At 43.0% G+C, this 134,176-nt stretch overlaps 2 protein-coding genes across 15 annotated transcripts; one reads left to right on the top strand and one right to left on the bottom strand.

The window, feature by feature from the left end:
* Positions 1 to 12,598: 12,598 nt before the first annotated feature.
* LOC124110383 (serine/threonine-protein phosphatase 2A regulatory subunit B'' subunit beta-like) lies at positions 12,599 to 132,198 on the top strand. Of its 14 annotated transcripts, none has more exons than XR_007219684.1 (15): positions 60,342 to 61,092; positions 85,776 to 86,099; positions 101,340 to 101,443; positions 103,502 to 103,604; positions 104,184 to 104,258; positions 106,364 to 106,450; positions 110,435 to 110,591; positions 111,651 to 111,699; positions 111,956 to 112,042; positions 113,301 to 113,445; positions 115,926 to 116,075; positions 117,016 to 117,119; positions 118,569 to 120,951; positions 131,727 to 132,002; positions 132,184 to 132,198. XR_007219684.1 is itself a non-coding variant. In XM_048391229.1 (14 exons), the coding sequence occupies exons 2-14, from the start codon at positions 14,874 to 14,876 to the stop codon at positions 118,723 to 118,725; spliced, it is 1,818 nt and encodes a 605-aa protein (XP_048247186.1). In that variant the 5' UTR covers positions 12,599 to 12,889; positions 14,770 to 14,873; the 3' UTR covers positions 118,726 to 122,558. The 14 variants fall into 14 exon arrangements, 6 of the variants coding, with proteins under 6 accessions (XP_048247186.1, XP_048247185.1, XP_048247184.1 ...); XR_007219686.1 differs by lacking the exons at positions 131,727 to 132,002; positions 132,184 to 132,198 and adding an exon at positions 129,382 to 129,508 and having other exon boundaries at positions 118,569 to 120,771; positions 120,892 to 120,951; XM_048391229.1 differs by lacking the exons at positions 60,342 to 61,092; positions 131,727 to 132,002; positions 132,184 to 132,198 and adding exons at positions 12,599 to 12,889; positions 14,770 to 15,149 and having other exon boundaries at positions 118,569 to 122,558.
* On the bottom strand, positions 124,122 to 130,075 carry LOC125377529. The gene is made up of 2 exons (XM_048391232.1): positions 128,930 to 130,075; positions 124,122 to 124,474 (listed from the first exon to the last, which is right to left on the bottom strand). The coding sequence occupies exon 1, from the start codon at positions 129,919 to 129,921 to the stop codon at positions 129,358 to 129,360; it is 564 nt and encodes a 187-aa protein (XP_048247189.1). The 5' UTR covers positions 129,922 to 130,075; the 3' UTR covers positions 124,122 to 124,474; positions 128,930 to 129,357.
* Positions 132,199 to 134,176: the final 1,978 nt, after the last annotated feature.

Here is a 134,176-nt window from a genome sequence, read left to right as displayed (position 1 = left end):
GTAATTCACAAGTCTCGCTGAGAAAACATTGGTAAAACATAATAAGAAAAATGTAACTTTTATAATGATATATCTGTAAACATGGTAGTCATGCGGTCACAAGTAGAGACTCTCGTGGGGATATAGCTCCTTTGGGTTGACATCACGGGAACTGTACGCTGGTCGCAGGAGGTGACTACACTGGGCCGGGGGACTCAGTGACTTGCTTGATTGAGTGTTTCCTACTCGTATCCCGTCGGCATTCATCATTGCTCATAATATCAATCACTAGATTGTCTGGTCCGGACTCTATTATTTACAGACACAGCTGTAGTAGCTGGAATGTTGATATGTGTGACGTTGTACGAACAAACAAACAAAAACAGTCCAGTCGTATAACAAAATTAGTATCCGGACATGGCATGTCAGTGCCATACAGGTTTCATCAAAGTGAAAAGAACGTTTACAACGGGACACCTTCGGGCTTTCCTCCCATATCAAACGGACACAAGATTGAACTACATGTACATGTAATATACAGCGTCAACTAGCAGCAAACCTATACATGTACATGTATTATACAGCGTGAACTAGCAGCAAGCCTATACATGTACATGTATTATACAGCGTCAACTAGCAGCAAACCTATACATGTACATGTATTATACAGCGTCAACTAGCAGCAAACCTATACATGTACATGTATTATACAGCGTCAACTAGCAGCAAACCTATATATGTACATGTATTATACAGCGTGAACTAGCAGCAAACCTATATATGTACATGTATTATACAGCGTGAACTAGCAGCAAACCTATACATGTACATGTAATATACAGCGTGAACTAGCAGCAAACCTATACATGTACATGTATTATACAGCGTGAACTAGCAGCAAGCCTATACATGTACATGTAATATACAGCGTGAACTAGCAGCAAGCCTATACATGTACATGTGTTATACAGCGTGAACTAGCAGCAAGCCTATACATGTACATGTATTATACAGCGTGAACTAGCAGCAAGCCTATACATGTACATGTATTATACAGCGTGAACTAGCAGCAAACCTATACATGTACATGTATTATACAGCGTGAACTAGCAGCAAACCTATACATGTACATGTATTATACAGCGTCAACTAGCAGCAAACCTATACATGTACATGTGTTATACAGCGTGAACTAGCAGCAAACCTATACATGTACATGTATTATACAGCGTCAACTAGCAGCAAACCTATACATGTACATGTATTATACAGCGTGAACTAGCAGCAAACCTATACATGTACATGTATTATACAGCGTGAACTAGCAGCAAACCTATACATGTACATGTGTTATACAGCGTCAACTAGCAGCAAACCTATGTATACATGTACATGTAATATACAGCGTGAACTAGCAGCAAACCTATACATGTACATGTATTATACAGCGTGAACTAGCAGCAAACCTATACATGTACATGTGTTATACAGCGTGAACTAGCAGCAAACCTATACATGTACATGTATTATACAGCGTGAACTAGCAGCAAACCTATACATGTACATGTGTTATACAGCGTGAACTAGCAGCAAACCTATACATGTACATGTGTTATACAGCGTGAACTAGCAGCAAACCTATACATGAACATGTATTATACAGCGTGAACTAGCAGCAAACCTATACATGTACATGTATTATAAAGCGTGAACTAGCAGCAAACCTATACATGTACATGTAATATACAGCGTGAACTAGCAGCAAACCTATACATGTACATGTATTATACAGCGTGAACTAGCAGCAAGCCTATACATGTACATGTGTTATACAGCGTGAACTAGCAGCAAACCTATACATGTACATGCATTATACAGCGTCAACTTGCAGCAAACCTATACATGTACATGTAATATACAGCGTCAACTAGCAGCAAACCTATACATGTACATGTATTATACAGCGTGAACTAGCAGCAAGCCTATACATGTACATGTATTATACAGCGTCAACTAGCAGCAAACCTATACATGTACATGTATTATACAGCGTCAACTAGCAGCAAACCTATACATGTACATGTATTATACAGCGTCAACTAGCAGCAAACCTATATATGTACATGTATTATACAGCGTGAACTAGCAGCAAACCTATATATGTACATGTATTATACAGCGTGAACTAGCAGCAAACCTATACATGTACATGTAATATACAGCGTGAACTAGCAGCAAACCTATACATGTACATGTATTATACAGCGTGAACTAGCAGCAAGCCTATACATGTACATGTAATATACAGCGTGAACTAGCAGCAAGCCTATACATGTACATGTGTTATACAGCGTGAACTAGCAGCAAGCCTATACATGTACATGTATTATACAGCGTGAACTAGCAGCAAGCCTATACATGTACATGTATTATACAGCGTGAACTAGCAGCAAACCTATACATGTACATGTATTATACAGCGTGAACTAGCAGCAAACCTATACATGTACATGTGTTATACAGCGTCAACTAGCAGCAAACCTATACATGTACATGTGTTATACAGCGTGAACTAGCAGCAAACCTATACATGTACATGTATTATACAGCGTCAACTAGCAGCAAACCTATACATGTACATGTATTATACAGCGTGAACTAGCAGCAAACCTATACATGTACATGTATTATACAGCGTGAACTAGCAGCAAACCTATACATGTACATGTGTTATACAGCGTCAACTAGCAGCAAACCTATGTATACATGTACATGTAATATACAGCGTGAACTAGCAGCAAACCTATACATGTACATGTATTATACAGCGTGAACTAGCAGCAAACCTATACATGTACATGTGTTATACAGCGTGAACTAGCAGCAAGCCTATACATGTACATGTATTATACAGCGTGAACTAGCAGCAAACCTATACATGTACATGTGTTATACAGCGTGAACTAGCAGCAAACCTATACATGTACATGTGTTATACAGCGTGAACTAGCAGCAAACCTATACATGAACATGTATTATACAGCGTGAACTAGCAGCAAACCTATACATGTACATGTATTATAAAGCGTGAACTAGCAGCAAACCTATACATGTACATGTAATATACAGCGTGAACTAGCAGCAAACCTATACATGTACATGTATTATACAGCGTGAACTAGCAGCAAGCCTATACATGTACATGTGTTATACAGCGTGAACTAGCAGCAAACCTATACATGTACATGCATTATACAGCGTCAACTTGCAGCAAACCTATACATGTACATGTATTATACAGCGTGAACTAGCAGCAAGCCTATACATGTACATGTGTTATACAGCGTGAACTAGCAGCAAACCTATACATGTACATGTATTATACAGCGTGAACTAGCAGCAAACCTATACATGTACATGTATTATACAGCGTGAACTAGCAGCAAACCTATACATTTACATGTATTATACAGCGTGAACTAGCAGCAAACCTATACATGTACATGTGTTATACAGCGTGAACTAGCAGCAAACCTATACATGTACATGTATTATACAGCGTGAACTAGCAGCAAACCTATACATGTACATGTATTATACAGCGTCAACTAGCAGCAAACCTATACATGTACATGTAATATACAGCGTGAACTAGCAGCAATCCTATACATGTACATGTGTTATACAGCGTGAACTAGCAGCAAACCTATACATGTACATGTATTATACAGCGTGAACTAGCAGCAAACCTATACATGTACATGTATTATACAGCGTGAACTAGCAGCAAACCTATACATGTACATGTCTTATACAGCGTCAACTAGCAGCAAACCTATACATGTACATGTATTATACAGCGTCAACTAGCAGCAAACCTATACATGTACATGTGTTATACAGCGTGAACTAGCAGCAAACCTATACATGTACATGTATTATACAGCGTGAACTAGCAGCAAACCTATACATGTACATGTAATATACAGCGTGAACTAGCAGCAAACCTATACATGTACATGTATTATACAGCGTCAACTAGCAGCAAACCTATACATGTACATGTATTATACAGCGTGAACTAGCAGCAAGCCTATACATGTACATGTATTATACAGCGTCAACTAGCAGCAAACCTATACATGTACATGTATTATACAGCGTGAACTAGCAGCAAACCTATACATGTACATGTATTATACAGCGTGAACTAGCAGCAAGCCTATACATGTACATGTATTATACAGCGTGAACTAGCAGCAAACCTATACATGTACATGTATTATACAGCGTGAACTAGCAGCAAGCCTATACATGTACATGTAATATACAGCGTCAACTAGCAGCAAACCTATACATGTACATGTATTATACAGCGTGAACTAGCAGCAAGCCTATACATGTACATGTATTATACAGCGTGAACTAGCAGCAAGCCTATACATGTACATGTATTATACAGCATGAACTAGCAGCAAACCTATACATGTACATGTATTATACAGCGTGAACTAGCAGCAAACCTATACATGTACATGTATTATACAGCGTAAACTAGCAGCAAACCTATACATGTACATGTATTATACAGCGTGAACTAGCAGCAAACCTATACATGTACATGTATTATACAGCGTGAACTAGCAGCAAACCTATACATGTACATGTGTTATACAGCGTGAACTAGCAGCAAACCTATACATGTACATGTATTATACAGCGTGAACTAGCAGCAAACCTATACATGTACATGTAATATACAGCGTGAACTAGCAGCAAGCCTATACATGTACATGTATTACACAGCGTGAACTAGCAGCAAACCTATACATGTACATGTATTATACAGCGTGAACTAGCAGCAAACCTATACATGTACATGTATTATACAGCGTCAACTAGCAGCAAACCTATACATGTACATGTATTACACAGCGTGAACTAGCAGCAAGCCTATACATGTACATGTCTTATACAGCGTGAACTAGCAGCAAGCCTATACATGTACATGTATTATACAGCGTGAACTAGCAGCAAGCCTATACATGTACATGTATTATACAGCGTGAACTAGCAGCAAACCTATACATGTACATGTATTATACAGCGTGAACTAGCAGCAAACCTATACATGTACATGTATTATACAGCGTGAACTAGCAGCAAACCTATACATGTACATGTATTATACAGCGTGAACTAGCAGCAAGCCTATACATGTACATGTATTATACAGCGTGAACTAGCAGCAAACCTATACATGTACATGTATTATACAGCGTGAACAAGCAGCAAGCCTATACATGTACATGTATTATACAGCGTGAACTAGCAGCAAGCCTATACATGTACATGTATTATACAGCGTGAACTAGCAGCAAGCCTATACATGTACATGTATTATACAGCGTGAACTAGCAGCAAGCCTATACATGTACATGTATTATACAGCGTGAACTAGCAGCAAGCCTATACATGTACATGTATTATACAGCGTGAACTAGCAGCAAGCCTATACATGTACATGTATTATACAGCGTGAACTAGCAGCAAACCTATACATGTACATGTATTATACAGCGTGAACTAGCAGCAAACCTATACATGTACATGTGTTATACAGCGTGAACTAGCAGCAAACCTATACATGTACATGTATTATACAGCGTCAACTAGCAGCAAACCTATACATGTACATGTATTATACAGCGTCAACTAGCAGCAAACCTATACATGTACATGTATTATACAGCGTGAACTAGCAGCAAACCTATACATGTACATGTGTTATACAGCGTCAACTAGCAGCAAACCTATGTATACATGTACATGTAATATACAGCGTGAACTAGCAGCAAACCTATACATGTACATGTATTATACAGCGTGAACTAGCAGCAAACCTATACATGTACATGTGTTATACAGCGTGAACTAGCAGCAAGCCTATACATGTACATGTATTATACAGCGTGAACTAGCAGCAAACCTATACATGTACATGTGTTATACAGCGTGAACTAGCAGCAAACCTATACATGTACATGTGTTATACAGCGTGAACTAGCAGCAAACCTATACATGTACATGTATTATACAGCGTGAACTAGCAGCAAACCTATACATGTACATGTATTATAAAGCGTGAACTAGCAGCAAACCTATACATGTACATGTAATATACAGCGTGAACTAGCAGCAAACCTATACATGTACATGTATTATACAGCGTGAACTAGCAGCAAGCCTATACATGTACATGTGTTATACAGCGTGAACTAGCAGCAAACCTATACATGTACATGCATTATACAGCGTCAACTTGCAGCAAACCTATACATGTACATGTATTATACAGCGTGAACTAGCAGCAAGCCTATACATGTACATGTGTTATACAGCGTGAACTAGCAGCAAACCTATACATGTACATGTATTATACAGCGTGAACTAGCAGCAAACCTATACATGTACATGTGTTATACAGCGTGAACTAGCAGCAAACCTATACATGTACATGTATTATACAGCGTCAACTAGCAGCAAACCTATACATGTACATGTATTATACAGCGTGAACTAGCAGCAAACCTATACATGTACATGTATTATACAGCGTGAACTAGCAGCAAACCTATACATGTACATGTGTTATACAGCGTCAACTAGCAGCAAACCTATGTATACATGTACATGTAATATACAGCGTGAACTAGCAGCAAACCTATACATGTACATGTATTATACAGCGTGAACTAGCAGCAAACCTATACATGTACATGTGTTATACAGCGTGAACTAGCAGCAAGCCTATACATGTACATGTATTATACAGCGTGAACTAGCAGCAAACCTATACATGTACATGTGTTATACAGCGTGAACTAGCAGCAAACCTATACATGTACATGTGTTATACAGCGTGAACTAGCAGCAAACCTATACATGTACATGTATTATACAGCGTGAACTAGCAGCAAGCCTATACATGTACATGTATTATAAAGCGTGAACTAGCAGCAAACCTATACATGTACATGTAATATACAGCGTGAACTAGCAGCAAACCTATACATGTACATGTATTATACAGCGTGAACTAGCAGCAAGCCTATACATGTACATGTGTTATACAGCGTGAACTAGCAGCAAACCTATACATGTACATGCATTATACAGCGTCAACTTGCAGCAAACCTATACATGTACATGTATTATACAGCGTGAACTAGCAGCAAGCCTATACATGTACATGTGTTATACAGCGTGAACTAGCAGCAAACCTATACATGTACATGTATTATACAGCGTGAACTAGCAGCAAACCTATACATGTACATGTATTATACAGCGTGAACTAGCAGCAAACCTATACATTTACATGTATTATACAGCGTGAACTAGCAGCAAACCTATACATGTACATGTGTTATACAGCGTGAACTAGCAGCAAACCTATACATGTACATGTATTATACAGCGTGAACTAGCAGCAAACCTATACATGTACCTGTATTATACAGCGTCAACTAGCAGCAAACCTATACATGTACATGTAATATACAGCGTGAACTAGCAGCAATCCTATACATGTACATGTGTTATACAGCGTGAACTAGCAGCAAACCTATACATGTACATGTATTATACAGCGTGAACTAGCAGCAAACCTATACATGTACATGTATTATACAGCGTGAACTAGCAGCAAACCTATACATGTACATGTCTTATACAGCGTCAACTAGCAGCAAACCTATACATGTACATGTATTATACAGCGTCAACTAGCAGCAAACCTATACATGTACATGTGTTATACAGCGTGAACTAGCAGCAAACCTATACATGTACATGTATTATACAGCGTGAACTAGCAGCAAACCTATACATGTACATGTAATATACAGCGTGAACTAGCAGCAAACCTATACATGTACATGTATTATACAGCGTCAACTAGCAGCAAACCTATACATGTACATGTATTATACAGCGTGAACTAGCAGCAAGCCTATACATGTACATGTATTATACAGCGTCAACTAGCAGCAAACCTATACATGTACATGTATTATACAGCGTGAACTAGCAGCAAACCTATACATGTACATGTATTATACAGCGTGAACTAGCAGCAAGCCTATACATGTACATGTATTATACAGCGTGAACTAGCAGCAAACCTATACATGTACATGTATTATACAGCGTGAACTAGCAGCAAGCCTATACATGTACATGTAATATACAGCGTCAACTAGCAGCAAACCTATACATGTACATGTATTATACAGCGTGAACTAGCAGCAAGCCTATACATGTACATGTATTATACAGCGTGAACTAGCAGCAAGCCTATACATGTACATGTATTATACAGCATGAACTAGCAGCAAACCTATACATGTACATGTATTATACAGCGTGAACTAGCAGCAAACCTATACATGTACATGTATTATACAGCGTAAACTAGCAGCAAACCTATACATGTACATGTATTATACAGCGTGAACTAGCAGCAAACCTATACATGTACATGTATTATACAGCGTGAACTAGCAGCAAACCTATACATGTACATGTGTTATACAGCGTGAACTAGCAGCAAACCTATACATGTACATGTATTATACAGCGTGAACTAGCAGCAAACCTATACATGTACATGTAATATACAGCGTGAACTAGCAGCAAGCCTATACATGTACATGTATTACACAGCGTGAACTAGCAGCAAACCTATACATGTACATGTATTATACAGCGTGAACTAGCAGCAAACCTATACATGTACATGTATTATACAGCGTCAACTAGCAGCAAACCTATACATGTACATGTATTACACAGCGTGAACTAGCAGCAAGCCTATACATGTACATGTCTTATACAGCGTGAACTAGCAGCAAGCCTATACATGTACATGTATTATACAGCGTGAACTAGCAGCAAGCCTATACATGTACATGTATTATACAGCGTGAACTAGCAGCAAACCTATACATGTACATGTATTATACAGCGTGAACTAGCAGCAAACCTATACATGTACATGTATTATACAGCGTGAACTAGCAGCAAACCTATACATGTACATGTATTATACAGCGTGAACTAGCAGCAAGCCTATACATGTACATGTATTATACAGCGTGAACTAGCAGCAAGCCTATACATGTACATGTATTATACAGCGTGAACTAGCAGCAAACCTATACATGTACATATATTATACAGCGTGAACTAGCAGCAAACCTATACATGTACATGTATTATACAGCGTGAACTAGCAGCAAGCCTATACATGTACATGTATTATACAGCGTGAACTAGCAGCAAACCTATACATGTACATGTATTATACAGCGTGAACAAGCAGCAAGCCTATACATGTACATGTATTATACAGCGTGAACTAGCAGCAAGCCTATACATGTACATGTATTATACAGCGTGAACTAGCAGCAAGCCTATACATGTACATGTATTATACAGCGTGAACTAGCAGCAAGCCTATACATGTACATGTATTATACAGCGTGAACTAGCAGCAAGCCTATACATGTACATGTATTATACAGCGTGAACTAGCAGCAAGCCTATACATGTACATGTATTATACAGCGTGAACTAGCAGCAAACCTATACATGTACATGTATTATACAGCGTCAACTAGCAGCAAACCTATACATGTACATGTGTTATACAGCGTGAACTAGCAGCAAGCCTATACATGTACATGTATTATACAGCGTCAACTAGCAGCAAGCCTATACATGTACATGTATTATACAGCGTGAACTAGCAGCAAACCTATACATGTACATGTATTATACAGCGTGAACTAGCAGCAAACCTATACATGTACATGTATTATACAGCGTGAACTAGCAGCAAGCCTATACATGTACATGTATTATACAGCGTGAACTAGCAGCAAACCTATACATGTACATGTATTATACAGCGTGAACAAGCAGCAAGCCTATACATGTACATGTATTATACAGCGTGAACTAGCAGCAAGCCTATACATGTACATGTATTATACAGCGTGAACTTGCAGCAAACCTATACATGTACATGTATTATACAGCGTGAACTAGCAGCAAGCCTATACATGTACATGTATTATACAGCGTGAACTAGCAGCAAGCCTATACATGTACATGTATTATACAGCGTGAACTAGCAGCAAGCCTATACATGTACATGTATTATACAGCGTGAACTAGCAGCAAGCCTATACATGTACATGTATTATACAGCGTGAACTAGCAGCAAGCCTATACATGTACATGTATTATACAGCGTGAACTAGCAGCAAGCCTATACATGTACATGTATTATACAGCGTGAACTAGCAGCAAGCCTATACATGTACATGTATTATACAGCGTGAACTAGCAGCAAACCTATACATGTACATGTATTATACAGCGTGAACTAGCAGCAAACCTATACATGTACATGTATTATACAGCGTGAACTAGCAGCAAGCCTATACATGTACATGTATTATACAGCGTGAACTAGCAGCAAACCTATACATGTACATGTATTATACAGCGTGAACTAGCAGCAAGCCTATACATGTACATGTATTATACAGCGTGAACTAGCAGCAAGCCCATACATGTACATGTATTATACAGCGTGAACTAGCAGCAAGCCTATACATGTACATGTAACATACAGCGTGAACTAGCAGCAAGCCTATACATGTACATGTATTATACAGCGGGAACTAGCAGCAAGCCTATACATGTACATGTATTATACAGCGTCAACTAGCAGCAAACCTATACATGTACATGTATTATACAGCGTGAACTAGCAGCAAACCTATACATGTACATGTATTATACAGCGTGAACTAGCAGCAAGCCTATACATGTACATGTATTATACAGCGTGAACTAGCAGCAAGCCTATACATGTACATGTATTATACAGCGTCAACTAGCAGCAAACCTAATAATGTTCATGCTCGTGTGTATACAACATGTGATAAGACCGCCTCCTTGGCAGAGCGTCCGCCCGGAGAGCGGAAGGTCAGGGGTTTAATTCCCGGCCGCGTCATACCAAAAGATGGTATACTCCTTGTTAGTCTGGCACTCGGCATTAAGGGGCTAAAACAAGTGCTGGTCGGCTCGGAGTCAGTATACTGTGTGTCAGTGGGGTATTCATGTTAAACTGCGGCATGGTATATCAGTGGGCTAGCACTATAAAATCGGCATCAGTCCGGACTAGTACAAGCAGGCACACACATACACGTGCACGCTATATATAAGTGCAATGATCTCGAACACGACGTTAAACCCTATTTCACCACACCTCACTTGTGATAAATTATATTTGAAATTCTGAAAAGGTATTCTATAAAGAAACCAAAACCCCGGATAGATATCCATTATGTAAAATATGTCACGATAATTAAATATAGGGTTAAGTTATTAAACATCTCAAATTGTATGTGAAGATACATTATCATGACAGAGTTGTAATAATTGTGTGAAACATTGTCATATTATGTAAAAGAAACTTTCTTTCAGCATTGTCGTGGATACTTTTGATTAGATCCACATTTTTAACCTAGTACATTTTGCACCATTTATAAGCGACGCTTTATTATTATATTTCTTCAATATTGATTTAGTGATGGTTTGTTTAAAATAGGAAACTACCCTTGTATGGAAATGTAGAGTGTAAATTTGCATGTGAAATGTATCTTGATTCTGTTTTTGATGATGCATGTAAGAACGTTAATAACATGCCCCAGCCAGGAGAAGAGGAAGTAGGGCCTTACAATACTATCATGAAGTAAGATTCTGTAAGCCCTGTTTAGTAGGAGATAAATGCCATACATTTTATGTTAATTTGTCCAAAACACAATGTCCCCAGACCAAGTATGTACAAGCTCACAATCAGCTTCCCACAGAGTGCTGATAACTCTGTCCAGGCATATAAATGTATGTTTAGCTGAAATGTACAGTCTCGTTTCAGTCTTGATGAACACTGCCGAGCACTGCCGAGCACTGCCGATGTAGTCAAGTGGCCTGAGTGCCTAAGCTTCAATATTAATACATTATTTTCTTCTCTTGTCTTGTCACGTCATAGTTACAAACAGATACTAATCTACAGCGCACGTTGTTAGCTGGACCGGTTATGATCCGGGAGAAACTAACAGATGATTTAAGAAAAATCAATTCTAAATTATAATATTAGACATAGATACATTTCTTTATGTTGACAATCAACGTAATTATAAAAGAAACATAAGCCTTTTACAGCAGTATATTATTATGTTAAGGAATCTAAAATATTATACTATTCAGGAATGACCGCCATCGATGACCATTGTCTTTGTTCATTGATTCAGCATAGCGTACATCTGCATCTTAAGTAACATTGATGATGTTTGGATGTAAGGGTGTTTAATGCATATTTTCATGTATATACAGTATATATCTTGTGCATCTGCAACATACTTTATTATTGTGTGAGGTAAGGAGAGGGCCATGTAAGTGTGTCACTAAGTGTTTTTTTCAATCCCACTGTACATTCAGATTATATAAAATAATATAAGATAGGCTAATGGCTAGTCAATAAAATAACGTTGTTTGTATAAGCAGTGAGCATGAGGGTACTAGTAAGGCGTTAATTTAATTGTCGACAGGTATTATAACATATATAAAAAAACAACTAGATAATAATAATAGACCGAGTAGTCCAACAAGCGTGTGCAGAAGACATGGAGGAAGCCATTTTACTTTCTGCGTTATAGGAGTGAAGCGACCCTGCAGCCTGCTGGAATCACGACCGTCTGTCTCCCGGACTTCTAACACCAACACCACCTGTGCCGTCTCACCTCACAGTACATGCTGAACGAGTCACGTCGTTGTAGGCCTGCACAACAGTATATTATTATTATATTATATTATACATTTATATACCGCAGGTATCCAGGTACTGTTATCTGCTCATATGTGGTTTATCCGCATTGATCAGACGGGGTTTTGAAGAGATAAGTGTGCTTTGATAGTAGTTATAGATTCTATCATTATCGTTAGGTTGTTTTGTAAGTAACGGTTGTTTAGCTATGATCCTACATAAACACCTAGAGTTAAGGAGTTCATTTACAAAATACAGACTGGAGCTTCGGTACTGGCAAGTTAATTTCGTATTATACAACAGTCAGAGTGAGTTGGCTTTAACGCCTCTTGAAACAGTACTCCAGATGCATCACGGCGTGTCAGCTTAGGGACTGGTAATTTATTGGAGGGAGGGTGGGGGTGATCTTAGGACATCATGGTATTTTGCTGAAATTAAATTAAAAATAAATAAACCAAAGTACATGTAACAATAATAAATGACCTGTTCCTGATTAATGTTCAAATGTATAAAAACAAATATTTGAAAAAAAAACCCCAAACAGAATACATATCGATGGTGACATTCTAGATCTTTCACCCCTTAACACAGTTCATGGGCTTTGTCTATATTTAGCTCTAGGGTTTTTCCATGTTTTTACGGGGAAATCCTCTTGTGACGTATTTCCGCTTTGCCTCATTACCGAATCAACATTCTCCATTTTGCCAGGAGCGGTAAGCTGTGTTGCCAAAATAATTATAAAAACTCGAACTTGTGAACTACTCTTGTGGCAGCAGTTCTTTTTATCATTCAATGAATATTGTGTGTTTGTCAGTAAGTTTTAAGTGAAATAGCTGATGAACTGTCAATTGTTGGGAAATGTTCGATGAATGAAAACCGTCTCACCTGTTTCTTTTGACAGGTCTGCGATCAGTTGATAGGTCTGTGCTTGCTTGACCCCAATGTAATCACAGGCATGTGTCCTGGTTCACCGACCATATAATAATGCCCCACACGTAATCTCCTTTCAGTCGTGTCAATCAATGTTAGCAGTCTAGCCAGTTATGTTCAAACAAATTTGTATTCACTAGTACACAGAACAGCTAGGTGACCTAATGAGCGATAGAAAATTGAAAGTCAATTTGTTTGATTGCAGAGCGGAACCAATTGTACATTTGATTTTCTCAGTATCCTGTCACATGTACCTTTTCACGATTTCATTTTTTTCAGTGAACTGAGACCGTATTTGCATGATTTGAGTTAATTTAACCAGTGTTGGGGTTAGTATCATGTTTGTACATATTTGCATCCAACCACAGTTGTCAAGATGATCAGAGAAAAAACATACTCATAGATGGTGCTTGTGTGGAGGTTTGAACAGGGTATAGGCCTATACCTGCTAACCTTAGTGCTATGCACACTATGTATCATTACACGTGTGTTGAAGTACTGTTAAATGCTACTACATCCAACAGTTCTGTAGATATCTAAGACTAAGCATACTAAGGGATTAGTTGTTCTGTTGTTGTTGAGCATTTTTCATTCAGAGTATCAAGCAAGTTGTTGTGTATCTGAACTGAAGTTGACTACTGAAGCTCAGTAAATACGAAAATGAACCCAAAACACAGTGTTACACAATCTAAATAAAATGTTAAAATTATCTGACTATATAAGATCCTAAATATTTGTTGACATTAGGCCCATGTAGGTTTTCAAGAATCAGTTAACCAAGTCTATCTGTTTTGCTTCAATAACTAGAGCTGCTCATGTACGTTAGGCACAGAAAGGGGTAGATATTGGTAGCAGTTTTATCGCACTACTGGATATGCCTGGCATTTAAAAACACACCGTTTTCTTCTAGACCAAAGTTTGTTGCTCCTTATGCTATGTTCTTTTCTTTATCTATCCAGGATACTGATGATCAACATTCCATGCAGCTTGTTCCATCATACATCTGCTATGCCAATGCAGTCCTAGAAATCATGAATAGGTGACGGACCTGCATTGTTTTTTCATGATGGCATTGAAGCCAGTCCTGAAGTCAAAGGTAGATGAACTGTTCTTACGTTGGCTGAGTGAGACAGAGACCCAGCATGTTCTGAGAGAGAATCTACGTCAACTTGTCTTGGGGGAGACTTTGACTGAGCCTTCACCACGGAAACAACAGTCCCCACGCCACCGTCCAGGGTCACCTCCGTATGGATCTAATGCCTTCAAGCTACCAAGTCCCAGAAGCCCACGTCGTCCATTAACATCTAAAAATCACAAAAACATCAATGCAAACTGCAAGGTAAGTGAACTTGTAACTTGTTCCCTCAATCAAAATGAAGGTTCCATATTTCACAATATATACTGGTCGAATTTCTTTTCTGTACATTTCCTAAAAAGAAATCACATTAAAATAACATTTGATTTTTGAGAATCATGCATGATAATGCAGTGTCCAACCCAGGCCGCGTGATTGGGCGATTCACGCTAAAAAAAATCAAATCGCCCCTCATAAAAAAATCAAAGCGCGATCTGTCGCGCACAGTAATTTCTTGTACAGTCACTTACTTTATCAGCTGTTTATCCCTACCTTTAGATTCAATACTCACTAAATCTTTAATCAATTAACGAAGAAAGACAGTTCACAGCAAACATTGTAAACAACTGTTGAAGACCGATTGATAACAACCGGTAGTTCGAACACGAGTGAAGTCCCTTGGGTTGCTGAATAAATTATCGACAGGATTGGCATAGGAAACAAAATTTGATTTACTTTAGTAGAAAACGTATCAAAACTTTGATCAAAGTTATGTTGTATTTTGTTGTTTAGTAATCAAAGACCTTTGACAAGATGTTTAAAGACAATAAATATTCTATCTTGAATAGTTCTGAAAATATTTTTTGAGCATTTTAGTTCGTTTTAGTTTCGTTTCTGAAATCACACAATATGAATCGCCGACTGTCATAGCAGACGATCTTTTGAATAGTGAATGACCATGTCGTGCCAAAACAAAAGAATTACAGACTTTTTTAATCAAAATAGAAAAAAGAACAAAGCATTGTTATTCATTTCAGTTCTTTATTCTGATCTGTTACACTTTTATATGATGATGTTCCAGTACATTATACAAAATAAGACATTTTTGAAGAAAGCAATTATCCCCCCTACTTTTTCAAAATCCCTCCTATTTTCTACATGATGGGGGGACAATTCCCCCCTTGATTTTCAATTCTGGGTTGTAATGTAATGGGATGTACAAACACCTTGTCATGACTACCCACGATGACCCTGAAATTGCATGTGCATCCTGCTCATTGCATGCATAACAGTTTTTAACTGTCAAAAGCAACTTTGTTGACAGCAAAACCTCGTAAACGTTACACCATGCCCATCTTAAAATGATCGGTTGCGTGCAATTGGAAGGCTTATAACTGGAATTGTACACCATACAGTCAACCTGTGGTTGAAACCAAAAGATTGGCAAAACTATGGACTGACCACATTCTGGGGTGTCCATGAGTAATGTGATGTGCCTGGTTCACCTGCGAAATTAGTTTCAGACTTCAACTTTTACAGCCCACAGCATCCCTGGCTTATGTCATTATGTTCCTGTGATGAATCGATAACCAGAGCATGTCATCCGAACATGTGAGGAATGAATAAAAACATCAAGGACGCCGACCCCAAACCAAGAAGTGATGTTGGTCCAACTGCGGCAGGCCTTGGTCCAAATATGGAATGACATCGCACTAGCCTTCCTTAACCATGTTGTGTCATCAATGAGGCGCCATTGTCCAGCTTCTGTCACTCCTAATGGTGATCATACCGAAACTGACATGTGAACTGACGATTGACCCCAAGCCACTTTCAGCTTGAGATGATGTTTATAGAGGACATGTGTTTGACAATGTCAGGATGAATTCATGTTTCATGGAATCAATGTATCGTTCTGTTACAAAATTATTCTTTGTTCGCATTAATTTAATATTTCCCTTGCACGTCTGTGATGCACAGGAACTTTTTTCCGCTGGTATATCAATACTCAAATCTAAATAAAAGTATTGTTTTGTATTGGTTAGTGTGTGTCAAAACATTTTGAGTTTACTCGGCTTTGGACAATTGGCTAAGGTTAATACTTGCTTATTGATACAGTAAACTACTGTTAACACGAACTCAAAGGGGCCACTAAGTTTAGTTTGCTATATCCGTCTTTCATGACACACATTTCGGCCGTCAGATCAAGTCATGTGACATGTTACTCGATAAATAACAAAAGTGTGCACTGTACATGTACAGAATATATCCACTTCAATCAGTGTTACTATTATTAATTGAGGGAGTAATTTGAGGACAAGGTGTCAGTACTTAAGAGTAAATTAATTGCCTTCAATTGTTTATTGACGCTTTGAACAGCAGCGCTTGGCTGTGGATCTTTTGAAAGGCAGATTGGTGACACGTTAGGATATATCCATCGTTATATCCATCAACTTTATATGATAAATTATGGACAATGGCTCGGACCACTGGAACAGTTTATTATATCTGTCAGTTCGTTATAAGTGTGTTCATTATAAATGTAGTTTACTGTACATTAATCTCACAATAAACTTGTAAGAAAGTTGTAACTTGTATCAAGCCACAAAATATAATGATGCACTGACATTTTGGTAAATCATTACAGCCCTTCCAGGGTTCTACATTATTAGTGCCATCGTGCCGAGTGCACATCTAAAACTGTAATGTCACGGTGAATACCTTACCTGCGAGCCCCTATGGCACACTTAATTTATTGATGAAAGTGACTGACGAGTATGTGAAAATAATTTTATAAATAAGTATAAAAACAAACTGAATTTCCTTTTTGGAAAACGATGATCAGCACGATTTAACTCAACACCGAGTCCCCAGACACTGCAGGCCGGTAGACTGGCCAAGCTAGCTGTAGTCACGTCAATCAAATCTGTAAATATATTATACAAAAGTTAAAAATAAAATCAACAAAAATATATCTGGAAGTTGTCATACTTACATCTAAGTTATTACATCCATCTTTTCGTGCGATCTCGTGTAATATATGTCAAATGACATCTCGGCTTTTGTTGCCTCTATTTCTTGACTTGGACAAGATGTTTAATGCCAAAATATATGCACGAAAAATCTTTGTAACAGCTCGTAACGTAGCATGATATATCCACGAAGTTTCATATTTTTAATATAGATCGCGATTTCCTGCTTAAAACATTCAGAATAACATGATTTAACAAAAACCTTTCGTCAAAATCTGAAATTCATCAAACACGAGGACAGTACCATTGCTGTAATTTGATTGGCTGCCTTAGGTCATGTGCTCAAATTTGACCAATCACGAACTTTGTAGTAAATTTCGGCAAAAAGCATCATTAGAAATCAATTTTTATGCCATAAAATCGCACGTTACAGCTATGTAAAGACTCCAGTCGAGTTTAATATTGTGTAGAAATGAGTAACTTCACAGTAAAGGGTGTTTGAATTTTCTGATTGATTATCCATTCTAAGCATAATTTGACTTGAATAAACACTATGACAGTCACTTGACTTGTATTTGAATTATGATGTGTTTCCTGGCACACCTAAAACTGTGATGGCACACTAAATTTGGCATAACTGTGCCCATTGGAACACTTGAAATAACACAATTCACAATTTTACATTGGAAGTCACTGATTACATTTTACATTGGAATGTTATAAATTGAATGGGTCAGGATTGAACTTTTCAGTCCCTTGTCAGTAGGTCATTGACTGGGGGTATATCACCGAGATGGGTGTGGAAGTGACCAGCCAGTAAACATGGTAAAGGAAAATATGTAGAAAATTTGTAAATTTGAGGAAAAAAGTGTTAAATCTATTTATCTGTTAATACAAGGACTTAAATTGAAAATATGTTCAAGTGTCTGATCATATCAACATATTATTTCACCAAGTCATCAGACTGTGATTTTTAAGTGCATCAAATTAGAATTATCTTAAGTCACTGACCTCAGACTTACATGTTTTAGGCATATGTAGCATGTTGAAAGAAGATCATTAATGGTATTCTCATTACAATTTAAAAGTCCAGATTTGAATGTGTTCAAATGGGGGTAGACATTAGTTTCATCAGACTAGTCCATGTTTCCTTTTGGATTAATAGTGTAACAATCAATGTTACTATATTTTGGAGGATACATCTAGTCTGCAACTTTTCAAAAGTCTTGAACAAAGACACTGCTGAATGCCACATTTGCAAACATCTTGTAGTCAGCCAGCATGGCCTATCAATCAATATGACAGTTGTCATCCACAATGGGTCAAATAGCATCTCATTAGTATGTTACTGTTATTCACTGTATGTCACTGAACAGAACCAGTGCCACCTATTATTGAAAAATGCAACCTACTATTTATGTCCACATGCACCAAATTGTGCCTGACTAACCCTTACTTGTTCTCACAACATCGACTTTTGAACATGCTCAAAAGCTATTATTTACCATACTACATCACTGATCCCTGTCATCATAATATGAAAATGGATGAAATCAGCATTAGTGGGCAAAAAGCTACGGAATACTTGTCAAGGATCAGAAAGGTCAACATCGACGATGAGGCACTTTCATTCATAAATAATAGTAAAAATGTAATAGCACTACCAATTATGGTTAACATTTCTTGGAAATTGAATGACGCGAATGTATGAAACGAAGTAGTCAGACTATGGACCTACTACCATGGACAGAAAAACACTATATTTGATTGAAATAAGGGGCAGTGATGAGGATAAACACACTTAATATTTCATTGGTATATTTAAACTAAAAATCATCATCCATGTTGTGTTGCCTGGAAATAAAAACAATGCTTAATCTTCAAACAGACTTGCATAGCAAATATTCTTTCCAAGTCTTTTTTTGTTTCAATACAAATAAGCAGAATGCACTCTACAAAAGTATTTTCTCCACAAAATCTTCAACAGAATGTTTTGCACAGAAAATAATATTTATGATATTTTTGCAAGTCATCTTATTTCTGTAAACATTGACTTTATGCCAGAGAAGAAAATACATGTTCGATGCCCTTTTTGAGTATTCCGTTGCCCATAAGTTGTGTTGTCGTTACCTGTATTGCCAAGGGGGAACATGGGTAACCAATCAGTGGATGTCTTTCACTGGATGATGTACCTGGCATTTGTTTCGACACTCTTGAAAGACTCAAGATTTGTAAACATTCTGTGTCGCTTTATTGCTGTTTAGTTATTTTATTTCAAACAAAATAAGTTAATTGAAATATGATCAATTACAGAGTTGAAGATTGATTCCTTGGTCTTCAGCAACCCATGCTTGTCCTAAGAGGCAACTAACGGGATCGGGTGGTTAGGCTCGCTGACTTGTTTGATGCCATGTCATAGTGTCCCAATTGCGTGGATCGATGCTCAGAATGTCAATCACTGGATTATCTGGTCCAGACTTGATTATTTACAGACCGCCATCATATAAGCTGGAATATTGCTGACTGCGGCTTTAAAAAACAAACAAACAGAATCCTTGGTTGGAAACTGATACCAACCTATCGTCATTGAATTTGATTAATCGGGAACAGCACTACCTCGAATGTCACAACTCACTTGACGTCCTCAACTGATATGTTTGTTTAGTAATATTATAGATGCCTTGCTTATAAGTTCACAAACTTGAATTAGCAGCTGTAGCATAGGGTGGTATTAAGATGAGATAATACTTTGCTATCATTTTCATATTCCTTGTGGTGAAACATGACACTAGCTAGGGCAGACATTGCTGACATTTGGTCACATGTCTTCTGTGTTTGTTGAATGCTCCTCCCCCAAGTGGAGACTATTCCAGGTGAACACTTGATGTGTCTGCCCCTCTGTTACACACCAAGACAGCAGTGTTGTGTGTGCTGATTGTGGTATGGATAGTTCGTTACCTCCGACGTGTATCTCCGACTGCCTGAAACCCACAGGGAAACTGGTGTGTATGATGTTACAAGCTGGGCTGCTATGGCTGTAGTCATAGTAATATTGCTGGTTATCACAGGGAAACTGGTGTGTATGATGCTACAAGATGGGCTACTATTACTGAGTACTATGGCTGTAGTCATGGCAATATTGCTGGTTATCACAGGGAAACTGGTGTGTATGATGCTACAGGCTAGGCTGCTATGGCTGTAGTCATGGTAATATTGCTGGTTATCACAGGGAAACTGGTGTGTATGATGCTACAAGATGGGCTACTATGGCTGTAGTCATGGTAATATTGCTGGTTATCACAGGGAAACTGGTGTGTATGATGCTACAAGCTGGGCTACTATTACTGAGTGCTATGGCTGTAGTCATGGTAATATTGCTGGTTATCACAGGGAAACTGGTGTGTATGATGCTACAGGCTGGGCTGCTATGGCAGTAGTCATGGTAATATTGCTGGTTATCACAGGGAAACTGGTGTGTATGATGCTACAAGCTGGGCTGCTATGGCTGTAGTCATGGTTATATTACTGGTTATCATTTTCTTTTATCAATTTAACTGTAAGCATTGTTGAGGGTGCAGACTTCACATCTTATGATGTGATAGGTGCTTAATCTTATCCAGAAGGTTTAGCTATCTGTTTTGAAGCCATTTCCTCCATATATATGCAAAGTGACTTTTGGTGAGACTCTTGGGGTGAAGGCTAGGGGAATTCGTCACCTGGCATCTTTTTTTCCGCTTCATATCACATATATTTCATTTACTGAAGTCATCATAGTCATACATTCACAAGATTCACCTTTTGTCTGACACGAAAATCAGCAAATACAGGAGAAGGGAGATAACTCTGACCCTCTTATCGATGCTGTGGGTATGTGTCGGCCTTTTGTGCCTAACTGTGTCTTCAATGTCTACAACTATAGTCTGCCTGCACATGACACAGATGAATATATATATCATGTATATATGGTAAAAACTAATGTTGCAGATGTTGATGAACAAAATTTACCCTGTCAGATATGAAGTTTGTTTTGTTCAACAACAGTCACTTGAAAGTTGTTTAGAAACTTTGATGCTTTGAAATGCAGTGATTGTCACTTTACATGGAGTAGAGCAGGTCAGTAGAGAGAATTGCCATTATGTCATTTTGTAGGCAAATAGACTGTAGATAAGATCACTGTACTTTTTTGTTATGATAAGATAGTAAATGGTATTTTTGTTACTCAATATTAGAAAGAAATATTAAGTGATTTCTCCTGTCTCGTGTTTTTGAGTACTTCTGACTTTCATTGATGAGTTTGTTAGGCAGCTCATTATGAAAAAGAATCTAGAAAAAATGAAACAAGTCCATGTAAACTCAGTTTATAATGTTAAGAATGCCTGCTAGTATACAGCTGGTAGAATGTCACTTTTGTTTGATACAAACTTTGTTTTGAAGTAAAACTTTTTGGAATTATGTAGGGCTTGACAACATCTTTAGTGTCACTATTGGTAGCATATTTTCACTATTACACACCTTTGGAATATTTTTGTATTGATAAACAATCCATTCCCAAGCAAAATGAGTGTGGTGTAGTGTAGCCCACATTTTCAAATACAATGGGGCATTTTAACATTGTGCTGTATGGGCAAGTGTGGGTGTACCTCCAGAATGACTAAGTAGACACAATGTATGGATAACAACTTCTTTAATACTGTAAAGGCGACGTGTCAGTATACCGTTGTCAAGCAAGACTGAATGAGGAACATTGCACAGAATATCTATAGTAGGTGGAGGATTAACAGTAACAACAATTGCATACATGAGTGGGATAACATGAGTAAGTAATGACAACAGAAGGGTTATACGGTCACAACATGATGGACAGAGAACAAATGGCTAGAAGCCAATGGGACATGAAGCCAATTGAACAGGATAAGTTTGTAAAGTTGTAGTGATTATTGCTTAATGAGTTCATAGTAGGCGGATGGGATTAGATAGCCTTGATCTCTATTGATTGATGGCTTGTGGCGGCGAAGGAGTGCGTGACTGTCAGATTAATGGGTCTAAATATCATTGATTTAATCAGTTCCCATCACTGTCGTAAGACTGTGTTAAAATTATGGAAGTTACGATCATCTTAGCGCTACGATCACTTTGTGGAACAGGGCCCTGGACTTAATTAGCACTGATAGGTTAAATGGCAATGGACAGTGGGCAAACGGAAGGCCGGGAGTTTTGGCACCGATAGGTAAACGGGAGGCTGCTAAAAAAGGTGACATCTTTGATGACCCAGACCCAAATCTGCCCTGTCGCCCATCAGAATCACCATACCCTACCAAGGCCCTGTCACTCATCAGGTGTCCCACCTCATCAAGAACAAAGCCAACAAAGATCTCACCTTTTCAAATGGCAAGTTAATCAAGATCCATCTACAAGCCAATGGCAGAGGCACAAGCAGTGTAAGTCCCAACCCCCGACAATGTATATACCAGACTCCTCAACACCAGACTCAAAGAACATCAGACCTCTGTCAACAAAGTAGACCGGAAACTGCTGTTTCCGAACACATCCTCAAGAACCAAGACCATGACATCATGTAGGAAGCCAACAACAACAACTGGCACCAAAGAAAACTACAAGTAGCCATTGACATCAGGAGACACCAGCCAGCCATGAACCGTGACCAGGGAATGTCAGGCTTCGGAGTTATTGCTTTGATCTTTGCCAGTGCCAGTTTTCTAGCTGGCTTCCACTTGCCCATTGTTATTGTCCCCCGCCGCGCGGAAGCGCGAAGCGGGGGATATAGTATTCACGACCGTCCGTACGTCCCACCTGTTTGTTGCCGCGATATCTCAAGAACTAAACACTGGATTGTCTTCATATTTGGAACTATGGTGTATATACAGACACCGCAGACACCAGTCGGTTTTGGTGACCTTGACCCCATTTTCAAGGTCACAGCAGGCAAATCTGCTTTTGGAGTTGGAAAACGGTGTTGCCGCGATATCTCAAGAACTAATCGCTGGATTGTCTTCATATTTGGTACTATGGTGTATATACAGGCGGGGGACATTTCGTCACTTCTGTGACAAATACTTGTTTCTATTCCTTTACTTATCAGTGCTAATTATGCGTCAAAGATACCAAACAGTGTAAACTTTTCGGCATGATAAATTGGTTGTGTCTTTAGTTACCGTATACGGTGTCATATTAGGTTAGCAGAAAAATATTGGGCGAGGCGTGAGCCATATACATCAGCTAAAGACACCATAACTAATAATATGCTCGCTGCCTCATATCATTCATTCACCTGATGAAGCAGTTAGCATATACTCCGAAACGTTGTTCCTCATAATAAACATGTTTACTGACGAGTAACTGAAACAGCCATAAAATCTTCAAAAAAGCATTTTCCTTAAATCATGAATAGTTTCCAATGCTGGCTACAACACACAACCCAGGTGGCCTGGTGGTTCCACAATCAGGAGATTCTCCTGGTTTTGTTTCTTGGCTTGTCAGCTTGTCCAGGCTTATCACCATTACACCATAATCGTTGGTTTAACCTAACTGTTTAAGGTCTGCGTGGGCTAAAACCTGCATGACTTCAGGCTGTGATCCCGCATCAAGCTGACATGACAGGATGTAACTGAAGTACTGTTCAAAGCCCACTCTTGCAGTCATTTCGATTGGAGTTCTAACCCCAGGGTGTGAAAGTTTAAACATTGTCTTCAGTTTGATTTGGAGTAAGTCTGAAGAAGTTAATATTTAAATAATCTTAAGAAGGCAACATGAAAAAAGGGTAGGCATGTCAAACATCTAGAGGCCAAAACACTTGTTTAAAACAAAAGAAACTATAGCAAGAGACCATTACTCAGGTATAATTACATATAATTATTAAATATTAATAAAATGGAACTAATCAGGAATATCAATAGACAATAATTTCCGGAAAACATGCATTGACTATCATAAGTCAGATTTGACCCTGAGACCATATCAGGCAAGTCGTTTTAGAAGCTGGAGAAAACCGGGAGTTTTGATCAGTAATTATAGAAGTTGGATCAGTTGATCAATGATTAGGTATTTGGGATAGGTGATTGATCTGTGGATGACCTGATGAGTTACAAGCAACACTACATGCACTTTCTTGGGACGATCACCTTTCTTGCTTAATCTGTAAATGCATTCAATATACTGTGTTTCAAATCATTCAATCAACAGCAAAATAACTGAGCTTTGACACCTTGTGGAACTTCTGGGGTGATAGTCTTGTTCAAGATAGTCTTGTCATACTGCAGTCACTGTTGTACTAGGAACAGACACCAGTCCATGTCTGCCTCATGATTCAGTCATACTGCAGTCACTGTTGTACTAGGAGCAGACACCAGTCCATGTCAGCCTCATGATTCAGTCATACTGCAGTCACTGTTGTACTAGGAGCAGACACCAGTCCATGTCAGCCTCATGATTCAGTCATACTGCAGTCACTGTTGTACTAGGAACAGACACCAGTCCATGTCAGCCTCATGATTCAGTCATACTGCAGTCACTGTTGTACTTGGGACAGACACCAGTCCATGTCAGCCTCATGATTCAGTCATACTGCAGTCACTGTTGTACTAGGAACAGACACCAGTCCATGTCAGCCTTATGATTCAGTCATACTGCAGTCACTGTTGTACTAGGAACAGACACCAGACCATGTCAGCCTCATGATTCAGTCATACTGCAGTCACTGTTGTACTAGGAACAGACACCAGTCCATGTCAGCCTGATGATTCAGTCATACTGCAGTCACTGTTGTACTAGGAACAGACACCAGTCCATGTCAGCCTCATGATTCAGTCCATACTGCAGTCACTGTTGTACTTGGAACAGACACCAGTCAATGTCAGTCTCATGATTCAGTTATACTGCAGTCACTGTTGTACTTGGAACAGACACCAGTCCATGTCAGCCTCATGATTCAGTCCATACTGCAGTCACTGTTGTACTAGGAACAGACACCAGTCAATGTCAGTCTCATGATTCAGTTATACTGCAGTCACTGTTGTACTTGGAACAGACACCAGTCCATGTCAGCCTCATGATTCAGTCATACTGCAGTCACTGTTGTACTAGGAACAGACACCAGTCCATGTCAGCCCCATGATTCAGTCATACTGCAGTCACTGTTGTACTAGGAACAGACACCAGTCCATGTCAGCCTCATGATTCAGTCATACTGCAGTCACTGTTGTACTTGGAACAGACACCAGTCCATGTCAGCCTCATGATTCAGTCATACTGCAGTCACTTTTGTACTTGGAACAGACACCAGTCCATGTCAGCCTCGTGATTCAGTTATACTGCAGTCACTGTTGTACTAGGAACAGACAACAGTCCATGTCAGCCTCGTGATTCAGTCATACTGCAGTCACTGTTGTATTTGGAACAGACACCAGTCCATGTCAGTCTGATTCAGTCATACTGCAGTCACTGTTGTACTAGGAACAGACACCAGTCCATGTCGGTCTCATGATTCAGTCATACTGCAGTCACTGTTGTACTAGGAACAGACACCAGTCCATGTCAGCCTCATGATTCAGTCATACTGCAGTCACTGTTGTACTAGGAACAGACACCAGTCCATGTCGGTCTCATGATTCATTCATACTGCAGTCACTGTTGTACTAGGAACAGACACCAGTCCATGTCAGCCTCATGATTCAGTCATACTGCAGTCACTGTTCTAATTGGAACAGACACCAGTCCATGTCAGCCTGATGATTCAGTCATACTGCAGTCACTGTTGTACTAGGAACAGACACCAGTCCATGTCAGCCTGATGATTCAGTCATACTGCAGTCACTGTTGTACTAGGAACAGACACCAGTCCATGTCAGCCTCATGATTCAGTCATACTGCAGTCACTGTTGTACTTGGAACAGACACCAGTCCATGTCAGCCTCGTGATTCAGTTATACTGCAGTCACTGTTGTACTAGGAACAGACAACAGTCCATGTCAGCCTCGTGATTCAGTCATACTGCAGTCACTGTTGTACTTGGAACAGACACCAGTCCATGTCAGTCTGATTCAGTCATACTGCAGTCACTGTTGTACTAGGAACAGACACAAGTCCATGTCAGCCTAAAGATTCAGTCATACTGCAGTCACTGTTGTACTTGGAACAGACACCAGTCCATGTCAGCCCCATGATTCAGTCATACTGCAGTCACTGTTGTACTTGGAACAGACACCAGTCCATGTCAGCCTCATGATTCAGTCATACTGCAGTCACTGTTGTACTTGGAACAGACACCAGTCCATGTCAGCCTCATGATTCAGTCATACTGCAGTCACTGTTGTACTTGGAACAGACACCAGTCCATGTCAGCCTCATGATTCAGTCATACTGCAGTCACTGTTGTACTAGGAACAGACACCAGTCCATGTCAGCCTCATGATTCAGTCATACTGCAGTCACTGTTGTACTAGGAACAGACACCAGTCCATGTCGGTCTCATGATTCAGTCATACTGCAGTCACTGTTGTACTAGGAACAGACACCAGTCCATGTCAGCCTCATGATTCATTCATACTGCAGTCACTGTTGTACTAGGAACAGACAACAGTCCATGTCAGCCTCGTGATTCAGTCATACTGCAGTCACTGTTGTATTTGGAACAGACACCAGTCCATGTCAGTCTGATTCAGTCATACTGCAGTCACTGTTGTACTAGGAACAGACACCAGTCCATGTCGGTCTCATGATTCAGTCATACTGCAGTCACTGTTGTACTAGGAACAGACACCAGTCCATGTCAGCCTCATGATTCAGTCATACTGCAGTCACTGTTGTACTAGGAACAGACACCAGTCCATGTCGGTCTCATGATTCATTCATACTGCAGTCACTGTTGTACTAGGAACAGACACCAGTCCATGTCAGCCTCATGATTCAGTCATACTGCAGTCACTGTTCTAATTGGAACAGACACCAGTCCATGTCAGCCTCATGATTCAGTCATACTGCAGTCACTGTTGTACTAGGAACAGACACCAGTCCATGTCAGCCTGATGATTCAGTCATACTGCAGTCACTGTTGTACTAGGAACAGACACCAGTCCATGTCAGCCTCATGATTCAGTCATACTGCAGTCACTGTTGTACTTGGAACAGACACCAGTCCATGTCAGCCTGATGATTCAGTCATACTGCAGTCACTGTTGTACTTGGAACAGACACCAGTCCATGTCAGCCTCATGATTCAGTCATACTGCAGTCACTGTTGTACTAGGAACAGACACCAGTCCATGTCAGCCTCATGATTCAGTCATACTGCAGTCACTGTTGTACTAGGAACAGACACCAGTCCATGTCAGCCTCATGATTCAGTCATACTGCAGTCACTGTTGTACTAGGAACAGACACCTGTCCATGTCGGTCTCATGATTCAGTCATACTGCAGTCACTGTTGTACTTGGAACAGACACCAGTCCATGTCAGCCTCATGATTCAGTCATACTGCAGTCACTGTTGTACTTGGAACAGACACCAGTCCATGTCAGCCTCGTGATTCAGTTATACTGCAGTCACTGTTGTATTTGGAACAGACACCAGTCCATGTCAGTCTGATTCAGTCATACTGCAGTCACTTTTGTACTAGGAACAGACACCAGTCCATGTCGGTCTCATGATTCAGTCATACTGCAGTCACTGTTGTACTAGGAACAGACACCAGTCCATGTCAGCCTCATGATTCAGTCATACTGCAGTCACTGCTGTACTAGGAACAGACACCAGTCCATGTCGGTCTCATGATTCATTCATACTGCAGTCACTGTTGTACTAGGAACAGACACCAGTCCATGTCAGCCTCATGATTCAGTCATACTGCAGTCACTGTTCTTATTGGAACAGACACCAGTCCATGTCAGCCTGATGATTCAATCATACTGCAGTCACTGTTGTACTAGGAACAGACACCAGTCCATGTCAGCCTCATGATTCAGTCATACTGCAGTCACTGTTGTACTAGGAACAGACACCAATCCATGTCGGTCTCATGATTCAGTCATACTGCAGTCACTGTTGTACTAGGAACAGACACCAGTCCATGTCAGCCTCATGATTCAGTCATACTGCAGTCACTGTTCTAATTGGAACAGACACCAGTCCATGTCAGCCTCATGATTCAGTCATACTGCAGTCACTGTTGTACTTGGAACAGACACCAGTCCATGTCAGCCTCGTGATTCAGTTATACTGCAGTCACTGTTGTACTAGGAACAGACAACAGTCCATGTCAGCCTCGTGATTCAGTCATACTGCAGTCACTGTTGTACTTGGAACAGACACCAGTCCATGTCAGTCTGATTCAGTCATACTGCAGTCACTGTTGTACTAGGAACAGACACAAGTCCATGTCAGCCTAAAGATTCAGTCATACTGAAGTCACTGTTGTACTTGGAACAGACACCAGTCCATGTCAGCCCCATGATTCAGTCATACTGCAGTCACTGTTGTACTTGGAACAGACACCAGTTCATGTCAGCCTCATGATTCAGTCATACTGCAGTCACTGTTGTACTAGGAACAGACACCAGTCCATGTCAGCCTCATGATTCAGTCATACTGCAGTCACTGTTGTACTAGGAACAGACACCAGTCCATGTCAGCCTCATGATTCAGTCATACTGCAGTCACTGTTGTACTTGGAACAGACACCAGTCCATGTCAGCCTCATGATTCAGTCATACTGCAGTCACTGTTGTACTAGGAACAGACACCAGTCCATGTCAGCCTCATGATTCAGTCATACTGCAGTCACTGTTGTACTAGGAACAGACACCAGTCCATGTCAGTCTCATGATTCAGTCATACTGCAGTCACTGTTGTACTAGGAACAGACACCAGTCCATGTCAGCCTCATGATTCAGTCATACTGCAGTCACTGTTGTACTTGGAACAGACACCAGTCCATGTCAGCCTCGTGATTCAGTTATACTGCAGTCACTGTTGTATTTGGAACAGACACCAGTCCATGTCAGTCTGATTCAGTCATACTGCAGTCACTGTTGTACTAGGAACAGACACCAGTCCATGTCGGTCTCATGATTCAGTCATACTGCAGTCACTGTTGTACTAGGAACAGACACCAGTCCATGTCAGCCTCATGATTCAGTCATACTGCAGTCACTGTTGTACTAGGAACAGACACCAGTCCATGTCGGTCTCATGATTCATTCATACTGCAGTCACTGTTGTACTAGGAACAGACACCAGTCCATGTCAGCCTCATGATTCAGTCATACTGCAGTCACTGTTCTAATTGGAACAGACACCAGTCCATGTCAGCCTGATGATTCAGTCATACTGCAGTCACTGTTGTACTAGGAACAGACACCAGTCCATGTCAGCCTCATGATTCAGTCATACTGCAGTCACTGTTGTACTTGGAACAGACACCAGTCCATGTCAGCCTCGTGATTCAGTTATACTGCAGTCACTGTTGTACTAGGAACAGACAACAGTCCATGTCAGCCTCATGATTCAGTCATACTGCAGTCACTGTTGTACTTGGAACAGACACCAGTCCATGTCAGTCTGATTCAGTCATACTGCAGTCACTGTTGTACTAGGAACAGACACAAGTCCATGTCAGCCTAAAGATTCAGTCATACTGCAGTCACTGTTGTACTTGGAACAGACACCAGTCCATGTCAGCCTCATGATTCAGTCATACTGCAGTCACTGTTGTACTAGGAACAGACACCAGTCCATGTCAGCCTCATGGTTCAGTCATACTGCAGTCACTGTTGTACTAGGAACAGACACCAGTCCATGTCAGCCTCATGATTCAGTCATACTGCAGTCACTGTTGTACTAGGAACAGACACCAGTCCATGTCGGTCTCATGATTCAGTCATACTGCAGTCACTGTTGTACTAGGAACAGACACCAGTCCATGTCAGCCTCATGATTCAGTCATACTGCAGTCACTGTTGTACTAGGAACAGACACCAGTCCATGTCAGCCTCATGATTCAGTCATACTGCAGTCACTGTTGTACTAGGAACAGACACCAGTCCATGTCAGCCTCATGATTCAGTCATACTGCTTTCACTTTTGTACTAGGAACAGACACCAGTCCATGTCGGTCTCATGATTCAGTCATACTGCAGTCACTGTTGTACTTGGAACAGACACCAGTCCATGTCAGCCTGATGATTCAGTCATACTGCAGTCACTGTTGTACTTGAAACAGACACCAGTCCATGTCAGCCTCATGATTCAGTCATACTGCAGTCACTGTTGTACTTGAAACAGACACCAGTCCATGTCAGCCTCATGATTCAGTCATACTGCAGTCACTGTTGTACTAGGAACAGACACCAGTCCATGTCAGCCTCATGATTCAGTCATACTGCAGTCACTGTTGTACTAGGAACAGACACCAGTCCATGTCAGCCTCATGATTCAGTCATACTGCAGTCACTGTTGTACTAGGAACAGACACCAGTCCATGTCAGCCCCATGATTCAGTCATACTGCAGTCACTGTTGTACTAGGAACAGACACCAGTCCATGTCAGCCCCATGATTCAGTCATACTGCAGTCACTGTTGTACTAGGAACAGACACCAGTCCATGTCGGTCTCATGATTCAGTCATACTGCAGTCACTGTTGTACTAGGAACAGACACCAGTCCATGTCAGCCTCATGATTCAGTCATACTGCAGTCACTTTTGTACTAGGAACAGACACCAGTCCATGTCAGCCTCATGATTCAGTCATACTGCAGTCACTGTTGTACTTGAAACAGACACCAGTCCATGTCAGCCTCATGATTCAGTCATACTGCAGTCACTGTTGTACTAGGAACAGACACCAGTCCATGTCAGCCTCATGGTTCAGTCATACTGCAGTCACTGTTGTACTAGGAACAGACACCAGTCCATGTCAGCCTCATGATTCAGTCAAACTGCAGTCACTGTTGTACTAGGAACAGACACCAGTCAATGTCGGTCTCATGATTCAGTCATACTGCAGTCACTGTTGTACTAGGAACAGACACCAGTCCATGTCAGCCTCATGATTCAGTCATACTGCAGTCACTGTTGTACTTGGAACAGACACCAGTCCATGTCAGCCTCATGATTCAGTCATACTGCAGTCACTGTTGTACTAGGAACAGACACCAGTCCATGTCAGCCTCATCATTCAGTCATACTGCAGTCACTGTTGTACTAGGAACAGACACCAGTCCATGTCGGTCTCATGATTCAGTCATACTGCAGTCACTGTTGTACTTGAAACAGACACCAGTCCATGTCGGCCTCATGATTCAGTCATACTGCAGTCACTGTTTTACTAGGAACAGACACCAGTCCATGTCAGCCTCATGATTCAGTCATACTGCAGTCACTGTTGTACTAGGAACAGACACCAGTCCATGTCAGCCCCATGATTCAGTCATACTGCAGTCACTGTTGTACTAGGAACAGACACCAGTCCATGTCAGTCTCATGATTCAGTCATACTGCAGTCACTGTTGTATTAGGAACAGACACCAGTCCATGTCAGCCTCATGATTCAGTCATACTGCAGTCACTGTTGTACTAGGAACAGACACCAGTCCATGTCAGCCTCATGATTCAGTCATACTGCAGTCACTGTTGTACTAGGAACAGACACCAGACCATGTCAGCCTCATGATTCAGTCATACTGCAGTCACTTTTGTACTAGGTACAGACACCAGTCCATGTCAGCCTCATGATTCAGTCATACTGCAGTCACTGTTGTACTTGGAACAGACACCAGTCCATGTCAGCCTCATGATTCAGTCATACTGCGGTCACTGTTGTACTAGGAACAGACACCAGTCCATGTCAGCTCATGATTCAGTCATACTGCAGTCACTGTTGTACTTGGAACAGACACCAGTCCATGTCGGCCTCATGATTCAGTCATACTGCAGTCACTGTTGTACTTTGAACAGACACCAGTCCATGTCGGTCTCATGATTCAGTCATACTGCAGTCACTGTTGTACTTGGAACAGACACCAGTCCATGTCAGCCTCATGATTCAGTCATACTGCAGTCACTGTTGTACTTGAAACAGACACCAGTCCATGTCGGTCTCATGATTCAGTCATACTGCAGTCACTGTTGTACTAGGAACAGACACCAGTCCATGTCGGTCTCATGATTCAGTCATACTGCAGTCACTGTTGTACTAGGAACAGACACCAGTCCATGTCGGTCTCATGATTCAGTCATACTGCAGTCACTGTTGTACTAGGAACAGACACCAGTCCATGTCGGCCTCATGATTCAGTCATACTGCAGTCACTGTTGTACTAGGAACAGACACCAGTCCATGTCAGCCTCATGATTCAGTCATACTGCAGTCACTTTTGTACTAGGAACAGACACCAGTCCATGTCAGCCTCATGATTCAGTCATACTGCAGTCACTGTTGTACTAGGAACAGATGCCAGTCCATGTCAGCCTCATGATTCAGTCATACTGCAGTCACTGTTGTACTTGGAACAGACACCAGTCCATGTCAGCCTCATGATTCAGTCATACTGCAGTCACTGTTGTACTAGGAACAGACACCAGTCCATGTCAGCCTCATGATTCAGTCATACTGCAGTCACTGTTGTACTAGGAACAGACACCAGTCCATGTCAGCCTCATGATTCAGTCATACTGCAGTCACTGTTGTACTAGGAACAGACACCAGTCCATGTCAGCCCCATGATTCAGTCATACTGCAGTCACTGTTGTACTAGGAACAGACACCAGTCCATGTCAGTCTCATGATTCAGTCATACTGCAGTCACTGTTGTACTTGGAACAGACACCAGTCCATGTCAGCCTCATGATTCAGTCATACTGCAGTCACTGTTGTACTAGGAACAGACACCAGTCCATGTCAGCCTCATGATTCAGTCATACTGCAGTCACTGTTGTACTAGGAACAGACACCAGACCATGTCAGCCTCATGATTCAGTCATACTGCAGTCACTGTTGTACTTGGAACAGACACCAGTCGATGTCAGCTCATGATTCAGTCATACTGCAGTCACTGTTGTACTAGGAACAGACACCAGTCCATGTCGGTCTCATGATTCAGTCATACTGCAGTCACTGTTGTACTAGGAACAGACACCAGTCCATGTCGGTCTCATGATTCAGTCATACTGCAGTCACTGTTGTACTAGGAACAGACACCAGTCCATGTCAGCCTCATGATTCAGTCATACTGCAGTCACTGTTGTACTTGAAACAGACACCAGTCCATGTCAGCCTCATGATTCAGTCATACTGCAGTCACTGTTGTACTAGGAACAGACACCAGTCCATGTCAGCCTCATGATTCAGTCATACTGCAGTCACTGTTGTACTAGGAACAGACACCAGTCCATGTCAGCCGCATGATTCAGTCATACTGCAGTCACTGTTGTACTAGGAACAGACACCAGTCCATGTCGGTCTCATGATTCAGTCATACTGCAGTCACTGTTGTACTAGGAACAGACACCAGTCCATGTCAGCCTCATGATTCAGTCATACTGCAGTCACTGTTGTACTTGAAACAGACACCAGTCCATTTCAGCCTCATGATTCAGTCATACTGCAGTCACTGTTGTAATTGGAACAGACACCAGTCCATGTCAGCCTCATGATTCAGTCATACTGCAGTCACTGTTGTACTTGAAACAGACACCAGTCCATGTCAGTCTGATTCAGTCATACTGCAGTCACTGTTGTACCAGGAACAGACACAAGTCCATGTCAGCCTAAAGATTCAGTCATACTGCAGTCACTGTTGTACTAGGAACAGACACCAGTCCATGTCAGCCCCATGATTCAGTCATACTGCAGTCACTGTTGTACTTGGAACAGACACCAGTTCATGTCAGCCTCATGATTCAGTCATACTGCAGTCACTGTTGTACTAGGAACAGACACCAGTCCATGTCAGCCTCATGATTCAGTCATACTGCAGTCACTGTTGTACTTGGAACAGACACCAGTCCATTGTGGTCTCATGATTCAGTCATACTGCAGTCACTGTTGTACTAGGAACAGACACCAGTCCATGTCGGTCTCATGTTTCAGTCATACTGCAGTCACTGTTGTACTAGGAACAGACACCAGTCCATGTCGGTCTCATGATTCAGTCATACTGCAGTCACTGTTGTACTAGGAACAGACACCAGTCCATGTCAGCCTCATGATTCAGTCATACTGCAGTCACTGTTGTACTTGAAACAGACACCAGTCCATGTCAGCCTCATGATTCAGTCATACTGCAGTCACTGTTGTACTAGGAACAGACACCAGTCCATGTCAGCCCCATGATTCAGTCATACTGCAGTCACTGTTGTACTAGGAACAGACACCAGTCCATGTCAGCCTCATGATTCAGTCATACTGCAGTCACTGTTGTACTTGGAACAGACACCAGTCCATGTCAGCCTCATGATTCAGTCATACTGCAGTCACTGTTGTACTAGGAACAGACACCAGTCCATGTCAGCCTCGTGATTCAGTCATACTGCAGTCACTGTTGTACTAGGAACAGACACCAGTCCATGTCAGCCTCATGATTCAGTCATACTGCAGTCACTGTTGTACTTGGAACAGACACCAGTCCATGTCAGCCTCATGATTCAGTCATACTGCAGTCACTGTTGTACTTGAAACAGACACCAGTCCATGTCAGCCTCATGATTCAGTCATACTGCAGTCACTGTTGTACTGGGAACAGACACCAGTCCATGTCAGCCTCATGATTCAGTCATACTGCAGTCACTGTTGTACTAGGAACAGACACCAGTCCATGTGGGTCTCATGATTCAGTCATACTGCAGTCACTGTTGTACTTGGAACAGACACCAGTCCATGTCAGCCTCATGATTCAGTCATACTGCAGTCACTGTTGTACTTGAAACAGACACCAGTCCATGTCAGCCTCATGGTTCAGTCATACTGCAGTCACTGTTGTACTAGGAACAGACACCAGTCCATGTCAGCCTCATGATTCAGTCAAACTGCAGTCACTGTTGTACTAGGAACAGACACCAGTCAATGTCGGTCTCATGATTCAGTCATACTGCAGTCACTGTTGTACTAGGAACAGACACCAGTCCATGTCAGCCTCATGATTCAGTCATACTGCAGTCACTGTTGTACTAGGGACAGACACCAGTCCATGTCAGCCTCATCATTCAGTCATACTGCAGTCACTGTTGTACTAGGAACAGACACCAGTCCATGTCGGTCTCATGATTCAGTCATACTGCAGTCACTGTTGTACTTGAAACAGACACCAGTCCATGTCGGCCTCATGATTCAGTCATACTGCAGTCACTGTTTTACTAGGAACAGACACCAGTCCATGTCAGCCTCATGATTCAGTCATACTGCAGTCACTGTTGTACTAGGAACAGACACCAGTCCATGTCAGCCCCATGATTCAGTCATACTGCAGTCACTGTTGTACTAGGAACAGACACCAGTCCATGTCAGTCTCATGATTCAGTCATACTGCAGTCACTGTTGTACTAGGAACAGACACCAGTCCATGTCAGCCTCATGATTCAGTCATACTGCAGTCACTGTTGTACTAGGAACAGACACCAGTCCATGTCAGCCTCATGATTCAGTCATACTGCAGTCACTGTTGTACTAGGAACAGACACCAGACCATGTCAGCCTCATGATTCAGTCATACTGCAGTCACTTTTGTACTAGGTACAGACACAAGTCCATGTCAGCCTCATGATTCAGTCATACTGCAGTCACTGTTGTACTTGGAACAGACACCAGTCCATGTCAGCCTCATGATTCAGTCATACTGCAGTCACTGTTGTACTAGGAACAGACACCAGTCCATGTCAGCTCATGATTCAGTCATACTGCAGTCACTGTTGTACTTGGAACAGACACCAGTCCATGTCGGCCTCATGATTCAGTCATACTGCAGTCACTGTTGTACTTTGAACAGACACCAGTCCATGTCGGTCTCATGATTCAGTCATACTGCAGTCACTGTTGTACTTGGAACAGACACCAGTCCATGTCAGCCTCATGATTCAGTCATACTGCAGTCACTGTTGTACTTGAAACAGACACCAGTCCATGTCGGTCTCATGATTCAGTCATACTGCAGTCACTGTTGTACTAGGAACAGACACCAGTCCATGTCGGTCTCATGATTCAGTCATACTGCAGTCACTGTTGTACTAGGAACAGACACCAGTCCATGTCGGTCTCATGATTCAGTCATACTGCAGTCACTGTTGTACTAGGAACAGACACCAGTCCATGTCAGCCTCATGATTCAGTCATACTGCAGTCACTGTTGTACTAGGAACAGACACCAGTCCATGTCAGCCTCATGATTCAGTCATACTGCAGTCACTTTTGTACTAGGAACAGACACCAGTCCATGTGAGCCTCATGATTCAGTCATACTGCAGTCACTGTTGTACTAGGAACAGATGCCAGTCCATGTCAGCCTCATGATTCAGTCATACTGCAGTCACTGTTGTACTTGGAACAGACACCAGTCCATGTCAGCCTCATGATTCAGTCATACTGCAGTCACTGTTGTACTAGGAACAGACACCAGTCCATGTCAGCCTCATGATTCAGTCATACTGCAGTCACTGTTGTACTAGGAACAGACACCAGTCCATGTCAGCCTGATGATTCAGTCATACTGCAGTCACTGTTGTACTAGGAACAGACACCAGTCCATGTCAGCCTCATGATTCAGTCATACTGCAGTCACTGTTGTACTAGGAACAGACACCAGTCCATGTCAGTCTCATGATTCAGTCATACTGCAGTCACTGTTGTACTTGGAACAGATACCAGTCCATGTCAGCCTCATGATTCAGTCATACTGCAGTCACTGTTGTACTAGGAACAGACACCAGTCCATGTCAGCCTCATGATTCAGTCATACTGCAGTCACTGTTGTACTAGGAACAGACACCAGACCATGTCAGCCTCATGATTCAGTCATACTGCAGTCACTGTTGTACTTGGAACATACACCTGTCGATGTCAGCTCATGATTCAGTCATACTGCAGTCACTGTTGTACTTGGAACAGACACCAGTCCATGTCGGTCTCATGATTCAGTCATACTGCAGTCACTGTTGTACTAGGAACAGACACCAGTCCATGTCGGTCTCATGATTCAGTCATACTGCAGTCACTGTTGTACTAGGAACAGACACCAGTCCATGTCAGCCTCATGATTCAGTCATACTGCAGTCACTGTTGTACTTGAAACAGACACCAGTCCATGTCAGCCTCATGATTCAGTCATACTGCAGTCACTGTTGTACTAGGAACAGACACCAGTCCATGTCAGCCTCATGATTCAGTCATACTGCAGTCACTGTTGTACTAGGAACAGACACCAGTCCATGTCAGCCGCATGATTCAGTCATACTGCAGTCACTGTTGTACTAGGAACAGACACCAGTCCATGTCGGTCTCATGATTCAGTCATACTGCAGTCACTGTTGTACTAGGAACAGACACCAGTCCATGTCAGCCTCATGATTCAGTCATACTGCAGTCACTGTTGTACTTGAAACAGACACCAGTCCATTTCAGCCTCATGATTCAGTCATACTGCAGTCACTGTTGTAATTGGAACAGACACCAGTCCATGTCAGCCTCATGATTCAGTCATACTGCAGTCACTGTTGTACTTGAAACAGACACCAGTCCATGTCAGTCTGATTCAGTCATACTGCAGTCACTGTTGTACTAGGAACAGACACAAGTCCATGTCAGCCTAAAGATTCAGTCATACTGCAGTCACTGTTGTACTAGGAACAGACACCAGTCCATGTCAGCCCCATGATTCAGTCATACTGCAGTCACTGTTGTACTTGGAACAGACACCAGTTCATGTCAGCCTCATGATTCAGTCATACTGCAGTCACTGTTGTACTAGGAACAGACACCAGTCCATGTCAGCCTCATGATTCAGTCATACTGCAGTCACTGTTGTACTAGGAACAGACACCAGTCCATTGTGGTCTCATGATTCAGTCATACTGCAGTCACTGTTGTACTAGGAACAGACACCAGTCCATGTCGGTCTCATGTTTCAGTCATACTGCAGTCACTGTTGTACTAGGAACAGACACCAGTCCATGTCGGTCTCATGATTCAGTCATACTGCAGTCACTGTTGTACTAGGAACAGACACCAGTCCATGTCAGCCTCATGATTCAGTCATACTGCAGTCACTGTTGTACTTGAAACAGACACCAGTCCATGTCGGTCTCATGATTCAGTCATACTGCAGTCACTGTTGTACTAGGAACAGACACCAGTCCATGTCAGCCTCATGATTCAGTCATACTGCAGTCACTGTTGTACTAGGAACAGACACCAGTCCATGTCAGCCTCATGATTCAGTCATACTGCAGTCACTGTTGTACTAGGAACAGACACCAGTCCATGTCGGTCTCATGATTCAGTCATACTGCAGTCACTGTTGTACTAGGAACAGACACCAGTCCATGTCAGCCTAAAGATTCAGTCATACTGCAGTCACTGTTGTACTAGGAACAGACACCAGTCCATGTCAGCCTCATGATTCAGTCATACTGCGTTCACTGTTGTACTTGGAACAGACACCAGTCCATGTCAGCCTCATGATTCAGTCATACTGCAGTCACTGTTGTACTAGGAACAGACACCAGTCCATGTCAGCCTCGTGATTCAGTCATACTGCAGTCACTGTTGTACTAGGAACAGACACCAGTCCATGTCAGCCTCATGATTCAGTCATACTGCAGTCACTGTTGTACTTGGAACAGACACCAGTCCATGTCAGCCTCATGATTCAGTCATACTGCAGTCACTGTTGTACTTGAAACAGACACCAGTCCATGTCAGCCTCATGATTCAGTCATACTGCAGTCACTGTTGTACTAGGAACAGACACCAGTCCATGTCAGCCTCATGATTCAGTCATACTGCAGTCACTGTTGTACTAGGAACAGACACCAGTCCATGTCGGTCTCATGATTCAGTCATACTGCAGTCACTGTTGTACTTGGAACAGACACCAGTCCATGTCAGCCTCATGATTCAGTCATACTGCAGTCACTGTTGTACTTGAAACAGACACCAGTCCATGTCAGCCTCATGATTCAGTCATACTGCAGTCACTGTTGTACTAGGAACAGACACCAGTCCATGTCGGTCTCATGATTCAGTCATACTGCAGTCACTGTTGTACTAGGAACAGACACCAGTCCATGTCAGCCTAATGATTCAGTCATACTGCAGTCACTGTTGTACTAGGAACAGACACCAGTCCATGTCAGCCTCATGATTCAGTCATACTGCAGTCACTGTTGTACTTGGAACAGACACCAGTCCATGTCAGCCTCATGATTCAATCATACTGCAGTCACTGTTGTACTAGGAACAGACACCAGTCCATGTCAGCCTCATGATTCAGTCATACTGCAGTCACTGTTGTACTAGGAACAGACACCAGTCCATGTCAGCCTCATGATTCAGTCATACTGCAGTCACTGTTGTACTTGAAACAGACACCAGTCCATGTCAGCCTCATGATTCAGTCATACTGCAGTCACTGTTGTACTAGGAGCAGACACCAGTCCATGTCAGCCTCATGATTCAGTCATACTGCAGTCACTGTTGTACTAGGAACAGACACCAGTCCATGTCAGTCTCATGATTCAGTCATACTGCAGTCACTGTTGTACTAGGAACAGACACCAGTTCATGTCAGCCTCATGATTCAGTCATACTGCAGTCACTGTTGTACTTGAAACGGACACCAGTCCATGTCAGCCTGATGATTCAGTCATACTGCAGTCACTGTTGTACTAGGAACAGACACCAGTCCATGTCAGCCTCATGATTCAGTCATACTGCAGTCACTGTTGTACTAGGAACAGACACCAGTCCATGTCGGTCTCATGATTCAGTCATACTGCAGTCACTGTTGTACTAGGAACAGACACCAGTCCATGTCAGCCTCATGATTCAGTCATACTGCAGTCACTGTTGTAATTGGAACAGACACCAGTCCATGTCAGCCTCATGATTCAGTCATACTGCAGTCACTGTTGTACTAGGAACAGACACCAGTCCATGTCAGCCTCATGATTCAGTCATACTGCAGTCACTGTTGTACTAGGAACAGACACCAGTCCATGTCAGCCTCATGATTCAGTCATACTGCAGTCACTGTTGTACTAGGAGCAGACACCAGTCCATGTCAGCCTCATGATTCAGTCATACTGCAGTCACTGTTGTACTAGGAACAGACACCAGTCCATGTCAGTCTCATGATTCAGTCATACTGCAGTCACTGTTGTACTAGGAACAGACACCAGTTCATGTCAGCCTCATGATTCAGTCATACTGCAGTCACTGTTGTACTTGAAACGGACACCAGTCCATGTCAGCCTGATGATTCAGTCATACTGCAGTCACTGTTGTACTAGGAACAGACACCAGTCCATGTCAGCCTCATGATTCAGTCATACTGCAGTCACTGTTGTACTAGGAACAGACACCAGTCCATGTCGGTCTGATGATTCAGTCATACTGCAGTCACTGTTGTACTTGGAACAGACACCAGTCCATGTCAGCCTCATGATTCAGTCATACTGCAGTCACTGTTGTACTTGAAACAGACACCAGTCCATGTCAGCCTCATGATTCAGTCATACTGCAGTCACTGTTGTACTAGGAGCAGACACCAGTCCATGTCAGCCTCATGATTCAGTCATACTGCAGTCACTGTTGTACTAGGAACAGACACCAGTCCATGTCAGCCTCATGATTCAGTCATACTGCAGTCACTGTTGTACTAGGAGCAGACACCAGTCCATGTCAGCCTCATGATTCAGTCATACTGCAGTCACTGTTGTACTAGGAACAGACACCAGTCCATGTCAGTCTCATGATTCAGTCATACTGCAGTCACTGTTGTACTAGGAACAGACACCAGTTCATGTCAGCCTCATGATTCAGTCATACTGCAGTCACTGTTGTACTTGAAACGGACACCAGTCCATGTCAGCCTGATGATTCAGTCATACTGCAGTCACTGTTGTACTAGGAACAGACACCAGTCCATGTCAGCCTCATGATTCAGTCATACTGCAGTCACTGTTGTACTAGGAACAGACACCAGTCCATGTCGGTCTCATGATTCAGTCATACTGCAGTCACTTTTGTACTTGGAACAGACACCAGTCCATGTCAGCCTCATGATTCAGTCATACTGCAGTCACTGTTGTACTTGAAACAGACACCAGTCCATGTCAGCCTCATGATTCAGTCATACTGCAGTCACTGTTGTACTTGGAACAGACACCAGTCCATGTCAGCCTCATGATTCAATCATACTGCAGTCACTGTTGTACTAGGAACAGACACCAGTCCATGTCAGCCTCATGATTCAGTCATACTGCAGTCACTGTTGTACTAGGAACAGACACCAGTCCATGTCAGCCTCATGATTCAGTCATACTGCAGTCACTGTTGTACTTGGAACAGACACCAGTCCATGTCAGCCTCATGATTCAGTCATACTGCAGTCACTGTTGTACTAGGAACAGACACCAGTCCATGTCAGCCTCGTGATTCAGTCATACTGCAGTCACTGTTGTACTTGAAACAGACACCAGTCCATGTCAGCCTCATGATTCAGTCATACTGCAGTCACTGTTGTACTTGGAACAGACACCAGTCCATGTCAGCCTCATGATTCAGTCATACTGCAGTCACTGTTGTACTTGAAACAGACACCAGTCCATGTCAGCCTCATGATTCAGTCATACTGCAGTCACTGTTGTACTAGGAACAGACACCAGTCCATGTCAGCCTCATGATTCAGTCATACTGCAGTCACTGTTGTACTAGGAACAGACACCAGTCCATGTCGGTCTCATGATTCAGTCATACTGCAGTCACTGTTGTACTTGGAACAGACACCAGTCCATGTCAGCCTGATGATTCAGTCATACTGCAGTCACTGTTGTACTTGAAACAGACACCAGTCCATGTCAGCCTCATGATTCAGTCATACTGCAGTCACTGTTGTACTAGGAACAGACACCAGTCCATGTCGGTCTCATGATTCAGTCATACTGCAGTCACTGTTGTACTAGGAACAGACACCAGTCCATGTCAGCCTAATGATTCAGTCATACTGCAGTCACTGTTGTACTAGGAACAGACACCAGTCCATGTCAGCCTCATGATTCAGTCATACTGCAGTCACTGTTGTACTTGAAACAGACACCAGTCCATGTCAGCCTCATGATTCAATCATACTGCAGTCACTGTTGTACTAGGAACAGACACCAGTCCATGTCAGCCTCATGATTCAGTCATACTGCAGTCACTGTTGTACTAGGAACAGACACCAGTCCATGTCAGCCTCATGATTCAGTCATACTGCAGTCACTGTTGTACTTGAAACAGACACCAGTCCATGTCAGCCTCATGATTCAGTCATACTGCAGTCACTGTTGTACTAGGAACAGACACCAGTCCATGTCAGCCTCATGATTCAGTCATACTGCAGTCACTGTTGTACTAGGAGCAGACACCAGTCCATGTCAGCCTCATGATTCAGTCATACTGCAGTCACTGTTGTACTAGGAACAGACACCAGTCCATGTCAGCCTCATGATTCAGTCATACTGCAGTCACTGTTGTACTAGGAACAGACACCAGTCCATGTCAGCCTCATGATTCAGTCATACTGCAGTCACTGTTGTACTAGGAACAGACACCAGTCCATGTCGGCCTCATGATTCAGTCATACTGCAGTCACTGTTGTACTTGGAACAGACACCAGTCCATGTCAGCCTGATGATTCAGTCATACTGCAGTCACTGTTGTACTTGAAACAGACACCAGTCCATGTCAGCCTCATGATTCAGTCATACTGCAGTCACTGTTGTACTAGGAACAGACACCAGTCCATGTCAGCCTCATGATTCAGTCATACTGCAGTCACTGTTGTACTAGGAACAGACACCAGTCCATGTCGGTCTCATGATTCAGTCATACTGCAGTCACTGTTGTACTTGGAACAGACACCAGTCCATGTCAGCCTCATGATTCAGTCATACTGCAGTCACTGTTGTACTAGGAGCAGACACCAGTCCATGTCAGCCTCATGATTCAGTGAAACTGCAGTCACTGTTGTACTAGGAACAGACACCAGTCCATGTCAGCCTCATGATTCAGTCATACTGCAGTCACTGTTGTACTAGGAACAGACACCAGTCCATGTCGGTCTCATGATTCAGTCATACTGCAGTCACTGTTGTACTTGGAACAGACACCAGTCCATGTCAGCCTCATGATTCAGTCATACTGCAGTCACTGTTGTACTAGGAGCAGACACCAGTCCATGTCAGCCTCATGATTCAGTCAAACTGCAGTCACTGTTGTACTAGGAACAGACACCAGTCCATGTCGGTCTCATGATTCAGTCATACTGCAGTCACTGTTGTACTAGGAACAGACACCAGTCCATGTCAGCCTCATGATTCAGTCATACTGCAGTCACTGTTGTACTAGGAACAGACACCAGTCCATGTCAGCCTCATGATTCAGTCATACTGCAGTCACTGTTGTACTAGGAGCAGACACCAGTCCATGTCAGCCTCATGATTCAGTCATACTGCAGTCACTGTTGTAATTGGAACAGACACCAGTCCATGTCAGCCTCATGATTCAGTCATACTGCAGTCACTGTTGTACTAGGAACAGACACCAGTCCATGTCGGTCTCATGATTCAGTCATACTGCAGTCACTGTTGTACTTGGAACAGACACCAGTCCATGTCAGCCTCATGATTCAGTCATACTGCAGTCACTGTTGTACTAGGAACAGACACCAGTCCATGTCAGCCTCATGATTCAGTCATACTGCAGTCACTGTTGTACTAGGAACAGACACCAGTCCATGTCAGCCTCATGATTCAGTCATACTGCAGTCACTGTTGTACTAGGAGCAGACACCAGTCCATGTCAGCCTCATGATTCAGTCATACTGCAGTCACTGTTGTAATTGGAACAGACACCAGTCCATGTCAGCCTCATGATTCAGTCATACTGCAGTCACTGTTGTACTAGGAACAGACACCAGTCCATGTCAGCCTCATGATTCAGTCATACTGCAGTCACTGTTGTACTAGGAACAGACACCAGTCCATGTCAGCCTCATGATTCAGTCATACTGCAGTCACTGTTGTACTTGGAACAGACACCAGTCCATGTCAGCCTCATGATTCAGTCATACTGCAGTCACTGTTGTAATTGGAACAGACACCAGTCCATGTCAGCCTCATGATTCAGTCATACTGCAGTCACTGTTGTACTAGGAACAGACACCAGTCCATGTCAGCCTCATGATTCAGTCATACTGCAGTCACTGTTGTACTAGGAACAGACACCAGTCCATGTCAGCCTCATGATTCAGTCATACTGCAGTCACTGTTGTACTAGGAGCAGACACCAGTCCATGTCAGCCTCATGATTCAGTCATACTGCAGTCACTGTTGTACTAGGAACAGACACCAGTCCATGTCAGCCTCATGATTCAGTCATACTGCAGTCACTGTTGTACTAGGAACAGACACCAGTCCATGTCAGCCTCATGATTCAGTCATACTGCAGTCACTGTTGTACTAGGAACAGACACCAGTCCATGTCGGCCTCATGATTCAGTCATACTGCAGTCACTGTTGTACTTGGAACAGACACCAGTCCATGTCAGCCTGATGATTCAGTCATACTGCAGTCACTGTTGTACTTGAAACAGACACCAGTCCATGTCAGCCTCATGATTCAGTCATACTGCAGTCACTGTTGTACTAGGAACAGACACCAGTCCATGTCAGCCTCATGATTCAGTCATACTGCAGTCACTGTTGTACTAGGAACAGACACCAGTCCATGTCGGTCTCATGATTCAGTCATACTGCAGTCACTGTTGTACTTGGAACAGACACCAGTCCATGTCAGCCTCATGATTCAGTCATACTGCAGTCACTGTTGTACTAGGAGCAGACACCAGTCCATGTCAGCCTGATGATTCAGTCAAACTGCAGTCACTGTTGTACTAGGAACAGACACCAGTCCATGTCGGTCTCATGATTCAGTCATACTGCAGTCACTGTTGTACTAGGAACAGACACCAGTCCATGTCAGCCTCATGATTCAGTCATACTGCAGTCACTGTTGTACTAGGAACAGACACCAGTCCATGTCAGCCTCATGATTCAGTCATACTGCAGTCACTGTTGTACTAGGAGCAGACACCAGTCCATGTCAGCCTCATGATTCAGTCATACTGCAGTCACTGTTGTAATTGGAACAGACACCAGTCCATGTCAGCCTCATGATTCAGTCATACTGCAGTCACTGTTGTACTAGGAACAGACACCAGTCCATGTCAGCCTCATGATTCAGTCATACTGCAGTCACTGTTGTACTAGGAACAGACACCAGTCCATGTCAGCCTCATGATTCAGTCATACTGCAGTCACTGTTGTACTTGGAACAGACACCAGTCCATGTCAGCCTCATGATTCAGTCATACTGCAGTCACTGTTGTACTTGGAATAGACACCAGTCCATGTCAGCCTCATGATTTAGTCATACTGCAGTCACTGTTGTAATTGGAACAGACACCAGTCCATGTCAGCCTCATGATTCAGTCATACTGCAGTCACTGTTGTACTAGGAACAGACACCAGTCCATGTCAGCCTCATGATTCAGTCATACTGCAGTCACTGTTGTAGTAGGAGCAGACACCAGTCCATGTCAGCCTCATGATTCAGTCATACTGCAGTCACTGTTGTACTAGGAACAGACACCAGTCCATGTCAGCCTCATGATTCAGTCATACTGCAGTCACTGTTGTACTAGGAACAGACACCAGTGCATGTCGGTCTCATGATTCAGTCATACTGCAGTCACTGTTGTACTAGGAGCAGACACCAGTCCATGTCAGCCTCATGATTCAGTCATACTGCAGTCACTGTTGTACTAGGAACAGACACCAGTCCATGTCAGCCTCATGATTCAGTCATACTGCAGTCACTGTTGTACTAGGAACAGACACCAGTCCATGTCAGCCTCATGATTCAGTCATACTGCAGTCACTGTTGTACTAGGAACAGACACCAGTCAATGTCAGCCTCATGATTCAGTCATACTGCAGTCACTGTTGTACTTGGAACGGACACCAGTCCATGTCAGCCTGATGATTCAGTCATACTGCAGTCACTGTTGTACTTGAAACAGACACCAGTCCATGTCAGCCTCATGATTCAGTCATACTGCAGTCACTGTTGTACTAGGAACAGACACCAGTCCATGTCAGCCTGATGATTCAGTCATACTGCAGTCACTGTTGTACTTGAAACAGACACCAGTCCATGTCAGCCTCATGATTCAGTCATACTGCAGTCACTGTTGTACTAGGAACAGACACCAGTCCATGTCGGTCTCATGATTCAGTCATACTGCAGTCACTGTTGTACTTGGAACAGACACCAGTCCATGTCAGCCTCATGATTCAGTCATACTGCAGTCACTGTTGTACTTGAAACAGACACCAGTCCATGTCAGCCTCATGATTCAGTCATACTGCAGTCACTGTTGTACTAGGAACAGACACCAGTCCATGTCAGCCTCATGATTCAGTCATACTGCAGTCACTGTTGTACTAGGAACAGACACCAGTCCATGTCGGTCTCATGATTCAGTCATACTGCAGTCACTGTTGTACTAGGAACAGACACCAGTCCATGTCAGCCTCATGATTCAGTCATACTGCAGTCACTGTTGTACTTGAAACAGACACCAGTCCATGTCAGCCTCATGATTCAGTCATACTGCAGTCACTTTTGTACTAGGAACAGACACCAGTGCATGTCGGTCTCATGATTCAGTCATACTGCAGTCACTGTTGTACTAGGAACAGACACCAGTCCATGTCAGCCTCATGATTCAGTCATACTGCAGTCACTGTTGTAATTGGAACAGACACCAGTCCATGTCAGCCTCATGATTCAGTCATACTGCAGTCACTGTTGTACTAGGAACAGACACCAGTCCATGTCAGCCTCATGATTCAGTCATACTGCAGTCACTGTTGTACTAGGAACAGACACCAGTCCATGTCAGCCTCATGATTCAGTCATACTGCAGTCACTGTTGTACTAGGAGCAGACGCCAGTCCATGTCAGCCTCATGATTCAGTCATACTGCAGTCACTGTTGTACTAGGAACAGACACCAGTCCATGTCAGCCTCATGATTCAGTCATACTGCAGTCACTGTTGTACTTGGAACAGACACCAGTCCATGTCAGCCTCATGATTCAGTCATACTGCAGTCACTGTTGTACTTGGAACAGACGCCAGTCCATGTCAGCCTCATGATTCAGTCATACTGCAGTCACTGTTGTACTAGGAATAGACACCAGTCCATGTCAGCCCCATGATTCAGTCATACTGCAGTCACTGTTGTACTTGGAACAGACACCAGTCCATGTCAGCCTCATGATTCAGTCATACTGCAGTCACTGTTGTACTAGGAACAGACACCAGTCCATGTCAGCCTCATGATTCAGTCCACACTGCAGTCACTGTTGTACTAGGAACAGACACCAGTCCATGTCAGCCTCATGATTCAGTCATACTGCAGTCACTGTTGTACTTGGAACAGACACCAGTCCATTGTGGTCTCATGATTCAGTCATACTGCAGTCACTGTTGTACTAGGAACAGACACCAGTCCATGTCAGCCTCATGATTCAGTCATACTGCAGTCACTGTTGTACTAGGAACAGACACCAGTCCATGTCGGTCTCATGATTCAGTCATACTGCAGTCACTGTTGCACTTGGAACAGACACCAGTCCATGTCAGTCTGATTCAGTCATACTACAGTCACTGTTGTACTAGGAACAGACACCAGTCCATGTCAGCCTCATGATTCAGTCATACTGCAGTCACTGTTGTACTAGGAACAGACACCAGTCCATGTCAGCCTCATGATTCAGTCCATACTGCAGTCACTGTTGTACTAGGAACAGACACCAGTCAATGTCAGTCTCATGATTCAGTCATACTGCAGTCACTGTTGTACTTGGAACAGACACCAGTCCATGTCAGCCTCATGATTCAGTCATACTGCAGTCACTGTTGTACTTGGAACAGACACCAGTCCATGTCAGCCTCATGATTCAGTCATACTGCAGTCACTGTTGTACTAGGAACAGACACCAGTCCATGTCAGCCTCATGATTCAGTCATACTGCAGTCACTGTTGTACTAGGAACAGACACCAGTCCATGTCAGCCTCATGATTCAGTCATACTGCAGTCACTGTTGTACTTGGAATAGACACCAGTCCATGTCAGCCTCATGATTCAGTCATACTGCAGTCACTGTTGTACTTGGAACAGACACCAGTCCATGTCAGCCTCATGATTCAGTCATACTGCAGTCACTGTTGTACTAGGAATAGACACCAGTCCATGTCAGCCCCATGATTCAGTCATACTGCAGTCACTGTTGTACTTGGAACAGACACCAGTCCATGTCAGCCTCATGATTCAGTCATACTGCAGTCACTGTTGTACTAGGAACAGACACCAGTCCATGTCAGCCTCATGATTCAGTCCACACTGCAGTCACTGTTGTACTAGGAACAGACACCAGTCCATGTCAGCCTCATGATTCAGTCATACTGCAGTCACTGTTGTACTTGGAACAGACACCAGTCCATTGTGGTCTCATGATTCAGTTATACTGCAGTCACTGTTGTACTAGGAACAGACACCAGTCCATGTCAGCCTCATGATTCAGTCATACTGCAGTCACTGTTGTACTAGGAACAGACACCAGTCCATGTCGGTCTCATGATTCAGTCATACTGCAGTCACTGTTGCACTTGGAACAGACACCAGTCCATGTCAGTCTGATTCAGTCATACTGCAGTCACTGTTGTACTAGGAACAGACACCAGTCCATGTCAGCCTCATGATTCAGTCATACTGCAGTCACTGTTGTACTAGGAACAGACACCAGTCCATGTCAGCCTCATGATTCAGTCATACTGCAGTCACTGTTGTACTAGGAACAGACACCAGTCCATGTCAGCCTGATGATTCAGTCCATACTGCAGTCACTGTTGTACTAGGAACAGACACCAGTCAATGTCAGTCTCATGATTCAGTCATACTGCAGTCACTGTTGTACTTGGAACAGACACCAGTCCATGTCAGCCTCATGATTCAGTCATACTGCAGTCACTGTTGTACTTGGAACAGACACCAGTCCATGTCAGACTCATGATTCAGTCATACTGCAGTCACTGTTGTACTTGGAACAGACACCAGTCCATGTCAGCCTCGTGATTCAGTTATACTGCAGTCACTGTTGTACTAGGAACAGACAACAGTCCATGTCAGCCTAGTGATTCAGTCATACTGCAGTCACTGTTGCACTTGGAACAGACACCAGTCCATGTCAGTCTGATTCAGTCATACTGCAGTCACTGTTGTACTAGGAACAGACACCAGTCCATGTCAGCCTCATGATTCAGTCATACTGCAGTCACTGTTGTACTAGGAACAGACACCAGTCCATGTCAGCCTCATGATTCAGTCATACTGCAGTCACTGTTGTACTAGGAACAGACACCAGTCCATGTCAGCCTCATGATTCAGTCCTTACTGCAGTCACTGTTGTACTAGGAACAGACACCAGTCCATGTCAGCCTCATGATTCAGTCATACTGCAGTCACTGTTGTACTTGGAACAGACACCAGTCCATGTCAGCCTCATGATTCAGTCATACTGCAGTCACTGTTGTACTTGGAACAGACACCAGTCCATGTCGGTCTCATGATTCAGTCATACTGCAGTCACTGTTGTACTTGGAACAGACACCAGTCCATGTCAGCCTCATGATTCAGTCATACTGCAGTCACTGTTGTACTTGAAACAGACACCAGTCCATGTCAGCCTCATGGTTCAGTCATACTGCAGTCACTGTTGTACTAGGAACAGACACCAGTCCATGTCAGCTTCATGATTCAGTTATACTGCAGTCACTGTTGTACTAGGAACAGACACCAGTCCATGTCGGTCTCATGATTCAGTCATACTGCAGTCACTGTTGTACTAGGAACAGACACCAGTCCATGTCAGCCTAGTGATTCAGTCATACTGCAGTCACTGTTGTACTTGAAACAGACACCAGTCCATGTCAGCCTCATGATTCAGTCATACTGCAGTCACTGTTGTACTAGGAACAGACACCAGTGCATGTCGGTCTCATGATTCAGTCATACTGCAGTCACTGTTGTACTAGGAACAGACACCAGTCCATGTCAGCCTCATGATTCAGTCATACTGCAGTCACTGTTGTAATTGGAACAGACACCAGTCCATGTCAGCCTCATGATTCAGTCATACTGCAGTCACTGTTGTACTAGGAACAGACACCAGTCCATGTCAGCCTCATGATTCAGTCATACTGCAGTCACTGTTGTACTAGGAACAGACACCAGTCCATGTCAGCCTCATGATTCAGTCATACTGCAGTCACTGTTGTACTAGGAGCAGACACCAGTCCATGTCAGCCTCATGATTCAGTCATACTGCAGTCACTGTTGTACTAGGAACAGACACCAGTCCATGTCAGCCTCATGATTCAGTCATACTGCAGTCACTGTTGTACTTGGAACAGACACCAGTCCATGTCAGCCTCATGATTCAGTCATACTGCAGTCACTGTTGTACTTGGAACAGACACCAGTCCATGTCAGCCTCATGATTCAGTCATACTGCAGTCACTGTTGTACTAGGAATAGACACCAGTCCATGTCAGCCCCATGATTCAGTCATACTGCAGTCACTGTTGTACTTGGAACAGACACCAGTCCATGTCAGCCTCATGATTCAGTCATACTGCAGTCACTGTTGTACTAGGAACAGACACCAGTCCATGTCAGCCTCATGATTCAGTCCACACTGCAGTCACTGTTGTACTAGGAACAGACACCAGTCCATGTCAGCCTCATGATTCAGTCATACTGCAGTCACTGTTGTACTTGGAACAGACACCAGTCCATTGTGGTCTCATGATTCAGTCATACTGCAGTCACTGTTGTACTAGGAACAGACACCAGTCCATGTCAGCCTCATGATTCAGTCATACTGCAGTCACTGTTGTACTAGGAACAGACACCAGTCCATGTCGGTCTCATGATTCAGTCATACTGCAGTCACTGTTGCACTTGGAACAGACACCAGTCCATGTCAGTCTGATTCAGTCATACTGCAGTCACTGTTGTACTAGGAACAGACACCAGTCCATGTCAGCCTCATGATTCAGTCATACTGCAGTCACTGTTGTACTAGGAACAGACACCAGTCCATGTCAGCCTCATGATTCAGTCATACTGCAGTCACTGTTGTACTAGGAACAGACACCAGTCCATGTCAGCCTCATGATTCAGTCCATACTGCAGTCACTGTTGTACTAGGAACAGACACCAGTCAATGTCAGTCTCATGATTCAGTCATACTGCAGTCACTGTTGTACTTGGAACAGACACCAGTCCATGTCAGCCTCATGATTCAGTCATACTGCAGTCACTGTTGTACTTGGAACAGACACCAGTCCATGTCAGCCTCATGATTCAGTCATACTGCAGTCACTGTTGTACTAGGAACAGACACCAGTCCATGTCAGCCTCATGATTCAGTCATACTGCAGTCACTGTTGTACTTGGAATAGACACCAGTCCATGTCAGCCTCATGATTCAGTCATACTGCAGTCACTGTTGTACTTGGAACAGACACCAGTCCATGTCAGCCTCATGATTCAGTCATACTGCAGTCACTGTTGTACTAGGAATAGACACCAGTCCATGTCAGCCCCATGATTCAGTCATACTGCAGTCACTGTTGTACTTGGAACAGACACCAGTCCATGTCAGCCTCATGATTCAGTCATACTGCAGTCACTGTTGTACTAGGAACAGACACCAGTCCATGTCAGTCTCATGATTCAGTCCACACTGCAGTCACTGTTGTACTAGGAACAGACACCAGTCCATGTCAGCCTCATGATTCAGTCATACTGCAGTCACTGTTGTACTTGGAACAGACACCAGTCCATTGTGGTCTCATGATTCAGTCATACTGCAGTCACTGTTGTACTAGGAACAGACACCAGTCCATGTCAGCCTCATGATTCAGTCATACTGCAGTCACTGTTGTACTAGGAACAGACACCAGTCCATGTCAGTCTCATGATTCAGTCATACTGCAGTCACTGTTGCACTTGGAAGAGACACCAGTCCATGTCAGTCTGATTCAGTCATACTGCAGTCACTGTTGTACTAGGAACAGACACCAGTCCATGTCAGCCTCATGATTCAGTCATACTGCAGTCACTGTTGTACTAGGAACAGACACCAGTCCATGTCAGCCTGATGATTCAGTCATACTGCAGTCACTGTTGTACTAGGAACAGACACCAGTCCATGTCAGCCTCATGATTCAGTCCATACTGCAGTCACTGTTGTACTAGGAACAGACACCAGTCAATGTCAGTCTCATGATTCAGTCATACTGCAGTCACTGTTGTACTTGGAACAGACACCAGTCCATGTCAGCCTCATGATTCAGTCATACTGCAGTCACTGTTGTACTTGGAACAGACACCAGTCCATGTCAGCCTCATGATTCAGTCATACTGCAGTCACTGTTGTACTTGGAACAGACACCAGTCCATGTCAGCCTCGTGATTCAGTTATACTGCAGTCACTGTTGTACTAGGAACAGACAACAGTCCATGTCAGCCTAGTGATTCAGTCATACTGCAGTCACTGTTGCACTTGGAACAGACACCAGTCCATGTCAGTCTGATTCAGTCATACTGCAGTCACTGTTGTACTAGGAACAGACACCAGTCCATGTCAGCCTCATGATTCAGTCATACTGCAGTCACTGTTGTACTAGGAACAGACACCAGTCCATGTCAGCCTCATGATTCAGTCATACTGCAGTCACTGTTGTACTAGGAACAGACACCAGTCCATGTCAGCCTCATGATTCAGTCCTTACTGCAGTCACTGTTGTACTAGGAACAGACACCAGTCAATGTCAGTCTCATGATTCAGTCATACTGCAGTCACTGTTGTACTTGGAACAGACACCAGTCCATGTCAGCCTCATGATTCAGTCATACTGCAGTCACTGTTGTACTAGGAACAGACACCAGTCCATGTCAGCCTCATGATTCAGTCATACTGCAGTCACTGTTGTACTTGGAACAGACACCAGTCCATTGTGGTCTCATGATTCAGTCATACTGCAGTCACTGTTGTACTAGGAACAGACACCAGTCCATGTCAGCCTCGTGATTCAGTCATACTGCAGTCACTGTTGTACTAGGAACAGACACCAGTCCATGTCGGTCTCATGATTCAGTCATACTGCAGTCACTGTTGTACTTGGAACAGACACCAGTCCATGTCGGCCTCATGATTCAGTCATACTGCAGTCACTGTTGTACTTGGAATAGACACCAGTCCATGCTGGTTCGGGTCCAGTGGGGGAACAAGGACCAGCAATGAAGGAGGCGTGGCTGGCCATTTAGGCAGACTGTTCCTGTATAACTGTCTTGTATGTATCTCTACTTACTATCAATACCCACATGGGCTTATGTAGACACTGGCTTGATTGGTTTGTCTGCACCACACTCAAACTTACATATTGTTGGCCACATTTATAAACATGTTTTAAACTGTGATGTTGCTATGGCAGGTACCTCTGATCCACTTGCCCACCGATCCCTATGCTTCTCTTGTGTTAAAAACCTGTAAAAGTTCATGTAATTGCGTAGCTCCACAGTTTGACTCGTATGAACATTTCTTCTCAATAATCCTAGTTCTGATATTTAGCCACAGCTAAATTAGGCTCATTAGCTTGTCCTGTTTCCGTTTCTTGTGAAATGACTCCCTGTTTCTACTAAGTTCCTGACTCAGGATATGCGTAGCTGAATTCATGGTCACTGAGGTTATGACAGAGGGACACTCACATTTTAGGAGTATTTCTCCTTCCTTGTGTATCTTGACGCTAGAAACATCCGTTTGGCTTCAAAGGTTTTGTTATATTATGATATCATTGTTGAACTTTTTGGGATGGATTGTTGTGGTAAGAATTCAGATTTTTGGTTCTGACAATTTCTTTTTGTATTTTTTATGTCAACATGATGTTGGAATCCAACACATTTGATGTGATACCCCTAATCCTATTTTCACTGAGTCCCATTTGACATGACCTGTTTGTTTCAGTCAGTAGAGGCACCCACAGAATTAATTATGTTTTCATTATAAGTGTTTCAATCAACAGTGCATCATGTTCATCATATTGTATATTTATGTCATTATATTGTAGACTAAGTTCCACTCATGCAGGATGTTCTGCATTATACTCATGACTCTCAAAAACAAAGGTGATTCCCAGTTTTGACAGGCTGGGTGATGAATGATCATCAATATTGGATACTTAATGACCAGGGTTAGATATTATTTTTTTATTGTCACTTGCCTGTGAATTAATTATCTGCTACAGAAATCTACCTAATGGTAAAAGTGGTAGTCCACGAAGGAAAAGTCACTGGTCCTTACAAGACTAGACTAGTGTCAGAATAGCAGAGTAATGTTAATTTTGAACTTAACACATCAAGACATAATTATCCATTACTAGAATGCGATAGATGCCTTCAAACTTGTTGTTGGCATGCACAAAGTCAAGTGTGTTTCTGAATGCTCATGACTCAACCAGTATGACCAGAGTTTAAAGAAAAGGTTTTTGGCCTGTCCAAAGTGAAGCTGACCCTCCTGTTCAACTTGCGAGGAGTCTGTTTGTAGGGGGAGCTTCATGCAGAACTCCACTGTATAGCTTCCTTAATGATAGTTACTCACAAAATAAGACACTGACAGAACTGTAGGTGGCTGTCATGCTAGTCATGTTTATGATGTCTATGTGATGTCAAACTCTCCTTCTTGTAATGATGACACAGGCTTTCAAACCTTAGGCATTGCAGGTGTACAAGATATCATTTTAACCAAGGAATATTTTGTGTCAGACATATTAAATTGTATGATGCTGTGTATTTATGAGGTAGTTATAGTGTCCCAGGTGATGTGTTCTTTGAGTATTGAGGACAACCTCCCCCAGCACAACCAGGGTGAAGTGAAGCCTGATATTGAAAGGGATTAGCCAGTTTCAAGTCAAATTCAGTTGCTGGCTTAGCGTGCCGATAAAAACTCATTTGATGTCTTTTATCCAATACTATCATTCTTGTTGGAGTAGGTAGCCCTTCTACATGTTTGTGTTTTGTGAAGGAATGTTTATCAAAGTTCTGTTGATATGGTTACATTCAAACCATAGGTCATATTACTTCTACTTGTTCTAATGTTGTGTTTACTTCATGAAAATGAGTGTTGTGAAGTGGGGTATATCCCCACAGTCTACTGTTGCAGTGTTGTCTATGAGGGCCAGGTAGATAAGCAATGAAGGAGAGTTGTAGCTGGTCTACAAGGCCATGAACCCTACAGCTGTTGAGGTGGCCATGACTGATTGAGGTGCCAGCTGGTCTCTAATTACCAAGCTGATCAGGGAGGAGGGTACACATGCATGAAAGTTATCAGAGTTCCTGTAGCCATTGCCTTAACCTGCCTGTAGTGATGAAAACAGAAAGACCATTAGATGTCTTTAAAAATTTTCTTTGATCATGCCAGTGTCAACTTTTAACTGATGTTTATGTTGGACTGCTGGCTTTTTATTGTCAGTGGGTATATAAATATGTGGAGATTATTAAAGGAGTGCATGTGTCATACAGTCAAAATGTTCTCCAAGATTTGTAAAACCAATTGAGTCAACATGTCATAAACAGCCTTTGAGCATATGGTATAGAAGGAAGAACAGGATTCATTCTTCAGAATATATTATGAAAACTTGAATCTTCCTCAGTATTCTGCAATCTTAACATCTTCGTTGCTATGACAACTACAAGTCTATCTTCTTGGAGGAGGTGACATGCTTCAAATTATTTTGATATATGATAAGGTTATGGAATTAAGCGTGGTGTATGCAGTGTCAGGTTACACCCTCGGTTGAGTGGAGCGTGCAGACAGGGCATTCAGGCTGTCAGGCTGGTAGTATCAGTGTACAGCGGGGGGGGGGGGGAACCCTGCAGCAGACCATGGAGGCGGACTGTTGATAAGAATGACTGTACACTTCCTCATACCCTGTTCCCACTTGTTCATTAGTCAAGGTAGTCAAGACTTTTCTTAAAGAGTTTAAAGATTCTGTTGACACTAAAAAATGAAATTGAAACCCAAGTTTTATCTGAAAAGCACTGTTGATTTCCTCCAAATTCAAACTTGCAAGTTTACCATAATGATACTTTGTATGTTTTAACTGCAAGCCAAGTAATGCATCACATGACTTAAACACTTAAAAACTGTGAAATTATAGCCCAGCCTGCTTAGAAAATGAGGTACATTCAACATTTTCCACAGTTTGGTGGTAAGTAAAATCTCCCACAATAGTAAATACCCCCTCTTCTGTAGAATGGAATAATGCAGGGCATATTCCTAAAGGAAGTGTGTGCTCTTAACTCAGATGCCACTGGCTGTGTGTTCTCTGTGCTGTAAGCACATGTGACATGCAGCAAGCATGTGCAGCTTGACAGTTTGACTTACATTCAGCAAGAAACTCCTGACTACTTGTGTAGTCAGGCTAGAAACATGCTGGGGTTTTGTAGACTCTAATTTATCTTGGTGAGAAAAGTGAACTTGGCATTCAAGTCTTGGTCTCAATTCTTGTTTTCTTTTTGAATTTTTTTTTATTTTCTTACATAGAAAAATTATAGTGTTAATTTTAAACTGTGATTACTCTGTTTCTGGGATCAGTTCTTGTTATCCCATAGCATTGCGGAGAGATAATGGGATCTGTCATTCTGACGATCCCTCTTTTTCAAATGCTGACTCGAACGATATTATGGACATACTGATCAATTACATTTGAACACAAGTAGGACTTTTTGGCTTGTGGTTGTAGAGGGTGACAGCTACAGGTGGGTGGTGGTTGTAGAGGGTGACAGCTACAGCTGGGTGGTGGTTGTAGAGGGTGACAGCTACAGGTGGGTGGTGGTTGTAGAGGGTGACAGCTACAGGTGGGTGGTGGTTGTAGAGGGTGACAGCTACAGCTGGGTGGTGGTTGTAGAGGGTGACAGCTACAGCTGGGTGGTGGTGGTGACAGCTACAGGTAGGTGGTGTTTGTAGAGGGTGACAGCTACAGGTGGGTGGTGGTTGTAGAGGGTGACAGCTACAGGTGGGTGGTGGTTGTAGAGGGTGACAGCTACAGCTGGGTGGTGGTTGTAGAGGGTGACAGCTACAGCTGGGCGGTGGTTGTAGAGAGTGACAGGTACAGCTGGTTGATGTTTGTAGAGAGTGCCAGGTACAGCTGGGTGGTGGTTGTAGAGGGTGACAGCTACAGGTGGGTGGTGGCTGTAGAGGGTGACAGCTACAGGTGGGTGGTGGTGGTGACAGCTACAGGTAGGTGGTGTTTGTAGAGGGTGACAGCTACAGCTGGGTGGTGGTTGTAGAGGGTGACAGCTACAGGTAGGTGGTGTTTGTAGAGGGTGACAGCTACAGCTGGGTGGTGGTTGTAGAGGGTGACAGCTACAGGTAGGTGGTGTTTGTAGAGGGTGACAGCTACAGCTGGGTGGTGGTTGTAGAGGGTGACAGCTACAGGTGGGTGGTGGTGGTGACAGCTACAGGTAGGTGGTGTTTGTAGAGGGTGACAGCTACAGCTGGGTGGTGGTTGTAGAGGGTGACAGCTACAGGTGGGTGGTGGTTGTAGAGGGTGACAGCTACAGGTGGGTGGTGGTTGTAGAGGGTGACAGCTACAGGTGGGTGGTGGTGGTGACAGCTACAGCTGGGTGGTGGTGGTGACAGCTACAGCTAGGTGGTAGTGGTGACAGCTACATGAATTTGTTCCAGGTAGCAAGGTAGCTTGAACACTGATGATGAAGCTGCTATATATGAGATTACTCCAGCAGAGGTTTGCTGAATGGATGCTGAAAGGAAACATAATGGTTTTATGGCAGATTTTCAAGACAGATGTATCTGTTGATTATGAGGTAGCATGTGATACAGACACTACCCCACCCAGTGCCATAGAGACAGTAAGCTAAATATTGCTGGGGCATGTAATGTAGACTGATCACCCACAGGCTGTAGGCAGCTGGAATAGTCAGCTGGTAATTACACAACAGCCTATGTTTCAGGAAGTAGCTTCCGATGACAGGAGGCTTCTCCCTGTGTATAGAAGTACAGAAGCTGTGTTGACTAGTACTGAGAACTAGGTACCACGTAGAAAATATTACAAAACATAAATATGTGCCTTCATCCTCAAAACTTGACGTCTTGTCTGTTCATTTCATTAAATATAATTGTAAGCAAGGTGCCTGTAAACATTTGTTGCAGCAAATAAGACTGTAAACGTGGTAAAGTTACAAAGATTGCTACTAGATAGTGATTGTAATTGAATCGTTTCTAGCCTGGGGGTAGGAATTGTGTAGCTGTAGTTGTGTGAGATGAAGATGTTCTCACATTTGTAAATATACAGCGTCCATAGGCATTGACACATTGTGGACACTTTCTGTGCTGACTGTACTGGGTGTAGCTTAGTTAACTGAAACAAGACAGAAGAAATATGGTTGTGTACATTTCCTGAAGTGAATTGCAACTATTAGAGTGTGTTCCTAACTTAATGAGGTGTCTTGTTGAGAGGGGGTGGGGAGAAGTTTCAGTCATGTCCACTGTGTGAACTCCCCACACATGTGTAGGTCAGATAGACTGGCCAGTTATCACTCACAGCTGACTTGTGCAGTCAGCCTGCTTCAACTACAGCTTGAATTACCTCCAGTCATTTGGCCATCTGCCACAACAGTGGGCTCAGCTTAAGGGTAAAGGGATACTTACTCACGGACTTAGTTCACTGGAACTCTCTCATCTGACAAACAAGTTTAGACAACATGTCTTCATTTTATTCATAGGATTTGTGTAGATATCCACTGATGGAATTCTGCTATCCACACTGTTACTAAAGCTTGTTCAGTCAGGACTAAAGTGTTGATGTTTGTTGGCTGATCTAGTGATTAATATCCCACCTCATCTGAGGCGTAGGAGGAGCTAGCCTCAGGCAGGAAGGCACAATACATGAATAGTCAGTCCTCTCCATAACATCAAAAACAGAAGCCTGCTCACAAGTTTTTCTGAGGATGTCCTCCCCAGCCTGTAACTACCACACCCAGGAGGCCAATAGTGACTAGTGACCAAAGTTAGTTTCCACTCAAAGAGTCTGTGGGCACTAAGGGCGGGATTACACTTCCTACGTAGGCTCTCCATAAAAGGAATCTGCCCCTAGGCCTGTCGAAGATGCTAACTGTTGAGACTGGCTGCTGAATGCCTCATAGTGAATGTGTAACTGGCAGAAAATCCTACACCTCTCAGCCATGCTGTCTGTCTCTCATTAACAAAGGCTCAACGCAATACAAGTCTTACTGGCAGCAGATAGAATAGGCCGACACACTTCAACGAGTCTCAGGATATTTTAATCGGCTCACCAACTTTTTGATCTCTGTGTGATGTTGCGTGTCCTCAATCTCTGAGGATATAAAGTTGGCTGAAAGTTTTCTTAGTGGTGTGTAAAAGTGTGGATGTGTATATTGTTTGTTCCGGAACCACATGTCTTCAATTGGATATCTATATCTCATTCTGATATTCTTGTGCTGAAGAAGAGCAGGGTCACCTATTATGCAGAAGAAGTATGCCTGCGTTAAGTATGTACACTCACGGGTAACTGTGTATTACACAAGTAAAATCGAGCTTAAGTGGCGGAGATCACTACATAGTTGTGCCGTGTGTGATGTTGCTCAGTTGAAGAAGTTGGGCCTACCCTGTGGAGCTATACATTATGGGATATGTACAGCTGTTTCACTACCCTTCCCTCTCAGCCTTGTCAACTGTAAAAAATCCACAGGCACACCAGCAAAGAAGCCGATCCAAAGAGTTCAGCCCAAAGTCATCTCACAGGTAGAGTGTATGGTCTATATCAAACAAACAAACCCTAGCTTAGTTGTACACCAGGTAGACACAAACTGAACTTGGGTCACACATTTATTAGTATTAAGGCTGACAGAAGGTGTTAAGATTTGGTGTCAACTAAGTTGAGGATTGTCATAAGCAACAGAAAATGGGGATGTATTCATTGTGTAACTGGGAAAGAAGGTCTCTATTGGGGTGTTTTGTGCTGTTTTCTTGATGTATGAAGCTTTTTATCACACGCATGAGTCAGAGTTTTCAGCATGGTGAATGGCAGTGATTTCCCCTTTTTTACAATACTCTGGTGGTCCAGCCCATCTGCTGTTTGGGGTCTCCTTCATACAAAGTAGGTTACAATAACAGTGTTAACTCACTGTGCCAGGAATCAAAGTAACCTCTTCAGTGGTGGTGATTAATGCTGTAGATAACCTCACCATGCTCACACAGACAGTGTCAAATACTTCAGATACAACAAACTTCACTTGTTTAATGACTGCTTCTGCTTCTGCTTCTGCCTCAAATTGTTATCACTGATTGTACACATGATATATATACATATGCCTTGTGCACACATACCAATAAGAGCCAATCAATATTACCCTACCCCACTGTATGTCCTAGAATCAAGTACGTAAATTCTCTGCTGATATTTGCAGTATGCCAACATATTCTTTGTTTGGCATTTGCTTCTCATACTGATTACAATCATGATATGATTTGCTTTTCATTGTTGCATGTTGAAAATACAGGACCAGCTCTTTCAGTTCAGGATGGCCTGGTCAAGTATGTGTTCCATACGAACATACACAGGGACGGATGTCATTGTTACATGTGTAGTGTCACTTCAGTTGGTAATCTTGTGGAATGTAAGCTTGTGTTGTAGCAGCTGATGCTAACAGGAATACTTGTTCAAATAGTTCTTCAACATGTGCTACTCTCTAAATTTGTTATTGCAGTTGCTGCATATTTCAAATCATTTGCCTAGGAATCAGTTTAATGACCATACCAGTTGACACAGGGAGATACTTGAAATACCAAACCAATGTGTGTAGAGTTGATATTGTCATGATGCTCCAACAGCTGCAGTAGTAATTTCAAGTAACCTTTAAAGTTGTGTCAGCCTTCAGACAGAATTTATCAACAGTAGTGAAATATTGGACCGAAATTGGGTGAAAATAAATGACTTGAGCAAGGCATCTCTTATGAGGACCAATGACATGATTAATGATGATAGATATATCTTATTACATGGTGAGGATATCAGTGTCCTTTGTATTTTGGCAACATTTATTTTCTTCTTTTAATAATTATTTGACCGATTTGAGCCAAAACACACAATTTGGGAGAGAGAAAAAAGACCTTTAGTTACCATTTGCCTGACGATTTCACATTTGATGGATTAGCAAAATAAGGAGCCACAGTTACAAAATTGTACAAAATTAAAGTAACAATTGATTCTTTAGCTACCAGTTAATCAAAAGCAAAAACAGGCAGGACTTTCACCTCATTGTGGCCAACATTAAGGCAATAGAAACTAACAGTTTTTATCCACTAGTCCTTGTGATGATATAACATATAGTAGAACCCTTGAAAAGTGCAAATTTCTACTAGTCCTTATCATACCTTAATTATTGGGCAGTTTGGCAAGGACTATAGGACTAGTGCAAATGTCTAATGCTGCATTACTACAAATGATGGGTGACATGATTTCGACCTTATTCTGGCAAACATTACCACAAGAGTTCCATCACAGGACCATCAGAGATCCATCACAGGACCATCAGAGTTCCATCACCTTACTGTGATGAACATTAGTACAAGAGATGGATGACACGATGTTCACCTTACTGTGGTGTACATTACATCAAGAGATGAGTGACAGGATGTTTACCTTACTGTGGTGTACATTACTACAAGAGATGAGTGACAGGATGTTTACCTTACTGTCGTGTACATTACTACAAGAGATGAGTGACAGGATGTTTACCTTACTGTGGTGTACATTACTACAAGAGATGGGTGACAGGATGTTTACCTTACTGTGGTGTACATTACTACAAGAGATGAGTGACAGGATGTTTACCTTACTGTGGTGTACTTTACTACAAGAGATGAGTGACAGGATGTTTACCTTACTGTGGTGTACAATACTACAAGAGATGAGTGACAGGATGTTTACCTTACTGTGGTGTACATTACTACAGGAGATGAGTGACAGGATGTTTACCTTACTGTCGTGTACATTACTACAAGAGATGAGTGACAGGATGTTTACCTTACTGTGGTGTACATTACTACAGGAGATGAGTGACAGGATGTTTACCTTACTGTGGTGTACATTACTACAAGAGATGAGTGACAGGATGTTTACCTTACTGTGGTGTACATTACTACAAGAGATGAGTGACAGGATGTTTACCTTACTGTGGTGTACATTACTACAAGAGATGAGTGACAGGATGTTTACCTTACTGTGGTGTACATTACTACAAGAGATGAGTGACAGGATGTTTACCTTACTGTGGTGTACATTACTACAAGAGATGAGTGACAGGATGTTTACCTTACTGTCGTGTACATTACTACAAGAGATGGATGGCCATTTATGTTGCATACTATGCTAATATGTACAATCATCATTGACTTCCCCAGAAGACCTGCTGTACGTCGGTGACTTATGGTTACATATGAAGGTATTACCCCTACTGTTGATCATGTTTCACCCTTCTAGCCCTTCGGGTAGCTGACTGGCTGATGACTCACACAGCATCAGCTGTACCCAGTTTGGCCTGTTACAGGTGAAATGAGGTACCTTAAACATCAAACAGTAACATTATTTACATATATCTACATGTATGAAGACTGCTACCATGTGCCTTGACCACCCATGTATGTTAATTACAGTATTAACCTTTGGGTGTTGGTGACACTCACTGGAGATTGTTCCTTTGTATTGTAATGAGCATCTGATAGCTTCATGTGTATTCAACTGACCCCTAATCTTTAACATGACCGACATTCAAGTAGCACCAATGTAACAAATATTGTCATGTATAGCAATGTTGAGGTGTTTGTATGGACTGAAACTAGACGAGTTGGAGAAACCTAGAGAAACTATTCGATTATAGATTCATTGGTCTACATTGATTGTAATTCTTTTTCATGTGTTATGGATTGACCTGTCACCAACTGGAGGTAAAAAACACCTATTTACTGTTTTTGATGGATCATGTGGTATCACAACAAAATGTAAGAAAACTATATTTTTCCAGATTTGGATGATTATTTGTTCAGTACCATGGGGTGGTTTCTGGCCAATGCAGTTCATGTTCATGTATAGAATAGCAGAATACGTTGCCTACATTTTAGATGGTTAGCATTTATATAATTTTGATAACCTGTCCAAGTAACAAAGTGTCATGCCAAGTACACATATTCAGACTTGCACGAGCTAATCGGTGAGTTTTCAAACCATGAAGTATAAAAGGTACGACCTTATAACTGTCACTGTGAACAAGTTAAAGGGGCACTGATCTAAAGCAATTCCGTGGGACTGGTTGTTGCTTTTGTTATTGTTTACCCCGTGAGTACCTGGATGATACGCAACGCAACTGAGCGTGACAAGAGACTGGGCTACCGTCTGCAAGGACGGCTAAATAAACTTGGAGGCAATATTTGTTTTACTCATTTTTGAACACTGATTGGTTAACCGTGATTTCTACAAAAGGCGCATGTTAATTAATTTCTTCAGCCTAAACAAACAGACAAAAAGAACGGCTTAGCTCATCGGATGTCGTCATTTGGAAATACCCCTGATTGTTATAGTTTAATAATAAAAAACAGTATCCATGCAGTGAAAGCATTTTCGGATTTCGGATTGTGTCGATAATATGATTACTACTCCCTTGTCATCCACGTTTTCTGATATAACCCTACACTTGTGTATTTGAGAAAGGTTCTGATTTGGCATTTATTGTGTCTGGGGTAATTATTCAATCTAAATCCAGGTTTGTGAGGGGAAATGTGTGTTATGTAATGTCAACATGGCAGCCCAGCAAGAGATGAATGATCAGTTGATTTACTTTTTTGTAAATCAACGGATCATTCCAAGTCATCATAGGATTAACCGAAAATACATTGATTGATTAATCACTGTTATCTTGCACAGTGGATATGTCAAGAGTGAGTGTTTTCATGTCTAGGTTTACTAAAACAAAGGGAATACACTTATGTCATGGCGTGAAGTGCCGATGTAAAACAACATACTTTGTTCAAAGGGTTAATCGATAATATGTTGATTGATTGCTCATTGTTATCTAACTCAATGGATATTTTTAGGAACCGTGGACGTTATGAAAATAGTTGTCACATGGGCTTTCTCAGCCAACCTTTGAGATTTGACACCTATGTGAAACACCTGAAACAAACTAAGTGATCAGTTGAGAAACGAACAAGGCTTATATTATCCCGAAACGATATATATATATTTTAAAATATTTGATTGTTACAGACACGTGACATTGAATAAGTTTCTTTGTACAGCTGCAGGCTTGTGGGATAGTGTTCCTTTGTGTGTGGATATTCACGGATACATTCCTCGAACAAGGAAGCTGCCTACAATTATACACATAAATTTGGTAGGTTGTAATTATGATATTTGCATTGTTTTCCTTCATTTGCTGTAGCATTGGACAGATTCATTCTTGTTCCTCTATGTCTTAGTTGGGAAATTCTTCGATGCGCGATAGATGTTGTTTTCACAAGACTTTTCCTTTGTAAGCGTGTATATGTTACAGTCAATTTGTAAAATGTGATTCTCTCTGGCAGTTTATAAAATGTGTAAATATTTCAGTCATTTTGACTGAATAATCTGTCCATTTCTATAACAGATTGACTAAAAATGATTAAGACGATCAAAAGGGCCTAAAACATCACAATAGATTATTATGTAGGATTAGAAGCCAAACAATATAGAAATGGGCTTTTCATCGTAATATTTTCAGTCTCTTGGTGATTATATAAAACATAAAAATGTTTGGAATTCATTGCCATAATAATACAGGTGGACATATTTTTCAGTCAATTTGTAAAATAACTGAATATTCAGACGTTTACTAAATTTCCTGTGTGAAAATTTTGCACATATTGACTGTAAAAATATAAACACAATAAAATAAGTAATGCTCTGGAGAAATATTAACTTTGTGTTGCAAGTCAAAATAGTGTAAATGAAAATCACACAATTACCATGCAAGTGACTTATCACAACTTCGTCACCATTACCGATGCTACCCACAAAGATACCTACATTTCCTTATTATTTCCAAAACTGTATTTCATTTTGTTGATCAATGTGACCATACGCCTTTATACTATCAATAAAAGTGACAAATGCGCTTACGAATTGTGCAGCTCAAGTCGCGAACTGGTCTAGGTTTCTGCTATATCATCTGGTTACTCACGGGGAAAAAACAATAACAAAGGCAACAACCATTCCCGGGGAATTGCTTTAGATCAGTGCCCCTTTAATGTCCACAGATTGTGGTTTACGTGACTTGCCAGATGCTTTCATGCCCCTGCATGTGTCCACTCGACAGTATATGGTTTGTATAGGAAATACTAATGTCAAATAGTCAGTCTTGTAACAAGTAGAAGATTCCATTGGGAAGCCCCCTTTTTTATCTATTGACCCATCATGTTATGATATTGAGATACAGTTAACTAAACACATACAAGACAGCCCGAGGTAGCCAAAAAGATGCTGTCAGTGCGCCTGCTGCCCCAGGGTAGGACCCCACTGACAAGCACTCTACACAAACACTGGTTTATCATGTCTTGTAGCTCAGTGACCCACATATTCAAGGGCTCAGCTGAAAGGTGAGGGTGGTGTGTTGACCAGGTGACAAATGTTTACCCATGTCTTGTCAATGCTGCCCTCGTAACCACAGTGGGCTCAGATGCTACACACTCAGAGATCTGATACATTATGTCCTAGATCTTGGCGAGTTGAGTGATGGCTTCATACAACATTTTGGCCTTGTTCAGGGTTGGGGGACTAGATACAACACTGAAGATCAGATACATTCCAGCCCTGGTAGGAGGTGGGGACCTGGTACAAGACGGTACATCTGATACATTCCGGCCCTTGTAAGGGATGGGGAATGGTACAAGACGATACATCTGATTCATTCCGGCCCTGGTAGGGAGTGGAGTCCTGGTACAAGACGGTACATCTGATACATTACGGCCCTGGTAGGGGGTGGGGACCTTGTACAAGACGATACATCTGATACATTACGGCCCTGGTAGGGGAGGGGGACCTGGTACAAGACGGTACATCTGATACATTACGGCCCTGGTAGGGGGTGGGGACCTGGTACAAGACAGTACATCTGATACATTACGGCCCTGGTAGGGGGTGGGGACCTTGTACAAGACGATACATCTGATACATTACGGCCCTGGTAGGGGAGGGGGACCTGGTACAAGACAGTACATCTGATACATTACGGCCCTGGTAGGGGAGGGGGACCTGGTACAAGACGATACATCTGATACATTACGGCCCTGGTAGGGAGTGGAGTCCTGGTACAAGACAGTACATCTGATACATTACGGCCCTGGTAGGGGAGGGGGACCTGGTACAAGACGATACATCTGATACATTACGGCCCTGGTAGGGAGTGGAGTCCTGGTACAAGACAATACATCTGATACATTACGGCCCTGGTAGGGGGTGGGGACCTGGTACAAGACGGTACATCTGATACATTACGGCCCTGGTAGGGGAGGGGGACCTGATACAAGACAATACATCTGATACATTACGGCCCTGGTAGGGAGTGGAGTCCTGGTACAAGACGATACATCTGATACATTACGGCCCTGGTAGGGAGTGGAGTCCTGGTACAAGACAATACATCTGATACATTACGGCCCTGGTAGGGGAGGGGGACCTGGTACAAGACGGTACATCTGATACATTACGGCCCTGGTAGGGAGTGGAGTCCTGGTACAAGACGATACATCTGATACATTACGGCCCTGGTAGGGAGTGGAGTCCTGGTACAAGACGATACATCTGATACGTTACGGCCCTGGTAGGGGAGGGGGACCTGGTACAAGACGATACATCTGATACATTACGGCCCTGGTAGGGAGTGGAGTCCTGGTACAAGACGATACATCTGATACATTACGGCCCTGGTAGGGGAGGGGGACCTGGTACAAGACGATACATCTGATACATTCTGGCCCTGGTAGGGGGTGGGGAGCTGGTACAAGACAGTACATCTGATACATTACGGCCCTGGTAGGGGGTGGGGAGCTGGTACAAGACGGTACATCTGATACATTACGGCCCTGGTAGGGGGTGGGGAGCTGGTACAAGACAGTACATCTGATACATTACGGCCCTGGTAGGGGAGGGGGACCTGGTACAAGACGGTACATCTGATACATTACGGCCCTGGTAGGGAGTGGAGTCCTGGTACAAGACAATACATCTGATACATTACGGCCCTGGTAGGGGGTGGGGAGCTGGTACAAGACGGTACATCTGATACATTACGGCCCTGGTAGGGGGTGGGGAGCTGGTACAAGACAGTACATCTGATACATTACGGCCCTGGTAGGGGAGGGGGACCTGGTACAAGACAGTACATCTGATACATTACGGCCCTGGTAGGGGGTGGGGACCTGGTACAAGACAGTACATCTGATACATTACAGCCCTGGTAGGGGAGGGGGACCTGGTACAAGACAGTACATCTGATACATTCTGGCCCTGGTAGGGGGTGGGGATCTGGTACAAGACAGTACATCTGATACATTACGGCCCTGGTAGGGGGTGGGGACCTGGTACAAGACGATACATCTGATACATTACGGCCCTGGTAGGGGAGGGGGACCTGGTACAAGACAGTACATCTGATACATTACGGCCCTGGTAGGGGGTGGGGATCTGGTACAAGACAGTACATCTGATACATTACGGCCCTGGTAGGGGGTGGGGACCTGGTACAAGACAGTACATCCGATACATTCTAGCCATGGTACGGAGTGGAGTCCTGGTACAAAAAATGTGCTGCATGGATTGTGACATGTGATGTTTGTGGTGAGGAGGCCCCTGCCAGGGGTGCAGAAGGTGTAGTCTATGGCAGGACATCATCTAACTTGGCTCATTTACAGCATTCTTGTCAGTGAACTGTTGTAGGTCCTGTTGTAGGCCAGCTCAACAGAGCAATCATAGTGTTGCTGATATGTTAGGCATGTGTTTAGCTTAAACATACATAGGTATTGCTCAAGTCCCTACCAGGAATTCCTTTGTCACTGATTCCATCAAGAGAAGGGTCTTTTTGTATCTGTAATGATGAATTCAGACAATTTCAAGGGTGTCAAGTTGTGGGCCGATCCAAATCATAAGTATGGGGTTTGGATTTTACATATTGGAAGTTCAGTTGAAGTCTGAAATGCATAATACAGATAAGATAGATGTCTGGTGTGAATTTGTATAAGTGTTGAGTGTAGTTGGCTGACAGAAGGATTGCCCTATTCAGCCCCAGGGGAGAGAGGCACTAGACTGACCTAGCTAGTGATGGAATGCCTGCGATTTGTGGAATGATTCACATGAATTGTTTTATCTGTCTGTCGCATCAGGAAACTGTCATCCTTGTTTCTGCTATACATGTCAGTCAGGTGAATCAGACACTGTTGTTACGGTATCTGAGACTATTGCTGACATGCATATTTTATTGGCTAGTTGTAAGATAAACTACTTCATATCTGTATTCCTTTTGCAGGGACTTGGAATCTTTATTTCTTTCACACGAGGGTTAATAACAAAACAACAGCTTAATGTACTCTGTAATGCTGAGGGTCTGCTGAACGGATAGGTGCTGGGTGGTGTAGTTGGGGGTGAGGAGGAGGAAGTGTCAGGGAGGGGAGAGAACAGAAAGGTGCGGGGTGGTGTAGTTGGGGGTGAGGAGGAGGAAGTGTCAGGGAGGGGAGAGAACAGAAAGGTGCTGGGTGGTGTAGTTGGGGGTGAAGAGGAGGGAGTGTCAGGGAGGGGAGAGAACAGAAAGGTGCTGGGTGGTGTAGTTGGGGGTGAAGAGGAGGGAGTGTCAGGGAGGGGAGAGAACAGAAAGGTGCTGGGTGGTGTAGTTGGGGGTGAAGAGGAGGGAGTGTCAGGGAGGGGAGAGAACAGAAAGGTGCTGGGTGGTGTAGTTGGGGGTGAAGAGGAGGGAGTGTCAGGGAGGGGAGAGAACAGAAAGGTGCTGGGTGGTGGAGGAGGGGGTGAGGAGGAGGAAGTGTCAGGGAGGGGAGAGAACGGAAACGTGCTGGGTGGTGTAGTTGGGGGTGAGGAGGAAGAAGTGTCAGGGAGGGGAGAGAACAGAAAGGTGCTGGGTGGTGTAGTTGGGGGTGAGGAGGAGGAAGTGTCAGGGAGGGGAGAGAACGGAAACGTGCTGGGTGGTGTAGTTGGGGGTGAGGAGGAGGAAGTGTCAGGGAGGGGAGAGAACAGAAAGGTGCTGGGTGGTGTAGTTGGGGGTGAGGAGGAGGAAGTGTCAGGGAGGGGAGAGAACAGAAAGGTGCTTGGTGGTGTAGTAAGGGGTGAAGAGGAGGGAGTGTCAGGGAGGGGAGAGAACAGAAAGGTGCTGGGTGGTGTAGTTGGGGGTGAGGAGGAGGAAGTGTCAGGGAGGGGAGAGAACAGAAAGGTGCTGGGTGGTGTAGTTGGGGGTGAGGAGGAGGAAGTGTCAGGGAGGGGAGAGAACGGAAACGTGCTGGGTGGTGTAGTTGGGGGTGAGGAGGAGGAAGTGTCAGGGAGGGGAGAGAACAGAAAGGTGCTGGGTGGTGTAGTTGGGGGTGAGGAGGAGGAAGTGTCAGGGAGGGGAGAGAACAGAAAGGTGCTGGGTGGTGTAGTAAGGGGTGAAGAGGAGGGAGTGTCAGGGAGGGGAGAGAACAGAAAGGTGCTGGGTGGTGTAGTTGGGGGTGAGGAGGAGGAAGTGTCAGGGAGGGGAGAGAACGGAAACGTACTGGGTGGTGTAGTTGGGGGTGAGGAGGAGGAAGTGTCAGGGAGGGGAGAGAACAGAAAGGTGCTGGGTGGTGTAGTTGGGGGTGAGGAGGAGGAAGTGTCAGGGAGGGGAGAGAATGAAAACGTGCTGGGTGGTGTAGTTGGGGGTGAGGAGGAGGAAGTGTCAGGGAGGGGAGAGAACAGAAAGGTGCTGGGTGGTGTAGTTGGGGATGAGGAGGAGGAAGTGTCAGGGAGGGGAGAGAACAGAAAGGTGCTTGGTGGTGTAGTTAGGGGTGAAGAGGAGGGAGTGTCAGGGAGGGGAGAGAACAGAAAGGTGCTGGGTGGTGTAGTTGGGGGTGAAGAGGAGGAAGTGTCAGGGAGGGGAGAGAACAGAAAGGTGCTGGGTGGTGTAGTTGGGGTTGAGGAGGAGGAAGTGTCAGGGAGGGGAGAGAACAGAAAGGTGCTGGGTGGTGTAGTTGGGGGTGAGGAGGAGGAAGTGTCAGGGAGGGGAGAGAACAGAAAGGTGCTTGGTGGTGTAGTAAGGGGTGAAGAGGAGGGAGTGTCAGGGAGGGGAGAGAACAGAAAGGTGCTGGGTGGTGTAGTTGGGGGTGAGGAGGAGGAAGTGTCAGGGAGGGGAGAGAACAGAAAGGTGCTGGGTGGTGTAGTTTGGGGTGAGGAGGAGGAAGTGTCAGGGAGGGGAGAGAACAGAAAGGTGCTGGGTGGTGTAGTTGGGGGTGAGGAGGAGGAAGTGTCAGGGAGGGGAGAGAACGGAAACGTGCTGGGTGGTGTAGTTGGGGGTGAGGAGGAGGAAGTGTCAGGGAGGGGAGAGAACAGAAAGGTGCTGGGTGGTGTAGTTGGGGGTGAGGAGGAGGAAGTGTCAGGGAGGGGAGAGAACAGAAAGGTGCTGGGTGGTGTAGTAAGGGGTGAAGAGGAGGGAGTGTCAGGGAGGGGAGAGAACAGAAAGGTGCTGGGTGGTGTAGTTGGGGGTGAGGAGGAGGAAGTGTCAGGGAGGGGAGAGAACGGAAACGTACTGGGTGGTGTAGTTGGGGGTGAGGAGGAGGAAGTGTCAGGGAGGGGAGAGAACAGAAAGGTGCTGGGTGGTGTAGTTGGGGGTGAGGAGGAGGAAGTGTCAGGGAGGGGAGAGAATGAAAACGTGCTGGGTGGTGTAGTTGGGGGTGAGGAGGAGGAAGTGTCAGGGAGGGGAGATTACAGAAAGGTGCTGGGTGGTGTAGTTGGGGATGAGGAGGAGGAAGTGTCAGGGAGGGGAGAGAACAGAAAGGTGCTTGGTGGTGTAGTTAGGGGTGAAGAGGAGGGAGTGTCAGGGAGGGGAGAGAACAGAAAGGTGCTGGGTGGTGTAGTTGGGGGTGAAGAGGAGGAAGTGTCAGGGAGGGGAGAGAACAGAAAGGTGCTGGGTGGTGTAGTTGGGGTTGAGGAGGAGGAAGTGTCAGGGAGGGGAGAGAACAGAAAGGTGCTGGGTGGTGAAGTTGGGGGTGAAGAGGAGGGAGTGTCAGGGAGGGGAGAGAACAGAAAGGTGCTGGGTGGTGTAGTTGGGGGTGAGGATGAGGAAGTGTCAGGGAGGGGAGAGAACAGAAAGGTGCTGGGTGGTGTAGTTGGGGGTGAGGAGAAGGAAGTGTCAGGGAGGGGAGAGAACGGAAACGTGCTGGGTGGTGTAGTTGGGGGTGAAGAGGAGGGAGTGTCAGGGAGGGGAGAGAACAGAAAGGTGCTGGGTGGTGTAGTTGGGGGTGAGGAGGAGGAAGTGTCAGGGAGGGGAGAGAACGGAAACGTGCTGGGTGGTGTAGTTGGGGGTGAGGAGGAGGAAGTGTCAGGGAGGGGAGAGAACAGAAAGGTGCTGGGTGGTGTAGTTGGGGGTGAGGAGGAGGAAGTGTCAGGGAGGGGAGAGAACGGAAACGTGCTGGGTGGTGTAGTTGGGGGTGAGGAGGAAGAAGTGTCAGGGAGGGGAGAGAACAGAAAGGTGCTGGGTGGTGTAGTTGGGGGTGAGGAGGAGGAAGTGTCAGGGAGGGGAGAGAACGGAAACGTGCTGGGTGGTGTAGTTGGGGGTGAGGAGGAGGAAGTGTCAGGGAGGGGAGAGAACAGAAAGGTGCTGGATGGTGTAGTTGGGGGTGAGGAGGAGGAAGTGTCAGGGAGGGGAGAGAACAGAAAGGTGCTGGGTGGTGTAGTAAGGGGTGAAGAGGAGGAAGTGTCAGGGAGGGGAGAGAACAGAAAGGTGCTGGGTGGTGTAGTTGGGGGTGAGGAGAAGGAAGTGTCAGGGAGGGGAGAGAACGGAAACGTGCTGGGTGGTGTAGTTGGGGGTGAGGAGGAGGGAGTGTCAGGGAGGGGAGAGAACGGAAAGGTGCTGGGTGGTGTAGTTGGGGGTGAGGAGGAGGAAGTGTCAGGGAGGGGAGAGAACAGAAAGGTGCTGGGTGGTGTAGTTGGGGGTGAAGAGGAGGGAGTGTCAGGGAGGGGAGAGAACAGAAAGGTGCTGGGTGGTGTAGTTGGGGGTGAGGAGGAGGAAGTGTCAGGGAGGGGAGAGAACGGAAACGTGCTGGGTGGTGTAGTTGGGGGTGAGGAGGAGGAAGTGTCAGGGAGGGGAGAGAACAGAAAGGTGCTGGGTGGTGTAGTTGGGGGTGAGGAGGAGGAAGTGTCAGGGAGGGGAGAGAACGGAAACGTGCTGGGTGGTGTAGTTGGGGGTGAGGAGGAAGAAGTGTCAGGGAGGGGAGAGAACAGAAAGGTGCTGGGTGGTGTAGTTGGGGGTGAAGAGGAGGGAGTGTCAGGGAGGGGAGAGAACGGAAACGTGCTGGGTGGTGTAGTTGGGGGTGAGGAGGAGGAAGTGTCAGGGAGGGGAGAGAACAGAAAGGTGCTGGGTGGTGTAGTTGGGGGTGAGGAGGAGGGAGTGTCAGGGAGGGGAGAGAACAGAAAGGTGCTGGGTGGTGGAGGAGGGGGTGAAGAGGAGGAAGTGTCAGAGAGGGGAGAGAACAGAAAGGTGCTGGGTGGTGTAGTTAGGGGTGAAGAGGATGGAGTGTCTGGGAGGGGAGAGAACAGAAAGGTGCTGGGTGGTGTAGTTGGGGGTGAAGAGGAGGAATTGTCAGGGAGGGGAGAGAACAGAAAGGTGCTGGGTGGTGTAGTCGGGGTTGAGCAGGAGGAAGTGTCAGGGAGGGGAGAGAACAGAAAGGGGCTGGGTGGTGGAGGAGGGGGTGGGGAGGAGGAAGTGTCAGGGAGGGGAGAGAACAGAAAGGTGCTGGGTGGTAGAGGGAGTGTCAGGAGAAGAGCACTTGAGGGATGTTGGCTTCAGATTGGAGATTAAAATATGGGTAGATGTAAGTATATAGGTATGACAAATTTGGGTAAATGTTTAGGAGAAACAACAAGCATAGCTCAGTGTCATCATGGTTCTTTGAAATGGGGATTGAGTTTTTGAAAGCATTGTCGGCATGGTAGTGACTATATATAACCGGATAGGTGCATTAGGATATGACAGATATCCATAACACTATATGCATTAAGAGAGTCATATCTTTGCTTCAGATTAAATCTGAAAGTGTAATACTTTGTGTCAACAAATATCAGCCATGATGGCTATCATAAATCTTTAATGAACTTTACAACCCCCTGAGCAATATCCCTTCCAGACAGAATCAGATATGTTTGAAGATTGTAAATTAATGATGGGAGGATAAGATCACCTGTTATCCTTGTTTATACACAACACAGGATGTGGCTAGGAATAGAGGAGGCGCTCTCTCACCCGCACACTCACCCTCATCCTCACCCTGGGGTTTATACTGCTTGTTGTAGGATGTACCGTTGTTCAAAATTCCACATATGCTCCAAAAGTTCTCCCATTCTCTTCACCTGAAAGTGTTGGTTGTCTTTTTGGGACCTGATCAAGTCAGGTTTTTAAAGAAGTAGTCGGAGTGCCCATGTGCGTTGACACAGTCACCTCTGAACTCTACTGGACCACAGATCTCTAGTTAGTCACATTGTTAATCAATACATCTTGTCAAACTGATTTTTCTGTAACTTCTTACAAGTAATGTATGGGAAATGTAAACAAGTTGAGTAGTTTGAGGTTCAGCATATAAGTATTATTGTGTCCAATGCTGAGAAGGAATAAGGAAGTTGGACTACAATTCTTCATTGTTGTTTGCCTGTTGTGTTATGGAGACTGATATGTCATATTGTACATTCGCATTAGCTTGCTGTCAAAACAACACTATCTCACAGGGAAAATATTGCACACAGCATCTCAAAAGCACAAATCTCCCAAGTCCCTATAACATTGTTTCTAGGTCATTTTAGGTCAGTGTGAAAATCACCTCTGCATGTGTTGTTTATGTCTCTGAATGTCTGCTTGATTTACAAGAAAAGATTTCCTATCCAATCTCACCCTTTGCAAGCCACTGTGCCCTGTGCCCTGTGCCCTGTGCCCTGCAGGAGTCAGCACATTGGATCTGGGCCTAGTATAACAGTGATAACACCCCACCCTTGCCTGTACTGACCAGGGCCCCCTTGCACAAAGGGATCTTAGTGCTATGACTCTTGTAAGCCTATGTTAAAGTATGGTAGTTACGATCATCTTAGCGCTAAGATCCCTTTGTGCAAGTGGGCCCATGTCAGGACACTCTGACCCATGTACCCTTGTTTGGCGTCATCACAATATGCAGTAAAATAAGTATTTACTGTTCCTTACTGGGGATGACTTTACTAGTGTTGGTATCTTTAGAAAAGAACATGTTATTTCCTTTAAAGATATGCACATGGTTTTTCATTGGACCCCCAGGTCCACCAAGCTTAGAATAGGTCCCCAGACAGGACCTTGTCATATGGTGAGACCAACTTGGATAGGGTGGTCAGGCTACCTAACAAATTGAAGGATGGAGTTTAATTATAGTTTAGAAGTTACAATGAAGCATGGGCCACTCTGCTCAAAATGAACCTTTGTTTATTTCATACTTAAGGCAATTATAAGTCATGAAATTTCACTGAGAATGTTAAGAAATACCAATGGTTATAAAAGGTTTTTACTGATCAACTCAGGGCTCCAATTAACCATTTGTCCCCCAACCAGTCAGTTTGGTTTTAACATATTTATTTTCACAAAAGTGTAAAAATGGATTGGTAAACATCTAAGTGTAATTTTTCCAATAAGTTTGCTTGTTCATTGTTCATACAGTTGTCCCAAATATGACAACAATAATCAAAAATTGGTAAAATAAATGATTTGTACATAATTTCTATTAACTTTCTAAGGTAGTTCGGGATAGATGATATTTATAACATCTTAAACAATTAATCAGAGGACAACATTTCCTTGCAATATCATCAATGTGCATTTTCTACGTACAATTACTTCGTAAAGTAATACCAAGGTGCTTATGACTTTGTACATCTTTGATTTCTGTACCATTCATATGTAAGTTAGGTTTGCGACTAGGGTTTACTTTACGGGTAAATTGAATAGATTCAGTTTTTTCGGGACTAAATTTAACTTGCCATCTAGCAGCCCATTCTGAAATTCTGCCTTAGTCATTATTGAGATCACGAGCAGCTATATCAGGATCTTCTATGATCACATGCAAAGATGTGTCATCAGCAAAAAGTCTTATATTACTATTTATTCCTTCAAAAATGTCATTGATATAGATAATAAACAATAATCCTGCCAAGACAGATTTTGGATATTAGCTATAGCCATTTATAACTACCTTTTGATATTGATTCTCTAAGTAACTATCAAACCATCTCAATACATTTCCACAGATACCATAATGATGTAGCTTATAAATTATTCCTTTGTGCCAAACTTTATCAAAAGCTTTACTTACGTCACTAAATACGGCTCTGACTTCCTTACCTTCATCTAAAGCCTTTGCAATAAAGTCATATAAAGATGTCAACTGATTTGTCCCCAGTCAGTTTCTAAGAATATGAACCAATCTGAAACTATGGTAAACCAACTATCAAGTCAACCCCTTGATATTCAGGATTGCTTTACTCCCAGAATAAATCATGAATAGGTTTACCAAGAATTAGTGAGCATGTTGTGTGGATCCATTCATTTAAAAAGGCAGATAATGTTCTTTGCATCCTGCCTGCACCTAATTATTGTGATGTGAATCATGGGTGCATGTCTTGAGATTCCTGTGCTGTAATTGCTTCGTGCTCTTCATGGCATTTTGGTGACCCAAGTCCAACTGATAACAGTCCTGAAATATCTTTCCTGGAGGGTGAAGTGAAACAAAGTTTCCAAGAGAATTACACCTGCCTGTGTTCGGTTTGACATACTCCAAATGCCCAGTTTTAATCATGGCTCTTTGATGTTTGACAAGATAATTTAAAGGACATGGCTCCAGATTTCATATTGTTGAGCTGTAATTATCATGGTTATTATCCATTTTAAAGCTGGATATCTGTAGATCTTTATGGTTTCCATGTACTGAATGTAATACATTACTGATACAGAGGTCTTGTAGTTCAAAGTTTGGTGGCAGACAAGAATATCTTCATGCATCTATTTTGAGCCTTGCGTGAGTGTGTGTGTGTGTGTGACTGTGTTGTGTTACTTGTGGGTCTACATGCCTGCCTTCCGTGGTATCACTAGGTGCTAGAGCCTCTGTTAAAGCCATACAGTCTTGAGGAGGTTGGAGTAGACTTGCACTCTCCTCAGATTTGAAAACATTGGTGATTATATTGGATGTATTCCCAGATACCTAGAGTTTTCTTGTAAGGATTAGGTTTTGTGGTTTGTGTGGTTTTGTTGTAGTATGTGAATTTAGTCCTGCAGTCTTCAGTTTACCATCAGTGATTGGACAGGATAGGCTTGCAGGAACTTATGTTAGTTTCCACCGCACCTTGTGTTTGGTGAGATTTGGTATTTGGCACTGGCTGTAGCTGAACTGTTTGAGGTGTTTTTGGGGTGAAGAAAGTGAAATTGGAGCAGAGGGGTGATATTGCTTGAAGGGGAAGGGGGGTAATTGGTTCTACTGTTTTCTGACATTGTAGGTTGTGAGCTTGAAGTCAGACTTCTCATATTTCATGAAGGAATAAGTCATCAGTTAGTGTCATCTAGAGTGCATATTTCACTGCAGCAGACTGGGAGCTGTTAGCAGCAGTCCGCACCAGGACACATGGCTTTATACATGCAGCAGTAATCTATTGCCACTGTGCTTTTCATTCTACATAATCCTGTTTGTGTATCAATAATATTTATAATTAAAATTTTGTGTAACATAATTATTCTTCAGTGAAAGTTTGCACATAATAAACCTCGTTCAACACACACACACACTCAGACACAAACACAAAGACACACACAGCCACACACACATGGACACAGTAACACACACATGGACACAGTAACACACAGCCACATATACACAGACAGACACGAACACACAGCCACACACACACACACACACACTCACACACAAACACACAAACAGACAGACACACACATGCACACAGACACACACGGACACACACGGACAGAGAGGCACACACATACAGACAATCACACAAAGAGACAGACAGATAGACACACATGCACTCAGACTGACAGACAGACAGAGGAACACACAGCCACACATACATGCACACAGACACAGGAACACAGACATGCACACAGACAGACACAGGAACAGACAGACACTCAGACAGACGGACACACATACACACACATATGCACACAGACAGACACAGGAACAGACACATGCACACAGACAGAAACACATAGACACAAACAGACACACACACACAGACAGACACACGCACACACACACACACACACACACATTGGTGCACTATCTTGCATATCACACACACACATATTGGTGCACTATCTTGCATATCTCTCTCTCACACACACACACACACACACACACATATTGGTGCACTATCTTGCATATCTCACACACACACACACACACACACACACACACACACACACACACACACACACACACACACACACATATTGGTGCACTATCTTGCATACCACACACGCACATATTGGTGCACTATCTTGCATATCTCACACACACACACACACACACACACATATTGGTGCACTATCTTGCATATCACACACACACACACACATATTGGTGCACTATCTTGCATATCACACACACACACACATGTTGGTGGTCATCAGGACCCCCCTCCCCTACCCTATAGACAGCCATCCGGTGGTCCTGCACATACTTACAGTGTTTGTATGAAGGTCTGGGCTGACCAGTAAATATTGCCATTACAGTGGACAGGGTGTGGGGCTGTGTTTGGTGTAAGATGGCCAACACTTTCTGTAACATTGCCCTCAGCTTCATCACTGTAGCCGTGGCTGACCCTAGCTGACCTTTGAGATTAGAGGCCTGTTTCACCTCTGCACTTTCCAGATGTGGTGGTGATTGTAGGCGTTGTAACACATTGTATTCACTTTCTGACTGCATCAAAACATTTACTTGCTGCACATGAAAAAGTATCGTTGTGAAAGTCTTTGTAATATATTATTGCTCTTGTTTGGTGTAAGAAGGAAACAATGAATATCAGCAGGATACACCGTTTCATGTTACAGTTTTTCTTTCAACATTTTAATTCTTTTAATATTTATTCAGCTCCATTAATTTTATCCACCTGTAAAGGTTGATTATGTGGACTTCAGAAGTGGCCAGTGAGAATTTTAGTTGTTTATGTAATGCTAAAATTAACGTAAAATTAATTCATAATGTCTTATTGAAAACTGAAATCCTATTCCTCCTGGTGGTACCATGTTAGGGACCAAGTGTCTGATTCATCATCGGCAGGGAATTAGGTTGTGCAGCTTAAAGTTGCACCAATCTGTAATGGACAGGTCCAGACTGTAGGGGCCAGCCTTATAATGAGGTGGAGGAGAAAGAGCTGGGCTGATGAAGCCAACTCACAATGGGGCCCTCAACTTGATTGATCCAACATTTAGGCCACAAGTCAGTCAAATGTTTGGCCACTTGTTGCTGTCACTCAAGTTAGTCATTCAGAGTGCATCAGAGTGTAGGTACTGCAGTTTATGTCAACACTATGTCAACATGGTCAGTAAGAGTCACTCTCCAAAATCCAATTGGCCATTATGACGTATGGTTCCTATTTTATTCAGGGTACTAGTACTAGTAAAGCTTTAGTTTGTATGTTAAAGTTTTTTTTACACAGAAGACATATTGTGTATTGGATTGTTTTTATCCAATGTGACCCTGCATGGGTGCCTCCTGTTCAACTGACATGTGACATAGTGAAGGCTATATTGTAACCGAGCTCCAGATGAGCTTTGTATTTGCCTAAAATTTGCAAAATTACCCAATTAATTTTAAGTAGCTTGCATACAAATATGCATGCAAATTAGAAAAGACAACCCAGTAGTATAACAACACTACATGTACATAACAACCCCAGTCTACTGCAGTGTGTAATGCATAAACAAAGTGCTGTGGCTCGCCTATGGTTAATAAGATATGTATATCCCTGTTGTGCGTTGATGCAACATGTTACACACTTAGGGTAGCACACAAAACAAAAGTAACCTGAAACAGTATATTAGCAGAATTATTTTTTAAATATGTCAACTAATTGGTGTAAAAATAGCCAATAAGACCCAACGGAGTAAACACTATCAATACCCAATGTGAATGATAACTTGTGAGTAAATGAATGGCTCAAAACGTTATCTGGAGCCCTATTGTAAGTTTTTGTCATTACATTTATGCTTTAATAGTTTTATACTTCATTAATTGCTTTGTAAAATTGTATATCGTAGAAGTTTTTACAGTCTTTGTTTCAGGAAGATATTACAATCCTTATTATTGCCGCATGTGTATATTCAGTTGTTCCTGGTGTGGAACATCCAAATGCTTGACGTTTCATGTTGTGTAACCAGTGTGTAATGTTGGAAGTGTGACTGCCAGACTGTGATGCTGCAGCACTGACCTGCCAGATATGCGTGGAGCCCCAGCACTGGTGGAGGAGGGGGAGGAGGAGGAGGAGGAGATGTGTGGTGGAACTTTGAACTTTTCTTGCTCATTCAGCTACATGAGTCATCATAGTTCTTTTCTGCTGTTAAACTTAACAGTTTTCTATGGGGGATTCTTAAATGATCACCATCAAGTCCACTTTTGGAATCCTTTTGTGAAAGCTATGAAATATGACCAGTTATTTGGATCATCATGCTGATCGGACTCATGCACAATGCAGGGGCAAGCTCAAGCAATGTTTGTGAACACTAATGCTGTGCATAAGAATTTACATTTCGAGCTTCAGTGCAGGTCTCTTTAATTGATCAGTTGTACTGTATTAAGCTTGTGTTTGGGACAGGAATAATTTGTACATAACAGATAGATGGGTTTAAAGCAGAACTATGGTTGTCACTGTTCATTTAAGAATTGACTTTACTATGGTTTATCATTTATGGAGGTATAACTATAAACATAAAACAAGTATGCGCAATTGTACTGAAGTAAAGTTTTATAAGTTAGTCAACAGTAATATTGTCACAGACTGCTTGTTTTTTCATTAACTCAATACACTGTAGACAACACAAAATCAGTGACCTCATTCAGCTCAGGGATGCATCACAAGCCTGGTGTCCACTCTACAGACAGTGAGGATGCAGTAGTCCACCACTGGGACTGTGGCATAATCTTTTTTTTGTTTTATGTGAACATAAACACATAAAGCCTTGCCTAGTTTGCCAATCAAATGCCATGCAATCACTGATAATTTATTTTTTTCACTGTTTCACTTGTCTGATGTGCAGTTCACTGACGTGCAGACAAGATCGTTGTCACAGTTCACTGACATGTGCAGACAAGATCGTTGTCACAGTTCACTGATGTGCAGACAAGATCGTTGTCACAGTTCACTGACATGCAGACAAGATCGTTGTCACAGTTCACTGACATGTGCAGACATGATGGTTGTCACAGTTCACTGACGTGCAGACAAGATCGTCGTCACAGTTCACTGACATGTGCAGACAAGATCGTTGTCACAGTTCACTGATGTGCAGACAAGATCGTTGTCACAGTTCACTGACGTGCAGACAAGATCGTGTCACAGTTCACTGACATGTGCAGACTAGATCGTTGTCGCAGTTTACTGATGTGCAGACAAGATCGTTGTCACAGTTCACTGACATGTGCAGACAAGATCCTTGTCACAGTTTACTGATGTGCAGACAAGATCGTTGTCACAGTTCACTGACGTGCAGATAAGATGGTTGTCCCATTTCACTGACGTGCAGACAAGATCGTTGTCACAGTTCACTGACATGTGCAGACAAGATCGTTGTCACAGTTTACTGATGTGCAGACAAGATCGTTGTCACAGTTCACTGACGTGTGCAGATAAGATGGTTGTCCCAGTTCACTGACGTGCAGACAAGATGGTTGTCACAGTTCACTGACGTGCAGACAAGATGGTTGTCACAGTTCACTAACGTGCAGACAAGATCGTTGTCACAGTTCACTAACGTGCAGACAAGATGGTTGTCACTATTCACTGACGTGTGCAGACAAGATGGTTGTCACAGTTCACTGATGTGCAGACAAGATGGTTGTCACTGGTCACTAATGTGCAGACAAGATGGTTGTCACAGTTCACTGATGTGCAGACAAGATGATTGTCACTATTCACTGACATGTGCAGACAAGATGGTTGTCACCGTTTACTGACGTGCAGACAAGATCGTTGTCACCATTCACTGACATGTGGAGACAAGATGGTTGTCACTGTTCACTAACGTGCAGACAAGATGGTTGTCATTATTCACTGACGTGTGCAGACAAGATGGTTGTCACAGTTCACTGACGTGTGCAGACAAGATGGTTGTCACCATTCACTGACATGTGCAGACAAGATGGTTGTCACAGTTCACTGACGTGCAGACAAAATGGATGTCACTGTCCACTGATACGTGCAGACAAGATGGTTGTCACAGTTCACTGGCGTGCAGTCAAGACGGTTGTCACCGTTCACTGACGTGTGCAGACAAGATGGTTGTCACCATTCACTGACGTGTGCAGACAAGATGGTTGTCACTGTTCACTGACGTGTGCAGACAAGATGGATGTCACCGTTCACTGACGTGTGGAGACAAGATGGTTGTCACTGTTCACTAACGTGCAGACAAGAAGGTTGTGACCATTTACTAGGGCTGTTACGATTCACTTTCGTATGCACGTCAGTGAACTGCACATCAGACAAGTGAAACAGTGAAAAAAATAAATTATCAGTGATTGCATGGCATTTGATTGGCAAACTAGGCAAGGCTTTATGTGTTTATGTTCACATAAAACAAAAAAAAGATTATGCCACAGTCCCAGTGGTGGACTACTGCATCCTCACTGTCTGTAGAGTGGACACCAGGCTTGTGATGCATCCCTGAGCTGAATGAGGTCACTGATTTTGTGTTGTCTACAGTGTATTGAGTTAATGAAAAAACAAGCAGTCTGTGACAATATTACTGTTGACTAACTTATAAAACTTTACTTCAGTACAATTGCGCATACTTGTTTTATGTTTATAGTTATACCTCCATAAATGATAAACCATAGTAAAGTCAATTCTTAAATGAACAGTGACAACCATAGTTCTGCTTTAAACCCATCTATCTGTTATGTACAAATTATTCCTGTCCCAAACACAAGCTTAATACAGTACAACTGATCAATTACGTTCACTGACGTGCAGATAAGATGGTTGTCCCGTTTCACTGACGTGCAGACAGTTCACTGACATGTGCAGACAAGATCGTTGTCACAGTTCACTGATGTGCAGACAAGATGATTGTCACTATTCACTGACATGTGCAGACAAGATGGTTGTCACCGTTTACTGACGTGCAGACAAGATCGTTGTCACAGTTCACTGACGTGTGCAGACAAGATCGTTGTCACCATTCACTGACATGTGGAGACAAGATGGTTGTCACTGTTCACTAACGTGCAGACAAGATGGTTGTCATTATTCACTGACGTGTGCAGACAAGATGGTTGTCACAGTTCACTGACATGTGCAGACAAGATGGTTGTCACCATTCACTGACATGTGCAGACAAGATGGTTGTCACAGTTCACTGACGTGCAGACAAAATGGATGTCACTGTCCACTGATACGTGCAGACAAGATGGTTGTCACAGTTCACTGGCGTGCAGTCAAGACGGTTGTCACCGTTCACTGACGTGTGCAGACAAGATGGTTGTCACCATTCACTGACGTGTGCAGACAAGATGGTTGTCACTGTTCACTGACGTGTGCAGACAAGATGGATGTCACCGTTCACTGACGTGTGGAGACAAGATGGTTGTCACTGTTCACTAACGTGCAGACAAGAAGGTTGTGACCATTTACTAGGGCTGTTACGATTCACTTTCGTATTCGATGAATTAAACTGTAGCCATTTATGAATTGAATTTGTTATTTTTGGTCACTGGAATCGAATATTTATGAAATAAATCAAAAGAGTGTTTATTTATGAAAGCAAGATATGCAAAGTGGAATATATGCAAGCCATGCTGTAGCGTTACTCATGTTAGTTTGCCAAGTCCCCTTTTGCGACTGTCATCCAAGACATTAGGCTATAAGTGGCATTGTCGAGATGTGTTGCTTGTTTGCTTCACATAAAATATCACTGAAATGTTTAAACCTAAGCAATTACATGGCATACATTTACATACATTTTTAATAAACTCAAGTTTTGCACTGATATGATGTTTTGACAATTTAATCCTATTATTTCCCTATTTGGGTTTAAAGATGTGTTCATTGTATACCTGGACTTATGGTTGTAAAATATGTTATATATTTTCAAAATTTCATTCAATATCATTTACATTAATTTCGGAGAAATTGGGCACTGAGACACTGTTATTTACAGCAACCATGATCAGATTACCGCTATCGATGCCTTTAAACGAACCTTAGTTGTCAGAGAATTGTCCCAAACATGTGAAGATACAGGGTTCGAATAGATTGGATAAATACTTGCTTAGTTCTGCACAAAATATGACAAAATTATTTTTGAAAATTATTATTGATGGAGTTTCAAAGCTCATATCACTTACAACATAAAGACTGCCTTCTGTCTGTTATGGGTTAGTTGTGTCCATGTCTTTTTGGCATTGTATCACTGAACACAGGTTAATTATCACGTTAGAGTTGTGTCCGTTGGGCACACCTGAAACCTATGATTGTGGGTTTGAAATCATGGTATGCCCTGATTATATTTCTAGGTTTATATCGTGGTTTTCACCAATGTGATCAACACCTGATATCTGCATCACTTTCGGGGTTTTCCTCCGACATCAAGCTGACACACTGTGATATAACTGGAGTACTGTTCAAAGCGACGCTATACCCAACTCACTCACTAATCATCGCATTATTGTGAGCGGTAATTGAGCCTTGTTCCCCCTGAGAATGAAACTAGGTCATGAATGTTTCGTGAATTATAATTCTATCATTTGTATATTTCATAAAATGGCACCACTTCATATGAATATCATAAATGGATCTTTGGGTGCTGAACAATATCCATGTTTTAGTGACGGTTATCATCCAACTCGGTGTAATGTTTCCTTTGTACCAGATAAACTGAGATTAAGATTTAATTATTGACAACTAAGTAAATGGCGCTTTGTTTTTGCAGCCAGCTGTGTCCAATGCGAAAGAAGACAGCCTGCAGAGCATATTACGAGATGAACATCCACGCGAGAAAGACACAGAGTCGAACAGCCGTCCAGTCATTGTGCCCCACTCGACAGAGGACAAGGAGAATAAGCCCAAGAGGCGTGACTTGCCAACACCAAGGACTAGTGTTCACAGTAGTGCCAATATTCCCAAATTTTACTTCCCAATGGGACGACCACCCAAAATTGACACCACAGACTCTGTGTTACAGAATGTCGCTCAGGAATTCTCTAACTTGGAAGGTGGAAAAGCTTACAAGCAACAAATGGGCCTTATAGCAAAGGTGGGAAAAGTCATCATTGTGGCATAAGTTTGGTTACTGAACATGTCACTGTTTGACACCATTTTCTTGTTAGTTTAAATTTTAAGATTTTATTGTTGTGTTGACATAATGAAGGAGGAATAGTGTTTCTGTTTCCTTGGAGACTCATGGTAAGTCCAGTTCCAGCCAATGACTTGCTGACTTGGCAGGCCGTTGTACCCCGTCTGAGAGGAATGTGTGTGAATGTTGTGTTACACCACAGCCAGCCGTACTCCAGCTATGTCATGGTGTCCTGTAAGTCTGGACACAATACCAGGTGGTCAGGGTAGGAATAAGGAGGATAAAAGATTGGCCATGTGCCACATACAAACATAGGAACTGGGGACAACTGTGTTCCTGGTTCCCCAGTGGCCTGCAGCTTAACCCTCTGGATGCCGAGTTTTTTTCTGACGCACATTTTTCTAAGATCAGACAAGTGAAGGTTGTGCGAGAATTGCGCTCATGCGGCACTGGATCTTCTTCTGGCTATAAAATTACGCAGTGGTGGAGAATATTAAATTTCCTATTTGATGGTGTAAATTAAACTGCAAATATTAAACCGGTATTAAAAAAAGGCACTTCTAAATGTTGTCCAAGAATTTATTCTGCGTTGAAAAACAGTATATTTCTCCGCTTTTTATCCTACACCGATAAAAGTACTGTGAGACGATTTTTTAATTTAGAAGCTTTACGGAAACTGTGAGCGAACAAAATACAACCTAATATCTGAACGACATAACCACATATCAAATGGAGTTATATGCATATTTATAACGACATACATTCAATGCCAAAAATAGCATGCCGTAAGTGGCAAAAAATGATTTTTCTCTACGACGTCAAAAGGCGACAGAGAGGTTATGCACGTACAAAGAAAAGGGGGCATAATTCCACTATGCTTAACATCAGTTTATTGTAACTCAGGTCACTTGGTGAGAATTAGCTGTGGGTAAGGACAATATATTTTTGTGGTGTTTTATTCACGAGGAACCAAACTATTCCAACACAAATATCGATATTGAAACTGTATACGTTTAGTTATAAACGAAACCCGTAAGAAATGATTAAATCGTACTTCATAGGTAATAGAGAAATGGATGGCCCAATCTAACCTATAACTTAGTCCTTAGAATCCAAAATTCTCCTGAATGTGTAAGTGTAATTTGACTAAGGTTGCATCATTATTATGGAGGGCTAGCCTTATCCTCAAATGTAATGAAATACAAAAAAAATAACACCATTCTGTTTGATGTCATGGCTGGTTTTATGTCTTTGATAACGTTGGAGAAAGATGACACTGGTATTTTGATTAATATATATCTCCCCTAATTTTCGTTCATTGTGTGGAAAATTTCGATGTGTAAAACGAAATTTGACACTATTTCTACACAACATAAAATGACTGCTTTCACCAAGTAAATAATGTCTTGAACATATAATCAATTAGATAGTTTATCGTGTATCTTAATTGGACAAGACACCTGTTTGGCATCAATTTAATAATGAAATACCCAAAAGAATATTTCAAAACAACCAAAATTATATTCAATATTGGACATATATTTGTTCATTATTATGTTATTATTTCTCTTCATCTCGTCTCAGAATTACACAATAAAAGATGTGAAGAAAGCTCTATTGGTAAAGAATTATCAGTATAATCGTATAAGGTTGAACCAACGGGGTACATGGCATGGGTTTTATTTTCATACATTTTATAATTCCTGGAGAAATAAAGTAAACAGTTTAATATCATGTGATCACAATATTGAAAAAAGAATGAACCCATTGATTATATAATGCAAAACGAGAGGAATAATTCGTAAATTGTTTGTGACTAACGCGCACCTTGCAAATCGTTAGATATCACAGTTCTGTGTTGCCTACGACATAAAAAACAATTCAAGACCAAGACAATTCTTTCAGAAATGGGTGCATATATTTTAACGAAAAATATTATCCATTTTGTTAAAGTAATATATTCTGTTTTAGTTGTAAAATATAATGAAACGGCTATTCATGGACATTGGTTATATGAACTTGAATGAATAATGACTATTGAATATTGACTATAACACATCCCAAGAAATACGTACATGCTGCAGTTACATTTACACTTCATCTTGTAACACTTGTCCAAAGGAAAGAAATATCGTATTTGACACTATAAACCTATCAATTCTTATGTAAACAATGTTCAAGCAAACAGGAGATTATCCAAGGTCCGTTCATACGTGTTGTGGCCTAAATTTACGTATGATATCATTTTGAACATTGACAAATATCCAAAGTGAAATTAATTGTGTGAAAAAATTTATAAAAGACAGGTAAAATGTACATCGTAAGTAAAACTGTAAACAGCTTGGCACAGTGATCTCATTCAAGGACCTTCACCTTAAAGGAATTACCAAATAATTTACAACAATGTTGACGTATGACATCACTACCGGTGACCGACTTTTACAAAATGGCATTTTGGGTCACGTCAGACCGACCTTTCGCAAACTCTGACCGACCAAAGGAATTACTGATAAGAAGTCGACATTAACCAGTCAGAAGGCAGCTTTCTTGTGCTTTATGGCACTAATTTCAAATTGGCACTTCGAAAGATATTTTGACAAATTCTCGCTTAAAAATTTGAAACCTGAACAAAAGAACAGTATTGATTGGCTAATATATATGGTCTAGATTGTATAGATTCAGTCGTTACGCCTGTAACTATCGTTCGGATACCCCGTTTTATAGTTTTCGAGGCTGTATGATTAGAAATCGAATTCTGACTGTCACTTTCATGATCTGGTAAGCGACGCTGTGATTGGTTGGATGAAAGGTCGTTCTGACGTAACCCCTAATGGGATGTCCTCAGATCTTTGTTTAGCGGAAGCAAGAACTAAGATCTTATTTTAATGAGATCAGAGGTCATTTTCAGTACTTTTGCTTGGCCCAAAATGCCAGTGGATGATATCACAGAAAAGGGAATTTCCCACTTTATTCAAAACTGAAGTATATCTGTGTGGGTGATGTATTTTGAATTTTATTTGACTTCAAAGTGAGGGTTGTAGAGGAGGGACATATATGTCCCTGTGGCATCCAGGGGGTTAAGACAACTGGATATTTGTGGCACAAGACTCAAGGGCTAGTAATCACTCATAATAATCAAGTCTTAGGACACACTAGCCATGAAAACCTTTTGACATAATGATTTTTAACATAAATATTTTCAAATGAATGGTCAGGTGGGATCGTGGGATTGCACCACAAAATGATTTTCAGATGCAATCATGCTAGTTGCAATTTGGGCATAGGTACAAGTCTTAGAGCCTCTTATCTTGCAGCAATTACAGTGGGTTTTTTCATTCACCTACAAACAGTTTCTAATAGACCTGAATGACAAGTAGGGAATGATAATAATTGTCGGACATAATATTTATAGCTTTATTATTAATTGAACACTATGACAGTCGATAAGTTCTAATTATAAAAACAATAATCCCAGGTAGCTATGCCATTAATTTCTGTCCAGTAATATAACCAAACAACACAATGTTACTTTCCCGTTTTTGTTGATTGAAAACTGGACTTAGGAGAAATAAGAGATTTAGATTGTTGTACATATTCACATTCAATGGTTGTTGGTTTGTTGTTTAACGTCGCACTCAGCAATATTTTAGCTATATGATGGCGGTCTGTAAATAATCGAGTCTGGACCAGACAGTCCAGTGATTAATATCATGAGCATCGATCCATGCAATTGGGATCGATGACATGCATCAACCAAGTCAGCGAGCCTGACCACCCGATCCCGTTAGTCGCCTTTTACGACAAGCATAGTTCACATTCAATGCTTAGAGCTTAACTCGTTCTGAATTCTGTTCCTATTATGTTGTCTCTGATTGTAGAAACGTGAATGTTGAATCAAGATTTTCATGCAACATACCCTGCTGTTTACTTCTAGCACCATGCTGTGAGTGTTGTGTATGATGGATCCCAAAGACCCTTTACATTTACTTTGTTGTGTCACTCAATTATAAATACACTAGCCAGCCGGGCTACCTTTCCATCTCTTTTACTAGTCCTTACAAAGATGTACTAGCCTTGGGCTGACGGGATAGCATAGTTTTCGGACCCTGGTGGGCTGTAGTCCACTGTGTAGTCCAGTGCTGTAGTCCAGTGCTGTAGTCCAGTGCTGTATGATGTATTCATGTCATTATGTGGATAGAAATAACCCAATTGATTATGAATGTGTGAGGTTGCCTGCTGCTGTGTTGTGTGATGGTACAGATGGTCAGGTTCTCCCAGGATGTCGGTGATGCTGTAACCAGCTATAAGTAGCAATATATATCTCATAGAACACCACATTACAGCCATCATAATCGTTGATCATTCCATCTCAAATTCTGTGAATACCGAATGGCATATTTGAAATACTGCTGTGAATATACCTCTCAGCAGCAAACTTACTGTGTTCTGTACTCAACTGTGACATGTTCTGTACAAACAAGTCATAATTCATGTCTTACACATATGGTACTGATTTTGTTAGGAGGCTTTTAAATGTGTATGTCACTTGCTACAAAGAAAGTGGTGATATCAATGCTTGGCAGTATTCATGTATTGTATACATGTATGACAATACAGAGAAGCGGTATGAATGATGTGGGCTATGGGGTGCTCTGATTCACACAGCTTTCTAATGTTGGAGCAATGACTTGCTTGGCAATTAATTCAGTGAGAGTGTTGAGGTTCTAAGCCACTTGTGCTGATTAGAAGCCATTTGAAGATGGTAGTTCTCAAGCAATTTGCATGGTAGAGTATTGGCATTTCATGTTAATTACAGATTGTAATGCTTGAGTACTTCCATAGAGCTGACCTGACTTTTTACACACATAGGTTTCAAATGGTAATGAGTTTCAGTGTGTTGGCGGCCTCAGCGTTACTAAGTGTCATTGATGGGGGCAGTTTCTAAGGTTGTGGCAGTGCTTTAAATCAGTTGGTTTCAGTAAAGGACAGAGGAGTGACAATCTTACATGATGATAATAAAAGGTGTTAATGTCCAAGTCTGAATGAATAAGAGAATATTTGGTGGTATAAAGTAACAAGTTTGTGAGGGTTACACAGCACTTAGTGCAAGTTTCCTGAGAAACTGGCAGTTCTTTGATCAAAACCAGGAAGTAACTGAGAAACAGAGACATGTTTATTTTGCTGTGGAAGGCCAATACTAATTGTGCTCACCTCTAAAAGAGACATGAAGATGTTTGATGTACGATATCATACATCAGAAGTCATGTAATATTATTTCCATGCACGCACGCATGCACGCACACATGCACGCAGACATGTGGTCCTGCACGCACTCACGCAGACATGTGGTCCTGCACGCACTCACCCAGACATGTGGTCCTGCACGCATGCACGCACGCAGACATGTGGTCCTGCACGCACGCACGCAGACATGTGGTCCTGCACGCACGCACGCAGACATGTGGTCCTGCACGCACTCACGCAGACATGTGGTCCTGCACGCACTCACGCAGACATGTGGTCCTGCACGCACGCACGCAGACATGTGGTCCTGCACGCACGCACGCAGACATGTGGTCCTGCACGCACTCACGCAGACATGTGGTCCTGCACGCACTCACGCAGACATGTGGTCCTGCACGCACTCACGCAGACATGTGGTCCTGCACGCACTCACGCAGACATGTGGTCCTGCACGCACTCACGCAGACATGTGGTCCTGCACGCACTCACGCAGACATGTGGTCCTGCACGCACGCACGCAGACATGTGGTCCTGCACGCACTCACGCAGACATGTGGTCCTGCACGCACTCACGCAGACATGTGGTCCTGCACGCACTCACGCAGACATGTGGTCCTGCACGCACTCACGCAGACATGTGGTCCTGCACGCACTCACGCAGACATGTGGTCCTGCACGCACGCACGCAGACATGTGGTCCTGCACGCACGCACGCAGACATGTGGTCCTGCACGCACTCACGCAGACATGTGGTCCTGCACGCACTCACGCAGACATGTGGTCCTGCACGCACTCACGCAGACATGTGGTCCTGCACGCACTCACGCAGACATGTGGTCCTGCACGCACTCACGCAGACATGTGGTCCTGCACGCACTCACGCAGACATGTGGTCCTGCACGCACGCACGCAGACATGTGGTCCTGCACGCACTCACGCAGACATGTGGTCCTGCACGCACTCACGCAGACATGTGGTCCTGCACGCACTCACGCAGACATGTGGTCCTGCACGCACTCACGCAGACATGTGGTCCTGCACGCACTCACGCAGACATGTGGTCCTGCACGCACTCACGCAGACATGTGGTCCTGCACGCACGCACGCAGACATGTGGTCCTGCACGCACTCACGCAGACATGTGGTCCTGCACGCACGCACGCAGACATGTGGTCCTGCACGCACTCACGCAGACATGTGGTCCTGCACGCACTCACGCAGACATGTGGTCCTGCACGCACTCACGCAGACATGTGGTCCTGCACGCACTCACGCAGACATGTGGTCCTGCACGCACTCACGCAGACATGTGGTCCTGCACGCACGCACGCAGACATGTGGTCCTGCACGCACTCACGCAGACATGTGGTCCTGCACGCACTCACGCAGACATGTGGTCCTGCACGCACTCACGCAGACATGTGGTCCTGCACGCACTCACGCAGACATGTGGTCCTGCACGCACTCACGCAGACATGTGGTCCTGCACGCACTCACGCAGACATGTGGTCCTGCACGCACGCACGCAGACATGTGGTCCTGCACGCACTCACGCAGACATGTGGTCCTGCACGCACGCACGCAGACATGTGGTCCTGCACGCACTCACGCAGACATGTGGTCCTGCACGCACGCACGCAGACATGTGGTCCTGCACGCACTCACGCAGACATGTGGTCCTGCACATACTTACAGTGTTTGTATGAAGGTCTGACCAGTAAATATTGCCAAGCTCCATTTCTGAATTGCACCTGGGGGTTGGGGTGTGGGTGTGTGTGTGTGTGTGTGTGTGTGTGTGTGGAGAGGAGATATGTCATCTCCTGATGACTCTTTGGTTGCTAGTGCTGTCAAGCACTGCTTTCACAGGCCACAGTATAGCTGACTGCAGCAGGACACAACATTCACTTTACTTGTGTGTTTTATTTATTTGAGGTAAGAGTAAGGGCAGACAGTTCGGTTACGAAAATATAGCAATTAGGTGATATGGTATCCTGTGACATTGTGTAAGTGAAGTTGTGATTACAAGTAGACCAGACCTGTATTGTTGGTAGGTCTGTAGTCTCGTCCTAACTGCCTGTACCCAGACATGGGTATCAAGTTACCAGGCAATAAACAGTGTGTAACTTCCAACAGAAAACAGGAAACCCAAATTGTAGCCCCTTCTCTCCAACCCCCAGCCTAGTTAGTTAACATGTAGCCCCTTCTCTCCAACCCCCAGCCTTGTTAGTTAACATGTAGCCCCTTCTCCCCACCCCCAGCCTAGTGAGTTAACATGTAGCCCCTTCTCTCCAACCCCCAGCCTAGTTAGTTAACATGTAGCCCCCTCTCTCCAACCCCCAGCCTAGTGAGTTAACATGTAGCCCCTTCTCTCTAACCCCCAGCCTAGTGAGTTAACATGTAGACCCTTCTCTCCAACCCCCAGCCTTGTTAGTTAACATGTAGACCCTTCTCTCCAACCCCCAGCCTAGTGAGTTAACATGTAGACCCTTCTCTCCAACCCCCAGCCTTGTTAGTTAACATGTAGCCCCTTCTCCCCAACCCCCAGCCTAGTGAGTTAACATGTAGCCCCTTCTCTCCAACCCCAAGCATAGTTAGTTAACATGTAGCCCCTTCTCTCTAACCCCCAGCATAGTTAGTTAACATGTAGCCCCTTCTCCCCAACCCCCAGCCTAGTGAGTTAACATGTAGCCCCTTCTCTCCAACCCCAAGCATAGTTAGTTAACATGTAGCCCCTTCTCTCTAACCCCCAGCATAGTTAGTTAACATGTAGCTCCTTCTCTCCAACCCCAAGCATAGTTAGTTAACATGTAGCCCCTTCTCTCTAACCCCCAGCATAGTTAGTTAACATGTAGCTCCTTCTCTCCAACCCCCCTGGCTCTTGGTGTTAGATGTAGGTGTATTCGGGAGACTGGCTGGCTCTTGGTGTTGGATGTAGGTGTATTCAGGAGACTGGCTGGCTCTTGGTGTTAGATGTAGGTGTATTCAGGAGACTGTCTGGCTCTTGGTGTTAGATGTAGGTGTATTCAGGAGACTGGCTGGCTCTTGGTGTTAGATGTAGGTGTATTCAAGAGACTGGCTGGCTCATGGTGTTAGATGTAGGTGTATTCAAGAGACTGGCTGGCTCATGGTGTTAGATGTAGGTGTATTCAAGAGACTGGCTGGCTCTTGGTGTTAGATGTAGGTGTATACAGGAGACTGTCTGGCTCTTGGTGTTAGATGTAGGTGTATTCAGGAGACTGTCTGGCTCTTGGTGTTAGATGTAGGTGTATTCAGGAGACTGGCTGGCTCATGGTGTTAGATGTAGGTGTATTCAAGAGACTGTCTGGCTCTTGGTGTTAGATGTAGGTGTATTCAAGAGGCTGTCTGGCTCTTGGTGTTAGATGTAGGTGTATTCAGGAGACTGGCTGGCTCATGGTGTTAGATGTAGGTATATTCAAGAGACTGGCTGGCTCATGGTGTTAGATGTAGGTTTATTCAGGAGACTGTCTGGCTCTTGGTGTTAGATGTAGGTGTATTCAAGAGACTGTCTGGCTCTTAGTGTTAGATGTAGGTGTATTCAAGAGACTGGCTGGCTCTTGGTGTTAGATGTAGGTGTATTCAGGAGACTGTCTGGCTCTTGGTGTTAGATGTAGGTGTATTCAGGAGACTGTCTGGCTCTTAGTGTTAGATGTAGGTGTATTCAAGAGACTGGCTGGCTCTTGGTGTTAGATGTAGGTGTATTCAGGAGACTGTCTGGCTCTTAGTGTTAGATGTAGGTGTATTCAGGAGACTGGCTGGCTCTTGGTATTAGATGTAGGTGTATTCAGGAGACTGTCTGGCTCTTAGTGTTAGATGTAGGTGTATTCGGGAGACTGTCTGGCGCTTGGCGTTAAATGTAGGTGTATTCAGGAGACTGTCTGGCTCTTGATGTTAGATGTAGGTGTATTCAGGAGACTGTCTTGCTCTTAATGTTAGATGTAGGTGTATTCAAGAGACTGTCTGGCTCTTGGTGTTAGATGTAGGTGTATTCAGGAGACTGTCTGGCGCTTGGCGTTAAATGTAGGTGTATTCAGGAGACTGTCTGGCTCTTGATGTTAGATGTAGGTGTATTCAGGAGACTGTCTTGCTCTTAATGTTAGATGTAGGTGTATTCAAGAGACTGGCTGGCTCTTGGTGTTAGATGTAGGTGTATTCAGGAGACTGTCTGGCTCTTAGTGTTAGATGTAGGTGTATTCAGGAGACTGTCTGGCGCTTGGCGTTAAATGTAGGTGTATTCAAGAGACTGTCTGGCTCTTGGTGTTAGATGTAGGTGTATTCAAGAGGCTGTCTGGCTCTTGGTGTTAGATGTAGGTGTATTCAGGAGACTGTCTGGCTCTTGGTGTTAGATGTAGGTGTATTCAGGAGACTGGCTGGCTCATGGTGTTAGATGTAGGTGTATTCAGGAGACTGTCTGGCTCTTGGTGTTAGATGTAGGTGTATTCAAGAGGCTGTCTGGCTCTTGGTGTTAGATGTAGGAGTATTCAAGAGACTGGCTGGCTCATGGTGTTAGATGTAGGTGTATTCAGAAGACTGTCTGGCTCTTGGTGTTAGATGTAGGTGTATTGAAGAGACTGGCTGGCTCTTGGTGTTAGATGTAGGTGTATTCAGGAGACTGGCTGGCTCTTGGTGTTAGATGTAGGTGTATTCAGGAGACTGTCTGGCTCATGGTGTTAGATGTAGGTGTATTCAGGAGACTGTCTGGCTCTTAGTGTTAGATGTAGGTGTATTCAGGAGACTGTCTGGCTCTTGGTGTTAGATGTAGGTGTATTCAGGAGACTGTCTGGCTCTTAGTGTTAGATGTAGGTGTATTCAAGAGACTGGCTGGCTCATGGTGTTAGATGTAGGTGTATTCAGGAGACTGTCTGGCTCTTAGTGTTAGGTGTAGGTGTATTCAGGAGACTGTCTGGCTCTTAGTGTTAGATGTAGGTGTATTCAGAAGACTGTCTGGCTCTTGGTGTTAGATGTAGGTGTATTCAGGAGACTGTCTGACTCATGGTGTTAGATGTAGGTGTATTCAGAAGACTGTCTGGCTCTTGGTGTTAGATGTAGGTGTATTGAAGAGACTGGCTGGCTCTTGGTGTTAGATGTAGGTGTATTCAGGAGACTGTCTGGCTCTTGATGTTAGATGTAGGTGTATTCAGGAGACTGTCTGACTCATGGTGTTAGATGTAGGTGTATTCAGAAGACTGTCTGGCTCTTGGTGTTAGATGTAGGTGTATTGAAGAGACTGGCTGGCTCTTGGTGTTAGATGTAGGTGTATTCAGGAGACTGGCTGGCTCTTGGTGTTAGATGTAGGTGTATTCAGGAGACTGTCTGGCTCATGGTGTTAGATGTAGGTGTATTCAGGAGACTGTCTGGCTCTTAGTGTTAGATGTAGGTGTATTCAGGAGACTGTCTGGCTCTTGGTGTTAGATGTAGGTGTATTCAGGAGACTGTCTGGCTCTTAGTGTTAGATGTAGGTGTATTCAAGAGACTGGCTGGCTCATGGTGTTAGATGTAGGTGTATTCAGGAGACTGTCTGGCTCTTAGTGTTAGGTGTAGGTGTATTCAGGAGACTGTCTGGCTCTTAGTGTTAGATGTAGGTGTATTCAGGAGACTGTCTGGCGCTTGGTGTTAAATGTAGGTGTATTCAGGAGACTGTCTGGCTCTTGGTGTTAGATGTAGGTGTATTCAGGAGACTGTCTGGCTCTTGGTGTTAGATGTAGGTGTATTCAGGAGACTGGCTGGCTCTTGGTGTTAGATGTAGGTGTATTCAGGAGACTGTCTGGCTCTTGGTGTTAGATGTAGGTGTATTCAAGAGACTGTCTGGCTCTTGGTGTTAGATGTAGGTGTATTCAGGAGACTGGCTGGCTCATGGTGTTAGATGTAGGTGTATTCAAGAGACTGTCTGGCTCATGGTGTTAGATGTAGGTGTATTCAAGAGACTGTCTGGCTCTTGGTGTTAGATGTAGGTGTATTCAGGAGACTGGCTGGCTCATGGTGTTAGATGTAGGTGTATTCAGAAGACTGTCTGGCTCTTAGTGTTAGATGTAGGTGTATTGAAGAGACTGGCTGGCTCTTGGTGTTAGATGTAGGTGTATTCAGGAGACTGTCTGGCTCTTAGTGTTAGATGTAGGTGTATTCAGGAGACTGGCTGGCTCATGGTGTTAAATGTAGGTGTATTCAGGAGACTGTCTGGCTCATGGTGTTGGATGTAGGTGTATTCAAGAGACTGGCTGGCTCTTGATGTTAGATGTAGGTGTATTCAGGAGACTGTCTGGCTCATGGTGTTAGATGTAGGTGTATTCAGGAGACTGTCTGGCTCTTGGTGTTAGATGTAGGTGTATTCAGGAGACTGTCTGGCTCTTGGTGTTAGATGTAGGTGTATTCAGGAGACTGTCTGGCTCTTGGTGTTAGATGTAGGTGTATTCAGGAGACTGTCTGGCTCTTGGTGTTAGATGTAGGTGTATTCGGGAGACTGGCTGGCTCTTGGTGTTAGATGTAGGTGTATTCAGGAGACTGTCTGACTCATGGTGTTAGATGTAGGTGTATTCAAGAGACTGTCTGGCTCTTGGTGTTAGATGTAGGTGTATTCAGGAGACTGTCTGGCTCTTGGTGTTAGATGTAGGTGTATTCAGGAGGCTGTCTGGCTCTTGGTGTTAGATGTAGGAGTATTCAGGAGACTGTCTGACTCATGGTGTTAGATGTAGGTGTATTCAAGAGACTGGCTGGCTCATGGTGTTAGATGTAGGTGTATTCAAGAGACTGTCTGGCTCTTAGTGTTAGATGTAGGTGTATTGAAGAGACTGGCTGGCTCTTGGTGTTAGATGTAGGTGTATTCAAGAGACTGTCTGGCTCTTAGTGTTAGATGTAGGTGTATTGAAGAGACTGGCTGGCTCTTGGTGTTAGATGTAGGTGTATTCAGGAGACTGTCTGGCTCTTGGTGTTAGATGTAGGTGTATTCAAGAGACTGTCTGGCTCTTAGTGTTAGATGTAGGTGTATTGAAGAGACTGGCTGGCTCTTGGTGTTAGATGTAGGTGTATTCAGGAGACTGTCTGACTCATGGTGTTAGATGTAGGTGTATTCAAGAGACTGTCTGGCTCATGGTGTTAGATGTAGGTGTATTCAGGAGACTGTCTGACTCATGGTGTTAGATGTAGGTGTATTCAGGAGACTGGCTGGCTCATGGTGTTAGATGTAGGTGTATTCAGGAGACTGTCTGGCTCTTGGTGTTAGATGTAGGTGTATTCAGGAGACTGTCTGGCTCTTAGTGTCAGATGTAGGTGTATTCAGGAGACTGTCTGGCTCTTGGTGTTAGATGTAGGTGTATTCAGGAGGCTGTCTGGCTCTTGGTGTTAGATGTAGGAGTATTCAGGAGACTGGCTGGCTCATGGTGTTAGATGTAGGGTTCAGGGAAGTGAATGCTTTAGACAGTCTAGCTCGTTGTGTTGATGTATTGCATGAGTGTTTTGGAGCATGGAGCTGCTTTCAGGACTAAACTTATACATACATTTTCAGGATAGATTCTCACATACACAGCAGTGTTTGCCCCTTGAGTAGATAGATTCTCACATGTACAGCAGTGTTATCCCCTGTAGGGGATAGATTCTCACATGTACAGCAGTGTTATCCCCTATAGGGATTAGATTCTCACATGTACAGCAGTTTTTGCCCCTATAGGGGATAGATTCCCATATACACATCAGTGTGCCCCTGTAGAGTATAGATTCTCACATGTACAGCAGTGTTATCTCTTGTAGGGGATAGATTCTCACATGCACAGCAGTGTTTGCCCCTATAGGGGATAGATTCTCACATGTACAGCAGTGTTAGCCCTGTAGGGGATAGAATCCCACATGCACAGCAGTTATTGCCCCTATAGGGGATAGATTCCCACATCCACAGCAGTGTTTGCTCCTATAAAGGATTGATTCTCACATGCACAGCAGTGGTTGCCCCTATGGGGGATAGATTCTCACATGCACAGCATTATTTGCTCCTATAAGGGATAGATTCTCACATGCACAGCAGTGTTAGTCCCTGTAAGGGATAAATTTTCACATGCGCAGCAGTGTTTGCTCCTATAAGGGATAGATTCTCACATGCACAGCAGTGTTAGGCCTTATAAGGGATAGATTCTTACATGCACAGGACTGTTTGGCCCTATAGGGGGTACATTCTCATATGCACAGCAGTGTTATCTCTTGTAGGGGATAGATTCTCACATGCAGAGCAGTGTTAGGCCCTATAAGGGATAGATTCTCACACGCACAGCAGTGTTTGCTCCTATAAAGGATTGATTCTCACATGCACAGCAGTGGTTGCCCCTATGGGGGATAGATTCTCACATGCACAGCATTATTTGCTCCTATAAGGGATAGATTCTCACATGCACAGCAGTGTTAGTCCCTGTAAGGGATAAATTTTCACATGCGCAGCAGTGTTTGCTCCTATAAGGGATAGATTCTCACATGCACAGCAGTGTTAGGCCTTATAAGGGATAGATTCTTACATGCACAGGACTGTTTGGCCCTATAGGGGGTACATTCTCATATGCACAGCAGTGTAAGGCCCTATAAGGGATAGATTCTCACATGCACAGCAGTGTAAGGCCCTATGGGGGATACCTTCTCACATGCACAGCAGTGTTAGGCCTCTATAGGGGATACATTCTCACATGCACAGCAGAGTTTCCTCCTAAAGGGGATAGATTCTCACATGCACAGCAGTGCTAGGCCCTATAGGGGATAGATTCTCACAAGCACAGCAGTGTTTGCTCCTATAAGGGATAGATTCTCACATGCAGAGCAGTGTTAGGCCTTATAGGGGATAGATTCTCACATGCACAGGACTGTTTGGCCCTATAGGGGATAGATTCTCACATGCACAGCAGTGTAAGGCCCTATAAGGGATAGATTCTCACATGCACAGCAGTGTAAGGCCCTATAGGGGATACATTCTCACATGCACAGCAGTGTTAGGCCCTATAAGGGATAGATTCTCACATGCACAGCAGAGTTTCCTTCTAAAGGGGATAGATTCTAACATGCACAGCAGTGCTAGGCCCTATAGGGGATAGATTCTCACATGCACAGCAGTGTTTGCTCCTATAAGGGATAGATTCTCACATGCACAGCAGTGTTTGTCCCTATGGGGGATAGATTCTCACATGCACAGCAGTGTTTGCTCCTATAGGGGATACATTCTCACATGCACAACAGTGTTAGTCCCTATAAGGGATAGATTCTCACATGCACAGCAGTGCTAGGCCCTATAGGGGATAGATTCTCACATGCACAGCAGTGTTTGCTCCTATAAGGGATAGATTCTCACATGCAGAGCAGTGTTTGCTCCTATAGGGGATAGATTCTCACATGCACAGCAGTGTTTGCTCTTATAAGGGATAGATTCTCACATGCACAGCAGTGTTTGCTCCTATAGGGGATAGATTCTCACATGCACAGCAGTGTTTGCTCCTATGAGGGATAGATTCTCACATGCACAGCAGTGTTGGCTCCTATAGGGATAGATTCTCACATGCACAGCAGTGTTGGCTCCTATTGGGGATAGATTCTCACATGCACAGCAGTGTTAGGCCCTATAAGGGATAGATTCTCACATGCACAGCAGTGTTTGCTCCTACAAGGGATAGATTCACATTTGATGTGTAGATGTTATAATGGTTTGCTAGTGACTTGAGGTGTTTGCCATCTTAAGCTGAGACCACAAAAATTTTGCTTCTATCCAGACAACTGCAAAAGCAGCTGTTTTGCCCCAGCACTCTGACGCGGTCTTCTAATGGCTGTTGAAACCTCTATACGCATGCCAAATTGTATTTTAATGGCCTTTGTTTGAAACTGTGTGTGTTGAATCCATCAGATTTTCTATGTGTGCAATTGCAGTCCTCATGTTTCTTGAATGACTGCATGTATAAAGATACGATTGTTGCTTTTTTTCAGGCTTGTGGTGTTCCATTCTACTGGAAGTGCCCGCTGTTCCGAGGATCAGGGGGAGATAAGCAGGGATATATTACCTACCAGATGTTTGCCTCTATGTGGAAGAAGTGAGAATGTTATTATTATAGTTTCTCTGCTTTCTTTTTGTCCTCCTTTTTAAGTGTTTTGGCTGAGAGATTATTTTGGGTACATTCATGTTTTGCAATCTTTAGCTGCTGACCTCTGTTCTGAAATGGCTTTTTTGATATGTGAAATGAAACAACATTATCAACAGTATCAACCTCTGTAGATTGTTGATAATGGTTAACCTTACAACTGAAATGTTGTTTTAATCTTGGAATTAGTAATGTCTATTAGCTGGAAGACAATACAAACATATGCTTCATTTATTGTCCTGCCAGGAAGTGGAAGGGGGATACAGGAATGGGTGCTCTTCATCTGTCCGTCTGTCACATTTCATTTCCGGAGCAGAACTCAAAAACCATGAGAAATATCTTTACCAATCTTGGCACATAGATAGGTCTAGTGGTGAACTGGTGCCTTTTGATAGTTTTGGATTTAATTTTTTTTTATTTTTCAACTTTCCATAGCAACAACTTTGACTTAGACTGAAAATTGTGGTAGTGCTGGTTTCCGGAGCTTACTGGTGGGGGATATGAGTATTTCATGCTTGTTTCCTTTTTGGGCCTTGTTTGGCTATATTTGTTGCTACTCTTTGGAAGACATCCTCAAGAAAAATTTGTAGTGTATGTAATGACAATTTATGTAAATTAAATCTTAGGATGCTGAAAGATGACATGATAATGACAATATGAACAATGAAAATACTGTGACATTGTCAGTGGTCAGTTTGGTAATGCTTAGTTTAAAGTTACTGCCATCATAGTCAGAAACAGATCGATGTGATGGCACTCCATGAGCATCTGTTTGGAGCATCTGTTTCCTTGTGACGTCAGCAGTAATCTAAAAGAGATTTGTAATTGGCTCAACATGCTGCAGCCTACCACGCTACAGCAGCATTCGGAGCTGAGCGGCTTGCAGGGAAGAGAAGCTTGTCCGGCTACATGGTGCTGAGTTTACACAGAACATACATGTGCATGTCGGGACAGATTCCACCTTGGCAGCAGGACGTTCTCACAAATTATGTAATCTACAATTGACCTAGCTTTGAAGACTCTGCCAAAAACTTTGCTTACTGTAGGTTACTTGAATTAAAAATTGTTGGGAAAAACATCCACATGTAATGGGTGGACCAAAGAATTGTGAATTAAAGTAGATATGAAATGAATGAGTTAGAGTTGGCCTATATAGAAATTGTTAAATCTTTGGTATTATCAGTAGCACATAATCAACACATATAATGCAAGGAAGTTGTTTTATCACATTAGTACCATAGGATGAGGAGACACTAAGACTGCATATCAAATGTCTGAATATAAGTCTTGTGATATAGGTGCAGCACAGAGAGTGCCTGGTAAAGATTCTGACAACGGCTGATGAAAAATAGCAAAACAAAAAAGAAATAAAAACCTTTTATTACGCAGATGAGAAAAAGGACTTGTATAAAAAGTGCATCTGAAAACTGAAATTCAACTAATTAGTGACATTTGTAAATACATATTTCAACATGATTTTTTAAATGTTTTGCACATGTGGAAAGTTATCTCCCCCAACTACTGCATGCGAAAGCTTGTGCAATTTGTTAAAACAACAAAGCTGAAATAGTTTGGGCATGAAGGAGTTTTGGTAAGATACCATGTGGAGCATTGCAGCAGAGTTGTCCTGAAGAATCGAGTGTCAAGTTTCCTTCAGCAGCTGCCAGCGGAAGGGTCTCAGGCACAAAAATTTCTAAAAAATATGACTTCGTACACAAGTCCTGGTCCTGAAGATCCTAGCCACCCCCAAAAATATGACTCCAATTTCTGAGTTGTGGATGGATGATGAAATGTTTTTGTTTCCTAAATTTGAACATTCTTATCCATCATTTGAATTTGATAACCTTGAGTAATGCTGAATGAGTTTGTGACTCGGTGTTCTAGTAGCTGAATTGATCTAGTGCTTTGGACGCTATCATCAACTCTTCGCCTTCAGATATGCACGCACGCACACACACATGTTTAAATACATAACACACAGAGTAAAGCTGTCATGTTTGACTGTTGCAGGTTGATGGAGAGTTACCATGATGAGGCCTCACGGTTTGTCAAACTACTGGCAAAACCCAGCTGTAACTACCTTGATGAAGACGACCTTGTGCCCCTTGTACAGGTAGGGGAATAAATGTTGTTTCTACTTTAATGAAGATGACCTTGTGCCTCTTGTACAGGTAGGGGGAATAAATGTTGTTTCCACTTTAATGAAGACGACCTTGTGCCTCTTGTACAGGTAGGGGAATAAATGTTGTTTCTACTTTAATGAAGACGACCTTGAGCCTCTTGTACAGGTAGGGGGAATAAATGTTGTTTCTACTTTAATGAAGACGACCTTGTGCCTCTTGTACAAGTAGGGGGAATAAATGTTGTTTCTACTTTAATGAAGACGACCTTGTGATTTCTGTACTGCAGGGGGGGGAATAACAGTTTTTATTACCAAGATGAAGATGACCGTGAGCCCCTTCTGACTGGTGGGAAAAATAAGTGAAATGAATTATTCTAATGTCTAATTCTCGCCTTAAGTGCATTAAAAAACAAAAACAATGTTGTGATGGTCGTGCTTTAGAACTAATGAACATTTCTTCAAAGGCTTGCATGTTTTGATGTGTGTTGTATTTTCTGAAATGTTATTATTGTTTTGACAATTATTCATACTTGAGACATTTACTTTTATTCATGTTTTAATTCATTTCAGGATGTTGTAGAATCTCACCCAGGTCTTAGTTTCCTCCAAGAAGCTCCAGAATTCCATTCTAGATATATAAATACGGTAAGAGACTCAGCAGTGACTCATACCTGTCTCTCTCTCACACACAGACACACAGACAGACAGACACACAGACACACACAGACAGATGCACGCACGCACACACACACACACACGCCAATTCAGTCCAGTGACTATGCCACTGATGGTAACAAGTTATGATGCATATTCAGTGTTGGCTGAAGAGCGCGTTTTTGCGTCTTGGACGCACAAAAATAAGTTTGAATGCACCTGCGTAACATGTGTGGGTCTCGCGGACGCAGTGACTGGGGCTATATTAATTTCATATCGAATTGTCAATTCGATATGAAATTAATATAGCCCTGTTATCGTAAATCAAAGACATACGTCTTTGCGTAAAGGTATTTGTTGCCAAACAAGACAGCGAAGCATGTTGATTAACACTTCCGTTTGCTAAACCAAACCAGTTCCATTATTCTCTCCCTTTTTATGACAAATACCCAAACCGGTTTCTTGACCTATATCTATTGTCGGTTTTGCATGTATTAATTTTCGGTATGATCCGTAGCTTTGCTTCAGCCAATCAGGTGCCACATATTAAGCAAGTCGGATATAGTCGTAATTAATTTAGCTTGCTGATTGGTCGAAAATATCTTGACCTTGTGTCAAACTAAAAATAGCCAGGCACATCAAGGGTATACTTCAGAACGTGGTAACAGTGACCCGCGAAATCGAGCGACCGTGTAGGATGATACGCTATGTTATCGCGGTGGTTAATTTATAATGGATCGTAGTGGGGCACGCTTACAAACTTATTAAATATGTGATTCACAAAATGTTTGATGTTCATTGGATTGATTGATGCTGATTTTCTTTACCGAGTTCGGTAAACAAAGTATGCTACCTGTCATTGGTGAATCTTACCGCAGTAAGTAAGGCTGTGTGGATTATATGGTATATCACTTCCTGTTTTGAATTTTGCATACGACCGAGGTTTGGTCAAGGGACTTCGTTTGAACAAATGGGTTCTTTTTCTAATCAATTTTGAATGGAGGAAGGGGTAATTCCACTTCAAAAACATCCTAGGAACTGTCATAAAAAAAGTTAACGTGTGTACAAGTAGCCGTGACATACCGCAACGAGTCCTGTATTCGATCATGCGATGAAATATATCGTGCTTAGATTTGCATAAGTAAACAGTCGACAGGTTGTGTGGATTATGAGATTTATCAATACCGCGATACTGTATATGATAAAGAATGGATGCGAACACTTGAATGTACAATGATGTAAGCATTGTTTTTATTTAGCGGACTCTGAATATTTAGTTATTCTACAACAGACTTATCAAGCTGATAATAATTCAATATCTTGTGAGTCATATTAAGAATTGCAAAACACATTTTGCCAGGACAGTTATTGGTGTAACTGACATGTTTAAACATTTATAGCACCTGAAACATGTTGACTTTATTTATCAAGGAAATGCTGGATCCTGAACATACTCTTACTAAAAAAACGTTCGATATGCCAATTATATTTTATGACTCATTGATCATTGTCACAGTTACAACATGAACTCAATACTCAGTACAGTAGCATCAGAACAGCCATTGAACTTAACTGAATCCATAACTTCAAATCATTTGTAGATCTCGGTAAAAACATTCACAAATGTCTGTCACAATGACCCCTTTCCAATGGCTGACCCGTGTACTGCCTTTTCATATACGAAGTTAGATATTAACATGGATAATTTTGTGTTATAATATTCATGAATATCAATTGTCCCTTTTAAGAAATTGTTTGTCCCTTCATGTAAACCTCTTGGTTCTGAGAGCAGGATGTGCCCTGATGTGAACCTTTCTCTCACTTTGCCTGTTTGTTGATATTTTGCAGTTGCGAAAAGATTTCTTATTTTTCACAACCACTGTATTCTGTTGTTAATGTTATATTATGATGCTATAAATTGGACCCCTCCATTTTTGTTTGGGACCCCTAATTTTATGATGAAGGGGTCCAAGTGACCCCAAGAAAATTTAAGCCAGAGCAGACACTGATATTTTCTTTCAATATTAGTATGACATTAGTGGTTGCTTCTAATCTTGTTGACAATGAATATTGATGAAGATAATATTGTGTTGCAGGTGATAGCAAGAATATTCTTCAGTATCAACCGGTTGTGGACAGGGCGGTTAACGGTGCCGGAGATACGACAAAGTAATCTACTTAGAGTGAGTAATTGTGTATCCTTCCGCATAGTAACTCACATCCGCTCAGGAGCATTTCTGGAATTCATCCCCATTTTGTATCATGGTAACGAGAGTAAAGTTTTATTTTCAACAAAAGAATCCTATGATAAGTACTGGTGGTGTATTGTCGTATTAATGCATCATTTAATTGGAATACATTTTGTCCAATACAATAAATATTTCTTTATCATCTTGCTGAAGCTTTATTTTTAAACATATTTTTTCTACAGTATACAAGGGATGCTGTAAGGAGCATGTACCGCATTAAAGTGTTGAATTCTTGCGAATACTCTACCTCTATTACATCATTGCCGTAAATATTGTATTTTGGCTACAGTCACACCATACTAAACTAAACAGATTTTTTAACTGGGGTCCTCTTCACTGTCAACTATACAATTAGTTGTCCCCGCCATAGCACTTTAGCAGCCTACAGCTCTTCTGTGCAGTGAAGGCGGGAAAACCTCTCTTATTTCCTGTGTGTGCTAGAGTCGACCCGTCTACGTATTTCTCTAGCACTTAGTCACACTATAGCTGTAGTCATACTATTCTAATATGTACAGTATAAGTTTTCTTATTCCCACTAATGTATTAGTAGTTTTATTGGCTTTGATTCGTAATTATTAGTTGCATAAGGGTCACAAATGTTGCCGTTTTATGATCTCGGGCTACCCTCGCAGAGTGCAGAGAATCCACCTGTGTAGAGGATGATCGCTATCCCTTCTGTCTCCCTCTCACCAAGAAAGCCTCCTCCAAGCTAAGTGACACTTTCACTAAGGCTAAGAGGAAGGATGCGGTCATGAGAAAGGATGATATTATCTCCCAGACTGATAAACAACCTACCCCTCTGCCTGATCAACCGTCCGACACTCAACAGTCATCTGTGCTCCCGGCACATCCAGCGTTTCCTGTCGCCCTGCTGGAGCAATTATTTGACGTCAGCAAGGGCTTTTTATTCTCCAGTATTCCTAGTACTGACAAAGAATACCACAGAAATGAGAATGATCATTGATCTGAAATTCCTGGACAAGGATTTTCTCATACCTCCTCCAAAATTCCAGATGGAATCTGTCTGGAAGCTAAGATCTACACTGCATCTTTTGGCCTTCAGCATAGATCTTCTCCACATGCCAATTCATCCCTTATCTCAGAAATACCTCCTGTTTGGAGTGACTGGGCATCGCTACGAGTTCCAGGTCCTTACTTTCAGAATCTCGATTGATCCATGGCGTTCACCCGAATAATGGCACCAGTGATCAGCTATGCCCATCCGCATTTAATCCGCCTGCATGGATACCTGGACAATTTTCTTAGTCTTATATATCTTAAAACCAGACATTTCTGATCCGGGATTTCTCATTCATCCTTCCAAATCGGAGCTCACGCCCATCTAGGATCTGAATTACATCGGGGCCTGTTTTCTTCTTCAAAGGGGCCTACTCTGCCCTCCAGAAGATCGCTTTACATCCCTCATGATCGACAATGCTCTGACGTTACCGACTCTTACGATCAGCCGATGGATGTCCCTCTTCGGAAGGTTAACATCTCTCCATGACCTGACCTACAGAGGAAGGCTACAACAATGTGCTATGTAACAACTATGTTACATTACCAATCACCTTCCAAGGCCACCTCCTGTGCTGTACGCATCGACAGCATGTCATGACGGTCATCCCTCTCTCCTTTACCCCGCCGAAACATTATCTGTTTACGGACGCCTCAGACTCGGGCTGGGGAGCCCATCTGGCAGATCTCCAGATACAGGGCACATAGAAGGAGACAAAAAGGGATCTCACAATATTTCCACCTGGGTCACATCGATATGGGACACACCGCACCCGGATCTGTTTGTGACTTGTGTGAATCATCAGCTCTCAGTCTATGCCAGTCCGGTACCAGATCCAAGAGCTCTGCAGATCGATGCTCTGTCTGTGGACTTGACCAACCTGTTCGCATATGTGTTTCCTCCATGGTCTCTTCTACAAAAGATAGAAACTGACAGCCTGTACATCATTCTAATCGCCCTGACCTGGCCCAGAAGACCTTGGTTTTCCAGACTCATGGCCCTACTAATGGAAGATCCTCTCCCAATACCATTCCGCATAGATTTTCTGCGTCAACCCAGATAGGACCTTGTCTACAAGAACCTTCCCAACCTTAATCTCACCGCCTCTGTATCTCCTTCTTCAGCGGTCGCTTAACCATGGGGATCATCTTCCTGTCTCCTTTATGACAACAAATTGGATAAGTTTGTCCAGTGGCGACGATGATCTGGATTAGGAAATGTTGCTGTTACTATACCTATGGTTGCCGATTTCCTCCTTCATCGTAAAAAGCTTCGTCATTGGACAATTGAGGAATATCGATCTGCTCTTCATTTCGATCGGCAATCTTCCTATCTTAAACATGCATTCATTCCTTCTCGAAATCTAACCAGTTAGTGGTTTTATCAGCTCGACTAACAGAGCTGTTTGAACCTCTCACTTCCTCTACATTACTCCAAAAATCAAAGAAAGCAGCCTTCCTATTACACATGGCTACTGCTGCTAGCAATATAACAGTAGTTCTAAAGAAGGTATCACATATTGACTGATTATTCCTGTACACGATTTTCAAGTCCTCTTGAAATGGTTCAAGACATAACATCTTTTGGGGATTTGAAACAGTACTGTCAACTACATATACCGTATATCGCTGTGTATAAGGTGAGTTTTTCGTACCTAGAATGAGGGGGTTAGGAAGGGGGGTCGTCTTATACACAGAGTCAACAATAAAACTTCGCATTTCCTTCTAAATAACTGTTCCAATAACTATTTCCATACATAAACATGATTTGTATCTCTTTTCCTTGAATAAAGTTTCATAATTTCTGCAAATAAAGTTGAAATGACCCTCGCCTCGATGCAGATTGTCAAACCAGCTGACACAGTAAAACAATCAACATCCGTGAGTAGAGAGCCGGAAGTACCGGTAAGCATTTGCATATCGCACATGTGACCTAACATGTGATAACTGGTGAAGCTGAAATCAATTCCCGCTGTTTTTTACAGTTGTATTAACAACTGTTGGAGACGGTGTGTATAAGTGATTGTGGAATAAACACGCTGAATGCGAAGCAAACATAAGCCTAGTAAGTTACGACATAGTTAATTGGCGATTAAATTACTCACCATTGTCTCTTATATGTTATTACTTCATAAATGAATTTTATTTTACGGGCACCAATTTGGTGTCGTACCGTGTAAACACAAAAATGGCAACATGTGCTGGAGTTACACATGCGTCCAATCATCGTAGAAAAAACAACGCAAGATAAACATACTTTATTGCAATTATAAGGTTTGTGTGCGCACTTGTGATGTGCTTCATTCTAGGTCGCCTTATACACAGATTATAGGATTTTGGGTGGATTTTGAAGGCGTGTACAGGGGGGTCGTCTTATACGTGGGCTCACCTTATACACAGCGATATACGGTATACAGGGAGAGTACTGGAGGCAGGAGCCACCTTCTTTCCGTAGATTCTGGCAAAGATGTAATAGAGGTAGAGTATTTGCAAGAATTATTGAACAATTATCAGAAGTACTCCCTCCCGCCTACCCAAATCATCTGTCTGCAGCCAAAATACAGGATTTATGGCAATTTCTGGTGTCCCCTGCCGTGCTATTGCTGGAATATTGCTAAAAGCGGCGTTAAACCATGCTCACTCACTCTTTCACATACACATACATTATTTTGCTTAGGTCAGACTTGAACTGAAAGTCAAGGTTATGTCTGTTGTAATTATGATACACTGTATATTTTTAGTTCTCTTGACCTCCAGTTAACCGCATAAATCTAGTGATACAGAATTTTCTGCATCTATGATGCTTGTGATTGTATGTCCTAGCAATTGTGTCTCTACTTCTTCTGCCAAAGAAGAAACTATATAAAAAGATATGACAGAGTGTGTTCAATTTTGTTTCAGACTTTAGCGTTACTTGAAGACGAGGAGGACATCAACCAGATAACGGAGTACTTCTCCTATGAACATTTCTATGTGATCTACTGTAAGTTCTGGGAGCTGGACAAGGACCATGACTTGTTCATAGACCGGGGAGATCTGGCCAGACACAATGAACATGGTATGTCCCTCTGCCTTTGCTCCTCCTACTCCTCAGCTGTGACTTGGTGGATTTCATTGCTGCTAATATCAGTCATTATGTCTCCCCCAGAATGGAGGGAGACATATTGTTTTTGGCACGGTTCCCGTCGGCATCGGCGTCGGCGTCGGCGTTCCCACCGTTTCCGGACCATAACTCAGAAACCGTTTAATATTTTTTCGCCAAACTTTCTATACACATTAACCCAGCACTGAAGTGGTGCCTTTTGCTATTTAGAGATTTTTGACATTTTTATTTTTTCTCGTTTCCATGGAGATAAGTTGAACATAGGCTCTGAATGAGGGTAAGCTTTGTTTCCTGACCATAACTCGGAAACCGTTTAATATTTTTTCGCGAAACTTTGTATACACATTAACCCAGCACTGAAGTGGTGCCTTTTGCTATTTAGAGATTTTTGACATTTTTATTTTTTCTCGGTTCCATGGAGATAAGTTGAACATAGACTCTGAATGGGGGTAAGCTTTGTTTCCGGACCATAACTCAAAAACTGTTCAATATTATTTCATGAAGTTGTAACATATTAACCAAGTCCTGAAGTGGTGCCCATTAGTTGTTTGAAATTTCTAGGAGTTCTATTTTTGTCTCTGTTATTTAGTAATGGAGGGTGGGAATGAAGAGATGGGGTTTAACGTGAAGTAAACGAATGAATGGGGGTTAGGGGAGTGGGGGGAGACATATGTTTTTACGAGTAAAAACACTTTCTAGTTGGTTATTCTGGTCAGTCAGTCAGTCAGAAATCATTTCATTTCCAGAGCGTAACTCAAAAACTGTTCAATATTTTTCAACAAAATGTGACTGATATATCAAATAGATCCTGACGTGGTGCCTTTTGCTTTTTACGGATTTTTGGCATTTTTGTTTTTCTTGATTTCCATGGAAACAATTTGGACTTGGTCACCAAAGATATCTTGTAATTTATGTTGTATTGCACATTGTCTATTTTCTATTCTGGTACATCTGAAACTGTAAACTATAAAGATATGTCTGAGGTGTAACTCTGAACCTACCTTCCTTTCACAGCGTTGTCATCACGGGTGATAGAAAGGATATTCTCAGGGGCAGTGACGCGGTGAGTAGTCAGTACTACGGACAAGGAGAAAACTCCTGAAACAAAACTTCAAGGCCGGTCATCACATTCTGATTCAAGACATAATATTTTCACACGTTCTCTAGCTTGTAACTTCTAAAAGTGGCTAATATCAATCTTTTCTTCAGTGTTGCTATTCAACAGTAGTACCAGAATTGTTGCATTTGAAGACCCATTGATGTGACATGAGATGTAGGTAGAGTGAGTTGGTGATGATGGACAACCATGTATGTTGCAGGGGTGAGAACTTCAAGGTTGGTCGAATGAGTTACCCAGAGTTTGTGTGGTTCTTGATAGCGGAGGAAGACAAGAGAAACCCAACCAGGTACAGCCTTCACTCTCTGCTTCTTATAGGGTCATACACCCTCCTTTTTCCAGTGAAAAAGAGGCCAGTCACATGACTGTGAAACAGGGGTGTTCATAAGACATTTTGATGTTCTTACGTTTTTCATGAGATTGTTTTGGTGAAATAACGTAAACACTGACGGACTACTTACACATTTCTTGGGAAACCTCTGGGAATTACCTATCACAAATAAATATAGAAGTGTTGTCTGAACAAAGCCAAGACATGTTCATGTCACCTCTCATACAGCAGGTTGATGTAGAGCTGTCAGTGTAAACATGAAGTCAAATAAAAATTGTGTGTACATCCTTCGAGGTATAAAATTGAGGTATAAAAACTTGTAAGCTCTGTTCATACAGTTTGTCCCTCACTCTTTGAAGGTTCATACTCTGATGAACCCACACAAAGTGACAGTCAATTCTTAACCTACTGGCACACTACTGAAGTCTTGGAATATGAGCTACTGGTTGTTCCATAGTATTTACCATAGATCCCCAAATCTGCATCGCACTTTATATGCTCCAGAAAAGAGGATGCGCCGTGATCAAATGTCAAATCCAACTGGATTCCCTTCCTTAAGACACATGCCTCCTTCAAATACGAATACTTACATTCAGATAATGTACAGTTTATCAAGCTGGAAACCTGACCGATAAAGATTTGATGATTCCAACCTGACAATAACAAAGAAAGTTACATGATCAAACATTTAAGTACACATATTTGAAGGTAAGTGTTTGAGGGAGGGAATCCTGATGCAGTTTTCATGAGTTTATAGTTCATGTACGTGTGGCAGGGTTGTTTGTGCGGTATATCCAAAAGGGGAATCTATAAGGAAAACACTATGGGACATCTTGTAGTCAATAACAGAATCGTTCATAGGGAGCAGAACTGAGAAAGTTGGCCGCAGCTAGTGTTTACCCTGCCTGGCACTCAGCATTAAGGTGATAAAACAAGGACTGGTCGGCTCAGAGTCAGTCTTAGTGAGGTCTGAGTATTCATGTTATCTCAGTGTCCTAGCACTATAAAACCAACATTAGTCTGGGCTATTACAATCATCCACACATGTATTGCAGGCATGTTGCTATATAAGTGAAATAACCTTGAATTCAATGTAAGACCCCATTTCACATCACCTCTTATGGGGCTTTGATGAGGTAATAGTCTGTTTTCATGTCCTGTAACCATGTAAACAATGATGAACTGCAGGCTTCATGATGTCCCTCTGGTGTTGCAGTGTGGAGTACTGGTTCCGCTGCATGGACCTGGATGGGGATGGTGTTATCTCCATGTATGAGATGGAGTACTTCTATGAGGAACAGATGCAGAAGATGGAGGCAATAGGAATTGAGAAACTACCATTTGAAGACTGTTTGTGTCAGGTATGTACTAATGTGTCAGTGTTGTTGCGTGTGAACTGGAAAGCTCACTGTTGCAAGGGAGATAACAAACTTGTCACAACAATTTGACAATTTGTACATTGTTTGCTCAGCCTTGAACAGAATATTTGACATTCAGTAATCCATATTTGAAAATCACATTAGCAGTTCAGTTGATCCTGCTTCACACCTTTCTGTCTTATCAGACAACATTGCTTAGGCTAAAAACAAACTAGTCTTGGTTCTCAGGCACCACCGCTCCATCACCAAGTGCACCACACATTTCGTTGTTGTTTCCATTTTCAAATGATAACAAAAATCCTTAAATATTCCACATCTCGAACACAAGGACCTTTCCCAGGTTGATTGCCCACAACTGTTTATTTGGTTATTACTTTGAACAACGACCTAAAAAAAGGCTACCTTGCCCACACTATATCTTCAAAAGCCATTGCCTGAGAACCAATTCTTATATTTTTTTAGGCCTTACATGTGTGTTTCGCTGTTTGTTCTTTCACTATGTGTTTGGGAACACTTTGTGATCATCTAATTGTAAGTGGTGACCAAAGGGATATATTACAGGTGAGCTTACATGATATAGCTATGATTACCACCCTAGTGTATGTGGCTCTTTTACCACAGACTGCAATAAACAAGTGACACAGTGTCAAGAAGTACACCAGCACACCAGCACAAACATGTCATGTTTTACCTTACCTGACGCTACACAGTGCTTTAGCTTCCCTACCTTATGCAAACAGACAGTACTGGAAAGAAGAGACAGTCGAAACAGACTATAGCCAGTGCCCCGGCATCCAGGAGTTATTGGCCCTTTGGCCCCTACTGTCTCCCTTGCCAACAGACGTACCTTTCGCACTTGGTCGCCATTGTGACTTTTTCGTGCCTCTCGTGTTAATGTAGTTTTTGCAATATGTTTCTTTTCTTAACTATTGTTAAATCGCCATTCATGTACACCTGACGACATCCTTGATGCATTCGGCAAGTGCTGTCACCTGCTGTCTCCGGAAAGTCGCCGTCGATCACCGTGGGATCTCAGTATTGTTTTGCGTTACTTACGCCAGGCTCTCTATGAACCCCTTGCGTCTGCCTCGTTTGGAGATTAAATTTTAAAAAAATAAATGAAATTACGCATTTATATAGTGTACTTATCCAGACATACTGCCTGCTCAAGAGCGCTCAGTCGTATGCTCTTTTAAAGAGGATGGTCTTGAGTTTTAATCTAAAGGTGTTTACATCTTCAGATCCACTGACATCAATGGGCAGTGCATTCCATAGAGTTGCACCTGCTATTCGGAAGGTTCTGTCGCCATATGTTGTTCTGCTGGTTGGTGGAACAGTAAGCTGTAGTTTGTTTGCAGATCTCAGTGTTCGGCCAGGTTGGTAAAGGGCAGTGAATTCCTGGAGGTATACTGGGGATAGCCCATGGATCGATTTGTAGACAAACATGATCAGCTTGTGCAGCTCTTTCAGGACGGGTGTAATGTGTTCACGCATTGACTTCCGTGTGATGAGTCTGGCAGCAGTGTTTTGCACACGCTGTAGTCTATCCAGATGCTGCTGCTGGATACCATACAGAAGACTGTTACAATAGTCAAGTCTTGATGTTACAAATGCATGGACTAGGCACTTGACTGATGCTGTGTCTACGTATCTTGCTATCTGGAGATCTCACCATAAAGACTTGCTTGCTCCTGGCCCTTGCCATGGTGGCCTGGGTTAGTGAGCTTCATGCCCCAATGTGACCCAGGTCCGGTTCGAACAGCGACCTCACGGCCTTGTTCACCTTGGTCTTTGCTTGGACTTTGTCGCCAAAAATCAACTGACATGCCAACCTGATGGGCAGTTTCACGGCCCGCTCGTTCAGTGATCAACTCGCCCTCTTCCCGGTTCGGCTTGTCATTCCTGTTTCCAGCCATGTCTCAGCCGAGGTATCACGTAGTACAGTCTCCCTTTGGCTTTGTTCTGCTATCCTGGGGGCTTATTGTCGTGCTGACTTACCACCTCTAGTGGCCTACAATCCACATGAGATCCGTGCGCTGTCTGGCAATAGCCATAGTCTGTTTCAACTAACTCTTCGTTCCAGTACTGTCTGTTTGTATAAGATAGGGAAGCTAAAGCAATGTGTAGTGTAAGGTAAGTATGAAAAAACATTTCTTTTAATCAAACATGCTCATATATAAGTTTCCAGGCTCAAGAACACCGTTTCACATCGAATGTTGTTTTCTGTTAGATGATTGCTTGTGACCACTAACAACATCATGGACTCCGGCCACCGACCTGGAGAGTGGCGTTTATCATTACTTAGTGCATGACATGGAAGAATGGTGAAGCAGATATGATGTTGGAAGTGCATGCAGTCCTTTGACAAAGCTATGTGACTGTACAGCTCCTTTATAATGTGTGTTGCTTATCAGCAATTCTTTTAGATGAGAGACGTGTACGCTGTTTCTTGTACCCAACAGATGCTGGATCTAGTTCGACCAAAACACAAAGAGCAGATAACCCTGAGAGACCTCAAGTCTTGCAAGATGACAAACATTTTCTTTGACACATTCTTCAACCTAGACAAGTTCCTGGAACATGAGCAAAGAGATCCGTTTGCTAATGTGAGGGTAAGTTTCGCCCAGGTTGTCCCTCGTTGCCTGGACGATGTCTCACACAGTTTAATGAGGAGACGTATATAACTTGCATTGTCTCTTGGTTGGGACAGTGTTTATGTTACATTTGTGGGTGCTGGTGGATCGGAGGATGGCACTGCAGGGTGGAGGATGTACTGGTCTCATTCTCTTGCTGATACCACTGACATGTCTTGTCATTGGTTTATCTGGCCCAGACTTGATTATTTACACCAAACAAATAAATTAAATACTCTTATCATTTTTAAAACACACGGAAAGATGTCCGTGTATTGTTAGTAAAGGCAGCCTGTGTGTTGTTGGTGAAGGTGTCCTGTGTGTTGTTAGTGAAGGTGTCCTGTGTGCTGTTAGTGAAGGTGTCCTGTGTGTTGTTGGTGAAGGTGTCCTGTGTGTTGTTGGTGAAGGTGTCCTGTGTGTTGTTGGTGAAGGTGTCCTGTGTGTTCTTGGTGAAGGTGTCCTGTGTGTTGTTAGTAAAGGTGTCCTGTGTGTTGTTGGTGAAGGTGTCCTGTGTGCTGTTAGTAAAGGCAGCCTGTGTGTTGTTGGTGAAGGTGTCCTGTGTGTTGTTGGTGAAGGTGTCCTGTGTGCTGTTAGTAAAGGCAGCCTGTGTGTTGTTGGTGAAGGTGTCCTGTGTGCTGTTAGTGAAGGTGTCCTGTGTGTTGTTAGTGAAGGTGTCCTGTGTGTTGTTAGTGAAGGTGTCCTGTGTGTTGTTGGTGAAGGTGTCCTGTGTGTTGTTAGTGAAGGTGTCCTGTGTGCTCTTAGTGAAGGTGTCCTGTGTGTTGTTAGTGAAGGTGTCCTGTGTGTTGTTGGTGAAGGTGTCCTGTGTGTTGTTGGTGAAGGTGTCCTGTGTGTTGTTGGTGAAGGTGTCCTGTGTGTTGTTAGTGAAGGTGTCCTGTGTATTGAGTTTGATCTGTTGTAGGACCCTGAGACAGATGGGCCGGAACCGTCAGACTGGGAGAAGTACGCTGCTGAGGAATATGAGATTCTTGTAGCAGAGGAAGGGGCCAATGAGCAAGAAGAAATGTATGTACTAACATTTGGCATATAATAACGTATGTGATGTTCTTATGATATTTTCAATGTTTTAGAGTTTGTAATTGTAATCAATTTGATTGGAAACAGTTGGTTGAGAAGCCATGTGGTTAAAAATATCCTTGTCATGTCAAGGACCTGGGTTCATTTGCCTGAATGAGTACAATGTATACAACCCAGTTTGTGTGTCCTTGCGCCATCACTGTGATGTCAGTAATTTTACAAGTGGGGTAAATTACACTTCCTTATGATTGAATTTTGTATAGCAAGTACTAAGCTGAGATTCGTCATTTTTATCGTCACAGTTATCATACAGAATCTGGTATAGTCAGACATGAAGCGCTGTGTTGCATTGTATTCACCATGCATGCCGTTGATACGTTGATACTTATGTCACAATCACTTGTAGGGGGCAGTAGACTAATCTATGTGGCCTGTTATTTTCCACAAGTTATATCACATTTACCCCATGCAGCTGGTGTAGGGAATTTCAGCACAGGTAGGTGATCTTAGGAAACTGTCTGTTCACATACATTCGTCACATATTATGCACACCCAGTTCTGATTCTCTTCCCACTCTCACACAGCTGTACCTAGTCCAATGAACAAACTAAGCACACATTTTCTTTGACATTGACAAAAATAAAGTAGGCCCAAAGCTAAATCCTCATTTGACGAGACTGCTGTTGTGTCCACTTAACCTTTTGCCAAGAATCGTTACTCATACTTTCAACCACTGGTTTGGCTGGCCCAGACATGGTCAACAATTACAAGCCAGATCTGTGGCTGTAACATTGCTGACTGCAGCAGGAATTCACTCACTCAGTCTTTTCTATTTATCTATCCTGAACTTGTCTTTGTATATTTAGAGGTTTTTGTTTCCTTTACTACTAAAGCTTTGTAGAATTTGTCCAATACAGTAGATCTCAGTGTACACATCTCCAGCCCAACTGGTCAAAGACCATTTGTGTTTATATAATGGTGATCTGCAACTTGAAGAGATGTGGATTGATTTTTCAGTTTATAGGTTGTCTCTCATTAAAGTATCTCAAATCCCATTTTGAATATAAAGCAGGTCCAGACAAGGGGTATGTGATATTTGCATTTCTCAATGGCATCCTTCATATTTGACAGAAAGCTCCATAACAAGTTATTGTAAGACAGCATGGGCAGGCAGAAAAGTTAAGACGTTTTATGTACATGTAGTTTGTATGCAGCCTAGCACCAAGTATGGAATCATGAGGTCTCTCAGTGCATCATTCGTGTACACTTCTGGAGTCTTAGTAACACAAAGTGTCAAAACACATTACATAATAGATGCTGTCTGTGTTAGCATGGAGACATATCATGCTAGTAAGCATCATGTGTGAATATGAAGTTTCACTTGTTTTTTTAACTTTTTGAATAGAAAGTATTTACCCTTTCCTGTATTTTTTGCAGACATTATGAAGACGACTTTGAACCAGAGGATGATGACAGTCTTGGAGAGGAAATAATTCGTCTGGCTGATGTACCACAACGTAAAACCTCACCGGTCGTTAGACAAAGCCCAGCAGATGATATTTATGATTTTAGTACTAAAAACCTTGGATATTGACAGTCCAAGGGAGATGACTCTTGTTTATGGCATACATGAAGTCACAGCACAATCAAAGGGGGGCAACTCATCACTGATCCTAGTCCAGTCAATGTCACAATGTTTGTATTATGATGTGGATACTTCTGGTCTAAAATGCATTTTCAGTGATCTTTATTTGTACAGAGAATCAACAATTTCTGCTTCAGAGATCTATATTGAAGCATGTGATAATCAAGGCATACATTGTCCCTGCATGTAGAATAAGAATATATTGATTGCACCACCTTTTAAAGGTGCACACATGATACACAGACGGTCCATTGCTATTCTGGAGAGATTCCAGCTTTATCCTTGCACATTTAGCAAAAGATTGGAAAGCTTTAACAAATGTAGCATATTGTAGATGGCAAGGACAGACCATGACGGTGTCCTGAATGTTTGCGGGTATGGAAATTAGCACTAGCTCGGACCTGTTTTGTTAAAGTTAAACCAAGGGCTAGGAGAATTGCAAACATTTTAGGGGATGTTGCTTTACATTATCGTTGGTGGGTTAGTAGACATTCTTGGTTAATTTCCATCCCTGTGTCTGTATCCTAGTCTTACTGGAACACAATGTAAAGGCAGTTTACTTGAGAACACACACACCCATGAATTATGTGTAGGCACTAATGTGAAAGATATGAAAGATTTCACTGTTACCATGTTATGTTATTTTGTATGTAACGACTGAGTTAAGGCAATCCAGAAATCCGTCCCGTACAGAGGTGCTGCAAAACCTTGCTATGAAGTGGGAGGCACCAGGGCTGCCTACAGACAGTAGTCCAGGATGATAACCTGTACCTGGTACAAGCTGGTTTGACATGGAGTATGTGTAAATATGTCATATTAGCCAGTAACCAGCAACTGAAGCAATGTGATAATGTCAAGGGACATAACTCATGACAGATTACTGTAACAAGACATTCTATTTGTTGGTATTTGTGGATGTTAGGTGACAATTTATTTTTGTTAGTTCTCATTATTTTAAGCTGGAGCATTGTAGTTCTTTTGTTTGGGGTTCCTTTTTATGTGAAGTATACAGGCTTAGATGTACCACATTGTCACGGATGTGATGTAGGTACACTGCAAGCTGTGTGGACGAATTGTGTCAGCACATTGTTTGAATATCTGAAGATACAGGTTTGATTCTTGTTCTTTAATCCCATGATGCTATCCGCCTGTTGTCATACTGTCACAAATCAAAGAAGCTGTTTTTTCATCTTGCAATAGAGTTGTAAAACTATTTGAAGCTGTATTTTGTTCTCTCAAGAATGTCCATTTTATATCTTGTGTAAAATATTTCTTGAGTGGTGGCCAATGTATGGTTTACTTCCTTCCACACGAGGTATTGTTGAGTATAAGTGGGAAATTGTTCTGTGGGCATGTGGCATGTCTCTACTGTGTTCTTTGAGTTAATATTCCAGTGTAGTGTATAAAGTACACTCAGCAGGTGGAGAATCATTCCCTTGTTGGCAAGTTGTACATGCTCCACACTTCATAGATTGTGAGATGAAATACACATTACATATCTCCAACAGAATATGGTAATCAACAATGTCATTGAAGACCTAGGTCACAGCAATGCATGCCATCCCTTAGGCTGTTAGTCATGTTATAAAAATATTGTCAGTTATAGCTTATTCATGTTCTTCATTTAATGTTCTGACTAGAATCATTGTGACGTCTTCCTCACAGACAATAGTCATCAAGACACCCCAATGATATACTTTTTAATCATGATGTATGCTGCCAAGTTAAAATTTACATATGGAAGAATGATATGAGGTTACCCCCCGGTAGCCAGTGTTTGTCCACCACCATCCTGGCCCACAGGGATGATATGAGGTTAACCCCCGGTAGCCAGTGTTTGTCCACCACCGTCCTGGCCCACAAGGATGATATGAGGTTAACCCCCGGTAGCCAGTGTTTATCCACCACCGTCCTGGCCCACAGGGATGATATAAAGTTACCCCCCAATAGCCAGTGTTTGTCCACCACCGCCCTGGCCCACAGGGATGATATGAGGTTATCCCCCGGTAGCCAGTGTTTGTCCACCACCGTCCTGACCCACAGGGATGATATGAGGTTATGTCCCAGTAGCCAGTGTTTGTCCACCACCGTCCTGGCCCACAGGGATAATATGAGGTTATCCCCCTGTAGCCAGTGTTTGTCCACCACCGTCCTGGCCCACAGGGATGATATGAGGTTATGTCCCAGTTGCCAATATTAGCTGCAGTGCAGACTCCTCCATCCCCCTGTAAGTGAGGAGTATCATCATGAAGACCAGAAATCATTCATATCTCAGGGAGAGTGTGATGTGGAGCATGCCTTGTCTTGTGTCATGTGTGTGTTGTAGTTCCTGCGTCAGGCCTTTGGTACAGCTGGTAATGAAAATATATTTACCCCTGACTGTTTCTGATTTAATTGCATTGTGGAATATATTGTTACTAATATTTCAAAGCATTAATTTTTATTAGCATAATTGTTATAGACATTACAGATTTGTTGTTTCAAGTTCTCTTTTTCTAATGTGATTTTCAAAATCTGTTCAAATATTGGTGTACAGATATGGATTAGTCTGTCATTTATCTATGCAGAATCCTCTCTTCAAATTTGGATGAATGGCTTGAGTTTGCTTTGACTAAACTATTTCTCAATGTTCTTTTGTTTGCTATGAGTATTCAGCCAGCTGTAATCAGATAAGACAGTCGAAACGGTTAAAGTGGATGTTTTGGTGGTACAGTTAATGTCACAGCTGCTGACTGAGACACTTTCACATGACATTGTGGGGATCGCCTCATGTGTCTGGAGCATGTTTACTTATTACTTACTCTAAAGCTTTGACACAACCCCTCACTACGCAGTTTGTCTGTGGGTGCACCAGTTTTGCAGTGTCTAGTTCAGTGGGTCAAACATATAACACATCATCTACTTCATAACAATTATTAAATGTTTATTCTGCTGCATTCTATGCTAAATATGGAGTTTGGCAATAACGTTAGCTCAAATTATTATGAAAATGATTTTATTTGTTAAAAAAAAGTATCTTTTAAAAAGTTAGCTTGTCTGAAGTGGTTTTTTAGCTCAACTTGTTCACAGAAATCTCCAGAGCTATGGCTTTTTTCAGCAGGTAGCACATATAGACAACATGATGCACATAGAAAGTGGGAGGCAGGAGTAGAGGCTGGCAGCTTGTGGTTCACACTGAAGTGAATGGTCAATATGTTCAATAGCCAAGGAATGAATTCCCAGGTATTAACTGTTCAGTAGCCATCTGTTGTGGTTTCCATATTACACATGGCTAAGTACAACAGCAGTTCCAAGAAAGGGGAGGTGCATTGCATCCATTTAAAACCTGTTCAAGCTGACACAAATACCTGTTTCGTGCTTGTTTAACTTTAACCATTCAAGAGTATTGTTTACATGAAGTACATCAGGTATAAGTGTATATCCTTCCCTCAAGTAACACTGAAAGATCTACAAACACTCAATTTTGCTATTGATCACCAAGTTGTCATGGAACACATACAGTATGTACTAAGCAGTAAGTATACCTGTAACCATGGTAACACTAGGATCTTACATATTGCATGAATCAGTAGGATGTTATCAGCTTATAGTAAGGGTGTTCACCTTGTATATATTTTATAGGGTCAACGAGTGCTGCATTTAACAGTGTCATAATTTATTGAATGAATGTGTAATTGTCTTATTAATGTCATGTGACATGATGCCATACACATTGTATTTATTGTCGCCAACAGAATCAATTCATGTGTAGATATTCACCCATTAAATGGGATATACACAAATCACTGTTTTGTTGTCATTTCAACAACTTTTGATCAGTAGCAGTATTTTCCATAAGGGGTGCCTGTATTAAATATACGGAGTCAAATTAAAAACTTCACATTTTTAAAAGTAATCCCATATATGATATACAACGGAAAAATGTATCAGAGAAGGTAATTTTTAATCATTAATGTCTAAAGAAGGATTTTATTAACAGTGGTAACCTTAATTTGTTCCAAGCACCTACGGTATTCGGTAATAACATCAACAGTATAATTCATAAGTCCCAAGCACGAGAATCTGATGGCACACAAGTTCAGAAGCGTGTATGGCCAGCATGTGCGTTGACAACTGCCACACAACGCCTCCACATGGACCTGGTGATGCTTGTGAACACATGCTTGGGAAGACGACATATTTTTTGCAGACATTATGAAGACGACTTTGAACCAGAGGATGATGACAGTCTTGGAGAGGAAATAATTCGTCTGGCTGATGTACCACAACGTAAAACCTCACCGGTCGTTAGACAAAGCCCAGCAGATGATATTTATGATTTTAGTACTAAAAACCTTGGATATTGACAGTCCAAGGGAGATGACTCTTGTTTATGGCATACATGAAGTCACAGCACAATCAAAGGGGGGCAACTCATCACTGATCCTAGTCCAGTCAATGTCACAATGTTTGTATTATGATGTGGATACTTCTGGTCTAAAATGCATTTTCAGTGATCTTTATTTGTACAGAGAATCAACAATTTCTGCTTCAGAGATCTATATTGAAGCATGTGATAATCAAGGCATACATTGTCCCTGCATGTAGAATAAGAATATATTGATTGCACCACCTTTTAAAGGTGCACACATGATACACAGACGGTCCATTGCTATTCTGGAGAGATTCCAGCTTTATCCTTGCACATTTAGCAAAAGATTGGAAAGCTTTAACAAATGTAGCATATTGTAGATGGCAAGGACAGACCATGACGGTGTCCTGAATGTTTGCGGGTATGGAAATTAGCACTAGCTCGGACCTGTTTTGTTAAAGTTAAACCAAGGGCTAGGAGAATTGCAAACATTTTAGGGGATGTTGCTTTCATTATCGTTGGTGGGTTAGTAGACATTCTTGGTTAATTTCCATCCCTGTGTCTGTATCCTAGTCTTACTGGAACACAATGTAAAGGCAGTTTACTTGAGAACACACACACCCATGAATTATGTGTAGGCACTAATGTGAAAGATATGAAAGATTTCACTGTTACCATGTTATGTTATTTTGTATGTAACGACTGAGTTAAGGCAATCCAGAAATCCGTCCCGTACAGAGGTGCTGCAAAACCTTGCTATGAAGTGGGAGGCACCAGGGCTGCCTACAGACAGTAGTCCAGGATGATAACCTGTACCTGGTACAAGCTGGTTTGACATGGAGTATGTGTAAATATGTCATATTAGCCAGTAACCAGCAACTGAAGCAATGTGATAATGTCAAGGGACATAACTCATGACAGATTACTGTAACAAGACATTCTATTTGTTGGTATTTGTGGATGTTAGGTGACAATTTATTTTTGTTAGTTCTCATTATTTTAAGCTGGAGCATTGTAGTTCTTTTGTTTGGGGTTCCTTTTTATGTGAAGTATACAGGCTTAGATGTACCACATTGTCACGGATGTGATGTAGGTACACTGCAAGCTGTGTGGACGAATTGTGTCAGCACATTGTTTGAATATCTGAAGATACAGGTTTGATTCTTGTTCTTTAATCCCATGATGCTATCCGCCTGTTGTCATACTGTCACAAATCAAAGAAGCTGTTTTTTCATCTTGCAATAGAGTACTAATACTATTTGAAGCTGTATTTTGTTCTCTCAAAAAGGCCATTGTATATCTTGTGTAAAATATTTCTTGAGTGGTGGCCAATGTATGGTTTACTTCCTTCTGTACTACCTTTGTATTAAAGACAAAACTCGAGCTCAATACGAGCCAACTTTACTTCGGCCATGTGACGATAACTACAAAAACTTGGTCTGGCAATCTCCAATCAACAATACATATAAAACTCGAATCTGTAAACGAAACAGGATCCATTACATCCCCTTTTTTCCAAAAGCTAAAAATAAAGATAACACTACTTTAAGTGTCACACTGTTAAATGAAATGTCTGTCTCTCTGAGCACAATAAACTTTAACACAAACAAAATCATTATTGCACTTTTAGAGTCACTCAGAGAATCGCTGTGGTCTGAAGATTGGTCGACCACTGGATGAGAATGCAATGGGGTTCCTCGATGGAGCAAGGCTTTGCAATCCATTTTTGTCTGACGGAGTGTCTGGAGACTGTACAGGAACATTCTCTGGAGTAGCATTAGTTGCTCCTTGAGTGGTTCCATCAGGACTTTGGATAGTACTGCAGTCGTCAGGAAGATTTTCCTTTGTTGGAATCAGGTCATGCTTGTCCCGTTGGTACTCTGAGCCACCTTGAGTTCTTACTACCAAAGAACATGGAGTGCTTGCAGATTTCACAACTTTAGCCAGGATCCAGTCCTTCCCTTGCCTCAATCGCACACTGTCATTCACCTGTATTGGTGGTCTTGGATGAGCACTCTGATCATAGTCGACTTTCTGGGTCTCTCGTGACTGTGAGATTGCTTGTTTCACTGCATCACAGTCAACAACTTCAGGTCTGAGCGTTTCATATTGCACCGGTAAGTCACTTCTCAACCTGCGTCCCATCAGCAGTTGCGCTGGTGAGGCGAGTCCATTTATAGGCGTATTCCTATAAGCCAACATTGCCAGATATAGATCTGCATGACTGCCTAGACTTTCGTAACAGCTGTTTGAGAGTTTGGACTGTCTTTTCAGCAAGACCATTGGCCTGTGGATACAGTGGTGACAACGTTATTTGTTCAAACTTCCACTTGTCACTAAAGGTCTTAAACTCAGTGCAGGCATACTGTGGCCCATTATCAGAGACAACACGCATAGGCACGCCATGTCGTCCAAAGATGGACTTGATATGTGTGATGACTGTAGAAGCCTTTGTGTTGGTTAACAGGGCTACTTCAAAATACCTGCTGTAGTAGTCTACTACTACTAAATACTCTCTTCCATCCATATGGAATAGATCTGTAGCTACTACTTGCCACGGGAGGGTAGGTACTTCACTGGAGATCATGGGTTCCTTACAAGGACTTTTCCTGTGCTCTTGACATACTGCACACTGCTCTACTGTTCTCTCAATATCTTTGTTCATACACGGCCAAAAGAGTATCTCTCTAGCTCTTTCTTTTGACTTGGTCATGCCTTGATGACCACTATGAATGCATTGAAGCATTTCAACTCTGAGTTTCGAGGGAATGACTCCTTTACTCCCCTTGTACACAATTCCATCAACACAGGAGAGTTCCTCTCGAAATGTCCAAAAGTCCTTGACTTGAGCGGAACAGTCTACATGTGTAGCTGCCCAACCATTTCGCCCTGCACTAATCACTGCCTGCAGCTGTTCATCTTCAACTGTAGCGGATTTTATCTCAGACATCTTCCTATCTGAAATAGGTAAGCCTGTTGTCACCATATGAACATATGCGCTAACTTCCTCATCAAAAGAGTTCAAGTCTGTCAGCTTTTCTTCTATAAAGTGTCTGGACAGCATATCTGCCACAGGAATGTCTTTTCCTGGAATGTTCTTGACAACAAAATCATACCTTTGCAGTCTGATTCTCCTCCTCTGGAGACGTAGTGGTACAGCGTGGAGTGGCTTCATGAAAATGCTCTCCAATAGTTTGTGATCTGACATGACAACAAATCTTCTACCCATCAAATAATGATGAAATTTCTCACAGCCAAATACTATGGCCATCATCTCCTTTTCTATCTGTGCATAATTGCGCTGAGATGACGTCATAGACTTGGATGCAAATGCTACAGGGTGTCCTTCCTGTAACAGAACAGCCCCAACACCATTCTGGGATGCATCCACTTGCAGAACGACTTCTTTCTGGGAATCAAAATATCGCAGAACAGGACCTGGTGATCTTGTGATGAGATCCTTGATCTCTTGGAATGTTTGTTCATGGTTTGGAGTCCAATTCCACTGACTTGTCTTGCTTAATCAGATCACGCAGGATGTGAGTTCTCTCAGAAAGACAAGGGGAATACTGTGCAAGATAAGTGAACATTCCCAGATAACCTTCAAGCTCCTTGCTTGTTGGAGTTGTCATTGTGCGTACTGCTTCAACTTTATCCGGGTCTGGTTTCATGCCATCAGAGGTAAGTATTTCACCAAAGAATTTCACTTCCTGCGAACACAGTTGAGTCTTGCCTGCATTTAACTTGATACCACTTTCTTTTGCAGTCTCAAGAGTGTCCATGAGGGTCTTGTTATGTTCATCAATGGTTCTGCCACTGATGAGAATATCATCTACTATTGGGTTAGTATAGTTCAGTTTTTCGAAGATTTTGTCCATGCGCTTTTGGAACACTTCACTGGCACTTTTAATTCCAAATGGAAGACGTAAGAACCTATATCTACCACATGGAGTGTTGAACGTGGTCAACATGGAGGAGTCATGGTCAAGTTGTACTTGCCAGTATGACGATTTCGCATCTAGAACTGTGAAGTACTTGTGGTCAGCAATCTTTGAGGTCACATCTTGTATCGTGGGCATTCTGTAGTGCTCACGTTGTATCGCCTTATTTAGGTCAGCTGGGTCAAGGCACAACCTAATTTCACCACTTGCTTTAGGGACGACTACCATAGTATTTACCCACTCTGAGGGCTCTTCCACTTTCATGATCACTCCCAAGTCCTCCATTCGCTGAAGTTCCACTTGAACTTTCTCATGTAGGGCAATCGTAACTTTTCGTGGAGCATGTGCTACTGGTTTCGCTTCTGGGTCAAGCTGAATGCTGTACTTGTCTTCAAGACATCCTAAGCCTTGGAAGATATCTGGAAACAGCCTGAGTATTTTCTCAGAACTACTTGCATCAGTAATCAGGCGATCAATGTTCAACAGGACTTTTATCAGGTTTAAGTCCTCACAGGCTCGAAGTCCTAACACTGAGGGTGCATCTTCTTGCACTATATAGAATTTTAGGCGTACAGACACATTTCTGTAACTACAATCCAGCTTAGTCATACCTGCAATTTTCAACTACTTCTGTCCATAGCCGTAAAGCCTTGTGTCCGGTTTCTAAAGAGGACCTGCAAACTTGCAGACTTGTAGAAAGTCTCTCTCTGACATAGCATTGACTTGTTGACTTGTGCTCCTGTATCTATCTTCATAGCTACTATGAACTTCTTGTTCACTAGAATATCTGCATATTGTTCTGAATAGTCTTCACCACTTTCACCCTTCCTATCCTCTATTGTCCCAATAAAGAGTGCATCAGTCTCTAAACTGTGGACTTTTGGGTTGCTTTGACCTTGTTTCCATCTTCCGGACCCTCTTGAGTTCTGTGTTTTAGGTGGATTCCTCGCTACTGTTCTGGAATTACAAACTGATGCATAATGTCCAAATTTGTGACACTTCAAACACTCAGCACTTCTCGCAGGACACATGTCATTCTTTGAAAGTGATTTTCCACATCTTTCACACATATCAATACTTGTTTTCACACTAGCCTGTGCACTTGCTGATCGCTACTGTCCCCTAACTTCCTCTTCTGAATGCTACAAACTGCCTCTGACTGAATTTCTTTCATCTGTTTTTTACTCACTTCAAAACTTCTTGCTATTTCAAGGGCCTTATTTACTGTCAAATCTGCTTCTTGTAACAGTCTTTCTTGTACTTGTTTTTTACTTGTTCCACAAACTATTCTATCACGAACCTTGTCATCAGCAATTGCACCAAAGGCACAATCTTTTGCGAGGGTTTTGATTTCTGTCACATATGAATCCACTGTCTCATTTTGGCCCTGAACACGTGTATTAAAGCGAAAGCGCATGATTGTCACATTCGTTTTAGGAATACAATAGTTTTCAAATTTTGTGTACAGAGGTTGCAATTTATCCTTTTCTTCATTTGTCAATGTCCAAGTATTAAATACATCTTGACCCTCCTGACCAATGTACAACAGAAAATAGCTACACTTTTCCTTTTCATGTTTCGCAGGGAGTGGTCCACTGAACAGCAATTCTATCGTCTGTTTCATCTTTTTCCAACTTTCTGCCACAATAGCGGCATCGAAATTCATGGGCGAAATGTCAATTCGACCTGCCATGACTTCTGACACCATGTAATACCTTTGTATTAATGACAAAACTCGAGCTCAATACGAGCCAACTTTACTTCGGCCATGTGACAATAAGTACAAAAACTTGGTCGGGCAATCTCCAATCAACAATACATATAAAACTCGAATCTGTAAACGAAACAGGATCCATTACACCTTCCACACGAGGTATTGTTGAGTATAAGTGGGAAATTGTTCTGTGGGCATGTGGCATGTCTCTACTGTGTTCTTTGAGTTAATATTCCAGTGTAGTGTATAAAGTACACTCAGCAGGTGGAGAATCATTCCCTTGTTGGCAAGTCGTACATGCTCCACACTTCATAGGTTGTGAGATGAAATACACATTACATATCTCCAACAGAATATGGTAATTAACAATGTCATTGAAGACCTAGGTCACAGCCATGCATGCCATCCCTTAGGCTGTTAGTCATGTTATAAAAATATTGTCAGTTATAGCTTATTCATGTTCTTCATTTAATGTTCTGACCAGAATCATTGTGACGTCTTCCTCACAGACAATAGTCATCAAGACACCCCAATGATATACTTTTTAATCATGATGTATGCTGCCAAGTTAAAATTTACATATGGAAGAATGATATGAGGTTACCCCCCGGTAGCCAGTGTTTGTCCACCACCATCCTGGCCCACAGGGATGATATGAGGTTAACCCCCGGTAGCCAGTGTTTGTCCACCACCGTCCTGGCCCACAAGGATGATATGAGGTTACCCCCCGGTAGCCAGTGTTTGTCCACCACTGTCCTGGCCCACAGCAGCCAGTGTTTCTCCATCACCGTCCTGACCCACAGGGATGATATGAGGTTATGTCCCAGTAGCCAGTGTTTGTCCACCACCGTCCTGGCCCACAGGGATATGAGGTAACCCCCCTGTAGCCAGTGTTTGTCCACCACCGTCCTGCCCCACAGGGATGATATGAGGTTACACCCCGGTAGCAAGTGTTTGTTCATCACCGTCCTGACCCACAGGGATGATATGAGGTTATGTCCCAGTAGCCAGTGTTTGTCCACCACCGTCCTGGCCCACAGGGATATGAGGTAACCCCCCTGTAGCCAGTGTTTGTCCACCACCGTCCTGCCCCACAGGGATGATATGAGGTTACACCCCAGTAGCAAGTGTTTGTTCATCACCGTCCTGACCCACAGGGATGATATGAGGCTATGTCCCAGTAGCCAGTGTTTGTCCACCACCGTCCTGGCCCACAGGGATGATATGAGGTTACACCCCGGTAGCAAGTGTTTGTCCACCACCGTCCTGGCCCACAGCAACCAGTGTCTGTCCTGGCCCACAGGGATGATATGAGGTTATCCCCCGGTAGCCAGTGTTTGTCCACCACTGTCCTGGTCCACAGCAGCCAGTGTTTGTCCACCACCGTCCTGGCCCACAGGGATGATATGAGGTTACCCCCCGGTAGCCAGTGGTTGTCCACGACCGTCCTGACCCACAGGGATGATATGAGGTTACCCCCCGGTAACCAGTGTTTGTCCACCGACATCCTGGCCAACAGGGATGATATGAGGTTATGTCCCAGTAGCCAGTGTTTGTCCACCACCGTCCTGGCCCACAGGGATGATTTGAGGTTACCCCCCGTAGCCAGTGTTTGTCCACCACTGTCCTGGCCCACAGCAGCCAATGTTTGTCCACCACCGTCCAGGCCCACAGGGATGATATGAGGTTACCCCCCCGGTAGCCAGTGTTTGTCCATCACCGTCCTGCCCCACAGGGTTCATATGAGGTTATGTCCAAGTAGCTAGTGTTTGTCCACCACCGTCCTGGCCTACAGGGATATGAGGTTACCCCCCGGTAGCCAGTGTTTGTCCACCACCGTCCTGCCCCACAGGAATGATATGAGGTTATGTCCCAGTAGCCAGTGTTTGTCCACCACCGTCCTGGCCCACAGGGAGGATATGAGGTTACCCCCCGGTAGCAAGTGTTTATCCATCACCATCCTGGCCCACAGGGATGATATGAGGTTATCCCCCGGTAGCAAGTATTTCTCCACCACCGTCCTGGCCCACAGGGATGATATGAGGTTACCCCCCGGTAGCCAGTGTTTGTCCACCACCGTCCTGGCCCACAGCAGCCAGTGTTTGACAACCACTGTCCTGGCCCACAGGGATGATATGAGGTTACCCCCCGGTAGCCAGTGTTTGTCCACCACCGTCCTGGTCCACAGCAGCCAGTGTTTGTCCACCACCGTCCTGGCCCACAGGGATGATATGAGGTTACCCCCCGGTAGCCAGTGTTTGTCCACCACTGTCCTGGTCCACAGCAGCCAGTGTTTGTCCACCACCGTCCTGGCCCACAGGGATGATATGAGGTTACCCCCCGGTAGCCAGTGTTTGTCCACGACCGTTCTGACCCACAGGGATGATATGAGGTTACCCCCCGGTAACCAGTGTTTGTCCACCGACATCCTGGCTAACAGGGATGATATGAGGTTATACCCCGGTAGCCAGTATTTGTCCACCACCGTCCTGGCCCACAGGTATCATATGAGGTTACCCCCCAGTAGCCAGTGTTTGTTCACCACCGTCCTGGCCCACAACAGCCAGAGTTTGTCCACCACCGTCCTGGCCCACAGGGATAATATGAGGTTACCCCCCGGTAGCAAGTGTTTGTCCACCACCGTCCTCCCCCACAGGGATGATATGAGGTTATGTCCCAGTAGCCAGTGTTTGTCCACCACCGTCCTGGCCCACAGGGATTAAATGAGGTTACCCCCCGGTAGCCAGTGTTTGTCCACCACCGTCCTGGCCCACAGCAGCCAGTGTTTGACAACCACTGTCCTGGCCCACAGGGATGATATGAGGTTACCCCCCGGTAACCAGTGTTTGTCCACCGACATCCTGGCTAACAGCGATGATATGAGGTTATACCCCGGTAGCCAGTATTTGTCCACCACCGTCCTGGCCCACAGGGATGATATGAGGTTACCCCCCGGTAGCTAGTGTTTGTCCACCACCGTCCTGGCCCACAGCAACCAGTGTTTGTCCACCACCGTCCTGACCCACAGGGATGATATGAGGTTACCCCCCGGTAGCCAGTGTTTGTCCACCACCGTCCTGCCCCAGAAGGATGATATGAGGTTATGTCCCAGTAGCCAGTGTTTGTCCACCACTATCCTGGCCCACAGGGATGATTTGAGGTTACCCCCCGGTAGCTAGTGTTTGTCCACCACCGTCCTGGCCCACAGGGATGATATGAGGTTATTTCCCAGTAGCCAGTGTTTGTCCACCACCGTCCTGGCCCACAGGGATGAAATGAGGTTACTCCCCCGGTAGCCAGTGTTTGTCCAACTCCATCCGGGCCAACAGGGATGATATGAGGTTATACCCCAGTAGCCAGTATTTGTCCACCACCGTCCTGGCCCACAGGGATGATATGAGGTTACCCCCCGGTAGCCAGTGTTTGTCCACCACCGTCCTGCCCCACAGGGATGATATGAGGTTATGTCCCAGTAGCCAGTGTTTGTCCACCACCGTCCTGGCCCACAGGGATGATATGAGGTTTCCCCCCGGTAGCCAGTGTTTGTCCACCACCGTCCTGGCCCACAGGGTTGATATGAGGCTATGTCCCAGTAGCCAGTGTTTGTCCACCACCGTCCTGGCCCACAGGGATCATATGAGGTTATCCCCCGGTAGCCAGTATTTGTCCACCACCGTCCTGGCCCACAGGTATCATATGAGGTTACCCCCCAGTAGCCAGTGTTTGTTCACCACCGTCCTGGCCCACAACAGCCAGTGTTTGTCCACCACCGTCCTGGCCCACAGGGATAATATGAGGTTACCCCCCGGTAGCCAGTGTTTGTCCACCACCGTCCTGGCCCACAGGGATGATATGAGGTTATCCCCCGGTAGCCAGTGTTTGTCCACCACTGTCCTGGCCCACAGCAGACAGTGTTTGTCCACCACCGTCCTGGCCAACAGGGATGATATGAGGTTACCCCCTGGTAGCCAGTGTTTGTCCAAGACCGTCCTGACCCACAGGGATGATATGAGGTTACCCCCCGGTAGGCAGTATTTGTCCACCACCGTCCTGGCCCAGAGGGATGATATGAGGTTACCCCCCGGTAGCCAGTGTTTGTCCACCACCGTCCTGACCCACAGGGATGATATGAGGTTATGTCCCATTAGCCAGTGTTTGTCCACCACCGTCCTGGCCCAGAGGGATGATATGAGGTTACCCCCCGGTAGCCAGTGTTTGTCCACCACCGTCCTGACCCACAGGGATGATATGAGGTTATGTCCCAGTAGCCAGTGTTTGTCCACCACCGTCCTGGCCCACAGGGATGATATGAGGTTACCCCCCGGTAGCCAGTGTTTGTCCACCACCGTCCTGGCCCACAGGGATGATATGAGGTTATGTCCCAGTAGCCAGTGTTTGTCCACCACCGTCCTGGCCCACAGGGATAATATGAGGTTATCCCCCTGTAGCCAGTGTTTGTCCACCACCGTCCTGGCCCACAGGGATGATATGAGGTTATGTCCCAGTTGCTAATATTAGCTGCAGTGCAGACTCCTCCATCCCCCTGTAAGTGAGGAGTATCATCATGAAGACCAGAAATCATTCATATCTCAGGGAGAGTGTGATGTGGAGCATGCCTTGTCTTGTGTCATGTGTGTGTTGTAGTTCCTGCGTCAGGCCTTTGGTACAGCTGGTAATGAAAATATATTTACCCCTGACTGTTTCTGATCCGATTGCATTGTGGAATATATTGTTACTAATATTTCAAAGCATTAATTTTTATTAGCATAATTGTTATAGACATTACAGATTTGTTGTTTCAAGTTCTCTTTTTCTAATGTGATTTTCAAAATCCTTTCAAATATTGGTGTACAGATATGGATTAGTCTGTGAATTTTGTTTGCTATGAGTATTCAGCCAGCTGTAATCAGATAAGACAGTCGAAACGGTTAAAGTGGATGTTTTGGTGGTACAGTTAATGTCACAGCTGCTGACTGAGACACTTTCACATGACATTGTGGGGATCGCCTCATGTGTCTGGAGCATGTTTACTTATTACTTACTCTAAAGCTTTGACACAACCCCTCACTACGCAGTTAGTGGGTGCACCAGTTTTGCAGTGTCTAGTTCAGTGGGTCAAACATATAACACATCATCTACTTCATAACAATTATTAAATGTGTATTCTGCTGCATTCTATGCTAAATATGGAGTTTGGCAATAACGTTAGCTCAAATTATTATGAAAATGATTTTATTTGTTAAAAAAAAGTATCTTTTAAAAAGTTAGCTTGTCTGAAGTGGTTTTTTAGCTCAACTTGTTCACAGAAATCTCCAGAGCTATGGCTTTTTTCAGCAGGTAGCACATATAGACAACATGATGCACATAGAAAGTGGGAGGCAGGAGTAGAGGCTG

The sequence above is a fragment of the Haliotis rufescens genome, unplaced genomic scaffold, assembly GCF_023055435.1.
Source record: "Haliotis rufescens isolate VD_foot unplaced genomic scaffold, xgHalRufe1.0.p SCAF_9, whole genome shotgun sequence".
NCBI lineage: Eukaryota > Metazoa > Mollusca > Gastropoda > Lepetellida > Haliotidae > Haliotis > Haliotis rufescens.
This window is presented reverse-complemented; position numbering and strand designations above follow the sequence as displayed.

What these genes read in the sequence shown, in the direction of transcription:
- LOC124110383 (XM_048391226.1), top strand. Translation starts at nt 60,814, where the DNA reads ATGCAGAAGAAGTATGCCTGCGTTAAGTATGTACACTCACGGGTAACT. An exon ending in GACAAGAGAAACCCAACCAG is followed by an intron (nt 112,043 to 113,300) that starts GTACAGCCTTCA and finishes CTGGTGTTGCAG; the next exon opens with TGTGGAGTACTGGTTCCGCT. An exon ending in ATCCGTTTGCTAATGTGAGG is followed by an intron (nt 116,076 to 117,015) that starts GTAAGTTTCGCC and finishes GATCTGTTGTAG; the next exon opens with GACCCTGAGACAGATGGGCC.
- LOC125377529 (XM_048391232.1), bottom strand. Translation starts at nt 129,921, where the DNA reads ATGAACAAACACTTGCTACTGGGGTGTAACCTCATATCATCCCTGTGG.